Source organism: Seriola aureovittata, chromosome 12 (genome assembly GCF_021018895.1).
Source record: "Seriola aureovittata isolate HTS-2021-v1 ecotype China chromosome 12, ASM2101889v1, whole genome shotgun sequence".
NCBI lineage: Eukaryota > Metazoa > Chordata > Actinopteri > Carangiformes > Carangidae > Seriola > Seriola aureovittata.
Genome location: NC_079375.1, coordinates 11,279,947 through 11,412,198, shown reverse-complemented (window position 1 = coordinate 11,412,198; position 132,252 = coordinate 11,279,947). Strand labels below are relative to the sequence as shown.

The 132,252-nt window shown below is 37.4% G+C and overlaps 3 protein-coding genes across 4 annotated transcripts; 1 reads left to right on the top strand and 2 right to left on the bottom strand.

Annotated features, from left to right (window-relative positions):
- Nucleotides 1–32,142: 32,142 nt before the first annotated feature.
- npc1 (Niemann-Pick disease, type C1) lies at nucleotides 32,143–46,684 on the bottom strand. The gene is made up of 25 exons (XM_056391749.1): nucleotides 46,540–46,684; nucleotides 44,260–44,388; nucleotides 44,007–44,113; nucleotides 43,501–43,646; nucleotides 43,119–43,286; nucleotides 42,736–42,985; nucleotides 42,532–42,614; nucleotides 42,000–42,370; nucleotides 41,578–41,804; nucleotides 41,168–41,268; nucleotides 40,460–40,562; nucleotides 40,164–40,353; nucleotides 39,743–39,925; nucleotides 39,338–39,452; nucleotides 39,004–39,131; nucleotides 38,513–38,647; nucleotides 38,230–38,319; nucleotides 37,798–37,988; nucleotides 37,506–37,621; nucleotides 36,960–37,089; nucleotides 36,593–36,778; nucleotides 35,772–36,003; nucleotides 34,824–34,937; nucleotides 34,371–34,533; nucleotides 32,143–34,264 (listed from the first exon to the last, which is right to left on the bottom strand). Exons 1-25 carry the CDS (start codon nucleotides 46,615–46,617, stop codon nucleotides 34,182–34,184), a joined length of 3,819 nt encoding a protein of 1,272 aa, XP_056247724.1. The 5' UTR covers nucleotides 46,618–46,684; the 3' UTR covers nucleotides 32,143–34,181.
- A 1,227-nt stretch (nucleotides 46,685–47,911) lies between these two features.
- egfra (epidermal growth factor receptor a (erythroblastic leukemia viral (v-erb-b) oncogene homolog, avian)) lies at nucleotides 47,912–90,435 on the bottom strand. The gene is made up of 28 exons (XM_056390882.1): nucleotides 90,165–90,435; nucleotides 69,672–69,823; nucleotides 68,485–68,671; nucleotides 68,220–68,351; nucleotides 68,022–68,090; nucleotides 67,646–67,764; nucleotides 67,121–67,262; nucleotides 66,469–66,585; nucleotides 65,822–65,948; nucleotides 65,626–65,699; nucleotides 65,450–65,537; nucleotides 65,116–65,315; nucleotides 64,812–64,944; nucleotides 64,294–64,384; nucleotides 63,590–63,747; nucleotides 61,398–61,436; nucleotides 61,097–61,241; nucleotides 60,764–60,886; nucleotides 59,501–59,599; nucleotides 58,049–58,234; nucleotides 57,277–57,432; nucleotides 56,049–56,124; nucleotides 55,083–55,229; nucleotides 54,537–54,634; nucleotides 54,250–54,417; nucleotides 51,902–51,949; nucleotides 51,677–51,770; nucleotides 47,912–50,464 (listed from the first exon to the last, which is right to left on the bottom strand). Exons 1-28 carry the CDS (start codon nucleotides 90,241–90,243, stop codon nucleotides 50,121–50,123), a joined length of 3,591 nt encoding a protein of 1,196 aa, XP_056246857.1. The 5' UTR covers nucleotides 90,244–90,435; the 3' UTR covers nucleotides 47,912–50,120.
- A 5,787-nt stretch (nucleotides 90,436–96,222) lies between these two features.
- On the top strand, nucleotides 96,223–112,079 carry mmp16b (matrix metallopeptidase 16b (membrane-inserted)). Of its 2 annotated transcripts, XM_056392232.1 has the most exons (11): nucleotides 96,228–96,716; nucleotides 98,693–98,841; nucleotides 99,093–99,107; nucleotides 99,423–99,539; nucleotides 100,657–100,961; nucleotides 103,843–104,004; nucleotides 104,380–104,597; nucleotides 104,714–104,852; nucleotides 106,012–106,162; nucleotides 107,676–107,791; nucleotides 108,256–112,079. In XM_056392232.1, exons 1-11 carry the CDS (start codon nucleotides 96,588–96,590, stop codon nucleotides 108,615–108,617), a joined length of 1,863 nt encoding a protein of 620 aa, XP_056248207.1. In that variant the 5' UTR covers nucleotides 96,228–96,587; the 3' UTR covers nucleotides 108,618–112,079. The 2 variants fall into 2 exon arrangements, with proteins under 2 accessions (XP_056248209.1, XP_056248207.1); XM_056392234.1 differs by lacking the exon at nucleotides 99,093–99,107 and having other exon boundaries at nucleotides 96,223–96,716.
- The last annotated feature ends 20,173 nt before the right edge of the window (nucleotides 112,080–132,252 follow it).

Here is a 132,252-nt window from a genome sequence, read left to right as displayed (position 1 = left end):
CCTCTGACTTGCAGATGCCTAACTCATGTTTTCAAACTGTCAGGCCTGATCATTTCAGTACATTGACTCAGGTGTAACTCTCCAGAAGCCCTGACTGGAAATGAATTGCACCTGTTGCTCTGATGCAATCTGAGAGGTCAGTTTCTCATCGAGTGGGAACTCTCCTGACACATATCCAACGTAAACAAGGCCTACAGTCACGCCAGTCTCGTGCTGCCATCAAAACAAACAGGCCAGGCCCGAGTGTGGACACACGGCATACGTGGCTTAGTCCCCTCCATTGACGGCTTAATTCCCCCCTCACCGCCTCATAAAGGGGTCTATTGACAGCCCTTCCTGAGCCCTGCTCACACATAAGTGACCCTCATTGTGAAAATATGTGTACCATCGTTTGGGGCAAGCAGCGGTCTATTGCCCTTCCCTTTAAAATAACAACATTTGGCTGAAACGGCATTTTACCCCTTTCCTGTCATGATACTGTGACTCAGGGCTTTTCCACCTTTTACAGTAGTTTGTAAACATGGAAGTGTAGACACTGAAGTTTGTGGTATAATAATGAAATAACTGTGTGGGAACCTATTTGATTTCCTTAATCTTGAGTTTTGTTCAGTAGCAGGATATTACAAGTTTGACTACATTTGCTCAGTTTTTGTTATTTACACCAAGTACAAACAGGTTTCTAATGTGAACAAGTGTGTCTGTCCAAATCCACCAGCTTCTTGTTTTTTCTTTTATCCAAAACTGGTCTGTGGTCAGGAGGGGAAAGCACTGTGGGTGGATCTGAAAATCTGATCCTCTCTTCGTGTTTGACAAGGCTACCTAATCCCTTTTGTTCCACCCAAGAGTCTATTTCAGAGACAACTGAACCCACTGTAACAAAAAACCAGTGACGCAAAGTGTGGCATTAAATGCTTCTTACACTTATTTATTGATGGATCTTTAAAAAAAAACACACACAGATCAACTTTTTTAAGTAGGTGTGGAGGAAGCCCCAATGTGAGTTCAAAGGACAACTGTGGGACGAAACACAGGGAAAGGGTAGAGGACAGAAGGATAGGACTAGGTCTTGACACAGGACACTTCATTATGGAGGTAGATTTGTTTCAATGTTACTTGTGTTAACAGATTGGCAATCTGTGTGTAAATGTGTAATCTGTAAATATAAAACACCTTCCATAAATACAGGAAATAAATTTGCAAATTCACAAAAATATCTTGCAAATATAAAACGGATCTGCCAATAAACAACCAAATTCTACAGATAAAAATATATCTGTGAATGCATTCAATTAATTTACAAATAAATGAAAAGCAATCGAAAAGCATTTGTGGATCTCAATTCTGCGCTTGTGATTTCTAATTGTCAATAGCTTTTCAATTTTCATTTTAATATGGTCACAGAACGCCCATGAGTATGTGAAAATGAAAATCCAAATTGGATTACTGCATTTTATTTATTTATTTTTTACTTTGCTGGGCTGGATAGTAGCACAAGGGCAGGTGTGCTTACTGGGCAGCTCACACAGGTGCATTGAGTGTCCTTTTTTATGTTGGGGCAGCAGCATGTCAGACATGAACACAAGGAGACTGGACAAGCTGATCAAAAAGGCTGGTTATGTGCTCTGGACTCACTACATTGCTTGTGGAGAGACACAAGCATAAATAAATAATAAATAAATTAATAAATAGATAAATTAATACTAATAATAATAATAATAATAATAATAATAATAATAATGACGGCGACAACAACGATAATATTAATAATAATAATAACAACAACAACAACAACAACAACAATAAGAAGAATATAAGAATATTTATAATTATTATTATCTTTGTATATAAAGGTGATAGTTGTACCCTGTAGGGTTAGATTTGGAATGTAGTAGTCTAATATGTCATAAAAACGACATAGTATAGTAATGCATAAGAATATCAAAAGACGTCATAGTATAGTAAAGTATAAAAATGTCATAGTCTAGTCAGGCATACATGGCATAAAAACATAATAGTATAGTAAGGCATAAAAACATCTAAAAACGTTATACTATAGTAAGGCATAAAATGTTATACAAATTTCATCATATAGTAAGGCATAAAAATGTCATAGTTTAGTAGGGTATCAAATGTCATAAGAATGTCATAGAATATTAAGGCATAAAATTGTCACAGTATAGTGAGGCATAAAATGTCATAAAAACGTCATGGTATAGTAAGGCATAAAAAGTCAAAGTATAATAAGGCATAAAATTTCATAAAGATGTCATTGTATAGCAAGGCATAAAGAGTCATAGTATAATAAGGCACAAAAACATCATAATATAGTAAGGCATAAAATGTCATAAAAATGTCATAGTACAGTAAGGCATAAAATGTCAAAAAAATGTAATAGTATAGTAAGGCATAAAAAGTTATAGTACAGTAAGGCATAAATATCATAAAAACGTCATATTATAGTGATGCATAAAATGTCATAAAAATGTCATAGTATAGTAAGGCATGAAAACATCATAGTACATAAAGGCATAAAATGTTATAAAAATGTTATAGTTTAGTAAGGTATCAAATGTCATTAGAATGTGATAGTATAGTCAGGCATAAAATTGTGATAGTATAGTAAAGATGTACATAAAGACGTCATAGTATAGTAAGGCATAAAAATGTCAAAGAAAATTCATATTATAACAAGGCATCAAATGTCTTAAAAATGTCATAGTATAGTAAGGCATAAAATGTCATAAAAACGTCATAGTATGGTAAGGCATAAAATTTCATAAAAACGTCATAGTATAGTGAGGCATAAAATGTCATAAAAAAGTTATAGTATAGTAAGGCATAAAATGTCATAAAAATGTCACAGTAGAGTGATGCATAAAAACGTCATAGTATAGTAAGGCATTAAATGTCAAAAAAATGTCATAGTATAGTGAGGCATAAAACGTCATAGTATAGTAAGGCATAAAATGTCATAAAAACGTCATAGTATAGTAAGGCATAAAATGTTTAAAAAAATGTCATATTATAGTGAGCCATAAAACGTCATAGTATAGTGAGGCATAAAATGTCATAAAAACGTCATAGTATAGTAAAGCATAAAATTTCATAAAGATGTCATAGTATAGTAAGGCACAAAAACTTCATAGTATAATAAGGCATAAAATGTCATAAAAACGTCATAGTATAGTAAGGCATAAAATGTCATAAAAACGTCATAGTATAGTAAGGCATAAAATGTCAAAAAATTGTCATAGTATAGTAAGGCATAAAATGTCATAAAAATGTCATAGTATAGTAAGGCATTAAATGTCAAAAAAATGTCATAGTATCGTGAGGCATAAGACGTCATAGTATAGTAAGGCATAAAATGTCATAAAAATGTCATAGTATAGTAAGGCATAAAATTTCATAAAGATGTCATAGTATAGTGAGGCACAAAAACTTCATAGTATAGTAAGGCATAAAATGTCATAAAAAAATTATAGTATGGTAAGGCATAAAATTTCATGAAGATGTCATAGTATAGTAAGGCACAAAAACTTTGTGGTATAGTAAGGTATAAAAATGTCATAAAAACATTATGATATAGTAATGCATAAAAATGTCAAAAAAATGTCATAGTATAGTGAGGCATAAAACATCATAGTATAGTAAGGCATAAAATGTCATAAAAACGTCATAGTATAGTAAGGCATAAAATGTCATAAAAACGTCATAGTATAGTAAGGCATAAAATTTCATAAAGATGTCATAGTATAGTAAGGCACAAAAACTTCATAGTATAGCAAGGCATAAGATCTAAAAAAAAATGTCATTGTATAGTGAGGCATAAAAACGTCATAGTATAGTAAGGCATAAAATGTCATAAAAACGTCATAGTATAGTAAGGCATAAAATGTCAAAAAATTGTCATAGTATAGTAAGGCATGAAATGTCATAAAAACATCATAGTATAGTAAGGCATAAAATATCGAAAAAATTTCATATTATACTGAGCCATAAAACATCATAGTATTGTAAGGCATAAAATGTCATAAAAACGTCATAGTATAGTAAGGCATAAAATGTCAAAAAAATGTCATGGTATAGTGAGACATAAAACGTCATAGTATAGTAAGGCATAAAAATGTCCTAAAAATGTCATAGTAAAGTAAGGCATAAAATGTCAAAAAAATTTCATAGTATAGTGAGGCATAAAACGTCATAGTATAGTAAGGCATAAAATGTCATAATAACGTCATAGTATAGTAGGGCATAAAATGTCAAAAAAATGTCATAGTATAGTGAGGCATAAAACGTCATAGTATAGTAAGGCATAAAAATGTCATGAAAATGTCATAGTATAGTGCCGCATAAAAAGTCATAATATAGTAAGGCATAATAACGTCATAGTATAATGAGGCATAAAAACATCATAGTATAGTAAGGCATAAAATCTCAAAAAAATTTCATAGTATAGTGAAGCATAAAACGTCATAGTATAGTAAGGCATAAAATGTCATAAAAACGTCACAGTATAGTAATGCATAAAAACGTCATAGTATAGTAAGGCATAAAATGTCATAAAAATGTCATAGTATAGTAAGGCATTAAATGTCAAAAAAATGTCATAGTATCGTGAGGCATAAGACGTCATAGTATAGTAAGGCATAAAATGTCATAAAAATGTCATAGTATAGTAAGGCATAAAATTTCATAAAGATGTCATAGTATAGTGAGGCACAAAAACTTCATAGTATAGTAAGGCATAAAATGTCATAAAAAAATTATAGTATGGTAAGGCATAAAATTTCATGAAGATGTCATAGTATAGTAAGGCACAAAAACTTTGTGGTATAGTAAGGTATAAAATGTCATAAAAACATTATGATATAGTAATGCATAAAATGTCAAAAAAATGTCATAGTATAGTGAGGCATAAAACATCATAGTATAGTAAGGCATAAAATGTCATAAAAACGTCATAGTATAGTAAGGCATAAAATGTCATAAAAACGTCATAGTATAGTAAGGCATAACATTTCATAAAGATGTCATAGTATAGTAAGGCACAAAAACTTCATAGTATAGCAAGGCATAAGATCTAAAAAAAAATGTCATTGTATAGTGAGGCATAAAAACGTCATAGTATAGTAAGGCATAAAATGTCATAAAAACGTCATAGTATAGTAAGGCATAAAATGTCAAAAAATTGTCATAGTATAGTAAGGCATGAAATGTCATAAAAACGTCATAGTATAGTAAGGCATAAAATATCGAAAAAATTTCATATTATACTGAGCCATAAAACATCATAGTATTGTAAGGCATAAAATGTCATAAAAACGTCATAGTATAGTAAGGCATAAAATGTCAAAAAAATGTCATGGTATAGTGAGACATAAAACGTCATAGTATAGTAAGGCATAAAAATGTCCTAAAAATGTCATAGTAAAGTAAGGCATAAAATGTCATAAAAATGTCAAAAAAATTTCATAGTATAGTGAGGCATAAAACGTCATAGTATAGTAAGGCATAAAATGTCATAATAACGTCATAGTATAGTAGGGCATAAAATGTCAAAAAAATGTCATAGTATAGTGAGGCATAAAACGTCATAGTATAGTAAGGCATAAAAATGTCATGAAAATGTCATAGTATAGTGCCGCATAAAAAGTCATAATATAGTAAGGCATAATAACGTCATAGTATAATGAGGCATAAAAACATCATAGTATAGTAAGGCATAAAATCTCAAAAAAATTTCATAGTATAGTGAAGCATAAAACGTCATAGTATAGTAAGGCATAAAATGTCATAAAAACGTCACAGTATAGTAATGCATAAAAACGTCATAGTATAGTAAGGCATAAAATGTCATAAAAACGTCATAGTATAGTAAGGCATAAAATGTCAAAAAATTGTCATAGTATAGTAAGGCATGAAATGTCATAAAAACGTCATAGTATAATAAGGCATAAAATGTAAAAAAAATTTCATATTATACTGAGCCATAAAACGTCATAGTATTGTAAGGGATAAAATGTCATGAAAATGTCATAGTATAATGAGGCATAAAATGTCATAAAAACGTCATTGTATAGTAAGGCATAAAATGTCATAAAAACGTCATAGTATAGTAAGGCATAAAATGTCAAAAAAATGTCATAGTATAGTGAGGCATAAACGTCATAGTATAGTAAGGCATAAAATTTCATAAAGATGTCATAGTATAGTAAGGCACAAAAACTTCATAGTATAGTAAGGCATAAAATCTAAAAAAGAGGTCATAGTATAGTAAGGCATAAAACGTCATAAAAACGTCATAGTATAGTAAGGCACAAAAACTTCATAGTATAGTAAGGCATAAAATCTAAAAAAAAGGTCATAGTATAGTGAGGCATAAAAACATCATAGTATAGTAAGGCATAAAATGTCAAAAAAATGTCATAGTACAGTAAGGCATAAAATGTTAAAAAAAATGTTCATATTATAGTGAGGCATAAGATATCATAGTATAGTAAGGCATAAAATGTCATAAAAACGTCATAGTATAGTAAGACATAACATTTCATAAAGATGTCATAGTATAGTAACGACAAAAATGTCATAGTAAAGTAAGGCATAAAATGTCATAAAAACGTCATAGTATAGTAAGGCATAAAATTTCATAAAGATGTCATAGTATAGTAAGGCACAAAAACTTCATAGTATAGTAAGGCATAAAATGTCAAAAAAATGTCATAGTATAGTGAGGCATAAAAACGTCATAGTATAGTAAGGCATAAAATGTCATAAAAACGTCATAGTATAGTAAGGCATAAAATGTCAAAAAAATGTCATAGTATAGTGAGGCATAAAAATGTCATAGTATAGTAAGGCATAAAATGTCAATAAAATGTTCATATTATAGTGAGGCATAAAATGTCAAAAAAATGTCATAGTATAGTGAGGCATAAAAACGTCATAGTATAGTAAGGCATAAAATGTCAATAAAATGTTCATATTATAGTGAGGCATAAAATGTCCTAAAAATGTCATAGTAAAGTAAGGCATAAAATGTCAAAAAAATTTCATAGTATAGTGAGGCATAAAACGTCATAGTATAGTAAGGCATAAAATGTCATAATAACGTCATAGTATAGTAGGGCATAAAATGTCAAAAAAATGTCATAGTATAGTGAGGCATAAAACGTCATAGTATAGTAAGGCATAAAAATGTCATGAAAATGTCATAGTATAGTGCCGCATAAAAAGTCATAATATAGTAAGGCATAATAACGTCATAGTATAATGAGGCATAAAAACATCATAGTATAGTAAGGCATAAAATCTCAAAAAAATTTCATAGTATAGTGAAGCATAAAACGTCATAGTATAGTAAGGCATAAAATGTCATAAAAACGTCACAGTATAGTAATGCATAAAAACGTCATAGTATAGTAAGGCATAAAATGTCATAAAAACGTCATAGTATAGTAAGGCATAAAATGTCAAAAAATTGTCATAGTATAGTAAGGCATGAAATGTCATAAAAACGTCATAGTATAATAAGGCATAAAATGTCAAAAAAATTTCATATTATACTGAGCCATAAAACGTCATAGTATTGTAAGGGATAAAATGTCATGAAAATGTCATAGTATAATGAGGCATAAAATGTCATAAAAACGTCATAGTATAGTAAGGCATAAAATGTCATAAAAACGTCATAGTATAGTAAGGCATAAAATGTCAAAAAAATGTCATAGTATAGTGAGGCATAAACGTCATAGTATAGTAAGGCATAAAATTTCATAAAGATGTCATAGTATAGTAAGGCACAAAAACTTCATAGTATAGTAAGGCATAAAATCTAAAAAAGAGGTCATAGTATAGTAAGGCATAAAACGTCATAAAAACGTCATAGTATAGTAAGGCACAAAAACTTCATAGTATAGTAAGGCATAAAATCTAAAAAAAAGGTCATAGTATAGTGAGGCATAAAAACATCATAGTATAGTAAGGCATAAAATGTCAAAAAAATGTCATAGTACAGTAAGGCATAAAATGTTAAAAAAAATGTTCATATTATAGTGAGGCATAAGATATCATAGTATAGTAAGGCATAAAATGTCATAAAAACGTCATAGTATAGTAAGACATAACATTTCATAAAGATGTCATAGTATAGTAACGACAAAAATGTCATAGTAAAGTAAGGCATAAAATGTCATAAAAACGTCATAGTATAGTAAGGCATAAAATTTCATAAAGATGTCATAGTATAGTAAGGCACAAAAACTTCATAGTATAGTAAGGCATAAAATGTCAAAAAAATGTCATAGTATAGTGAGGCATAAAACGTCATAGTATAGTAAGGCATAAAATGTCATAAAAACGTCATAGTATAGTAAGGCATAAAATGTCAAAAAAATGTCATAGTATAGTGAGGCATAAAAATGTCATAGTATAGTAAGGCATAAAATGTCAATAAAATGTTCATATTATAGTGAGGCATAAAATGTCAAAAAAATGTCATAGTATAGTGAGGCATAAAAACGTCATAGTATAGTAAGGCATAAAATGTCAATAAAATGTTCATATTATAGTGAGGCATAAAATGTCCTAAATATGTCATAGTATAGTAAGCATAAAAATGTCAATAAAATTTCATAGCATAGTGAGGCATAAAAACGTCATAGTATAGTAAGGCATAAAATGTCATAAAAATGTCAAAAAAATGTCATAGTATATTAGGGCATAAAATGTCAAAAAAATGTCATAGTATAGTGAGGCATAAAACGTCATAGTATAGTAAGGCATAAAAACGTCATAGTATAATGAGGCATAAAAACATCATAGTATAGTAAGGCATAAAATCTCAAAAAAATTTCATAGTATAGTGAAGCATAAAACGTCATAGTATAGTAAGGCATAAAATGTCATAAAAACGTCACAGTATAGTAATGCATAAAAACGTCATAGTATAGTAAGACATAACATTTCATAAAGATGTCATAGTATAGTAACGACAAAAATGTCATAGTATAGTAAGGCATAAAATGTCATAAAAATGTCATCTTATAGTAAGGCATAAAATGTAATAAAAACGTCATAGTATAGTAAGGCATAAAATTTCATAAAGATGTCATAGTATAGTAAGGCACAAAAACTTCATAGTATAGTAAGGCATAAAATGTCAAAAAAAAGGTCATAGTATAGTGAGGCATAAAAATGTCATAGTATAGTAAGGCATAAAATGTCAAAAAAATGTCACAGTATAGTAATGCATAAAAACGTCATAGTATAGTAAGACATAACATTTCATAAAGATGTCATAGTATAGTAACGACAAAAATGTCATAGTATAGTAAGGCATAAAATGTCATAAAAATGTCATAGTATAGTAAGGCATAAAATTTCATAAAGATGTCATAGTATAGTAAGGCACAAAAACTTCATAGTATAGTAAGGCATAAAATCTAAAAAAAAAGTTCATAGTATAGTGAGGCATAAAATGTCATAGTATAGTAAGGCATAAAATGTCATAAAAACGTCACAGTATAGTAATGCATAAAAACGTCATAGTATAGTAAGACATAACATTTCATAAAGATGTCATAGTATAGTAACGACAAAAATGTCATAGTATAGTAAGGCATAAAATGTCATAAAAATGTCATCTTATAGTAAGGCATAAAATGTAATAAAAACGTCATAGTATAGTAAGGCATAAAATTTCATAAAGATGTCATAGTATAGTAAGGCACAAAAACTTCATAGTATAGTAAGGCATAAAATGTCAAAAAAAAGGTCATAGTATAGTGAGGCATAAAAATGTCATAGTATAGTAAGGCATAAAATGTCAAAAAAATGTCACAGTATAGTAATGCATAAAAACGTCATAGTATAGTAAGACATAACATTTCATAAAGATGTCATAGTATAGTAACGACAAAAATGTCATAGTATAGTAAGGCATAAAATGTCATAAAAATGTCATAGTATAGTAAGGCATAAAATTTCATAAAGATGTCATAGTATAGTAAGGCACAAAAACTTCATAGTATAGTAAGGCATAAAATCTAAAAAAAAAGTTCATAGTATAGTGAGGCATAAAAATGTCATAGTATAGTAAGGCATAAAATGTCAAAAAAATGTCACAGTATAGTAATGCATAAAAACGTCATAGTATAGTAAGACATAAAATGTCATAAAAATGTCATAAAAACGTCATAGTATAATGAGGCATAAAATGTCATAGTATAGTAAGGCATAAAATGTCATAAAAATGTCATAGTATAGTAAGGCATAAAATTTCATAAAGATGTCATAGTATAGTAAGGCACAAAAATGTCATAGTATAGTAAGGCATAAAATGTCATAAAAAAGTCATAGTATAGTAAGGCATAAAATGTCAAAAAAAGGTCATAGTATAGTAAGGCATAAAATGTCATAAAAACGTCATAGTATAGTAAGGCATAAAATGTCAAAAAAATGTCATATTATAGTGAGGCATAAAAACGTCATAGTATATTAAGGCATAAAATGTCAAAAAAATGTCATAGTATAGTAAAGCATAAAATGTCATAAAAACGTCATAGAATAGTAAGGCATAAAATGTCATAGTATAGTAAGGCATAAAAACATCATAGTATAGTAAGGCATGAAATGTCATAAAAATGTCATAAAAACATCATAGTATAGTGAGGCATAAAAACGTCATAGTATGGTAAGGCATAAAATGTCAAAAAAAATGTCATACTATAGTGAGGCATAAAAACGTCATAGTATATTAAGGCATAAAATGTCAAAAAAATGTCATAGTATAGTAAAGCATAAAATGTCATAAAAACGTCATAGAATAGTAAGGCATAAAATGTCATAGTATAGTAAGGCATAAAATGTCATAAAAACGTCATATTATACTGAGCCATAAAACGTCATAGTATAGTAAGGCATAAAATGTCATAAAAACGTCATATTATACTGAGCCATAAAATGTCATAGTATAGTAAGGCATAAAATGTCATAAAAACGTCATATTATACTGAGCCATAAAATTTCAAAAAAAATGTCATAGTATAGTGAGGCATAAAAACGTCATAGTATATTAAGGCATAAAATGTCAAAAAAATGTCATAGTATAGTAAAGCATAAAATGTCATAAAAATGTCATAGAATAGTAAGGCATAAAATGTCATAGTAGAGTAAGGCATAAAATGTCATAAAAACGTCATATTATACTGAGCCATAAAACGTCATAGTATAGTAAGGCATAAAATGTCATAAAAACGTCATATTATACTGAGCCATAAAACGTCATAGTATAGTAAGGCATAAAATGTCATAAAAAAGTCATAGTATAGTAAGGCATAAAATGTCATAAAAATGTCATAGTATAGTGAGGCATAAAAACATCATAGTATAGTAAGGCATAAAATCTCAAAAAAATGTCATATTATAGTGAGGCATAAAACGTCATAGTATAGTAAGGCATAAAATGTCATAAAAAAGGCTTAGTATAGTAAGGCATAAAATTTCATAAAAAGTCATAGTATAGTGAGGCATAAAAACATCATAGTATAGTAAGGCATAAAATCTCAAAAAAAATGTCATAGTAGAGTGAGGCAAAAAAAGGTCATAGTATAGTAAGGCATAAAATGTCATAAAAACGTCGTAGTATAGTAAGCATAAAATGTCAAAAAAATGTCATAGTATAGTAAGGCATAAAATGTCATAAAAACGTCATAGTATAGTAAGGCATAAAATGTCAAAAAAATGTCATAGTATAGTGAGGCATAAAATGTCAAAAAAATGTCATAGTATAGTGAGGCATAAAAACCTCATAGTATAGTAAGGCATAAAATGTCAAAAAAAATGTTATAGTATAGTGAGGCATAAAAACGTCATAGTATAGTAAGGCATAAAATGTCATAAAAACGTCATAGTATAGTAAGGCATAAAATGTCAAAAAAATATCATAGTATAGTGAGGCATAAAAACGTCATAGTCACTGTATTTATTCCCGCTACCTCATCATTGTAATTTTGTACCCTACATATGCACATCTCCACTTTACTTATGCACACCCTCACTTTACATACCTGTACAGCACACACTTGCACTTTAACTGCTCTTTTGCACTTCTGGTTAGATACTAACTGCATTTCGTTGTCTTAGTACGTGTACTCTGTGCAATGACAATAAAGTTGAATCTAATCTAATCTAATCTAATCTAATATTAAGGCATAAAATGTCAAAAAAATGTCATAGTATAGTAAGGCATAAAATGTCATAAAAACGTCATAGTATAGTAAGGCATAAAATGTAAAAAAAAATGTCATATTATACTGGGCCATAAAACGTCATAGTATAGTAAGGCATAAAATGTCATAAAAACGTCATAGTATAGTAAGGCATAAAATGTCAAAAAAATGTCATAAAAACATCATAGTATAGTGAGGCATAAAAACGTCATAGTATAGTAAGGCATAAAATGTCATAAAAACGTCATAGTATAGTAATGCATAAAATGTCAAAAAAATGTCATAGTATAGTGAGGCATAAAACGTCATCGTATTGTAAGGCATAAAATGTCATAAAAACATCATGGTATAGTAAGGCATAAAATGTCATGAAAATGTCCTAGTATAGTAAGGCATATAAATGTCATAAAAATGTCATAGTATAGTAAGGCATAAAATGTCAAAAAAATTTTCATATTATAGTGAGGCATAAGATATCATAGTATAGTAAGGCATAAAATGTCATAAAAACGTCATAGTATAGTAAGACATAACATTTCATAAAGATGTCATAGTATAGTAAGGCACAAAAACTTCATAGTATAGTAAGGCATAAAATGTCAAAAAAATGTCATAGTATAGTGAGGCATAAAACGTCATAGTATAGTAAGGCATAAAATGTCAAAAAAATGTTCATATTATAGTGAGGCATAAAATGTCATAGTATAGTAAGGCATAAAATGTCATAAAAACGTCATAATATAGTAAGGCATAAAATTTCATAAAGATGTCATAGTATAGTGAGGCATAAAAATGTCATAGTATAGTAAGGCATAAAATCTCAAAAAAATTTCATAGTATAGTGAAGCATAAAACGTCATAGTATAGTAAGGCATAAAATGTCATAAAAACGTCACAGTACAGTAATGCATAAAAACGTCATAGTATAGTAAGACATAACATTTCATAAAGATGTCATAGTATAGTAAGACATAACATTTCATAAAGATGTCATAGTATAGTAACGACAAAAATGTCATAGTATAGTAAGGCATAAAATGTCATAAAAATGTCAAAAAAATGTCATAGTATAGTAAGGCATAAAATGTCATAAAAATGTCATAAAAAGTCATAGTATAGTAAGGCACAAAAACTTCATAGTATAGTAAGGCATAAAATCTAAAAAAAAAGGTCATAGTATAGTGAGGCATAAAATGTCATAGTATAGTAAGGCATAAAATGTCATAAAAAAGTCATAGTATAGTAAGGCATAAAATGTCAAAAAAATGTCATAGTATAGTGAGGCATAAAAAAGTCATAGTATATTAAGGCATAAAATGTCAAAAGAATGTCATAGTATAGTAAGGCATAAAATGTCATAAAAACGTCATATTATACTGAGCCATAAAACGTCATAGTATAGTAAGGCATAAAATGTCATAAAAAAGGCTTAGTATAGTAAGGCATAAAATTTCATAAAAAAGTCATATTATAGTGAGGCATAAAAACATCATAGTATAGTAAGGCATAAAATCTCAAAAAAATGTCATAGTATAGTGAGGCATAAAACGTCATAGTATAGTAAGGCATAAAATGTCATAAAAACGTCGTAGTATAGTAAGGCATAAAATGTCAAAAAAAGGTCATAGTATAGTAAGGCATAAAATGTCAAAAAAATGTCATAAAAACGTCATAGTATAGTAAGGCATAAAATCTAAAAAAAAAGGTCATAGTATAGTGAGGCATAAAATGTCATAGTATAGTAAGGCATAAAATGTCATAAAAAAGTCATAGTATAGTAAGGCATAAAATGTCAAAAAAATGTCATAGTATAGTGAGGCATAAAAAAGTCATAGTATATTAAGGCATAAAATGTCAAAAAAATTTCATAGTATAGTAAGGCATAAAATGTCATAAAAATGTCATAAAAATGTCATATTATACTGAGCCATAAAACGTCATAGTATAGTAAGGCATAAAATGTCATAAAAAAGGCTTAGTATAGTAAGGCATAAAATGTCATAAAAATGTCATAAAAATGTCATATTATAGTGAGGCATAAAAACATAAAAAACGTCATATTATAGTAAGGCATAAAATGTAAAAAAAAATGTCATAAAAATGTCATAGTAAAGTAAGGCATAAAAACGTCATAGAATAGTAAGGCATAAAATGTCAAAAAAATGTCATAAAAATGTCATAGTAAAGTAAGGCATAAAAACATCATAGTATAGAAAGGCATAAAATGTCAAAAAAATTTTATAGTATAGTGAGGCATAATAACGTCATAGTATAGTAAGGCATAAAATGTCAAAAAAATGTCATAGTAGAGTGAGGCAAAAAAAGGTCATAGTATAGTAAGGCATAAAATGTCATAAAAACGTCATAGTATATTAAGGCATAAAATGTCAAAAAAATGTCATAGTATAGTGAGGCATAAAAACTTCATAGTATAGAAAGGCATAAAATGTCAAAAAAATTTTATAGTATAGTGAGGCATAAAAACGTCATAGTATAGTAAGGCATAAAATGTCATAAAAACGTCATAGTATAGTAAGGCATAAAATGTCAAAAAAATGTCATAGTATAGTGAGGCATAAAAACGTCATAGTATAGTAATGCATAAAATGTCAAAAAAATGTCATAGTATAGTGAGGCATAAAACGTCATAGTATTGTAAGGCATAAAATGTAAATAAAAACATCCTGGTATAGTAAGGCATAAAATGTCATGAAAATGTCCTAGTATAGTAAGGCATATAAATGTCATAAAAATGTCATAGTATAGTAAGGCATAAAATGTAAAAAAAAATGTCATATTATACTGAGCCATAAAACGTCATAGTATAGTAAGGCATAAAATGTCAAAAAAATGTCATAGTATAGTGAGGCATAAAAACGTCATAGTATAGTAATGCATAAAATGTCAAAAAAATGTCATAGTATAGTGAGGCATAAAAACTTCATAGTATAGAAAGGCATAAAATGTCAAAAAAATTTTATAGTATAGTGAGGCATAAAAACGTCATAGTATAGTAAGGCATAAAATGTCATAAAAACGTCATAGTATAGTAAGGCATAAAATGTCAAAAAAATGTCATATTATAGTAAGGCATAAAATGTCAAAAAAATGTCATAGTAGAGTGAGGCAAAAAAAGGTCATAGTATAGTAAGGCATAAAATGTCATAAAAACGTCACAGTATAGTGAGGTAAAAATGTCAAAAAAATGTCATAGTATAGTGAGGCATAAAAACATCATAGTATAGTAAGGCATAAAATGTCAAAAAAAAATTTATAGTATAGTGAGGCATAAAAACGTCATAGTATAGTAAGGCATAAAATGTCATAAAAACGTCATAGTATAGTAAGGCATAAAATGTCAAAAAAATGTCATAGTATAGTGAGGCATAAAAACGTCATAGTATAGTAATGCATAAAATGTCAAAAAAATGTCATAGTATAGTGAGGCATAAAACGTCATAGTATTGTAAGGCATAAAATGTAAATAAAAACATCCTGGTATAGTAAGGCATAAAATGTCATGAAAATGTCCTAGTATAGTAAGGCATATAAATGTCATAAAAATGTCATAGTATAGTAAGGCATAAAATGTAAAAAAAAATGTCATATTATACTGAGCCATAAAACGTCATAGTATAGTAAGGCATAAAATGTCAAAAAAATGTCATAGTATAGTGAGGCATAAAAACGTCATAGTATAGTAATGCATAAAATGTCAAAAAAATGTCATAGTATAGTGAGGCATAAAACGTCATAGTATTGTAAGTCATAAAATGTCATAAAAACATCATGGTATAGTAAGGCATAAAATGTCATGAAAATGTCCTAGTATAGTAAGGCATATAAATGTCATAAAAATGTCATAGTATAGTAAGGCATAAAATGTCAAAAAAATTTTCATATTATAGTGAGGCATAAGATATCATAGTATAGTAAGGCATAAAATGTCATAAAAACATCATAGTATAGTAAGACATAACATTTCATAAAGATGTCATAGTATAGTAACGACAAAAATGTCATAGTAAAGTAAGGCATAAAATGTCATAAAAACGTCATAGTATAGTAAGGCATAAAATTTCATAAAGATGTCATAGGCACAAAAACTTCATAGTTTAGTAACGCATAAAATGTCAAAAAAATATCATAGTATAGTGAGGCATAAAAATGTCATAGTATAGTAAGGCGTAAAATGTCTTAAAAAAGTCATAGTATAGTGAGGCATAAAACGTCATAGTATAGTAAGGCATAAAATGTCATAAAAACGTCATAGTATAGTAAGGCATAAAATGTCAAAAAAATGTCATAGTATAGTAAGGCATAAAATGTCAAAAAAATTTCATAGTAGAGTGAGGCAAAAAAAGGTCATAGTATAGTAAGGCATAAAATGTCATAAAAACGTCACAGTATAGTGAGGTAAAAATGTCAAAAAAATGTCATAGTAGAGTGAGGCAAAAAAAGGTCATAGTATAGTAAGGCATAAAATGTCATAAAAATGTCACAGTATAGTGAGGTAAAAATGTCAAAAAAATGTCATAGTATAGTGAGGCATAAAAACCTCATAGTATGGTAAGGCATAAAATGTCAAAAAAAATGTCATAGTATAGTGAGGCATAAAAACATCATAGTATAGTAAGGCATAAAATGTCAAAAAAAAATTTATAGTATAGTGAGGCATAAAAACGTCATAGTATAGTAAGGCATAAAATGTCATAAAAACGTCATAGTATAGTAAGGCATAAAATGTCAAAAAAATGTCATAGTATAGTGAGGCATAAAAACGTCATAGTATAGTAATGCATAAAATGTCAAAAAAATGTCATAGTATAGTGAGGCATAAAACGTCATAGTATTGTAAGGCATAAAATGTAAATAAAAACATCCTGGTATAGTAAGGCATAAAATGTCATGAAAATGTCCTAGTATAGTAAGGCATATAAATGTCATAAAAATGTCATAGTATAGTAAGGCATAAAATGTAAAAAAAAATGTCATATTATACTGAGCCATAAAACGTCATAGTATAGTAAGGCATAAAATGTCAAAAAAATGTCATAGTATAATGAGGCATAAAAACGTCATAGTATAGTAATGCATAAAATGTCAAAAAAATGTCATAGTATAGTGAGGCATAAAACGTCATAGTATTGTAAGTCATAAAATGTCATAAAAACATCATGGTATAGTAAGGCATAAAATGTCATGAAAATGTCCTAGTATAGTAAGGCATATAAATGTCATAAAAATGTCATAGTATAGTAAGGCATAAAATGTCAAAAAAATTTTCATATTATAGTGAGGCATAAGATATCATAGTATAGTAAGGCATAAAATGTCATAAAAACATCATAGTATAGTAAGACATAACATTTCATAAAGATGTCATAGTATAGTAACGACAAAAATGTCATAGTAAAGTAAGGCATAAAATGTCATAAAAACGTCATAGTATAGTAAGGCATAAAATTTCATAAAGATGTCATAGGCACAAAAACTTCATAGTTTAGTAACGCATAAAATGTCAAAAAAATATCATAGTATAGTGAGGCATAAAAATGTCATAGTATAGTAAGGCGTAAAATGTCTTAAAAAAGTCATAGTATAGTGAGGCATAAAACGTCATAGTATAGTAAGGCATAAAATGTCATAAAAACGTCATAGTATAGTAAGGCATAAAATGTCAAAAAAATGTCATAGTATAGTAAGGCATAAAATGTCAAAAAAATGTCATAGTAGAGTGAGGCAAAAAAAGGTCATAGTATAGTAAGGCATAAAATGTCATAAAAACGTCACAGTATAGTGAGGTAAAAATGTCAAAAAAATGTCATAGTAGAGTGAGGCAAAAAAAGGTCATAGTATAGTAAGGCATAAAATGTCATAAAAATGTCACAGTATAGTGAGGTAAAAATGTCAAAAAAATGTCATAGTATAGTGAGGCATAAAAACCTCATAGTATGGTAAGGCATAAAATGTCAAAAAAAATGTCATAGTATAGTGAGGCATAAAAACATCATAGTATAGTAAGGCATAAAATGTCAAAAAAAAATTATAGTATAGTGAGGCATAAAAACGTCATAGTATAGTAAGGCATAAAATGTCATAAAAACGTCATAGTATAGTAAGGCATAAAATGTCAAAAAAATGTCATAGTATAGTGAGGCATAAAAACGTCATAGTATAGTAATGCATAAAATGTCAAAAAAATGTCATAGTATAGTGAGGCATAAAACGTCATAGTATTGTAAGGCATAAAATGTAAATAAAAACATCCTGGTATAGTAAGGCATAAAATGTCATGAAAATGTCCTAGTATAGTAAGGCATATAAATGTCATAAAAATGTCATAGTATAGTAAGGCATAAAATGTAAAAAAAAATGTCATATTATACTGAGCCATAAAACGTCATAGTATAGTAAGGCATAAAATGTCAAAAAAATGTCATAGTATAGTGAGGCATAAAAACGTCATAGTATAGTAATGCATAAAATGTCAAAAAAATGTCATAGTATAGTGAGGCATAAAACGTCATAGTATTGTAAGTCATAAAATGTCATAAAAACATCATGGTATAGTAAGGCATAAAATGTCATGAAAATGTCCTAGTATAGTAAGGCATATAAATGTCATAAAAATGTCATAGTATAGTAAGCATAAAAATGTCAAAAAAATTTCATATTATAGTGAGGCATAAGATATCATAGTATAGTAAGGCATAAAATGTCATAAAAACATCATAGTATAGTAAGACATAACATTTCATAAAGATGTCATAGTATAGTAACGACAAAAATGTCATAGTAAAGTAAGGCATAAAATGTCATAAAAACGTCATAGTATAGTAAGGCATAAAATTTCATAAAGATGTCATAGTATAGTAAGGCACAAAAACTTCATAGTATAGTAACGCATAAAATGTCAAAAAAATGTCATAGTATAGTGAGGCATAAAAATGTCATAGTATAGTAAGGCGTAAAATGTCTTAAAAAAGTCATAGTATAGTGAGGCATAAAACGTCATAGTATAGTAAGGCATAAAATGTCATAAAAACGTCATAGTATAGTAAGGCATAAAATGTCAAAAAAATGTCATAGTATAGTGAGGCAAAAAAAGGTCATAGTATAGTAAGGCATAAAATGTCAAAAAAATGTTCATATTATAGTGAGGCATAAAATGTCATAGTATAGTAAGGCATAAAATGTCATAAAAACGTCATAGTATAGTAAGACATAACATTTCATAAAGATGTCATAGTATAGTAACGACAAAAATGTCATAGTATAGTAAGGCATAAAATGTCATAAAAAAGGCTTCGTATAGTAAGGCATAAAATTTCATAGTATAGTAAGGCATAAAATGTCAATAAAATTTCATAAAAAGTCATAGTATAGTGAGGCATAATAACGTCATAGTATAGTAAGGCATAAAATCTCAAAAAAATGTCATAGTATAGTGAGGCATAAAACGTCATAGTATAGTAAGGCATAAAATGTCATAAAAATGTCATAGTGTAGTAAGGCATTAAATGTCAAAAAAATGTCATAGTATCGTGAGGCATAAAACGTCATAGTATAGTAAGGCATAAAATGTCATAAAAATGTCATAGTATAGTAAGGCATAAAATTTCATAAAGATGTCATAGTATAGTGAGGCACAAAAACTTCATAGTATAGTAAGGCATAAAATGTCATAAAAAAATTATAGTATGGTAAGGCATAAAATTTCATAAAGATGTCATAGTATAGTAAGGCACAAAAACTTTGTGGTATAGTAAGGTATAAAATGTCATAAAAACATTATGATATAGTAATGCATAAAATGTCAAAAAAATGTCATAGTATAGTGAGGCATAAAACATCATAGTATAGTAAGGCATAAAATGTCATAAAAACGTCATAGTATAGTAAGGCATAAAATGTCATAAAAACGTCATAGTATAGTAAGGCATAAAATTTCATAAAGATGTCATAGTATAGTAAGGCACAAAAACTTCATAGTATAGCAAGGCATAAGATCTAAAAAAAAATGTCATTGTATAGTGAGGCATAAAAACGTCATAGTATAGTAAGGCATAAAATGTCATAAAAACGTCATAGTATAGTAAGGCATAAAATGTCAAAAAATTGTCATAGTATAGTAAGGCATGAAAATGTCATAAAAACGTCATAGTATAGTAAGGCATAAAATGTCAAAAAAATTTCATATTATACTGAGCCATAAAACGTCATAGTATTGTAAGGCATAAAATGTCATAAAAACGTCATAGTATAGTAAGGCATAAAATGTCAAAAAAATGTCATTGTATAGTGAGGCATAAAAACGTCATAGTATAGTAAGGCATAAAATGTCCTAAAAATGTCATAGTAAAGTAAGGCATAAAATGTCAAAAAAATTTCATAGTATAGTGAGGCATAAAAACGTCATAGTATAGTAAGGCATAAAATGTCATAATAACGTCATAGTATAGTAGGGCATAAAATGTCAAAAAAATGTCATAGTATAGTGAGGCATAAAACGTCATAGTATAGTAAGGCATAAAATGTCATGAAAATGTCATAGTATAGTGCCGCATAAAAAAGTCATAATATAGTAAGGCATAATAACGTCATAGTATAATGAGGCATAAAAACATCATAGTATAGTAAGGCATAAAATCTCAAAAAAATTTCATAGTATAGTGAAGCATAAAACGTCATAGTATAGTAAGGCATAAAATGTCATAAAAACGTCACAGTATAGTAATGCATAAAAACGTCATAGTATAGTAAGGCATAAAATGTCATAAAAACGTCATAGTATAGTAAGGCATAAAATGTCAAAAAATTGTCATAGTATAGTAAGGCATGAAAATGTCATAAAAACGTCATAGTATAATAAGGCATAAAATGTAAAAAAAATTTCATATTATACTGAGCCATAAAACGTCATAGTATTGTAAGGCATAAAATGTCATGAAAATGTCATAGTATAATGAGGCATAAAATGTCATAAAAACGTCATTGTATAGTAAGGCATAAAATGTCATAAAAACGTCATAGTATAGTAAGGCACAAAAACTTCATAGTATAGTAAGGCATAAAATCTAAAAAAGAGGTCATAGTATAGTAAGGCATAAAACGTCATAAAAACGTCATAGTATAGTAAGGCACAAAAACTTCATAGTATAGTAAGGCATAAAACGTCATAAAAACGTCATAGTATAGTAAGGCACAAAAACTTCATAGTATAGTAAGGCATAAAATCTAAAAAAAAATTTATAGTATAGTGAGGCATAAAAACGTCATAGTATAGTAAGGCATAAAATGTCATAAAAACGTCACAGTATAGTGAGGTAAAAATGTCAAAAAAATGTCATAGTAGAGTGAGGCAAAAAAAGGTCATAGTATAGTAAGGCATAAAATGTCAATAAAATGTTCATATTATAGTGAGGCATAAAATGTCAAAAAAATGTCATAGTATAGTGAGGCATAAAAACGTCATAGTATAGTAAGGCATAAAATGTCAATAAAATGTTCATATTATAGTGAGGCATAAAATGTCCTAAAAATGTCATAGTATAGTAAGGCATAAAATGTCAATAAAATTTCATAGTATAGTGAGGCATAAAACGTCATAGTATAGTAAGGCATAAAATGTCATAATAACGTCATAGTATATTAGGGCATAAAATGTCAAAAAAATGTCATAGTATAGTGAGGCATAAAACGTCATAGTATAGTAAGGCATAAAAACGTCATAGTATAATGAGGCATAAAAACATCATAGTATAGTAAGGCATAAAATCTCAAAAAAATTTCATAGTATAGTGAAGCATAAAACGTCATAGTATAGTAAGGCATAAAATGTCATAAAAACGTCACAGTATAGTAATGCATAAAAACGTCATAGTATAGTAAGACATAACATTTCATAAAGATGTCATAGTATAGTAACGACAAAAATGTCATAGTATAGTAAGGCATAAAATGTCATAAAAATTTCATCTTATAGTAAGGCATAAAATGTCATAAAAACGTCATAGTATAGTAAGGCATAAAATTTCATAAAGATGTCATAGTATAGTAAGGCACAAAAACTTCATAGTATAGTAAGGCATAAAATGTCAAAAAAAAGGTCATAGTATAGTGAGGCATAAAAATGTCATAGTATAGTAAGGCATAAAATGTAAAAAAAATGTCACAGTATAGTAATGCATAAAAACGTCATAGTATAGTAAGACATAACATTTCATAAAGATGTCATAGTATAGTAACGACAAAAATGTCATAGTATAGTAAGGCATAAAATGTCATAAAAATGTCATAGTATAGTAAGGCATAAAATTTCATAAAGATGTCATAGTATAGTAAGGCACAAAAACTTCATAGTATAGTAAGGCATAAAATCTAAAAAAAAAGGTCATAGTATAGTGAGGCATAAAAATGTCATAGTATAGTAAGGCATAAAATGTCAAAAAAATGTCACAGTATAGTAATGCATAAAAACGTCATAGTATAGTAAGACATAACATTTCATAAAGATGTCATAGTATAGTAACGACAAAAATGTCATAGTATAGTAAGGCATAAAATGTCATAAAAATGTCATAGTATAGTAAGGCATAAAATTTCATAAAGATGTCATAGTATAGTAAGGCACAAAAACTTCATAGTATAGTAAGGCATAAAATCTAAAAAAAAAGGTCATAGTATAGTGAGGCATAAAAATGTCATAGTATAGTAAGGCATAAAATGTCATAAAAAAGTCATAGTATAGTAAGGCATAAAATGTCAAAAAAAGGTCATAGTATAGTAAGGCATAAAATGTCATAAAAACGTCATAGTATAGTAAGGCATAAAATGTCAAAAAAATGTCATATTATAGTGAGGCATAAAAACGTCATAGTATATTAAGGCATAAAATGTCAAAAAAATGTCATAGTATAGTAAAGCATAAAATGTCATAAAAACGTCATAGAATAGTAAGGCATAAAATGTCATAGTATAGTAAGGCATAAAAACATCATAGTATAGTAAGGCATGAAATGTCATAAAAATGTCATAGTATAGTGAGGCATAAAAACGTCATAGTATGGTAAGGCATAAAATGTCAAAAAAATGTCATAGTATAGTAAAGCATAAAATGTCATAAAAACGTCATAGAATAGTAAGGCATAAAATGTCATAGTATAGTAAGGCATAAAATGTCATAAAAACGTCATATTATACTGAGCCATAAAACGTCATAGTATAGTAAGGCATAAAATGTCATAAAAACGTCATATTATACTGAGCCATAAAACGTCATAGTATAGTAAGGCATAAAATGTCATAAAAAAGGCTTAGTATAGTAAGGCATAAAATTTCAAAAAAAATGTCATAGTATAGTGAGGCATAAAAACGTCATAGTATATTAAGGCATAAAATGTCAAAAAAATGTCATAGTATAGTAAAGCATAAAATGTCATAAAAACGTCATAGAATAGTAAGGCATAAAATGTCATAGTAGAGTAAGGCATAAAATGTCATAAAAACGTCATATTATACTGAGCCATAAAACGTCATAGTATAGTAAGGCATAAAATGTCATAAAAACGTCATATTATACTGAGCCATAAAACGTCATAGTATAGTAAGGCATAAAATGTCATAAAAAAGGCTTAGTATAGTAAGGCATAAAATTTCATAAAAAGTCATAGTATAGTGAGGCATAAAAACATCATAGTATAGTAAGGCATAAAATCTCAAAAAAATGTCATAGTATAGTGAGGCATAAAAGGTCATAGTATAGTAAGGCATAAAATGTCATAAAAACATCGTAGTATAGTAAGCATAAAATGTCAAAAAAATGTCATAGTATAGTAAGGCATAAAATGTCATAAAAACGTCATAGTATAGTAAGGCATAAAATGTCAAAAAAATGTCATAGTATAGTAAGGCATAAAATGTCAAAAAAATGTCATAGTATAGTGAGGCATAAAATGTCAAAAAAATGTCATAGTATAGTGAGGCATAAAAACCTCATAGTATAGTAAGGCATAAAATGTCAAAAAAATTTTATAGTATAGTGAGGCATAAAAACGTCATAGTATAGTAAGGCATAAAATGTCATAAAAACGTCATAGTATAGTAAGGCATAAAATGTCAAAAAAATATCATAGTATAGTGAGGCATAAAAACGTCATAGTATATTAAGGCATAAAATGTTAAAAAAATGTCATAGTATAGTAAGGCATAAAATGTCATAAAAACGTCATAGTATAGTAAGGCATAAAATGTAAAAAAAAATGTCATATTATACTGAGCCATAAAACGTCATAGTATAGTAAGGCATAAAATGTCATAAAAACGTCATAGTATAGTAAGGCATAAAATGTCAAAAAAATGTCATAGTATAGTGAGGCATAAAAACGTCATAGTATAGTAAGGCATAAAATGTCAAAAAAATTTTCATATTATAGTGAGGCATAAGATATCATAGTATAGTAAGGCATAAAATGTCATAAAAACGTCATAGTATAGTAAGACATAACATTTCATAAAGATGTCATAGTATAGTAAGGCACAAAAACTTCATAGTATAGTAAAGCATAAAATGTCAAAAAAATGTCATAGTATAGTGAGGCATAAAACGTCATAGTATAGTAAGGCATAAAATGTCATAAAAACGTAATAGTATAGTAAGGCATAAAATGTCATAAAAACGTCATAGTATAGTAAGGCATAAAATGTCAAAAAAATGTCATAGTATACTGAGGCAAAAAAAGGTCATAGTATAGTAAGGCATAAAATGTCAAAAAAATGTTCATATTATAGTGAGGCATAAAATGTCATAGTATAGTAAGGCATAAAATGTCATAAAAACGTCATAGTATAGTAAGGCATAAAATTTCATAAAGATGTCATAGTATAGTGAGGCATAAAAATGTCATAGTATAGTAAGGCATAAAATCTCAAAAAAATTTCATAGTATAGTGAAGCATAAAACGTCATAGTATAGTAAGGCATAAAATGTCATAAAAACGTCACAGTACAGTAATGCATAAAAACGTCATAGTATAGTAAGACATAACATTTCATAAAGATGTCATAGTATAGTAACGACAAAAATGTCATAGTATAGTAAGGCATAAAATGTCATAAAAATGTCATAGTATAGTAAGGCATAAAATTTCATAAAGATGTCATAGTATAGTAAGGCACAAAAACTTCATAGTATAGTAAGGCATAAAATCTAAAAAAAAAGGTCATAGTATAGTGAGGCATAAAAATGTCATAGTATAGTAAGGCATAAAATGTCATAAAAAAGTCATAGTATAGTAAGGCATAAAATGTCAAAAAAATGTCATAGTATAGTGAGGCATAAAAAAGTCATAGTATATTAAGGCATAAAATGTCAAAAGAATGTCATAGTATAGTAAGGCATAAAATGTCATAAAAACGTCATATTATACTGAGCCATAAAACGTCATAGTATAGTAAGGCATAAAATGTCATAAAAAAGGCTTAGTATAGTAAGGCATAAAATTTCATAAAAAGTCATAGTATAGTGAGGCATAAAAACATCATAGTATAGTAAGGCATAAAATCTCAAAAAAATGTCATAGTATAGTGAGGCATAAAACGTCATAGTATAGTAAGGCATAAAATGTCATAAAAACGTCGTAGTATAGTAAGGCATAAAATGTCAAAAAAAGGTCATAGTATAGTAAGGCATAAAATGTCATAAAAACGTCATAGTATAGTAAGGCATAAAATCTAAAAAAAAAGATCATAGTATAGTGAGGCATAAAAATGTCATAGTATAGTAAGGCATAAAATGTCATAAAAAAGTCATAGTATAGTAAGGCATAAAATGTCAAAAAAATGTCATAGTATAGTGAGGCATAAAAAAGTCATAGTATATTAAGGCATAAAATGTCTAAAGAATGTCATAGTATAGTAAGGCATAAAATGTCATAAAAACGTCATATTATACTGAGCCATAAAACGTCATAGTATAGTAAGGCATAAATGTCATAAAAAAGGCTTAGTATAGTAAGGCATAAAATTTCATAAAAAGTCATAGTATAGTGAGGCATAAAAACATCATAGTATAGTAAGGCATAAAATCTCAAAAAAATGTCATAGTATAGTGAGGCATAAAACGTCATAGTATAGTAAGGCATAAAATGTCAAAAAAATGTCACAGTATAGGGAGGCATAAAAACATCATAGTATAGAAAGGCATAAAATGTCAAAAAAATTTTATAGTATAGTGAGGCATAAAAACGTCATAGTATAGTAAGGCATAAAATGTCAAAAAAATGTCATAGTAGAGTGAGGCAAAAAAAGGTCATAGTATAGTAAGGCATAAAATGTCATAAAAACGTCATAGTATAGCAAGGCATAAAATGTCAAAAAAATGTCATAGTATAGTGAGGCATAAAATGTCAAAAAAATGTCATAGTAGAGTGAGGCAAAAAAAGGTCATAGTATAGTAAGGCATAAAATGTCATAAAAACGTCACAGTATAGTGAGGTAAAAATGTCAAAAAAATGTCATAGTATAGTGAGGCATAAAAACCTCATAGTATGGTAAGGCATAAAATGTCAAAAAAAATGTCATAGTATAGTGAGGCATAAAAACATCATAGTATAGTAAGGCATAAAATGTAAAAAAAAATTTTATAGTATAGTGAGGCATAAAAACGTCATAGTATAGTAAGGCATAAAATGTCATAAAAACGTCATAGTATAGTAAGGCATAAAATGTCAAAAAAATGTCATAGTATAGTGAGGCATAAAAACGTCATAGTATAGTAATGCATAAAATGTCGAAAAAATGTCATAGTATAGTGAGGCATAAAACGTCATAGTATTGTAAGGCATAAAATGTAAATAAAAACATCCTTGTATAGTAAGGCATAAAATGTCATGAAAATGTCCTAGTATAGTAAGGCATATAAATGTCATAAAAACATCATGGTATAGTAAGGCATAAAATGTCATGAAAATGTCCTAGTATAGTAAGGCATATAAATGTCATAAAAATGTCATAGTATAGTAAGGCATAAAATGTCAAAAAAAATTTCATATTATAGTGAGGCATAAGATATCATAGTATAGTAAGGCATAAAATGTCATAAAAACGTCATAGTATAGTAAGACATAACATTTCATAAAGATGTCATAGTATAGTAACGACAAAAATGTCATAGTAAAGTAAGGCATAAAATGTCATAAAAACGTCATAGTATAGTAAGGCATAAAATTTCATAAAGATGTCATAGTATAGTAAAGCACAAAAACTTCATAGTATAGTAACGCATAAAATGTCAAAAAAATGTCATAGTATAGTGAGGCATAAAACGTCATAGTATAGTAAGGCATAAAATGTCATAAAAACGTCATAGTATAGTAAGACATAACATTTCATAAAGATGTCATAGTATAGTAACGACAAAAATGTCATAAAAACGTCATAGTATAGTAAGACATAACATTTCATAAAGATGTCATAGTATAGTAACGACAAAAATGTCATAGTATAGTAAGGCATAAAATTTCATAAAGATGTCATAGTATAGTGAGGCATAAAAATGTCATAGTATAGTAAGGCGTAAAATGTCTTAAAAAAGTCATAGTATAGTAAGGCATAAAATGTCAAAAAAATGTCATAGTATAGTGAGGCATAAAAAAGTCATAGTATATTAAGGCATAAAATGTCAAAAGAATGTCATAGTATAGTAAGGCATAAAATGTCATAAAAACGTCATATTATACTGAGCCATAAAACGTCATAGTATAGTAAGGCATAAAATGTCATAAAAAAGGCTTAGTATAGTAAGGCATAAAATTTCATAAAAAGTCATAGTATAGTGAGGCATAAAAACATCATAGTATAGTAAGGCATAAAATCTCAAAAAAATGTCATAGTATAGTGAGGCATAAAACGTCATAGTATAGTAAGGCATAAAATGTCATAAAAACGTCATAGTATAGTAAGGCATAAAATGTCAAAAAAATGTCATAGTATAGTGAGGCACAAAAACATCATAGTATAGTAAGGCATAAAATGTCAAAAAAATTTTATAGTATAGTGAGGCATAAAAACGTCATAGTATAGTAAGGCATAGAATGTCATAAAAACGTCATAGTATAGTAAGGCATTAAATGTAAAAAAAATGTCATAGTATAGTAAGGCATAAAATGTCAAAAAAATGTCATAGTAGAGTGAGGCAAAAAAAAGGTCATAGTATAGTAAGGCATAAAATGTCAAAAAAATGTCATAGTATAGTGAGGCATAAAAACATCATAGTATAGTAAGGCATAAAATGTCAAAAAAAATGTTATAGTATAGTGAGGCATAAAAACGTCATAGTATAGTAAGGCATAAAATGTCATAAAAACGTCATAGTATATTAAGGCATAAAATGTCAAAAAATGTCATAGTATAGTAAGGCATAAAATGTCATAAAAACGTCATAGTATAGTAAGGCATAAAATGTAAAAAAAAATGTCATATTATACTGAGCCATAAAACGTCATAGTATAGTAAGGCATAAAATGTCATAAAAACGTCATAGTATAGTAAGGCATAAAATGTCAAAAAAATGTCATAGTATAGTGAGGCATAAAAACATCATAGTATAGTAAGGCATGAAATGTCATAAAAACGTCATAGTATAGTAAGGCATAAAATGTCATAAAAACGTCTTAGTATATTAAGGCATAAAAAAAACATAGTATATTAATGTATAAGAATGTCAAAATTACATTGTATGATAAGGCAAAAAAATGTCACAAAAACCTCATAGTATAGTAACGTATGAAAATGTCAAAAACGTCACTGTATAATAAGGCATAAAAATGTCATAGTGTAGTAAGGCATAAAAGTCATAAAAGGCATTAAAAACGCCATAGTATAGTAAAGCATAAAAACATCACAGTATTGTAAGACATCAAAAGTCATAGTATAGTAAGGCATAAAAAAGGCAAAGTATATGTAATCAGAAATCAAATCAAATTTATTTAGAATTCACATTTAAATACAGCAAACAGCTCACCAAAGTGCTGTACAACATCAGTAAAACACAAATAACCCAGAGAACCCAGATCTGATGGATATGGACAGTGTATTCCACTGTCTGGTAAGGTACAAAAACGTTACAATATAACAAGGCATAAAATGTCATTAAAATGTCATAATACAGCAAGGCATAAAAACATCATAATATAGTAAAGAATAAAAAAGTCACAGTGTAATAAGGCTAGAAGAAAGTCATAGTATAGTAAGGTATAAAAATGGCATAGTATAGTTAGGCTTAAAAAGTCAGGGTATAGTAAGTCATAAAGTCATAGTATAGTAAGGCAGAAAAAGTCATAGTATAGTTAGGCAGAAAAAGTCATAAAAGGCAAAAAATATAGTATAATAAGTTATTAAAAAAGTCAGAGTATAGTAAGGTACAAAAACGTTTTAATATAATAAGGCATAAAATGTCATGAAAATGTCATAATACAGCAAATCATAAAAACATCATAATATAGTAAATAATAAAAAAGTCATATAATAAGGCTAAAAAAATAGAATAGTAGAATAGAAATGGCATAGTATAATAGTAGCATGAAAATGGCATAGTATAGTAAGGCTTAAAAAGTCACAGTATAGTAAGTCATAAAGTCATAGTATAGTACAGCATAAAAAGTCATAGTACAGTAAGGCATGAAAAGTCATAGTATAGTAAGGCATAAAAAAGTCATAGTATAGTATGTCAAAGTCATAGTATAGTAACGGATAAAAAGTCATATTATAGTAAGGCAAAAAAGTCATAATGTAGTAAGGCATACAAATCATTGTATATTAATCCATACAAAATCATAATATAATTAGGCATAAAAAAATCTTAGTACAGTAAGGCATAAAACGTCTTAGTATAGTAAGGCATAAAATAGTCATAGTATAGTATGTCATAAAGTCGTAGTATAGCACGGCAAAAAAAGTCATAGTATAGTTGTGCACAAAAACGTCATAGTATGGTAAGGCTTAAAATGTCATAGTATAGTAAGGCAAAAAAAAAGTCATGGTATTGTATAAATTTGTTTGTGTATTGGCAAATCTGTTTTTGCATTTGCATTTATTTTTTGTACTTGTGGAACATGTTTTATATTTACAGACTACACATTTATGCATGGATTGTCAAGCTGTTCACACAAATAATATTGAAACAAATCTATCTGCATATTTAGAAAATTCGTTTTAGAACCAGATGTGACGCACACAACATTTGTTAATAGACTGGTAATACCAGTTTCTTTTATTAATAAATATAATGTAATAAACACAATTTGAGCCTTTTCCTCATATTTTGGGCTAAAATGTGCTTTCACTAGACACAGTCACAGTTTTTATATGTCCCCTTGATCCTTGTATCTATATTAAACAGATAGTAATAGTTGTGCACATACACTTTTTATCCCACACATAACCATAAAATGACTGAAAAAAAAAACATGACTGTTGTAATTGGGGCTCCTGAGCTGTACTAGTTAACAGATTATTGAGAGATTATTTTCTAGATTAGTCCTGTTATCTAAGAAAAAAAAAAATAAATAAGATTCCAGGGATTGATAATCCAGGCAGGGTCACCATCGTTCAAACAGCAGACATTCAGTGGGCGGGAGATTCACTCAGTGCATCAGAACAAATTATACAAAAAAAATTCTTTCATAATAAAATCGTCCTGAGTGACTTTGTCTGCAGGAGATTACGCAATGTACTGTAACTTTTTTACATAAATGAAATCTACTTTGAGTGCATACGCTGTTAAGAGAGCCAACAGTCACATGATGAAAGCATCTGAGGCTAAACTGTTTTTTTGTATGCTCATATATAATTTTATATTCATGGAATTACTGCCAAGCAAAATTTAAAGTAGCATAAAAAGGCATTTTAATCCTCACAAATAGGCAGAACCATTCATCTCTCTGTTCTACTCTAATTGATTTTTAGCCAAAAATGTAGGATTCATTTTATTCCATTTATATTTGTCAGCAAATACTGCAACTTCAATTTAGTTTCTTTTTCTGCTTTTGTTTTCCTAAAATGTTTTCTCACACCCTATGAAATGACAACACCCTTTCTGTACAGTATGTGCCTGTCATAATAAAAGATGGGGGCAGGTCAGAGTCTAGCGAGAGGCGAGCCTTGCACATCTTACATAATAGTGCTCTCTCTCTCTCTCTCTCTCTCACAACCTGTATATTCTGCCCTGCAGACTGTGCAGCAGACCTGCAGAGGAAATTAATATTTTAATCTCTCAGCCAGATTCAAAGAACAGTCCCCGCTCTCACAGGGCAGCGGATAAATAAGTCATGAGCTAGAGGTTTGTGTGACAACAGGGCTGGACAGACAGTCACAACAACACACGCTGGGAGGAAGTGCACAGCTCTGGGTTTGGCAGCGACTTTCAAATGGGATGTGAGTGACTGATGGTCTCTAAAGTTTCAGAATAAATATCCCAAAGCTGCCGATTTAGATGCTGAGCAACCAGCTTCATTATGCTGTTGACTCTGCATTTGAGATAGTGGCACCCTGCACATATTTAATTTACTGACAAGGTAAAAGCATTGCAAGGCTGCTTCTCCTCAAGACATAAAAATTAGGTCACTCCCACTACTTTACTGAGAGCATGATGCAGTCAGAGCTTCATGAATGGATGACGCCACACTGTGGTCAGTCTGAACAATCTCAACAAACGTGTGTGTGGTTTGTGCTAACTGTAGCAGACACTGCAGTTGTATTCAGGAACTAAATTACTTCTCCAAAAAGTCTTCTTCAGGCAGGAGTTGAAAAGCAAGATGTGACTTAGAGGAAATGTGGCTTCTTATGTTTAACTTATACCTTATTCTAACCAACACAACAAAACATTACAGGACATACGTTTGGGGACAATAAATAAAATTCATAGATGTGAATATATTGTAAAATTGTTAAAAACTAAAAACCAGTGCTTGGTTTAATCTTCAATGTCACAGATTATTTGTCCACGTCAATCCACAGCACTGTTTCAGCACAATTCTTCCCTATTCATGTTACAACTTTTTCATTTGGTTTCTCATAAACATTTTTCACATACAGGTTCTTTTAATCAACAAAGTTCTTTCGTACATTCCAAAAAACATTACTGCATCATGGTGGGGGGAAAAAAACATAGCGCCAGAAAACTACGAACAAGGAATGGTACTGTCCCTTTAAGTTCCCAAGCAGATGTTGACATCCTCGTCCTCTTCCAGTAATGTCTCAACCCTGTTCAAATTTAATTAGTGAGAGCACACCATCCTCATTAAGGCGCAATGAATGATCAACTCCACTAGTCAATATCTCAGACATGTTGAGGGGCAGGACGCAGAAGTTTTTTTTTTTTTTCTTTTTAATTGGCCACACAAAGTTGTTCTTTCCTTGAAAACCAAGGAATTTATGAGGAATTTACTTAAAAGGACAGCAATGCAAAAGGTAACATAATGTTAATGGTTAACAAACTAAAATAACTTAAAATGTGTAGGAATGATAAACTGAAGACTGTACCATTATCCAGTCATTCTACAGATTTCTGTACATCACACTCTAAATGACTTAAGAATAAATCTGAATAAGTCATGTTTACGTTATTTACAGTTAAATGTAAAGCTTTGTCTCTTAGCGCAACAAAATGTTTTGTTCAGTAACTGCAAAGTGTCTCATTTACACTTCAATTTAAAAACATATTAGCTTTATAGGACCCATTATATCTGGCATTAACATGTATCTTGACTGATGTCACACTCACTGCTGTGGTCATCTGTGTTGCACCCAACATGAAGTCACAATCTAGTCTTGCAAACACCTCAAAAGGACACTTGAGATACATTAACAAACTCTAAAATTAAATGTGGCGCAAGATAACCTCCATAGATACCAATGTGGCAATAAAAGACATGGCAGGCAGCTGTGTTTTGGCTCTGTATTCCAGTAAACTGAATCTGAAATGAAACAATGTGACGGATCAGCATTGAGGGTGTTTATAGCCACATCCATGTGGAAATTGTAGTATTTTTTTTTTTTACTTATGCCTCTCTTGGCAAAAAGGGCTCCAAACTCTGCTCTGCACTCCCAACACAAATGTGAGCAAAGAAAGTAAAAGCGAAAGACACTGTTTCATTTCAAATCCAATGTGCTGTAGTCAAAACATGACTGTCCGTACTATTACATAATAAGAAAAATTCCAGTTTCTTTATGTGCACAGGAAGTAATAACACATAACACATATTATTGCTAGGTGAAAATGCTACAACCAGCTGGCCTGTGTTATTATACAGTATGTATATAAATACAATTCATGTTAACGCCAGGTATTATGAGGGCATATGATATCACTATTGTTATCTGTTAGCTCCAGTGTGGGCCGTGTTCCGGCCATTACATGGTTCATAATATCAAAATGTTCTACAAATGTCCCACATAAGTAAATGTTTGCAAAAAAATTGTCAGCTCTATTTCACATAGTTTTTTCTGGTATATATTTAAAAATCATGAAAAAAAACTGAGCAGTTTTACCCTTTTGAATTTTCCCAAATCAAAATAGATCATAGCATATGGATCTGACTGAGGATTTGTCTGTTAACTGATGTTGGGGGTGGTGTCTCTCCTACTTCCACACTGTCAAAGTGTTGTTTTCTGTTCCATATGTTGCTCATGCTTCAAATATTGAATTCATGTTTGTCCTGTAGTGTGAAGAAGAATGGTGGGGGTCCAAAGTCTTCTTCAGAAATCAGTATGTATGCAGCTGAGTGAAGGCCTCTGGCACTCTGATCCCAAGTTACTCCTGAGTTAAATCCATGCATAGTAGTGGCAACGACAATGAGTGTGTCAGTAATCACAGAAACTGCTTGCGCTCATACCCACACAGTCCATCCCAGACAAACAGTTAGTTCATTGTTCATTGTCTCAAACAGCCTGCTAGTAGTTGAGGAGGCGCTCCCTTTCTGTACCAGCGTAGCGCTGATTAGCAGCAAACACCTTTGCTTTGTTGACTGAAGGACCTGTGAAAGGAGTTACAACACATTAAATTTCATTTTAAATCAGAATTAAATCTGCGTTCAAATTGTATGCTTTATGATTTTCACTTTAACGTGTGACATTACTGACCTATATAGCTGAGCAGTACAGGGAGAAAGATGAGGCCGTGTGTGGCCCCCAGAAGCACGATGGCCAAGTACATCCTAAAGTAGAAGACCTGGAAGATTTGTGACTTGGAAAGCGCCAGGATTACGATACCTCCAAACTTTGTTAATGTGATCCCGCTGAATACCTGCAAAAAGGGAAACGTGTCATTAAATGTCATGTCACTGTGATCATGATAAAAACCAAAATTATTTTACACCTAACTTTTTCAGCTAAAGGAGATATGCAATTACATTTTCCTCAAAACGAAAACTTTGACTTATGCTGCTGTACACGCTTGTATACACTGAGATGCACATAATCGCTATGCAAACATTTTCAATCCAAATATTTACTTATCATTTACTAACCTAATCATTTACTCATATTGATAAAGCTTCCTCTCATCAGTGTGCTAAGAGGTAAAGCCAGACTTACAGAACTGCCCATGTGAGCCAGAGCCTCTTCAGCCCGCTCCGCTCTGTTCTTCTTCACACTGATGGAAAACGCTCTCACAATGTGACTGCAGAACTCCACCGAGATACCACAACTCTGCAACGGAGGAAAGGAAACTACTCAGCACCATAAACATGGAAATTATGGAATGAAAGCCAACCAACCTAAGTTTGCTGTCTTGAAGTGAATATGTATGTGTGAGATTGAAGAAAAATCAGGTATTGGTTCAAGTTTTTTTTTCTGGCTATAACAACATTTTATTTGCCGACATAATTGCTGACATTTGTAGACTTGGTGACATTGCTAGAACAAAGTCCCTTAGGGTACGCAAGGCGAGGGGTCAGACAGCCAGACAAAGTGTAAACACATCCTCATTTCAAAGCCACAATCTATGACTCAAAAGACCAAATAGTCACAGAGTTGCAGAGAATTTATATTAGGGAAATAGTAAAACAGACTTGCAATTCATATTTTTCCATTTACAAGTCAAACTGCTAAAACAGTTTGCATAATGTCTGACAGTAAGTTCAACTCAAGGCCCACTTTTTCACATCTTTCCTCAGAATGTTGAGGGGTGAATAATTTGTTTTACCAAAACATGCTAAAACATTATTTACAATGTGTCTGACTGTTTGCTAGCTTGTGTTGGTGCTATAATGAACTTTTCTATTGATGCTGCCATGTTCCCAGATTGGAGCAATTAAAATGATGAGTCAAATGTAATCATATCTGACAGGAACTATTGCTATAACTATAAAAACATGAATGAATGTTGTAAAAAGACGTGATTTTCCTTTAACTTCAAAGACAATCCTTTCTTTCTGCTGACCTGGTCTTGTTTAATTCAAAAGATGTTTTATAAAGTTTTTATTGCTTTGCTTAAAGTGCTGTGTAAGATAAATGTGAAGCGTTTTTCATGTTGCCTCTCACCATGACCAAGTTCACTAAGGAAACTGCATTGAGGCTGATACCCCACAGCCACATGACGCCGAACATGTTGACCAGGATCATGGCGATGGTAAGGCTGACAAGAACAGCTGACCACAGCTCGAAGCCCAACAACACCGTCGACACCACAAATATGGATGCAAGTGACACGCTTAAGTTCAGAGCTGTGTCATACGCAATGGTGAGGTACTGCTCGTAAAACACATAGAAGACGCTGTAAAAGGAAGGAAAATATGTATTAGTGAACAGCCACTGAGAAAATTGCCAACATTGTCCAGTTGCTTAAAATCAGCATATCAGGGCGTGGCTTCTAAAATGATCTATTTTGTTTTAGTAATAGTAATATTTGTAATCAGAGGCAAATTTATGTCTGGTGTAGTGATGTATTTAAGTAAATGAGTGACTAATGAGTCAGCTTATTCCATCATTGTATAAACGCAGTAAATCTAATTTTGTATCTGCAAATCACTTATTCGTGGAACACTGGGTTCAACCTCAGCAGTGGTGGTGTGACTTTTCTGTGATATTTCGGGATACACTGGATAGGAAGGATAATTCAGTACTTCAATCAAACATCAACTCCATTGCCATTTATAATGTTTTCTTTCCTTTGTGCTTATCTATGACCTACTCCTCCCCTCTGATTCCCTTGAACCTTGTGTTCAAAACAAGCAGAATTTCAGATACCAGTATTTCACCTTAAAACACATACACAGAAAAACCCTCAAGTAGTGGATGGAACTAAAAACACCTGATAAATGATTTAATTTATGCAGCGTATTAAGCAGAGCAACAGGACTTACCTGTAGGGAAAAACTTTATGGTCCATGGACTGACTGATATTGTCAGCCAGATTTCGGGCCATTTTTAGAGCATCTATGAAGTCTGGGGATTCCTTCAGGATGGTGTGGTAAGTCATAAAGTAAGTGGCTCCCACCCCTGTGTTGTTCGGATACAGGTCAACTGCTGTGGCGTAGGCTGCATGGCCGCTGTAGGAGCATTAACCCATTGTGAGTGACAGTAAAGCAGGGGCAATTTACAAACCACAACAAAACTGGTCAACTGTAAAAGGGGTCCTTTTTAAACACATGGGAAAGGGAAATTAAAGTGAAAATATTCAATGATATGTCATGTGTTTTCAATAAGATTTTGATAGAGCTATAAAATTACCCTTTTCCACACTTGATGTTGGGATTGTCCGACAGGAACATGGGGAGAAACCGCATGAAGTCTTGTCCTTCAGGTCTCTGCTTTCCAGTAGGAGTCATGGGCCGACAGTGCACACAAGATGGGTTTACCACTGGAAAACAACATCAGGAGTAAATTCATCCATTTAACCAAAAGGTATTGGAGAAATATGCAAAATAACTCTGAGACAAAGCCATGAATTGAAAACAAATGAATTAACAAATCTGAAACAAGGTTGCACTAATTATAAATATATTAGAAAGTCTTCATTACATGAAGCATACAACCGCTATATCTGAATTTCAGTTCTGAAAAATGTAACACACGTCACCTGAATTATGATAACATTAAATTCTGTTTTGTGTTTCCTTATTTCTCCTGTTCGTTCAGCTAAAATTTGCCCTAAAATGCCATTTGTTTCACTGCATTTTGTGTATGACTGTATGAATTGACAAAAAATGTTGAACTTGTGACACCAGGCTCGTGAGACAAGGGTTCAAAGTATGTTGACATTAGATTAAAATTTACCCGAGGCATTGCAGAAGGCCCCGGTGGTGTTGTAGTATCGACAGCAGGTAGACTGAGGCTTCACCCAGTCAAAGTAGTCATCCAGCCAGGAGGACGGTGTGAAGGCAATGGTTGTGCTGAAAAGTGAAAATTGAAGAGATTATAGAATCATAGGTTAGATTACAAAAACTCTCCTTAAAGTTTCAAACAGGTTCCCAGACTCTTCCTGTAGCAAATTTTTTATATTCAGTATGGATTTTGTCCTGTGCATTGAAACCACACATGAGCTAATTCGTTTATAGCTCAGACTTACTAGTCGCTGATGAGTGAGGCTGCGTAGACCTGCTGAACCAGGGAGTTGTTGTTGCAGCCCACTCCTCCACATACAACATTCTGGCCCTCTGGGCTACTGTAGTTGAGACCGTCCTCTACCACAAAGTACACTGGAGCTCCAGTGTGGAGATATTCGCTCAAGTTCTTAAAGTAGTCAAGCACGTATGAGTCCTGGATGGAGAGACAAACCGTCATATTATACATAAGAAGACTGTTCTAAAAATGTAATCGATTAATCTTCCTGTATGACTTACAGGAGCAGTAAAGTACGCCGCAAAATAAACTACATCACAGATGAAGTATTACTACAAAGATTCAAATATAACCATTCTACATTTTTTTAATAAGCTTCAAGTGGTGTCCACTAAAAATCCATGAACACACAGGTGTGATATAAATTGCAAAGACTTACATCTGGCATGGATAATTTCTGGTCCAGTCCAATCTCTACTTTGTTCACTACAGCAATACTGAAGGAGAGAACTCCAACAAACACAGCCACCTGAAGAAGGAAAGAATAAAACCTCTTTATAATGAACAACATGATCACTGACCAAAAACAATATTTTACCCATTGGAAGATATGACTGCAACTCAATACATCAATACTTTATCAGAATAATACATGACAGGAGGAGTCTCTCTAAAAATAATGTAGCTGTGGATGACTGGCAAAGTGTGACCGAGGTACTTACTATGATTGGTCGCACCCACTCTTTGAGGATGAATGGGGCATAGACTTTCTTGAAAAAACGGAAGAGGATGCCATCTGTCTTGCTTTCCTGACCTTCTGGCAGCTTCACACAGCAGATGATGTCGAGTCGATTCCCCTTTTAAAAACAGGACAACACATCATTCGATAAGTGTAATTTAGTCTGTAACTAATTTGAAGATTGAATCATTAAGAACAACCATGTGCCACTGAGGACAAAGAGCAGGTTTTAACTGCAAACACTCACTTCACTGACAATGCTCTGCAAACAATCAACCAGTAAATAGATAATCAGTTAAATTAGCTACTGTAATGATTAGCAAGATGAAAACTCTGTCACATATCTGAGTGCGACATTAAATCGGGGCTGTTAAATCTGTAGGAAAGCAGTTTCACATAAATCTAACAGCTCCTGACAATCTATAACCCCCGCATTCATCATGAATGTCACCACAGTCTCCCCTCAGACCTCACCTCCTGTCTTCTGGCATCTAAGCCAAGCAAGCTGACAAAGCAACTGATCTGCAACAGGAAATCAATAAAGACAGCCAAGCCGGCAAACAGAGAGAAAGTCCTCACTGCAGGCATATTGGAAAGGGCCCCTGTGGACGGAGAAAGTCAACAATTTTAACAGTTTGTGACTAACCAGAAGACTTTAGCCCTTTTTGAGTGCAACTACATCAGTCCTATCCACAAAAACATTCTTAATTTAAGTTGAACCATAATCATGAACCATACACATTTTAAAGTTTCAGTTACATTGTCTGTGTATATAAATGGAAAGCATTTAATAGATGACCCATTTTACCTAGGAAGAAGGCCACTGTCTCAGAGAATGAGGAGAGGAACATGCTGGGGGCAACGTCTCCAAGAATACGCCCAATCTGCTGGTGAAGTTCCTCATTTGGCATCCGCTCATCCCTCTGTTCAAAAATGCAAATGGAAATCACTTTTGGCCGATTTGACAAATTACTGGCAGCGTACCAAAACACTAATCTTGTTGAAATTAATATCTGTTTTTTCTTTTTTTTTTTTTTAAGAGATGCTGACAGCTAGCAAAACTAGGAAAAGCAACAGAAGTGTCACGGTTCAACTGAATAAATCATAAAAACTGATAATGACAATGTACATAAGCATTAAACCATTAAACCCAATGACCAATAAATGGATGATCATATGAAATTTTTTTATACATTGGGAGAATGGAGGCTACCTGGTATGTCTGCACTATAATAAAGATGTTGTCCACTCCAACAGCCAGCACCAGGAAGGGAATGACCTCAATTACAATGAGCGTGAGAGGGATACCAGCATAACTGAAGATCCCCAGTGAGGCGGCCACAGAGCTGAGCACAATCAGGATGCCCGCTATACCCAGAGAAATCTTAGAGTCCACCTGTGCGGGGCAAAAGATAGAGGGTGAGTCATGTTCTTCCCTGAGCTGCTCCCTTTCACACTTGAGCACAGGAAGTTGTCAAGCGAGATGTACTCGTTTTGTTGGACTAAAGCTCTTATGTCACAGGCAGGAAAGACAGGTGACACTGCATGAGTGAAACTTTCCCAAGGATGGATTATGGTAACCAACACATTGAATGAAAATGATAACGACATTGAATTGGGGCTTTGTCTCTTACCATCACCCTCCGGAAGCTGTAGATGTGACCAAGGGCCAGGGAGATGTAGATGAACATAATGGCATAGCTGATTACTATGGTCCTGATGTCACCGTCGCTTTCTCTGTCAATTTCATCTTCGACACTCCTCTCTGCACTGAACGCTATGGTCAGGTTGGGGTTTTTGAAGTTCTTCATGAATTGGATGAATCTGAAATGCACACAAAGAAAACACAGTAAGTACAAACACAAAGAAAACACAGTGACTTTTACTGAAGCTGTGTAAAAGTAATTTTAGAAACGCATTGGTGTCTCACTCTTTCTCCCATGCAAGAGCTTTTCCCAGCCGGACTGAGTCGTTCAGGTAGTTGTTGAGTGGAAAGGTGATCACTAGAGCGGTGGCATTGTTGTAGTTAGTGCCTGTAGTGTGGGGAGGGGGGGGGGGGGGGGGGGGGGGGTGAGGTGAGGCCATCACTTATACAATCCTCGGTTATCAAGCATATTGATAAAGATGATTAAACTAGAAGTTACAGCTGAGCACTCGCTTTGGCAGAGAGACAATAACAGCCAGATAATAAATTAATAACATCCTGGAAAAACATGGCTATCTCTCAGACAGCTGGTTGTGATTGTTATTGGTTATTATTGGTTATTGCTATCAGCTCCCGTGATAATCAGAGGATTATTTCTTTATTCATATTATCATCTTAAACAGCACAGTTGTAATCTGACTGCTGCACACACCATGTAGGCTAATTAATAAGTTCACTGCTACCTGCATCAACACTGCACAATTAGCAAAGAGCACAATGTCAGGTGTTACTGATACACCTTTAGATTAAGACTGCGACATATAGCAGGTTAATGTACAAGAAGTTCAGTGACTAGAAGACCATAATTTTTTTTTTCTTAATGCAATAAAATAATCCACAGAGAGGCTCTAAACAGATGTAAATGCTGTAAAGGAAGAACTACCACTATTTTCTGTATCTCTATCTTCATCAACAAGTGTTACTCCAGCTCACCATCGTAACCCCCAAGGGCCAGCCACGGGAAGACGGGCCCCCCAAACGTGCCCAAACAAGGGTCATGGAGGAGAGTGGTGTCGTTAAGGGATGCTGGTGCACTGCAGGAGAAAAGGCGAGCAGAGTTAAGTCAGTATCAGAAAAAACAAACAACCACCACATGAGGACCAATGAGGAAGTATTACTGTGCTATTTTAAGACATCCAACACAAAAATGGAGAAAATAGATTCTTGTGAGCTGCAGGTGTTGAATTTGATATGGATGTGTTTTCTAGAGATTTTAAGCGTTTTACTATAGCCCAACAGGAAAAGGAAAGGCTTGATTTAAAACCATGAGTGCCAGTTGGTAAGTTGTTGGTAAGTATTTGAAAAAGGAAAAGAAACTGGCAGAAAAAGAAAAAAAAAATCACCTGACACAGTAGAGGAAGTGGCTGTGATAGTCAGCATAGACAAAGAAGTCATCTCCTATACTGTGGTCCAACACAGCATGGCTGTTCTGGAAGTAGTTGAGGACACTCAAGATGGTACAGTTGTTGTTGTATGGGGCCAGCGGAGCCAAGCAGAGGTCTTTCAGGGTGACGGTTTGGCCCTCGTATGTGGCCACGAGGGCTTCGATGTCAAGCTGCAAGTCCAGCACCTGGTTGTTTATAGTTACAAAAAAAATGAAAAAGAGAGGAGAACCAATAAACCGTGGTTTAAGAAATGAAACTGCTCTTTACATGCATCTAATCTGGTTAACAGAAGCAATACTTCTTTATACATAAACACCCAGTTGCTCTAATGACAGCAAACTAACCAAAATTGCTAAAACAGACCTCTCCCACTGACCCACCTGGTGCAGGATGTCTTTATCCAGTATGGCTCCGAATGGGACATCTGACCCTCCCAAGTATGGGGAGTAGATGAAAGTGTCATTGAGTGGAGTGGTTATAATGAGCTGTACAGTTCTAAAGAAGGGTCCAAAGTGACTGTCAAAATAGTCCTTCTCTTGACGGGCCTGGCTTGTGGGAGACGACCACAGCTCAACAGGGTCAGTGGTGATGCGCATATAGACCAGTCCCCCAGAGGAGGCTACCACAAGTATCAGGCTGCCCAGTATGACCAGAGAGGGATGCCGCACACAGAAGGAACCCCAGGAGCTGAAGACGGATCGCAGTGCATTCTCGAAGCGCTCGCCAAGAGTTTCACAGCATGACGCATTTACTAAGAAGAGAAACAGACTGGGAGTTAGTTTTGATTGTGCAGCAAGGACAGAACAATATAATTACTTGTATTACACCTAAAAAGCAAGTTAATTATTTGTAAGGCAAACAGATTTCAGAAAGAAGAAAAATAATTGGACCTTTAATCATGTATTATTATACCTTGGTCAGGATTATCACTGTTGAGAGACAGTGGGTTATTACTGTCCAGTATAGGGCCATACTCAGACATGATTATCCTTTTCCTGTAAACATAAATAACCACACCAACCAATTAGATATTAAGTTCAAATGCCAGCAACAGAACCAAAATACTATTGTCATGTTGAGTGAGTGGCTGCAGATACACTGCAAAAAGTCCTTCACCTGTAACACCACGCTCCCAGCACAACTCCAGAGAAGATAAGCAGGAAGGCTGTGTAAGAGATCCACATGATGAAAGCCATGGCATCGACACCAAAGATCGTCCAGGGTGGAGGGAGAGGGGGAGGTACAGGTTTGGGCCCACAGGCATTTGTGCAATCCTGACAGGAGCAAGGACCCGAGCCATCCGCTAAGCCCTCTGTGCACGCATACGTCTTGTTGTTCATGGGAGTATAATCAGATACCGGGACATCTAGAGTAAAGAAACAGCATAACACAGCAGAATGGATTAACCATCAACAGTCAAAATGCTAAAAAAAAAAAAACAACTATTTTCTGCAGCAGGCTCATGACCAAATAAGAAAAATTACTACAAAAAGATTTACCTGAGAATATCGGGATGATAGGGAAGGGAGTCTGTCCATTGTTAATATCGAACATGTACTGGATCCAGTTAGTAGCATTGCAGTCCTTTGCATCCTTGCCACACAGCAGTGATAAGGCCTTTACATTGCTAGATGGTGCCTGGACGTCCTTACAGGCATTGTACATGGCTGAAAAAGTCCAATTTAATTATTTTAGGAGAAAACTCAAAGATTGTCACTGAGTTAAATTGACTTTGTGTTTAAGATTTAATCAGCAGATTTCACATGTAAGCCAAATGTGGCCATTTTTACTTTCACTTTTCTCTAGATTTAACCAGGAAGCCATGAATATGAAGGTAGAGCTGTTTATTGTGTCTTAATCCACATCTGATTGTGAACTCACCATTAGCAAACGTTTGTCCAATATAGTACTGCACTTCCACTACATTGGTCTCATTGAACTTGGTGGCATTCATGAACTGACTCTGGTGGGGGCTGCATGTCAGCTCACAGAAGAGGTTCATCAGATTGAAGAAACAGGCGGGACACCTGCACACAGATGTAGCGAGTGTCAGAAGCATTGCATAACTTTCAAATAATAAAAAAAAGTTTATAAGTGTAAAACAGCTGTAAACAAGGTAGTTATAAATGTGGTGAAATAAAAATATAAAATCTATAAAGATAAGACATTTTGTCAACCTCTGCAAAACATTGCAATTTAGCCTCCAACCCATAATTTGGATCATGCATAGCCAGGGTTTGCATGTTACAACAACAAAATGTGAGCAGCACATGTACTGACAGTTTTAAAGGGGTATATATTTTTTGTGTTCAGAAGGGAGATAATAATGATACCCTTCAAAGCATGTCATGTGCTTCATTAGGTAATGTCATAACTGCAGTGCATACCTAGACAGGAACTGAAGGGGAAGCTGGAGACTCCCTTTGAGAGTGTGCAACTGGTCAACATTACAGCAGAGGCTTCGGTTTCCATAGTCATATCCAGGACAAAGTTCCTGCATGTAAACACAAACGGAATGACATCACTTTAATACACTTTTATAATATTTTTTTACCACTGGAAAGCAGAAGTATGTTGCAGAACACTGGTTTGAACATCAAATGTCAGCAAATAACAAGTCAAAAGCATTAAGAAATATACCGTGAGAAGCTCTTGACCCTCAGCAGGTAGCGAGATGGGGGGACCAGTGTAGTTGCAATTGTACTTTTTTCCGGGCACCTTTTCGGACTCCCCACACTCGCCATACCACACACAGTGCTCGGCCTCAACCTGATAGTAAGACAAGAAAAACACAATGATCATTTGTGCAGTGTGTTCACAGAGGAAATTTGTTTGGCATCATGCTGGTCTGCATACAGTATATTTATTTTTTCTGTAGAATCCAGTGGAACTTGAGTGGCTTTTCATTTATACTTGTTTTCATTAGTGAGGACGAGGACAAGGTCTTAAGCCCAAACACACTAAATTCCTCTAAAGGCAACAGTGGACCACATGACTTAGTTCTGGCTGCTCAAAAGGACTTAACCAATCTGATCTGAGGTTAGAGCTTTATCTTGAGGTTTTTTGCTTGCCAGGTTGAACCTCTCGTCATGTTTATTTCCTGTGTTTCTAGAATCTCGTGCTTTGTATGTCTGAAAATAAAATTTCACTTCTGCAAAAGTATTTCCTTTCAACCCAGCATTTGAAAAATAAACCATTGAAAAGCAGATGGAGAAGCAGTTTAGTCATATCATTCAATGTTATCTTGAATACACACACATTCAGATTCAAAAAGAAGGCAAGAAAAAGCAGAACTGGTGGTCAAATTTATATGGTAACATAACAACGCTTCTGCAAATGTTATTATGAATAAACCATGTTCAATTTGAACAAACATATTTTAAACTTGATACTTTCCATAAAATGCAATAACAAACTATTACAATTGTTTAAAAATGTTTAAAAGATTTAAATACTATTTATAGTTCCTCAATTAAAGTTTTCTACAATCTGTCTATTCAGCATTAGAGCCCTCACATGTTCATTGTTGGGAGGGATGACTTAGGGAAGTTAATTCACTTACTCTACAAACTGTTTTATGAGCACGTCCAGCGTCACACTCTGCCCTACTCGTGTCTTGTGGGACTGAGTTAAAGGACAGCATTCAAATGTCATTATTTCCTCAGTTGGAGTCCTACGCAGCTGCAAACTAGGCCAGTACTCTAAATGTACCAACTATTTGTCCAGACTTGCAAGACTGAGATCCAGGGGTACAAGACTCACTTATCTAGGGTAAGAACTAGAACCCTACAAGGTTTGTTTTAAGTAGATATAGTATAATACGTTTTCTGTAAAATCCTTTCTGCTTATCCACTGCAGTCTCCAAATGATCAATATTTTTACTCATCCCACATACTTGTTGTTTTAACAAGGAAGCTGATATCTTATCTTGAAACAGTAATGATTAATCAGATCCAGATGTAATGGTTTTAGCATAGTTTAGTAGTTTCATGCATTGCAGGGGACTGACCCAATTACCTTACGAATATGGGTGCAAATGCAGTGAAACGAGTTTAGAGGCCACTGATGAAATGTACATCTGATTAAATCAAATAAATACATCACACCTTTATGTTCATTATTTCTTTTATGTGGTTATCAATATCATGAAAGGTACATCTCAATGATTTTGTCGTCTTTTCCCTTGTAATGTACTATTCAAGCACTTGTTCTTATCATTTAATACAGTAGTTTCAAAAACAGTTAAGCAGTCAAGCCTCCTACGTTTTGTCACAGTGAATACATTGTGTCTGCACCCGCTTATTCCAAATGAAAAGACATTACAGCGTCAAAAAGTGATAAACAGATTAATTTAGCTAGCCATCTCCAAACCACCATATGTGATCTAGATAAATAACTTGCTAATGTTGCAGATTTAGTGGTCTTCATCACAGTTTTGTGAGCCAGTTAAACTGGGTCAAAAGTTATGGCTTGGGATAATGAAAAGATTACCCGGAACACATTTAGCTAAGCATTATTTTTAAAAAACCTCGTAGAAATATTGTTGTGTTTTCGTTTTGTCATGACATGTTCGGCACCGGCTTTAAGTCCAAGACAGAGCCTGCGCCAGCCCTGTCTGTGAAATGCCAAAGCTAACGTTTGTGTTGTCCCTTTTCGGTGCTCGGTTTACGAGGCTGGTCCAGTTTTCAAATAGCACTACTGTTTCCTGTTATGTCTCGGCCACTATTAAGCAGTCACTATTAAGCCAATTACTGACTAACGCCGTCTTTACCCGGGTTACATAGAGCGAGAGCCCTAAATAGCTAAACTAACCTGGACCTTAGTTTCGCTAGCCGCCTCAGATAAACACCATAATAGCAACTGCAGACCGAGCTGAGTCACGTTTAAGTCACGAGAACACGGACGTTAAGTTACACTTACCCATCGAAAATATCCCTCTGACAGGACTATAATAAAGAAAAGTGTGCATAAAATGCTTCTGCTAGGTAAGAGTTCCATCCCTCTTACTGAAAAGACCGAATCGGAGTGACAGCGAAGGTAAAGTTTCGCATATCTTGTTGATGGTTTCTTCTTCCTCGGACTATTCGTTTGTGGCGCAAACAAACTGTTGCCTCAGTGCTGCCACCAAGTGTCGCCGACGATACACTACACTTACACTGAAACTACATTAGTCTACTGCAAATCACTTTAAATCACAGTCCCCCAAAAATATGATGTATGATATATTTCTGTATTTGCATTTTGTCTGTGCTCTGATTGGTCTAAAGTGAATAGGGCTGTGCTAGGAAGGGTGATTATATGAATTTCAGTGAAATAGTGTTTAAAAATATCAGAACATTATTAAACTTGATCTCCCATTGCAAGACTTATAGGTAATATAGTCTGTGATTTTAAGAAAATGTACTGTTTAGTTTAAAAAATTCCTCAGTTTATATTAATATGTAATAATAACATTGGTAAAGAAAAAAAAAAACCAACAGCCACATACGCTTTTTATTATTCAATGCATTATATTCATCACAATGAAATGAAGCAGCACATTGACACAATTTTCTCTTCAAACAAGAAGGCTATTAATGATCGATGTGTGCTCTTCCTTTTGATGTTTTCACGTGAAGACACCCTTCTGGTCTGTGTTATTAGTAATGATTTTTTGTTTCTCTAAATAAAGTTTGAGGAAACTATCAATCACAGCTGATCAAAGTGCATCCAAAATGTCCTGATGAAGCAGATTAGCTGAGTGATTGAGTGTCAACTCTTTGTTTTAAAACTTTAATGAATAATAATTAGATTTGTTTTGTTTTATTTAGTTGCAAATATTTATGATATAGAGAAAAAAAAAAGATTTAAGTTTTCACATCTAAACTCAAAAGTATTAATGTTATAACCTTTCAACCTACAGCCAGACTAGAACATATATGTAAGTATGTATGTGTATATATATATATATATAATATATATATATATATATATATGTGTATATATATATATATATATATATTATATATATATTTGTTACTTAAACGTAAACATAACTCCAATCTCTACCAGTTAGGCCTCAAAAGCCTGACCCTAACAACAACAACCCATTTTTTAAAGTCATACCTAATTTAAATTATCTAAAGTTTGAAATCGGTAATTCTGTGTGTTTTCGGTTCATTATAATTGGAGTGTTTAATATATTTCTTCCCCTCAAGTCAACATCACCACATCACATTTGATTTGGAGTCAAACAGTATAATCAACAATCTAAGGGCAGATTTAGGGGCATAGACAACATATGAGACTCAACTGATTTTGATAAAATGTCATCGTTTTATTCTGTGTACATTACATATAATGTATACAATGAGAGGAATTCTTCCTGTAATGCTCAATCAAGCACCTTTTGTTTGCTCGTCATTGGCAGTTTCAAGTCATGTCACGGTGGTCAAATTCAGGTGCTCACACTACCACACTGTGAAACACTAAAGCATCAGAGAGGATGCACCACCCATTCAGCCCACTATCTGCTTATTCATCAAATTGTTCCTTGAAGTGCTAAAGGCGTCAAGATAAAAAAAGACTGAGTGACTGAGTTAATCCTTGGGATTGTTTTCCTTCTTCCTGTATCTCGCCCTTCATTTGTTAAAGCTGTGGGAAAAAAACAAACAGAATGTATTTCCATAGAAAAAAAAAAGATTTATTCATGTTCACTTTTGAATGAAATAAATCACAATTCAGGAATAACTATATCCAAGTATGATGTGACAAAATTTTGTACTGATATTATAGTATAAATTATATGTGACTGTTTTGGGGTATATTACAACATAATCATGGTTTTCTGTACATGTACCTGTGTAAAATCTGCAAAAGTAGGCTTACAGGTTGCTACAATAGAATATTCCTTTAAAACTAGGAATAATATTTGCAAAGTTAATGCTCTTGCAAGACTACAAGACTTTAAAGCTAGGAGCAGATTCATAGATATGGTGTCAACACCGCGTGTGGAACAACAGTCTACACTTTTGAAAAAAACAAAAAAAGAAGACAAGGCAAAGTCTCCTGGTAATAATATAGACACACTAGACCACAAACATCAGAAACATTGTAAGTATCTGACGGGACCCAGAGCCATTCAAATAGTCTCTAAAATACATAATGTTTATAAGGAAATACTTATTTTATTTAAAAATTCAAACAAGTTACTCACATGACCTAAGACAGTTAAGTCAGCATTTCAAACAAGTGAAAACACACAAAAAAAAACTCTATGGGAATACGACTGGAGCTGCTGTTTTTCTTATAGCTTTTTGTGCTGTTTGCAGTAAAACCTTGATAAGCTCTTAGTGCAGTCAAGAATGTTAAAAATATATTATTGTTGGGAAGTAATCAGTAACAGAGCCAGAAAAGAGCTTCCTGTGTAAGCAGACTAATATGCCATACTGATACAAAGTACAGAGTTTAGCTTACTTTGTGGGTTCACACAAATATGTTTCATTCAGGAGTGCTGCAGGTTTTCAGCTATAAAAAGCAGACCACAATCATATGTGCCATGTTTACCATCACATTCTCCACATAGTTGGTGTGGTATCACACATCAGGGAGCTCAATCGAGAAGAGAGATAACACACACAGAACTGTCTTAGAGCATAAAGGTAACATATTTAAATGATACAATTCACCAGTATTCCCCTTTAAACTGACTATACATTCTATACATTGCAACATCTTGTTTCCTCATTGACTCCTTCTTCAGGAAGAGTGTCGTCAGGCCTCTGAGAACCCCAACAGTCAAGGCCAGCATGTTACTCCATTTAATCATCTTCTTGACTTCATCAGAGATAAAGGTTCTATGGCGTCACATCAGCATCAGGTCAGTACACCACTGTGTGATGTCAACCCTTTCCATTCAAACTTATCAATACTTTTTGCTAAACGTGTCTCTTAGCTTGTGATTCTACAACACATGTACCTTAAGTCGTGTTTCGGGTTGAGCAGCCAGTTTCTGTTTTCTTTGCAAGAGCTTCTGCCTCCCAAAAAATGGAGGTGCTTACATCCTTTGAATAGCATTCCTCAACTGACACATCTGGATCATATGTAGCATTTAGTGCAGAGCATTTAGAGAGATTTTCACTTCTGGGATTTCCAGAAGAGATTTTCACTTTCTCACAGGGGTTACAACATTAGGACGCCACAGGTCTTGTCTAGAAACTCTCAGGTCAACTGAGTCGTGTATGAATCAGCTTTCGTCCTGCTGTCATCAAGAAAAAGTCACTTGTTGTTTGGTTGTAAGATAAAAACTCTTTGGAATGAGACAGGTTTTATATGACAAGTATGACAGCATGCAAACAACACCGAAAGCTGCACAAAGTGTCACCTGACCTCATAAGATAGGATATAACATATATGATAATTGATGGTACCACTTAGGTATGCTTTTCCAGCCCAGACATCAATGCTCTTTCTTAATGGAACAGGAAATTGTCTCTTATTTCTTGTCTGTATCCATTAAGTCCTCAATCTGGGCCCAAGTACTCTGCGTTCTCCGCTGCCGGAATGTGTCCGTTGGCATGGGTCTTGAAGGTGGGAGTGAAATCCTGTTGGTAATCGGGGTTGTCTATGCTGTTCTGAGGCTGGTATTTCTGAATGCTGTGGACCGTGCCGTTGGAGGTGAGCGGGAGGATGGCGGGGGATGGGACATCGTTGAGGTACTCGGGCCCGTCGGTCCCGTTCTTAAAGCAGTTCAGGTACTCTGACTCTGTGTTGTCTGAGGAGATGGTGGGGAGGAGGGTGCGAGGTGGACCGGGGTGCTGGTAGACGGGATTCATCACATCTGAGACTCCGTTCTGGTTCATGTAGTCTGTAAGAAAGCCAATTACGTTAGTAACTAGACACTAGACAGGTTCCCATTAAAAGAATATGGGGTTATATGTAAAATTGAATTTTTAATGGCCCATAATGGTAGTTTTGGTTTTTAATTACTTTTTTTGTATTTCATTAGATAACTGATAGTAGAGTGATGACAGGATATGATTGAAGAGAGATGGGGAACAACATGCGATAGAGGTCCTTGGTCAGATGCAGCTTGGACGAGTTGTGGTTCATGGTTCGTGCCTTTAACTCTTTATTTGCTTTATTTTCTTCAAAGTTACATCCATGATAAGATAAGAGTTGTCTGATTGAAAACATTGAATTTTTTTGCTATGTTCTTTAAAAAATATCAACCTCAAACAAAAGTGATCTATAAGTCTCCCAGTGTAAATGTTCTGTAATACAGTATCACTACAGGGTAACACTGAGGCTTGTCAATGACCCCAGTAAACTAATCACCGAGCCAAAGTGAAGCTCTTTGGGAACAGAGGGTCTGTCGAACAAACCTTCACATACACCGTTGCCCAGATTTGAGGCGAAACTCTATAGGATGACTTTGGCAACAGAGATCATATATAATAAGTAATTCATCCACATGTAACACATTGTTTCTTTCCTTAGGGTATTTTGTTAAATTTGCGTGTTGCACTTTATAACTTGGATTGTTTATGCTGTCAGATTGTCATTATGTATATGACCATTTTCCACTCTGACTGACAATAAAGTTGTGAATAATAAAAGGGGCAATGTGAATTTAGTAGTTTCTTACAATACAACGCTTTCTACTCAGGAGCTGACTCTTAAATCGGGGATACTAGAATTTTTATGAAGACAGGCAAACAACTCCTTAAATGTCTAATAAAAGTGGTTAGCAATAATACATATTTGATGTTCTTATGGTCATGGGAACAGCCACAATCCTGCATGTATTCATTTTAAATTCCCCACTAGAGCCACCGAGCCTAAAGATTTATGTACTAGTGGTATTGTGAAAGCAGTGAAAGACAAACTGCACCAAAAGTTTGGCAGCACATGTTCTTCAGTTGGGGCAATAAGGACAGGAGTATGCCTGATGTCCACTAGATGTCCCCCTTCCTAACCGAATCAAATAGAGGGACCAGGGGAGAGTGCCACTGAAATTTACTTGAATAACATCAAAAAGAAGAGCCACTGGGGGCTTTTGAAGTCGGAGGATACTTGCCTGGAGCTGGCTGGAAAGCATTGTCTAAAAGTTTGTCTGTGGGGTCAGGAATGTACCGGAGAACCAAGCTTCCGTCTCTGCTCGGGAACCCATTCTGTAACAAAGGACAGATGTTTTTAGGGCTGTGGCACTCTGAGAATTTTTTTTTTTTTTTTTTTTACAAATAATTCAAAACAAAGATGAAAGTAATTTTCTGTAAGTGCAATTTAAAGGCTGTTCACTCACCAGTAAGCCATTTCTACTGTGGCATGTTCCAATGCTGCTGTTGAGGCTCTGCAAAATAGATCATTTAAACTTGAGTTAATGTCTCATGATGACACTACAGCAAATGCAGAGGCGGAAACAGTGTTTTATAGAGTCATAACACATTTGAATATGCCACTATCATCCATAAAAGAGACATTAAGTGAAGAAACAGGCATTTCCAGAGCAGTGCATAAACACAAAGTTGGTCTGCTGCGCTCATTTTCTGATTTAGGCGCAACCTTTAATTTTGTCATCTTTCACTTCGAGTGTCTTTGATTCCAACGTACTTCTTTTATTTATAGTTTGATGCGAGTGTAATTCTCTCAGTCATTGCAATTTATTTTAAAGCCTCTCTGGGGACAATAAGTTTGTTTTTAATAGTGATAGTAATGTTTTTTCATGGTACCCGAGGAACCATGGCTGTCATCCCAATACAAGCTGATGAGGATCGAAATAAACGTCCAGCGAGCAGATTCATATTCATTCAGGCAAACTGACGAGCTTTGTTGTGTCTGTCAGACTCTCCAGTCAAAGGACCGAGAGCGCCGTTATACCAGTGAAACCGAGCGAATAAAGAGTGACAGCTGTGGCAATGCAATTACTTTCAACAAGAAAAGGAAATTAAACACGCTGAAGGAGCAACCATCTGTAAAAAAAAAAAAAAAAAAAAAAAAAATTCACGACCCCGAGTGGCCCATGCCTCAACTGTGATATGACAAAAGCAGGCGTATGCTGAGCTTTTATTGGACAAAGATTTGAAACAGTTCGCCTGGTTGCCTGCAAAGGCAATCAAACCTGAAAGCTCAGTATGGGCTAACCAGGCTGTGAGTGGCCGGCAACTATCCCAGGTAGAAGAGCCAGACCTATGCATGGCCTTCACCGAACCCGAGGTAGAAGAGTTCTCTTTGTTCCTCTCTCATCAATCAAAGGGCACCTGGGAGGAAACGTGGGAGAGGGGACGATGATGAGGACCAGTGGGCAGGGGTCAGGAAGAGGAGAAATAGTCCCAGTGGTGAAAGTTAAACAGTATGAGGGCAACCGGGGTCGGAAGGGTTCAGGCCAGGTACGACTGGTCACTCAGGTTCAAGTGAGGAAAATGAGTTCAACTCTCCTCTCTGTATGATCACCCAGATTCAGTTAAACAGCCAGTGTTCTGCTTCTGCTGATTGAAGCGAAAGCTAATTGCTTTCAACAAGCTAAAAAAAAAAAAAAAAAAAAAAAACTTCCTCTGCCTTTATTTCCATTCTGACTCACAGGGTAATGATTTATGCAGAAATCCCAATTTCCCAAAACACAGTTAAAATAGCACAATTAAATTTCAAACAGTTGACTGCATGTCAGTGAAATGTGCACTAACTGCTGAAGCCTGTGCTACAATTTCTTAAATCAATGAATGCTGCTTTTTTTTTCTGGGAAATTTTACTCCAGAGCAGCTGGTATTCCTCTTTCAATGTTTGGATAGAGAAGGTTAGTGTGACTGAATCTGGCGTGTGTGTCTGCAGTTAAAGTTATCTGTGCCTCATTACATGTGCCGATTCACTTTTTTTTTTTTCTTTCAGTTAGCTCCACACTGGTGGATAGTTCACAGTATAAAATACTGTGACAATATTCTGGCTCAGGATCTCAGATTTCTGTTTTTTTATGATTAGAAGTACATGTGATGAGCCAGGCCCACAGCTGCTATACTTCAACAACATAACTAGCTGTATCCTAGTATTTTCTTATCTAGTGGGCCTTTTGCTGACATGAAAGTACTGTCACATACTGTATATACTGTATAGTGTATACAGTATGTGACATCTTGCACTTTTTCTTAATACTTTTTTAGTTTTTAAAATGAACTTGGTTGATCTTGCAGCATCCAGAACAGTAGTTTCTTAGAGAGCACCTCTAATTTGAATCTTCTGACTACTACCTGCAGCGCACTGTCAGGCCAATTTGTATTTGTACAATTAGTAACACTTTAGGAGGATGATCATACAAAATATCTTGTTTTGTTCATTGCACACTAGGATGCATTTTCAGTAACACTACGCCACCTTGTGGAAGTTGCACACACACAGGCAGTAGTCTTTTTCTGTTTTAAATGCTTGACCACAAAGCAGAAATGAGTCACCCCTCCCTGTTATTCTGAAATATCAGCCGTGGTATTGGAGAAACATTTTAGTTTTTTAGTTTTTCATTTTTAGTCTTTTTGTGCAAGGATGCCTCATTTTTCTCAGCTCAGTCCTGCTACCACAAATGTCACCTGACACAGAGAGGCAGAGGGGACAGACACACCCGATCCCAAACTTGTGAGTCTGTCTTTCTTTCATGACGTAGCTTACCATGGAGTGGAGCAGTGGCGTGTGGGAGGTGCTTGGACTGCTGAAGAAGCCGTGCTGTGGCACCAGGTACTCGTCTGCATCCACAGCATCCTCCATGTCCTCCCCGCTGATCAGGCTGCGGTAGAATTTAGTGTCCGTAGGACTCGGCAGGTGCATGCAGTCATCGCCCTGGCGCAGAAAAAGAATTGACCTCTTACCTCTGCTTTTTTGTTTATCATAAGTTATAGCCATTCATCAAATAAACTGCAGATTTAAGGAGGTTAACCAAACTCGGGGTAAAATTTTACCTGAATGACAAGATAACGGGAAGGATCCCGTGCCATCTTTGTAAACTCAGCTATAAGTTCCCGGAAACGAGGTCGGCTATCTGCATCAATCATCCAACCTGTACAGACACATCAGCAGATATTATCAACATAAGTTGACTTAGTAAGATAAAACTTTTACCACTCTCTGTGAGGACTCTGGTAGAAATTAACTGCAACACAACTGCTTGCTTCTCACAAGAAACATATAAAGTCGGATGAATGACTTATTATAGTCGTTATAAATGAATCTGCTGAATGTCTCGATTAACTGATTTGGTCTATAAAACGTGTGAAGCACTTGGGGCTTTGTATGAAAGTGCTATATAAATAAAGTTGTATTGAGTTGAAATGTACAAAAAGGATTAAAAAAAAAATGCATTTCATCAAATACTTTACAAACTGCGTTACTGATACCAATAGCATACAGTATGTACACAATGTTCCATCATGTTCTTGTTCCGGTAGGGAAAAACAGAAACAGAGATTATATTATGGAGGTTTCAGACAGCCTCCCACTGATCTTACATTTCACCATGATCATGTAGACATCTATGGTACAGATTGGAGGCTGAGGCAGTCGCTCCCCTTTCTCCAGGACCCCAGCTATTTCACTGGCAGGAATCCCATCGTACGGTTTGGTCCCAAATGTCATCAGCTCCCAAACCGTTACACCTACAGAGAGAAGGGACAGTTGGTATGCGTCAGTCTGATGAGCTGTCATTCACTTTGTTTTTCTTCCAATAACAAGGAAGAAAATGAGAGTGACAGAATGCAAGCTTCTCAAATATCACATGGTATCAAAATAGCTATGTTGACAAATTGGCTGTGCCTGCAGAAGTGGGAGTGAGCAGGATGCATCTCTGTGCTGGCGGAACTGAAGAAAGGAAAAGGAGGAAAGGAAGCCTGTCACTTCTGCCAGGGTCTGTTGATGCTTTTGCCATATTGAGCGGAAGGCATGATCAAACCCTCGGGAACAGACGAGTTGGAAGCTGGCCCATTCAAGAAAGCTGTGCTGTGTTTGGCTTCCGTGTGTGTCCGTGTAGGCATCTGTGCATGTGTGTGCTCCTGGGCTGGAGGAACTGTCTATGTGGGTTGAGGAAACAATCTCGTCTGACGTGATATTGTCCATCTGAGACTGCTGGTGTGTAGGTGTGTGCTACCTGTGTCCTAAAAATCACAGATGCTAGCAAGATATTCTTTCTTTTTTCAAAAATGTTGACAAGTCTCATTACATCCAAAAACAACATCCTCTCTGAAGCCTCAGAACGACCGTCCTCTCTCCGCCTCACTCGCTGTTAAAACACTTTATTTAGCAATGAATAAATATTTCTCCTGTGAGACTGTCACCAATACTCAGGAGTACAGAGGCCCAGCTGTTTTACATATCTGATGTTACACGAGGACTCGAGCGCAATCTGGGACACCGCAAGCAGGGGTTCACGCTGGGTTAGAGGTAGATCATGTATTCACAACGTAAAGAGAAAGACTTACCATAACTCCACACGTCACTCTGATGTGTGTACGTTCTGTTCAGGATAGATTCAAGAGCCATCCACTTTATCGGTACCTGTGAAATTAAAGTTTAATGAGTCAAATAGTTCCGCAAATGCAACATACGTTTTTATTTAATTAGTCAAATTAGTATTGCAGCTCTTCCTTAGATTGAAATCTGTTCATGTCTACAATGTAACCGTACTGTCACCTAGTGGTGCAGAATCACAACAGACACACATATACAAAAATCCACCTTTTATTATTCATTGTTACTGAAAACTTTGACATTTAACACTGATTTCTATTTTTCAAAATGTCAACAAGGTTCTTTGTAGCAGAGTTTGCACTTTACAGGAGATGAGAAGCGGTGTGCTGTCATCACACAAAGTGCGTCACACAAAGCTTAAAAAATGATTTCTGGAATGGTTTCCTGCACAAGGATTAAGTCCAGCCCCACACTGAAGATGTTTTTTAATGGATGTCTCTACTCAATTTTGTGTTAGTATAAGACAAGGCTTAATCCCTGTCTGGGAAACTGTCCTGTAGTCGTTAATTAACACTATTTTTCAGAGTAGCGATGCATTTAACTAGAATAAATGAAGGAAATATCAGCAGCTGCAGAGTCCAGCTTTGTCCAGATGGATTCTGAAGAACTAAACTTCTTTACATCTGCTCTTCTGGTGTGGACAGGCAATAAAATGCCTGGACTGAAACTGAATATTGTATCACATTAAATTATTATATCATCACTTCTGAGAACATATTGAGGTAATAACATCAGGCAGAACCATCAGTAAATATGTTATCACCAGGACATTTTGCCATATTACTGGATTTTTGGGATTAAGTTTTTAAAAAATGGTGTTACTAATAATGGTGAGGATAATTTGGTTCTACACAGTTTTCTGTGAGAAAATTGTGCACAAAAGAACCTTGATAAGAGAAGGAACTTATCTGATCTGTCATTTCTTAGAACATAGTCAACTGACCAAACTATTTATATACCACATCACTTACATAAGATAAAATCTAGAGCAAACCTACAAATGCAAAAAATACCATCTTTCATTCAACTACAGGAAAACATCTGTCCCTCCAGCACCCAATCTGTAACAGGCTATAAATACACAAATAAAGTCTTAGGGACTGTTTGCGACTGTGTGCAACAACAAAATGAAAATTCTGGTGAGAGGCACAACCTTTGTCTTAGTGTATTTGCACTAACCTTTCCGCCATCAGCGTGGTACTCTTTCTCATCTGCATTGAGGAGCTTGGCCAGACCAAAGTCAGTGATCTTGACATGTTGCGGAGTCTTCACCAGAACGTTTCTGGCTGCCAAGTCACGGTGTACCAAGTGGCGCTCCTCCAGGTAGCTCATACCCTTTTGTCAAACAAACGATGAAGTGCAGGTTATTACGTAAGTGCAGTGCTTTTTGCATGAGCTGTCCGATATGTCATAACACGGGAGCTTTGCTTGATCTGAATATGTAAAGGTGCTGAAATCTGTCATGACAGGCTTGTCACCATCACCTCATGTCGTTCAACAATGTATGAAACAGTTAAAGGCTGTGTGCACTGTAGCGACTGTAAAAAAAAAAAAAAAAAAAAACAGCGTAACTTGCATTGTAGGAATGCACAGTTATAAAAAATAATAAACTTTATTCGTACAGCACCTTTCATACAAGAAAAGCAGCTCAAAGTGCTTTACGACAAAGAAAAGACTCGCACCAAGTGCTCCGCGTGAAAAAGACAATAAATGAACATAAGAAAATGTGAAAGACATTAACGCAAAATACGGTTGTTTTTATCTTGCGCTCTGTATTACTCTAAAACCTACAAAGACATGGTATAATCAGTTTTGTTATTGAAAGTAAACAGCGTTGAAAAGTTCAACTAAACTATACTAAACACAACCCGAGTAGGACACAGGTAGCAAATATTGAACAGACCCTTCCACGTAACTTGAGATGCCTGTACAATGTTTCTTCTTTTCTTACCTTGGCTATCTGAACACACCAGTTGAGCAGGTGCTGGGAACCTATATTGTCCTTGTTCTCTTTGACATAGTCCAGCAGGCAGCCGTAGGGCATCAGCTGGGTGACGAGCTGCACCGTGGAGGTCAGGCAGATGCCGAGCAGACGACACACATGGGGGTGTTCAACACTGGCCATCACATAAGCCTCCTGTAGTGTGAATGTAGACATACAAATGAATTGAGCCTCTTTTTTTTTTTTTTGGCAGTGCATATATATCTTTTTTTTGAGGTGGCAATCAGGTGACACAACCAACAAAACAACTCCCTTCTCTAGTGAATGGTTTAAAGAATGCCTGTATTTAAATCATTCACTGAATCAATATTGATGGAATTATACACATTTATCCCGGAAACTGATAGCCTGAGAAACATAACATTTTTGGTTTCTTTTGGAAAAGGCATATCAGTCATATTTTATGTGGCTAGCTGAGAGTGGAAACTCTCATCCATCATATCAGAAAAATGACTTAGAGAAGAAACCATGGGGATAATCCACACTGGCCACCAACAAAAGGCTTCCCACAAGGAGACCTTTGCAAACAGCACTTCAAACCTAGCTTTATTTGGTAGGTTTCCTGCCATGAGTGAATTAATTGTATCCCAAATATTTTCCATATTTCTGTAATAGACATGGAAAATATTTGAGATACAATTAATGCACTCATGGCAAGAAACCTACTAAATAAATCAGCATTATTCATTAAATAACCACTTCATTGCAAGGAGCTCTGTAATTCTGACAGTCTGAGGAAGAGACATCAAAGCAGTTTTAAAAAAAAAAAAAAAAATCTTTCTCCTTTAAAAAGCAAGACTCAGCGGTCATGAGGACGTGCGTATCCAGCACAACATCCGGATGTGCAGTGACTGAGCAAAGCAACCACAAAATCACAGGATCTGAGATGCACATTCAGCCGTTTGTAAAACGCATTTCAAGCAGGCTGACTTCTCAGCGTGGCTCCAGGACTGCATTCCTTTCCAGAACACCTCAGCCTTGGATTACACACCAACACCCACACACAGCCTTCCAATGAATAAATCCCATTCCCATCAGCCTATAAGAGGGTCACAGTGTAGAAACATGACACATTCTGCTGCTACAGGTGCTACAAATGACAGGATACATTAGTGAAATCAACATCTGGCAAGGAATAATTGTCACTTACTCTTCTCTGCCTTTTTAATCAAATCACAATATTGTGATAATTACTAAAAAAAAAAAAAAAGAAAAGAAAGAAAAGAAAAGGTGTTTAGAGTTTCTAACTTTCATATTTCCACTGCCATTTCCCATAAGCAGCACACCCTTCACTGGAGTGGTTTGGGAAATAACATTTTAAATGAATCGCTGCTTTAGTTCTGACTCAGTATTACTGTAAGCTCAGTCCAAAAAAAATACCACATAAATCAGTGAACCTACGTCCAAGATCTCTTTGTTTGCTTTTGGTGATGTGGCCTCTCTCAAAACCTTTATGGCCACTGGGATCTTCACGTCCTCTCCCTCCGGAACCCACAGGCCCTGTATGGACATAAGTGTGTTATTTCACAGGCTTTAATCACACCTGAATCATCAAGGGAACACAAGTGCATACATACAAATGTTAGTATATACAATATAATTGCAAAGGTTGATGTTCATACAGTGCAGCCAAGCACTTTGTATTCTATATTTGTGAGGACCCTAAATCCAGCGGGTGGAAAATAACAGAGTACATTTACTTAGGTTCTGTTTTGAGATACTTTTACTTTCAATTTATGCTACTTTCATACTCCTCTGCTACATTTCAGAGGGTAATGTTGTATCTTTTAGGTATCTGACCACTCTGTTTTACTTACAAAACATATGACGAGTTAAAATTTTACATTGTCTTAGAATAAAATACCCGACAGTAAATAAACTAGTTAAATTTAGCTCCACCTAAATGAGCTAAAATGCTGCTTACACCTAGATAATATAATATAACACTCTGACAGTGTCCAATCTGTCACCTAATGCTATGTCACTACTTCTTTCACCACTGAATAAACCTAGCCTTAACCGTCACAACTAAATACCAAACCCCAACCCGAACTCAAACCTAATTCCAACCCTATAACCAAGTCTTAACCCTCAAATAGCCCTTTGGAAAAAATGCTCCTTACTTTCCAAAATTGTCCTCACCCTCAAGGTCTAAAACTGCAGTTGGTCCTCTCAGAGACAGAAATCCAAGAGCACAGACACACACACAGATTTGTTTTTGTACTGTAAGTAAGAACATTGTGTTGACCTACATCCTCTCTCTGTGGAGATTTATCCCAACCTTAATCTTAAACTGACCCTAAAATAAACTTTTAACCTCGTGGAGATTTGTCTGCATATATCCCCACAACGACACTGTGTGAACACGTATTGTATGTGATTGTGAAATTGTGATTAATGAATGAATTAAATATACACACAGAGCAGGAGAGAGCTCTAAAAGAGAGAGTGAAGTCACTCGTGCGTGATCTGGCAAGTCAAAAATGTGTCTTTTAATTGAAAAATTGACGACAGATGTAGATGTGCGAGAACACTGACGGGTGTTGGTCATGTAGACTTGGCTCATGCACTATTCCTGATCTCCAGCTTGTGGAAAACTCAGCACTGCAGTGCAATTTGGAAAACAAGGTGTTTTTTACACACAACCCTGAGGCGTGTTGTTACCTTATAAACTGTACCAAAAGCCCCTGATCCCAGCACTTTGATTTTCTTAAACTCGGGCTCTTTCAGGATCCGCAGCAGAGCCTGGTTCGGTGCCTCTCCACTTGGAGTCAGAGGTTCGACCAACTGGAAAAAAAAAAAAAAAAAAGGACTGAATGTCTTACATACTGTCTCAAAAACAGCACCAGTGATTGGTTAACAATGCACTCTAGCGAGTCAATACTCAATACAAAATATCATAACAATCTAATACTGAAGAAGACCGTAAAATATTAAAAACTGTAATATCTGCATACTGCACTCTACAAGCATGGTATCTCACTTCCCTCATCTTACCTCTCTCTCTTGGAGCAGTCTGCGCATTGTCCTCTTCCTCTTAATGTGGCGTCGGCGTAGCAACACGAAGACAGACAGGCCTGCAATAAGAACAGCCAGCAGCCCACCAACTACACCAGCTGCAATCATGGAAAGACCAGAAGAGCTGAAAGACAGGTGGGAGTAGATTTCAGACCGCAGATAGAAACCAGAGCACATTTGTGAATTGAATCAACAAGGAGAGATGAGATTAGAGTGTCGAACTTAGGCAAAGCCAGTGTATCCTTTAGCACTGATGAACACTGTTACTGCATTTACTCACCTTTTAATCTGGCAGCCTTCAAGACCAGGACCAATGCACCTGTAAAGAAATCAATGCAAAGAATCTGATGTAACTATAATGTTACTGTGCCTTCACACTACAAATTCCCCAAACCATCATAAGTCTATTGATCTCCTACAAAGCTAAACACATTTAGGGAAATGCTTTGCAATCGGTGTCCACCAATCACTGTTGCCACACCTATTTGATTTCACGAAAAACTGCTCTGCTGATTACAGCCAATAAAAGCATCCAAGCTCTCTGGAATATATTATGAGTCTATAAGACTAAATGTATAAATCACAAGTTTGTGAATACCACATTAATTGGGGGGGGGGGGGGGGTTTATTGAATTATTTTATTGATTCATGTGATCAATCTCATATCAGAAGCCGTGACTTCTTGATTTAATGGATCTCCAGTCTCTACTTCAAAAGAACACAAGAGGACAATGACCAGTTGATACATTTCTTTATTTGCACTCAGACTACTGAATACAGAGTAAATGCAATGTCTGATAACCATCAAGATGAAAGTAATAAGTAGCAGTAGTAGAAATAAGTAAAATGAACTATGTGATGAGTTGGCAATCTGTTAGAGAATATGTTACGGCTTATTACACTACGGCTATACGACTTCTTTATGACATGTTGCGTGTTATATTATGTTGTCTTGTGTCAAGGATGCGTTTTGCAGGAGGCTCTGCATAGAAGCGCTCTTTCTACTTTACTACCTGATAAATCCTCCACAGTGTTCCCCATTCATCCCCTAAATCTGTCAACCACAGTTTCATAACGAGCCGAAGATTTAGTCACACTTCCCATCGTGTAACGTAAGATTTTTCTAACATTGTGATTTGTGCCGTTACATCACCAGCGTGTTGATTCGCTCAGCCCTTCTTTGTCCCTCAGGACACACAGAGCTGCTGCCTGTGTCAGGCCTGGGCTCACTGGTCAGTCACAATATATAATCAACTGACAGAATCTAACTCTGTGTACAACACTGCGCCATTATAATAGCAATACGCCAAGGTGCAAGTGCGCCTGGCTTTTAAAGGGAATGTGAGATGGCACTATGATTGGTTTATTGGATGTTACACCAAAAACACTCCCATGAATAATTAGGAGATTAAGTGCAACCCATTTGAATCATGCGCCTGACGCTGCGTTTTTTTCACTGTTAAAATAGCAAAAGTGACACGGACACGCCCTAAATGCACGTACGCCATGAGCTTCAGACCATGCGCTTTGGATCGTTAAAATAGAGCCCAATAAGTCCTTTTGATGTTACTTTTCTTATATAAGAAACGGTCACATACCAATACAGAGGCAGTCATAATGTTACAAAATGGAGATTTAAATTGTTTTCTCCAGTTTGCCCGGTTGTCCATGCGTTGATCCTCCGGAGCTGACCCTTTGTTGTGCATCTCTCTGACATGCTAAAAAGCCCGTCTGTTTATGAGAGAAGGGTCCTTTGTCTCCGTTTCCAATCAATTTGATAGTTTGATGATGGGAAGAGTAAGAAAATGTCAATTCGGGGTCCATAACTCTGCATGTCCTTACTGTGAACTTCTTTAATGGCTTGTGACTGAAGCCAGACCAGGTATGTCCACTACACCAGTGATGTAGCTATGAAACACAAAACTAGTAAAAGAAAATCAGGACTTGTTGAAAGTTGCACTGGACAGTTGCAGAGATCTATTGCACACATGGTGTCCCCGAACCACTTCCTTCCACAACCATCAACGATCACCATGTTTGACTGTTGATAGTCCACCACTCTGAACACATTAGGTCTGATTTCATTCCTGTTAAAGTTATTATTGCTCTGCTATATAATGCAGATGTCTATCCATTCAAAACTGAAATGAATGGACATTAATGGGAGCCTAGAGAGTGCAAAAAAAATAAAACATTGAGGAAACTACAAAGCCATGGTATGCTTTGGAGAAATAATTGGATTTGTTTACAAGAAAATGCTGTGGTGCTTTAATCTTAGTCCATAACAAATCTCCTAAATTGTTCAATTTCTATATTTGCCTCATGTTTAAAATTCACTTCTCTCCAACCCGTGAACCACAGCCGACCCTACTGGCTTACACAAAGTTACTGCATCAAAATTACCACAGACAAATGTTTGCAACACAGGGACGTGTGGTGCCAGTTCTCAGGTCGAAGGAGCATTGCTTTTACCCTTGAGTGCAGTTCTTGTGGCATAGCTGGCACACTTTCATCTCATCTGCGTATTTCCACACTAGCGCGTCGTTCTCTCCTGGCACACCTTGGGGACAGCGAGACACACAGAACAGTCCATCCTGGAAGCTGGCACACTTAGTACAGTTTCCAGAACCCTGAAAGTAAAAAAAGAAAAAGAAAAAAGAATCATGTTTACAACCCTCTTGAGAGGAGTAGTAAATATTATGTAAGCTGCACTGCCTTTTAGTAGTAATTTCTCAAAGAAAGTTGCATCTCTCTTCCTCATAAAGATGCCAGTGTTAAGGCAATGAAAACCACACCATCATGTTATTGGCTTCAGTTTAGGCCAGTACAACTCCTCCAGTCCTCTGCTAAACCTATTGCAATCAAATGCTGTAATTTGATACTTTCACTAAAACTCCCTCATTATCAACATGTCTTCTTCTACATTTGGCTGCATTGCATTATGGTCTATCAAGGCTGCTGCTGATGGAGAAATCTGTAGCGCCAACTCTTCTGGAATGGATTTCATGCTGCGTAATTGTTAATCTGCTGTGCTCTTTGATTCTGAGTGACTGACACAAAAACATGACATTTATTGTTGACATTCAAAGCTGTTTCACAAGACTTCTGGGGGTTTTGTTTTTTTGTTTTTTTATGGATGTTTGCAATGACAGTTTAGTTGTCGGTGAGACACATACAGGTGCACTGCAGGTTGCAGTCCCATTCATGCGCTGACACTCGGGGTGACACTCCATGCAGGTTTTATTCACAACTGCCTCCCGCGGCTCTCTGCAAAAACCAATAACAAAGCACCTCATTTCAAACAGTTACATGTGAACTGAAATTCTTGATCCCTTCTTTGAGGGCAGAAGTTAAATTGTAAGCATGTTGAGATTCAATGTTTGACAGAGACCTTGACAGAGATCTGCAAAGATAAACACATGCCATTTCAGCTGCACTGTTTGTCTTATATCTACTGGAGGTTTAACTTCAAAATACCTTGGATCAGATTTGGTCTTAGCGTTGCTTTCAATAACAAATCCCCAAACTCGTCCAATGTCACAGTCTGGAAATGCTCATGGTATGAAAATAGACTTTGGTGGAGTTAACAGCAGAGAACACAGATCTGATGTTCAGGCTGTTTGTTTGTCTAAAATAAGGATCACTGCATTTCAGAGCTTAAAAAAAGGGAGTAAAACCCAGATTCCTCCCTTACCCCTCAAGGATGTTGCAGGAGTCAACACAGCTCCCATCACGGCTGTAGTCACGGCAGGCGAAACACATGTCTGGGCCAGGACCCCAGCAGCCGCCTATGGTACACTTCCTGTCACACGTGTTGTTACTCAGAGCTGAAAACAAACATATAATCTGAAGAGAAGATCTTTCCCACATAATTATCCAATTCTGAAATTAGACTCGGTTAATTAAATCCAGCTCGTGCATTGAATAATCACATGTTACACAACAAAACAACAAAATGACCTGACTGATTTAGGTGTGGGAAATGATATTCAGTTTACCACATGTGGCAGCATTAGCATTTTCCTCCACAGTGGCACTTTGGGTTTCCGATTTGAACAGCCCCTCCCAGTGGCTTTTATTGGTGTAGCACAGGTTGCGGTTCTTCACGATGACCACGTCGCCATCACTGATTTCTTTGAGGGAGCGAAGGCCCAGGTAGCTGATATCGAGCTGAGTCATAACCACACTGCGGCTTCCACTACCAAAGGGAAAAAGGTCGAGCAGGAAGAGAAGAAAAAAGGAAAGATTTAATAAGAACAGTTGTTGTTGACCTGCTGTTCCTTGTGATCCAGCGGTCGTGAATCCTCAGGGGGTCTTTACAAAGGGACATACCGTTTAATTCGTCCTCGAATGATCTCCAGATTCTCAAAAGGACTGAGTGAGTTCATGCTCGTTGGCCATGTTTGAATCCACAAGTACCCTGAAGCAACAAATGGTTTGTTAATTGTGAAACTCCTTAGTGTGCCATTTAGTGCGTCATGCATTACTCAGCTCTTACGCAGGCTTACCAGTAATTTCTTTAACTGTCTTAAACACATCAAGCTGGGCAGGATCCATCTTTGGTGTTTTGGTATATGTATCCCTACAAAATTACAAAAAAAAAAAAATACTTGTTTGTTTTTATTGGTAAAGCTGCCCAGTGATCTATTGCAGTTGATACAGGTGATATAGGCGGGCATGGAGTCCGCAAGTGCTGTTCCTTACCCATGAATTGAGGTGTGGATGATAGCAATGTTCCCATTGATTTTGGTGCAGTTTTTAAAGGAGTCAATGTTGGTTGCATTGATAGACAGGGTGTGAGTCAGGTCTCCCGTTCCAAGACCATTACACACTGCAAACCATGAAGAAAACAAGATTTTTGTTTTACAAGAACAGAAACTATTTCAAAGCTCTTGAGATTATTCTGATCGTGGGAATAATCTAAACCAAAGTGAGCAGGGCTTTTAAGAGGAGGCAAACTGTGTCTAAAGTAGTTTTCAGACCCTTTACTGAAGTAAAAGAGGCAATTCCACAATTCAAAATTAAATGAATAAAATGTACTTGAAGTACTCATTATGCCTGCGGTATGTTCCCCTTGGATTATTATTAGTGATACATTAACATGAAAGTAGCATTAGCATGTTGCTGCTGGGCAATGTGGAGCTAATTCTAACAATTTCGCATTCTATTCGATAGTTTATCTATATGAATGTGTCATATTTAATGACATGTGTCTTGCAGCTGCCTTTGAATTGTAATAAACCACAGGACTCAAATAAATGTGTTTAGTTACATTTTACCACTGTAAACTGTGTTATGCATGAGTCAGGAAGAGTCCCCAGGTTGAACAGGGAGACAACTCAACTCCCTACCTTTTGGACACAGTCCATCACACTTTGCGCACTTCCTGATTCCTCCCTCGTCCACCTCATATGTGTTACCACTGCACGTCCGCACACAGGCTCCATGATCAGTCACAACATAGTTATCTGGAATCATTGCAAAACACAAGAAATCAAATCACACCTAAATGTACTTTTCAGCCATAATAACTTGCATGAGTTATACCACCAGTATCACTACAGGCACATAATAACACTGCAGGCTATACAGTTCAGTATTGACTGAGTAATACTGGGACAGACCTGTGGAAGTTAAACTGAGAGAGAACAGTTCTTGCATTAACACGCCCTGAAACTCAATCATTTTCTTTCCTTGTTTATACAGTTTATAATTAAACTGCAACTGTGCACTGTAACTACTGAATGTCTAACAACCCTGAAGGACGACCGGGGCACTTGTTCAGCATACCACAATGTGAAAAAGCCCGTAATCATGCATGATAAGTTTCACATTGGCCAGTGAGGCCGACTAGTTTTATTTTATTTATCTTGACTGTCAAGGCAAAAGCTACTGCGCACTAATAAATATATCAGTGTCTAAGATTACTGAAACTTCAGGAACAATTTTGCCTAAAAAATACCAAAGAACTGAGAATAAGTTTGTCTGTTTAGTCAGTCTTACGTGGGCAGCTCTTGACACAGGTGGCCCCGAAGTTGTACTTTCCATGTGGGTTAGGTACCAGCTGGTGCAGGTTGGGGTCGTAACGCATGAGGCCCGGGCAGGAGTCCTTACACACCCCGTCATCCTGGAAGTCCCGACAGGCCTGCAGCACAAATAACAGTCATCCAGTACACAGGGACCAAGTCACACTAATGATAACACAGCATTCCTCTATCACAGGCTTGGCTTAATCCTCAGAGCTGCACAGAGAAGAGGGAGAGCAGACGCTGATACTCCAGGCACTGCCAAATGAAAGATTTAATCAGCAGTTATGTGTCTCATTGGTACTGAAACCAATAATAACACTTCTGATCATAAAAACAGATGCTGCTGAGTGAGGGCTTTGTTTTGTTGGAGGCTTCTCATCCAAATTTAAAGCAGAAGTATGAAACATTCAGTTTATTCTGTTGTTCATGCCGCTCTGTTCCCCAGCTCCTTGATCATATCATTAGTCGTGTCCCGCACATGAAGGCGTCTTTCTCTCACCAGACAGTCGGTGGGCCGCGGTCCTGTGCAGCCCGCAGCACAGTGCTCGTTACAACAGTCGCTTGGTGACGGTCCTTTGCATCTCTTCGAGCACTGCTGTGCACAGTTCAGCTTTGTTACTTGAGAAAAGAACAAGAAAAAGTCAGTGGAGTGACCAGTACCGGCAAGTTGTTTTTCATTTTTCATTTTCAGGCCTTATTAAAGCTGTGGAGAATATTTCCTGACAAGTTTTTTTTCGTGTTTCACCACACCATATACAGGATACTGTGAACTAACAACGATAAATCAACTTAAACACGTTCCAGATTTCAGCTTTAATACAGCGTATGTACTTGAGTTCTTTAATGGTAAAATGAAAACACAGATCAGAGCTTACAAGTCTGGCAATTTTCAGGCCCAGGAGCCCAGCATGAACCATTGAAGCAGCTTGAGTCACATGTTTTACCTGTATAAAAAAACAAAAAAGACCACAATAAACAGTCAAATGTTTACTTCACACCCTGCAAATTCTTTATTAATGCACAATGAATGACTTTTGCAGCCTTCGTCTTTTGCTGTAAAATGTGTTACTTACAAAGTGGATTTTTGCTAGCCACCGGGAGCTCCATGCTGGGATGGTTGTCAGCATTGACAATGTCATACCACTGTATTGTATCCACGTTGCACAGCTGGTTGGTCTGAAACTTGACACCTCCTTTAAGAATTTCTGCAAAATAATGTGAATTGAATAAAATGACACAGTTAATTTTACAAGAGGCCAAGATTGAAATATTTAGATTTTTATTATAACACAAAGTTTCTGTAGAAAAAATTCTGCCATAGAAAACTTGAAAATGCACCTGTCAGGCTGGTCAGAAGAAGCTCTTGGGTGCCCTGACCTGCAGGTTTGTCATAATTGGCAAGAACAGAAAGGGCAAAGGCTCCCTCATAGAGGGAATGACCTCGAATGATGCGCAGGTTCTCCAGAGGAATCCTGGGAGCTGTGTTGAGGGCGATCAGGACGTAGCCGCCCACTTCTTCAATTGACTGTGGAAGGAAAAAAAAAGAGAATAAAGAAGCTGTTTGTTGTGGACTCAGGTATAAATGTGCAATGCTGTTGAGCTGAAAACACACATTTATTATTAAAGGATAAATATTTGGTTTGAGAACCGGGTAGGCAATGAAGTTAGAAAGCAACGGATGAAATGAAATAAAAATAAAAACTGAATTTATGTGAAGGTTATTTCCTGCATATCTGTATAAACCTTAGGACACTATATGGGTGAAACTGGTAATCCCTAACAATTGTCATGTAAATGTAATGACACATTGTCACTTTTAAATCACAACACAGATTAAAGGAAGTTGTTTTTTGTTTTTTCAGCCCTGACTGTACTAGTCATCCTCCACATGGCCCCATCCAGCTCCACCACTCTGAGGGTTAGGGCAGTAATGTGTGTAGAGAGGTGAAAGTCAGGGCCAAAAAACAGCTATTATGACAGCTGAGCAGGTAGAATAAAAAAAAAAAGAAAACAGTGGAGAGGGAACAAAAATAGGATTTCTAAAAATAAGAGGGACACATCTGCCCCCACCATCCCCAGTGGAATCTCCATCCTTGAAACTCCTGCATGATATCTGCTGACTGCATGTTATTTCTGTTTGTGTGTGTGTATGTGTGTGTGTGTGTGTGAGTGTGTGTGTGTGCAAGCACGCATGTGAGTGAGTGTGTGTGGTCTCTCGTAACATCTGCCCAGTGTTCACTACCTTGTCGTTGCAGCTGGAGTTCAAGCAAAGCTCCAAACCAGAGGGTTAGAAACGCACTGAATCATCTGCCACTACGGACTCACTCACTCTCCGTGGATTTTAATTATCTGAACCGGAGCGATAAGAGCAGTGAGGAGCCTGCGAAGATCCAAGACACAGATTGTCTGGGGAAACAGGCTTCAGACCACCAAAGAGAAAACTAAAGAAAATGAGATAATAGGAACCTTTCCCAGTCTGTGCTGTGCATGTCTAACCTCCACCGTTAACAGAGTGCAGTCTTTACCCTGAGGAAGGACAGGTCACGGTGTTCGTCCATGTAAGTGACTTCCAGGTTCTCCAGGACCACAGTGCAGTTGCTGTAGGTCTTCACCATGTTCAGGTAGTGGTCTTCTTTGGACCCCAGAAGGTTTAAGCGGTTGGTGATTCCTTGGCATACTGCAGGGAAAGACAAAAAAAATCTGTCAAACATGTCTGAATGTTATTTGAAACACATGATTCTCACTGTGTGTAAATCATCTGGAAATAAATGCAGTGTCACAAAACCAGTTATCCAAAGCCCCATGGTGCTATCACTCAGAAACATCCACTGCTTATGTAACATATTGGCTTAATTTATGACTTTCTTTGTGTGTGTGTGTGTGTATGTGTGCGTGTGTGTGTGCGCGAGTGTCTCTGTTTGTAAATGCGGTCCGAGCAGTCATAACTTGGCCAGCTTTCATGTGAAAATAAGTGATCTGGGTAGCATCTACAATAGGAATCGAATCTCAGTGACAAAGCGAGTTCTGGCTCATGTGTCAAAGCGAGCTGGCTGTATTTATACTGGCAAAGGCCGCAGTCTTTCCACTGCTATGCAGGCTTGTTAAAACAACCACTGCAACCAGCATCTCCGAGGCTGTGTCATTTTGGAGAAAAGATTTGGTGTGTCACAGATTCCATGAGATTTGCGAGTCTGTTTCTTAGGTGGGGGTAAGGGATCTGTAGATCTCTAAATCTCATAATTTATAACGGTCTCAATAAGTAGTTGAAGCGTATCTGATTTTAAGGGCAACATGACTAATAACAATTTAGGGTTTGGATCAAATGCTGATCCACGCGCTTTTGGTTCCAGTAACAACAAAGGCAGCGAGAGATTCACAGGACTACAATCGTGGGCTGATAGTGACCTATTTGGCATTATATAACAAGATGTTTGGATAAGGAAGGCGGTATTACTGATAAGTCCTGCGGATAGTAAAGGCTCTTTCTTAATGAATGCAGTCTTTAGAGCAAGTATGCGCGTCAAGTCGTCTTCCTGTGTTCAGTCGTCCCAAGCTGGTCAGACAGGTTCTGACTGGCGCTGAGGAGAGAGTCAGCTGAGTTCAACACCGTGAACACCCCTCCAACGCACACACAGCCATACATACGCACACATTAACACTGTGCACACACACATAATGAGCATATAACTGATTTCTCTCCTTTGAGTCTTAATTAATGGGTTGACTTGAGCAACAGGTTGAGAGAAAAACAAAAGAATCATCCTCCTGTGTATTTCAGCAGAAATTATGGTTCTGGTGTAATGTCTCCCGGGTCACATTCCACAACGTGTCTGTTCTTGACTGCAAGGAAAGGCCAAAACACGCGCTCCAAATTCTGAGACACACCTCGCGACACCACATTGTACATAACACAGTTCATTTAACTAGAAACTGAAGGGGGGGAGGAAAAAAAAAAGGAATGATATCATCTTTGAGCTCAGTCAAACTAGTATCAAAAGCCAATTTTTTTTTTTGTTTTTTTTGTACTTTTCCTCTTCCACTGTGCGTTTCTCACTCAGGTTATTGTGCCGTGTGTTCACACAAAGCGACAGAGAGCGGCACCGAATCACTGAGAATTAGGCACAAACAGCTGTCTCCCACCCTCCCTCTTCTTCCTCCTCATTAGCTTGTCCCTGAGGGATCTCCCTGATATGAACCCTGTGGTCCAGCAGCCTAACGCCCAGGCAACAGAGGCAGGCCAGCGAAAGCAAGCTGACCGTTTTAATTAGAGGAGCCATGCGATATGTAATTAGCCCCTTAATTATTACTCAGACTGAGAAACCAAACTGTAATAAACAAAAAGGTTGTCATGACTGTGCAGCTGTGAATATTAATCAATCTGATTTGGACATCCCCAATGGCAGTTTGCTAACAGGGATGCTAAATCATGGGTAAATGGTTTGGCTGTTGTGCCACGTACATACAGTACATCTACGCATACAGTACATACAGGCTGTTTCCTGCCTGTTCTGTTAATATTTATGATGACCAGTAAAGGCTACAGGTGAGTAAAGTTTCAACAAACTTCCTCTAACTGAAGTTCATACTTGTGTGGCGCACAAGGAAGAAAAAAAAAAAAAAAAAAAAGAATTGATTGCTCAAGCAAGCAGCAGCAGTGTTGTCATGGTAAACATTCTCCTTGCCCAGTTGTTGATTTCATGACTCTAGTGCAGGTGGTAAATGACCTGATATGCTACCACCATAAACTGACTTCCTCATTAGGCTGCAGCACATGAGAAAGAAACAAGGTCAGGCTGTATCAACATAGAAGTTATGGCTGAAAGACATCGTAATTCTATCTAGACTTTCAATTTCTTCAAGACAACACAGCCTTCCACAGATGAAAATGACTCCCATATATTTGAGTTCGACGTGTCATAAAAAAGGTTGCACAACTGGCAAACCACCTTTCCGCCAGCAGAGACAGACAACTGCAAGTGAGCAAAAGAACACACAGATCGGAAATTACCGGCAGCCCTCATGTTTTTTCCATGTTTTTTCCATGCCACCTGATTCAAATTTGACTCATCAAACATTAAAATAAAAACCCCAGTTTACGGTCTGCTTTAATGCAAGGGTGGGGCCTGCAGAGACGTAACTGATACTGTGACAAAGACTAATTACAGATTGCTTCACTTCCTCCAGCTGTATTGTCGTCACAGAATGTCCAGAGGAGAGCTCTAGGAGCAAGGAGTGGCAGGTCTGCAATACTATTATCACTGTGTCAGTGCTGTGTGCATGTGCATGTGTGTGCATGTGTGTGTGTGGGCTGTGCATGAGTATGCAACGCTTGAGTTGTATAAAACATTCCCTGGATTGCGCTGCGCTGATCAGCACCAAGTCAGAGCTAGACAAAAGACTTGATAAACCCGGTCTTTAGTCATCTAAGCTTGTTGCTATGTGCGGTCGCATATCGCTCTTTTGATGTTTACTTGGGGACTAGTGTTGGAAGTCAAGGGTGTGTGGGTAGATATTTGTTTCTTGAGGCTATGGGATCTGTGCTACTACAGAAAAAAAAACTGTCTAAGCTTATTATGTGAGATAATTAGCTCATTATTCAGGTCCAATAAAGTGTTTGCCGACACAGAGAATGAGATGCACTTCTCTTCGACTTTCGAAGACGTACCACTCTCATGTGGAGAGCTCACATGCTACCGTTACAGAGACGTAGAAGCAGAACCTGTGATTCGCTCCGACATGGAAAGGTTACGCATATCTTACCTGTTCAGTTCAGTTTCTTTAAAATAAAATGTCTCTCAAAAATGTGAAATTAAAAGCTACTTCCAAAAGTAGCACATATGAAGGGCTGCTGCATTAGATTGCGATGCCAGGTGTTTGCTTTAGTAAGTCCATCTCCGTTATGATGTGAGCGGTTTTGGCGCAGAACTGTAAATTGGAAACTTTTTCTTTGAACTTTGGAGCTGAAAAACTTATTTGACAGAGAAAAGTGGAGTGAAACCAGGGTATAAAACCAAAGTCACAGCAGACAAAACTTACAGTAAACACGTGAGACATATTAACTAAACATGGTAAGATCAGATGTACAATGTTACCAAAAGTACTAAAACCAACCAAAGCAAAAAAGGGTCAAAGTCTGCCATAAATTCACATTTTGAGGTCTCATTTACATATTTGGATGAAACTTTGTATTTTTCTTGCCATGAGAGGAAACAGTAAATGTCCACATATGCAAACCAAACTTTCCCGGGACATTGCAATAGCTTCTCAAACCCATTTAATGGTTTCCTTTGGCACACTGAGCCATCTACTATACGTTTAAATGATCGTGCTTTATACCTTTCTACAGAGAACAGAAATGGCCCTGCCGCGTTCGCTTCCTCTCATTCACTACCTGCAATTCAATTACGCTGTGTCCAGAGTCTGATGATTGCATTATCTGAAAACTTATACATAATTAAAGGGAAGTAACAACGCTAACTGACATGACTTGTTTATTTCTCTCTCCAAGTCAACAGCATTACGGCAAAGTCTCTTATGTAACTCAATCTGCAGTGTTCCTCTGCTGATAACAAATCGATGCCAAGATTAATTCCCTTATTTAGAGGTAAATTATGGTTAACCTCCTCATATGTCTGTGCAGACAGTAAGAAGATGAAAAACACACCATCAGCTTTTATAGCCATACAGTTTAGAGTAGGGGGCTCCTTGGAGTTGCACATACTCAGATTTCCAGATTTCGGGGAGGCATAAATCTCCAAAAGTTCACTATCAGTGAAAAAAAAAAAGAAGAAGCCACTTCCTTGATTCTTTCTGTGCAATCAGCTCATACTTCCTACTCTTATATTTTCTGACTGGCTGAGATTCAGGAGGAGATCAGGGATTGAATGTCATATAAAGACCAAACTAGCAGCACAAGTAGATATATGTGCATTCTGTGGCGGTGTACTATATTCATATAAACATACTTTGTTGTTCCTGATATCCTGCTCTCTTCCTTTGCGTGGGAGATGCATCAATCCCTTAGAGAAAACATCTTGGGGCCTCAGAAAAGAAAAAAGGGGCCAGAGGATACCCCCCCCCCCACTTTCCCTCCCTATCCCCAGTGAATGCAACAACACAAACCCCTCTGACATCTCAGGAAGTTGATCTTTGCACAGGGTCAGTTTCATACGGCTACCCCGTGACGCTGAACCAGATGGTAGCTGATTGTCGTCTCCAGGGGAAGAGGACGAGGGGATGATCTAAATCCAGCTTAATGTGCTATTGGAGAAAGAGAAGTGATGGAAAGGAAGTGAGAGGACAGAAGAAAAAAAAAAAAGAAAACGAGGAGAAATAAGTGGTTTGTGGTTTAACTAACCAAGGTGGTGGACGTAGCGGCAGGCCGCGGGGTCAAACTGTGGAGAGGGGGTGCAAAGCTTCACACTTGATGTATGAACATGGCTGACCTTTCCCTGGAGGCTATAACAAAGGGGACAAACCTTGAAGCATCCAGCTGTAGAACACGAGCAAATGAAGCGTCCCACTGAATACGTCACGTGTCCTCTGAGCAGCTCGAAGCTGCCTCGAGTTTGAGCGCAGTCAGTGAAGTTTAGTCTGTTAAAAGCTCAGCAAAGTGACCAAATAAAGACCAAAAAGGCTCCTGTTTACTCTCCGCTCCTGAAGAGTGCTCTCCACCAGTCAGTGAGACACTCCAGATACCTGTGGCTGGGCCCATCATAATGTTTACTCTCCACCTCAGTGTGAGGAAACCGTGGATTTAGGTTCTGTACAAACACAGGAATACAGTATGTATACTCTCACTCCTGCATACTGTGATCAGCATTTCTAAGACCTTAAGGCATATGAATTAGTTCACAACAATGCCACGTCTAGGAACCAGAACCAGTTTAGACTTTTAGAGCAATTTCATTCTTGAATTATTGGATTCAAATTTCAACGAAATTACAAAAAAAAAAAAAAAATTTAACTTCATTTGCTTCCAAGAGTATCTCACCATTTTGATAGTTTTGGTTTTATTTGCCCAAGTTTTGAGATATTTGCCAAACTTTCTCTTTGTTGTCACCACAATACAATTACAGGGGACAGATTTGTTATTTTTTTTATGTTTATTGTAATAAAAAAAAAAAAGATATTAAAATAAAATCAACAGAAACATCTTTAACTGGAAACATGGCCTCTCTTACTCTGGATGATTCACAGAACTCTCTGTCAACACTTTTCATGGGAACTGGTTCTTCGGTAAAAAGCACTTCCAATAAAAACTGTTCACATTGTAGTCTGTAGATTATCTAAAGTACTGGATATTGTTTCAGGAAAAAAAAAAAAAAAAAAGAAGTTGCTGGTAAAGTAATGTATCACCCCAACTCTGAAGTTCCCCTTCCCAGCAAAGAAGTTGTGACAAACCCACTGTAAGCTATACCTGCCCAGTATCAAATAATATAGACAGAAAAAGTTTGCAGACAGCTGGTGAACATGATGAAGCATTTAGCTGTTATGGAATCAGATACTTCCTTCGGGAGATAAAAGGACACCAAAACAGATCTTAAAAGAGTCTGGATATTGCCAGGTCGCCTGAAACACGATGTCAAATAAATACTATTGTTGTTCCGTGTCAGCTGCATGTGTAAACAGGCAACTGAATATAAGGTGATAATACGCACCTGTACAACTGCTGATTCATGCAATTATCCAATCAGCCAATCAAACTTTTGTTTTTTGTTTTTTTTTCAATTTGACAGTGGCATGATTGCTGGCATCAGACAGGCTGCTTTGAGTATTTCTGAAACTGCTGATCTCCTGGGATTTTCATGCATAATAGTCTCTACTTTACTCTAGATCTTTACAAATCTGTAGAAATGATGTGATGCAATCACTTCAACATGGACCAGAATGTCTAAGGAAAGTTTCCAACATCTTGTGGCATCGATGCCACAAGGAACTGAGCCCGTTTTGAGAATAAAAGGAGGCTCTACCCAGTATATATCGTCCTTATATCAGCATATTGGCATCGATTGGCATATGTTAATGTTGCGTTTACAGTTAACTGCACTGATTTCAGGCGGCCATTCCATTCACATTCACTGTATAGGCTTGGAGACCGAAACTAATAAAAACCAAAACTATTTTCATGGCTACCACAAGAGATAAGTGAGAAAATATGTTTGTTTGTTTTTTTGGTAAATTCAAGAACCAACTCTTTAATTTAGAAAACTATTCATTCATTACATAGTTAGTGGCTCACAAGAGGATTTGTTTTTTTTTTTGTTTTTATTGCATTCATTCTGGTTATTGTTTAAGCTACTGCTGTGAATAATCAACATACTGAACATTTATCTCAATAGTCGATGTATTCATTAGCCAATAGTGATATCAGTGACAGAGGAGATACATAAACCATAAATGATAGAAGATGCATTGAAAAAGGCATAAATTACCAGGCCCCAAGTTGATTTATTGGAGTTAGTTAAACACAGCTGCACTCCTATTACTCTCCAGCTGTGACCAACATATGAGGGGCCCAACATGATGGCCCAAATAATCAAGCAATACACATCATTAGTCAGACAATTTTCCCACACGGCCTGTTGGAAAGTCCATTAGTGCTCTCTGTAGGGGCACCAAACAATCCCACTCCTGTTACCCAAAACTCACACAACCTCCGTTAGAACAGGCCCCATTTAAATGCCAATAATGCACCCACCATTCTCCTGAAATGTTCCAACATTCAACCCACTTCCTCTTTGACGTCCAGGCATTCTCCCTATTGAAGCCCATTCTAGCCAAGACAACCCCCACCCCACCACCACCTCTTTTTTTTTTTCTTCTTCTTTCTCCTTCCCTGTTAAAACTATACTCCTCTTCAATCCCACAGGAAGCCCAAAAGGAAGACGGGAGAGGGAGTGGGCGGCGAGCACACTGCTGCTAACTCACTTCTCTATACCCCCCCCCCCCCCCACCCCTTCTCCACCAACCGCCACTGAGCTGTGCCTGGACAAGAAGAGCAGAGGAAGGGAGGCAAAGGCAAAGAAGGAGAGAGAAAGAAAAACAACAACCACAAGCGAAGAAACCCACACATTTCACACATCATTCCAACAGGAGAGAGCAGCTGTGATTCGGGAATCCCCTGTTGGTTTAAGCATTCCCAGCGTAGAGCAGCAGGCCCAGGTTGGAGCACATCAACAGAGAGGACAGATAACTCTCACTCACTGGACTCCTCACTTCATCTAAACAAAGGAGATAGACGCTCTTTGAGGCAGCCTTCCTGCTTAAGGGTTTCTTATTTTTAGCCCGATTGCTGACGGGCTCGTTTCTGTGTAGGTCTGACCACGGCTTTCACAGTGTTGCCTGCCAGCAACTCAGTTACCGCCTTAGTCATGTCTCTAGCAACTCTTCCCCACTGGAAGTCTTCAGAGAGAGATCCCATAAAAGGAATATTCCACCAAAGCCCCGGGGTCTGCGTTAGTAAGCTTTACTCTGTTGCTCAGCCCTTACTCACCATTTCAACCTCTGCTTTACACATCAGCAGGCACTTAAATCCACTGATGAGTAGTTTCTTCCTCATCCACACTAGCAAAGGGCAAAAGTCAGGGACAAACGGAGCCCGGGGAATTCGTTTGTACAGCCGAGGAGCTCTCATAATTTTCAACACTGTGAAAGGGTATTTTGTTACGTGTTTGCGTTGTACTCACCAAAAGCATGACCGATTTAATTAGCACAGAAAAGCTCAGAAAAATTTAGCTATGTCTTCCTGATGACACATCAAACTGAAATGCCTGAAATGCAACAGGGGTGCCACTGCCAAGTACTTGGGGCCCCGGAGTGCTTGGTTATAATCTTCAGAGTATTTTCAGAACAATTCAGTCTCCACCGTAGTAGTGTGAACAGCAAGGACTGACAGAAAGTGGTGCTAGTTTTTCATCAAACACCTCTCCCACAAGCCCACGGCTCATATTTCATCCATTGTTAACGTGCGGGGCGTTATCCTGTTCCTGACAAGAAAAGCACATCACATATGGTTAACAAAGCTCCACAACAATGCGTTAGCTTGTTTTAGATGATTATGACTGAGCAGGGTGGTTGTTTCAAGGCCGCCCCCTCACTACAGAGACACAGAGGGGCTTTTGAACAACCTAAGGTCTGGCTGTTTTGCGTCAGCCATCAAAGGCATTAGACTTGGCAGGCTAGACCCTTTCCTTGCTATCAGCTACACTGTTGAACACGAGGACCCTGGCTCAGAATCACTGTGCATGAAACGTGCACGATGGACTACTACGATGACTACTCTAGAGAGTGGACAATCAGCGTACAGGCAAAACCTCGCCAAAACAGAGAGGGAAATAGGGAAAATAGAGCAAAATCAGCTTTCTTCTTCTTATAACTCTGTGACATCTATAAAGCAATAATTGCCTTTCATTACATTACATGATCACAATGAACTTACTGGATCACTAGGTCCATTTTGTAGCTTTTGTGGAGCTTTCAATCACATCACACTATCTTCCTCTTTTTGTGGCGACATTGTTTTGTCATTTACTTTTTTCCAAAGTCAAGAATAAACAGTTAAACGGGATCTGGGCAACCAGGCTAACTCCTCTGCGTGATATGATTGAAAGCTCCAGAACAGCTACTAAATGGACCTTGTAGTGAGATTATTTTGTCAAATACTATTTTCAATTTTAGTTTTAACTTTTTAAGCCAGCATTGACAAGAGGTCCCCAAAGTGCCCGGAAAAAAAAGACATTGAACATTTCCAACTGGGAAAATCTTTCATGGAAGATGGTGTGATATGATCAAAAGCTCCAGAACTCCCCCCTAAATGGACACTGTGGTGAGATTGTTTTACCCATTACAAACATGCTCAGCAGATGTAATGATGTTTCCAGCTCCGAATCCTGGATCTCATTTCAGAGGTTTTTCAATCGACCAAGAGGTGCCAAGGATTTATAACTGAGGGAAAATCTTGGACAGTTTGGACAGAGGCAGAAGACATCAGAGCATAAATAGTATCCAAAATGCGGATTTACCAAGCCAGAATAACAATAAGAAGAAAAGGAAAAGGCTGTTTCCGCTGCCAGTCTAACATGCATATTTCAAATACCTCCAGCTTGACTGATTAAAGAAAACGAATTCAGTGGGTTGTTTATGTGTCCTTTGACCTCAGAGGTTTGGTTGGTTTGGCTTTGAGTGTTTTTAATCTTATACTGTATGTGCCTGATTATTGCAATAATACTCAGATAAAAACCAAACAAGTGGATTCATATTAAAAATTCTCAGACTGCCTCCTAATCAGCTCAGGAAGAGGTTGTTGATTTAGTGGATATACTGCAGGTCCTGAGGCCTAATCCTTACTGACTGGCACCAGTCCAACTATGCACTCCAGGGTATTTCTACCAGGCAAACCATTCTAGCCACATAGCTATGAAGCTGAAGTGGTTTGTTATGAAAATGAAAGGAGAGAGGAGAAGATATTGATCACTTATCAGTGATGCTTTAAGTGTCATGGGGCTGTAATATGATGCAAAGCATGGGAATATACTTAAAATATATGGATTTCATTAATGCTTGTGGGAAATCTTGCATTAAGAGGGTCAGTTCCACCTTTTTAATGGAAGGAAACATTTCAAGTGAAGCAAGCAGAATTCCTTTTTTTTTTTCTTTTTTACAGGCCTCTGGCTTCAATTATGAAAACATGTGGTAATGAAGATGCTACGCTCAAAGTCCCACCAGGAAATTAATTCTGAGCTCAACGAAGCATTAGTGTTGTTGAAACTTACTAGGCAATTAGAAAAGGTAGTACACAAGGGGTGTTATGTTTAGTGGATGTTATGTTTTAGTGCTCCGGGAGTTAAACAAATCACAGATCATCTCTGTAGCCGAGCCTTGCCACCACTACCACATTATGAACAATGCTGTCAACTCGTCTATAAATGGCCTGGGTGAAATACGTTTTACAACGCTCATGAATCCCTGAGAGGTGATGCTGGCTTGTAAAATGCTGGAACCGTGGCAGAAGAAGGGGCTGACATCTTTCTTTTCCTTCTCTAACACCCCCACCCCCCCACCCCCACCCAAACTTAGTACACTGCCAGCAGCCTTAACATCATTGTTGTTGTAATTCAGACAGAGATATGCCTATATTTTAACGGTTAATGAAGAAACAGACCTATCGGCATGTGCAAAACTACCTGATTAAACATTTATGAACCATGATTTAGCCTCACTGGCGGAATATTTCCAGACTGAAATAGCTCAACTACTAAAGGATGGATTGCAACACAATTCACTAGAGATATGCATGGTGTCCAGTGGATTATTCTAATGAATTAGGTGATCCCCTAACATTTCGTCTACCGCCACCAGCTGGCAAAAGGTTTATACATTAAAATTTGGTTCATACAGATATTCAAGGTTCCAGAGGGTGAATTGTTATGACTTTGGCGATTGACCTACTTTTCCTCTAGCCCCATCGTGAGGTTGACAATTGTGGTTTTGAGTGAAATGTCTCCAGGATCATTGAATAGACTGCCGTAAGATTTGGTAGAACCATTCATGTCACTCTGAATATGAAATGTAATAACTTTGTGGTTCCTTTAACATTTCATCTGATGCCAAAAAGAATGACACTTCCCATCAGCCTCACCTGTACTTTGTGTTTGGAGCTAATCAGCAAATGCTTAGCTACTGAGATGATGAATACAGTAAACATTATACCTGCTAAACATCGCCAACGTTAGCATTGCCATTTAAACTCTATATAAGCATGTTGACAATAGCATTCAGCTTAAAGCACAGTGGTGCCTGAGTACAGACTCACGGAGCTGCTAGTGTGGCTGTCAACTCCTGTCTTGTCTTGTCTTGTCTTATCGCTATTTCAAGGCATAAGCTTTTTTTCTCTACTCATATTTGTATGTAGGATTAGTTGTCCTGATTCCATATCAAGCTCAAGGTCAACTAAATGGATTCTGTTACCCTCACAGTCTTCATAACCTCGAGCCAACAGGGATGCATTTCTCCTCACTTTTGACACAGGGCTATAAAGTCATGTCTACATGGCAAGTTAAGGTCAAGGAAGACAGATAAGCCTGTGTCAAAGAAGACAACAAAGTCCCAAATAAAGAACCTTTTGTCCAAAGACTTATGGGCTTCTGTGGGGAAGGAGACATTCATTCAGGTTTTGTCTACACATGAACCACAGGGGTTGGATGTGAATGCATTTGTCTCATGCACTTTTTCTCTGTATATATTCCTCAGTCGTGTCTGTTCTCCCATTATCATATTTGGAACCCCACAACCCACCCATGCATATAGGCTAATTTTCAGCCTTTTTTAACATTTTCTGTCGGGAAGCCCATGGAAGCCGACCATAATAGGCACTACTGTACGTTGAGCATTCAAGCTTTGCACTCTGCAACTTGTCAATACCAGGCCGATTCAAAGATGTGACAGGGGGTCTAGACTCGAATAAACCTGGAGGCAATACAGGTATCAGTTAACAAGTGATTCTGCATGTCTGCATATGTTTGCTTGTGAGAAACTTTGCTCTCTTAAAGCAAGTTCCTATTTTATTTTACTCTTAGTGCTGACATCCAAGTGCCGTTGAATGCAAGATAAAAGCCTACAAAGCACTGGATGTGTGTTTCTTCTCCTTGCAGGGGACACAGTAAATGGCAGAGTTTATGAAGACCAAATGAGATAAAGCCCCTTCTGTTTCTATTTGACTAGTTATTACTCGCCACTACTACCTTTTCAATAAATACTGGAAAGTTATATACGGTCTTGACTGACACTCCACCACGCCCTTGCAATGAAGCATGTAATGCCTTAATAACATTGGCAAAGAAAACACTTTTTCACCGGTAGCCGAGCGATGAAAACTATCAGACAAGCCTGATCAGGTTCCCCTTGAAAGACATAAATAATTATGTATTCTATAAGTAGATATAGTTGTTTGATGTTAACATATTCCCCCACACCCTAAGTGATGTAGTCAGCTGCAGTAAATTCAAGTCGAGTGAAGCTGAACAATTTCACGTCAGTGACCCTTACATGTTCTCCACTGTTTACAGATGTGAGCGTGGAAAAAGTTAAACCTTTAGACCAATAGAGTGGAGCCAATACAAACCAATGGAAAATAGCCTAATGCTTCAGGTTAAAGCTGTTAAAGAGCTCCGACATCCTTTTAATCAGGATGTGAGGCAGGAAGACCCCCCCCCCCCCTCCTTACACTGCAAAGGGGATTACAAATTAAACATCCTGCATCTCCATCTCTATCGCCTTTGACAAATGCAGGAACTCATTTACAAAAATTGGATAAATTAACCATCATGCACCACAAAGTTCAAACCACTAACAGTGACTCACAGCTTAAAATGCACCATTTAGTTTACTAGGCCAATGGACCACACAGGAAGACGCTAAATGTATTAGGGAAGCAAGCTTCAGAGATCAGCCGCCACCCTTCAACTGATGCTTTCTTCAGAAATATTCGGAGATGGAGATTTGCTGGCGAAGCTATTGTTCTCCTCCCTGTAGGGGATTCCTCTTTTGGGCGAGTACTGTTTGAAGCATTGCTCCTCAGAATGACCTGGAGGTCATTAGAGAAGATGCCACACCTACAGGAGGGTGCTAAAGTGAGATGCTTAAGTGAAGCAACAGCAACTAGAAGAAACAGCTTGAGGCCTCTTTGATGAACGATTTAGCGAGGGCACGAGGTCTCAAAGATCTCACTCCATCCTTCTGATGTTTGTTTGTGTATCCTTGACTTTCCTGTTTTTCTCCCCTGCTTTGATTTCCTTTGATCCGTGCACCACCCCGTCCAAGTCGCTGACATCTTTTACATTTGATATGTGACACGAAGATCCATACAGCTCCGAGCTGAATACAAATAAACCAACTATTTGCTGCTAAATAAAAAGAGGGCCTCAGACAGTCTAGTCACTGGCCCTCTGAACTCAACTGAGCTGAGTTGCAAATTTCTCTTCAGCAGGGTTTGCAGCGCTTTAGAGCCATGGTTTTCATTCAAGCTGAAAGCCTCCGGGATGGAAACATGTTCAGTGCCCACTTTCCATCTTTACCTTCACAACTGGAGCTAACTTACTGTTTCAGCCTGTTCCAGCCTGACAAGACACATTCAAAAGCTGCTTTGTCAAACATATGAAAAATATGAAACTACAGAAAATTAACTGGTAAGAAGTTTTTCACTTTCTGCAACTGGCATAAAAGTAAAGGGAGTGTACAATACACTGTCAAATGTATCCCACCCAATGAAAAGAGGAAATTATTTTCTTTCTTTTAACCCATAAATTGAGCTAAAACCATTTTGACATTATTTTCCTCAGGTTATCTGTCCAGTGTGAACTAGTCTTCAAGGAACTAGACATGGGCATAGATGTAGACACAAGTACATACAGATCAGAAAACAGAAACCCCCACAGAAAATGTGGGGCTGCACCAATGTGCTTCTTTGAAGATGCTTAGTATACTATACTCAGTATCTTTCTTTCACATCAACAGATGCCAATGATAAATGTGTTTTTGCTCTAATCTTGATATGAGCGCACATGCCAGAAGAGATTTATAGAAGATAAACACACCAACTGTATCTTAGTACAAGAGTTAATTAGGGCTTCAACTAACAGTTTTTTTTTCAACTATCAATTAATCTGCAGATTGTTGTCTTTATTTTGGTCGATCAATAAAATATCAGAAAAACACGGAAAATTCAAATAGTTTGTCAGACCGAAACCCAGTTACTGAATTTCCTGATGCAGATCATTACAACTGAGAAGCTGGAGATAGGGAGGGTTGTGAATTAAAAAAGGAAAAGACTTGAAAGATGACAACCTGCTTTTAAAAAAATGAAGATTAATTGGTTATTAAAATAGTCTCAGATTAATTTTCTGTCGATTGACTAATGGAAAAATTGAGTAGTTCTCTCTGAAGCTGTGTGTCATTTATACAAAAATGTATGTTGGTTTTATTCTGTTGACAATTTGAGAGCTATATTAAGAGGCGCTAGTAAACACTCCTAATGATCTGTCAATATATTCTGCATCCCTAACAAAGTGAGAGATGATAAGGTCTGTGTTTTTCCCACAAAGCCAGGCTAAAACTTTGCCCCAAAGGCAAAAGAAGAAAATCAGATAAAATTATGACAGCAACACCCCCTCAAGTAAGATCGGCTTGAAGAGATAGACATACTTAGCCAGGCGCAATTACACAAATGGAGCTGTGGCCTCTTTCCCCTTTTAACACGACACTGCACCTGATGAGATGGGAAGATATCAGACGGCCTTTTTTCCAACTTGAATTCCTGGGTCTCTTTCCACTGGAGACTCCATGCACAGCCAGTGGATCATGGAAAGGCCATAAATGCAGCGGATGACTTTGTCACCATGTGCAAACAAAGGACGCCAATCAGTTCAATGAGTAACCACATTCACTCACTTATTCCATGCTGTGTTCTCAGTGGATGTATACAAACTACAGAATGAAAGTGAGGAGCTGCAGTATCAACACTGCAAGCACATGGTTACTTTGAATGGGAGGCCAAACTTTTAATAATTTCATGTCAGTCATGCAGCTGGCAGAATTTCTTAACGTATATACAGTAGCAGTACGTTAGTATATTAACACACAATAGATTTACTGTGTTCAGACTGTTCAAAGTGAGAAGAAGAAGAACAACAACAAAAGCTGCTTCACTTCTGTGTTCCCTCTCGATGACACACGTGTATCCGCGGGTGCGTCTGCTGCACGCCACAGAGCTCGGCCACTCCACAGAAGTATCAGTGCAGCCAGATAACCTGCTCTCTACAGAGGCACTATTGTCCCCGAGTGAAACTGAAATCCTGCACCTCGCCAGCAGCTCTCTAAAATCTCTACCGTTCAGACACGGCGCAGTTTATCAAAGCTGGGAAGGGAGGGTGGCGAGAAATTATCCTCCAACTCCCACGGTCTAAACCAAAGAAGCCGTATTTCCAACAATGGCTGCAGCAGATGGAAGTCTGGGAAGGTCGTCAGAGGACCAGTAAGACTCAGCAGAGGCAGCGGCAGTAGTAACACCAGGGCCACTCCGAACCCTAAAACGCAGACTAGAGATTCTAGGATTTCACAGGATCATAACCTATATTTCACTACCGACATCAATCTAATCCCAGAGAGTGGGCTTTAATGAAAAGAAAAGGCATGGTTTTCTGAAAGCGATGGGGGAAAAAAACAGATGACTGATGAGGGAATCTGGCTTGTTAGAATCCAACACAACGCAGAGGGAAAAGCACTTACTCAGAAAGCTGAAATGCACTGCAGGAGTAAAGTTTTTGTCATGATTCAGCTCAACTTTTGCAGGTGTGCAAGCACATTTAAATGATGGAGCCGGACTTCACGTGTATATATACTGTATATATACTATCTTCCAATCTCATTCTGCTGAGAACTTGAATAACCCATTAACTCTGAAAAAGCATATTGATATAAGCGGGTTATCTTGTGCCCAAAGTGATCTGGGGAGCCTCGCATTAGGGATTAAGGATTTAGCCGTCGACATGCCCCTGAGATTAGTTTGATCTTTCACAGGTTAACTCACAGCCCAGTTAAAGAGGCTCTCAGGCAGGTTCACGTCATATCTGAACTCTGGGTTTGGGCATTCTACAACTAAAGGTAGAAGAGATGAGAAAATATTTCAGCATACAATCAAAGATTTTTTATCATCACCTGCCTCTACAGTATACAACTCTAGTCACAAAACAGAAGGAGACCAATTGATTCTGAGGCCATTTAGCATTTCATCTGGGAAATAAATCACCACAGTTATTACTTGTGGTTGGCTGCTGGGTGAAGCTGTGGGCATTATTTACAACCTCTCTGCAGATGATGACAGTTAATAAACTGAGCGTGGCAGCAGATGGGACAAAGAGCTTTTCTATTATTCAGCAGGTCCTGTCTGAATCCTACAGAAGCCATCACACCTTGCCAGGCTGTCTATGAGCAGAGCAACTGACAGGGGGGCTGCTATCACCGCTGGATTTGTTATCAGAACTCAAATTCATTTCTTCCCCATGACAGGATTGCAGCTAAATATGGGCTGATTGATCGGGCAAAATGACCACCTGGTTGTTTATTTCCCAAATATGATTATCATTTCTTAACATTTTTAGGATCAGGACTAACTGATGTGTTTAGCAGATGCAACACTATAAAAAGCAGGACAGAGGTGCAAATGTTACACTGAACTCTGATACTGTTGCATCACGGATAGACTTCCACTTTTTTGTAACCTGTAACCCTGTGATGTTGCCTGGACAACGATCTAATGCCAACCTCAATTTGACATAGAACAAGCCGACTGACGAGAGCTGAGGTTGATATTTTGTTGGTTTTAAGTTGTGTTGGTAAGTAACCCAAATCCAACAGCTTCCAAATGTTTCATGCCAACACCATCTTCACATATAAAATACCGACATACTGGTTGTGAGTAAAACGCCTGCTAAATGTCACAGAGACAATTAGCCAATGGTGGGTTTTTTGAGGTTGATCCAATTTTCATTTCCAACCAGAAACATCTGTCCAACGTTAAGAGTCGCTACAGTTGTTAGAGTCTGACGTCTTTCTTAAGTTACACTGATGTCTGGTGCATGCTGGGATGCTCCTTTGGTCTTGGAAGCAAGGCTTTATTATCCCTGTAGGTTTTAAGCTTGTTAGCATGCTAGTCCTTACACTTTTGTTCTTGTGTTTTTGGTTTTTGAAAGGCAAAAAAAAAAAGAAAAAAAAAAAGAGTGCCTTGTTTTTGATTGGACAATGACTCTGTAGGAGAGGGGTTAATCAAACTGTCAATTGAAAATGATGAATTTCTGTGTGTGTTAATGTCAGTACATATTTCACTCCATCGATGCTTTTGTAACTGTCTCTGTGATAAAGTGAGCAACACTGTTAATGTGACCATGAGGCGTTCTCTCTCTCTTCAGCTCATTGATCCATGAATGGTGAAAGTGTCTGTTCCTTTGGGACAAATGCTTAGTAATATGGACCAAAGCTTTATTTTCCATCCAGGTCCTGCATCAATTTCAACTTTTTCTCAACTTGAAAATCTTTTGCCCACTTCCAAGTGTAAACAGCTGACCAGATGTTCTCACTAGCCTCCTAGCAACACAAACAGTTTCAGGTCAAACAGAGTTTACTAAATTAGATTGAACAGTCAGCCTGACAACCATGTATCTCCCCGTTTGGTGATTTTAAAATAAGTCGAAGGATTACATGCTCCTTTGTGGGCTGAGAAAATTATCCGTCTTCTTAAGGCTCATAAAACCCTTAGAAACCCCTTTGGATTAGCTCAGAAATGCATTGCCACTAAGCTTATAGGACAAGCTTGTATTTATTCTTGTTTTGACATTTTGTTCAAGTTTTTCAAGTTTCCTTGTTGTTTTTAAACACTAAGAAATTAAATATAACTTATTCATACATCTATATTTAGGTGGCCAGACAACTGACAATACATAGGCACCAATAGTCAGCATCTGTAATCTTTAATCATCCTGCCAGGCAGGGAAAGAACACCTCTGATTTTCAAAATAAAAGTGATGTAATGTCTATTTGGGCAATATTTTCTAAATCCAGTCTCAATAGGCATACAATTATTGTTGTGATTTTACAGATAAGGATCCAAATCCCACTTAGACATGAGCAGTCCACCACTAACAACAACATCCAACAAATGTGTTCAGACCCCTTTCAGACAATCATACAGTTTTTCTGTCATCAAACCGATACTCAAAAAAAACAAAACTAATTATTTTGAGTAGTCGATGTGTACTTATTAAGGATTAAACTATACTGGGTTTCATTTCGAGTTAATGGATAAACCTACTGTAAACTGGATCGAACAACTCAAAGAACACATTGCAGCACCCTCCAGTAACTCATTCTTTAATCAATAACAAAAATGAATCCATGTGTTAATTGTTTTTATGGAGATATAAAACAACCCACATCTCCCTGCAATTGTTATATGTTTTTTTCTAGTTTGGAGATTTGATGCCAAAGGAGCATAACTGGGATTTGACATCTTGTTCAAATCAAGTTTTTACTGTTAATGGACACTGTGTGCTAAACTGTGCTAGGAAAACCTGGTGTGCCACAAAGTAACATCTGTCCCAGCCCCTGGCCAAAAACATAAACAAAAACCAACAACAACAACAACAACAACTACAACTGTCAGACCATATGTTGGGGCTCACATTTCCCTGGAAACAGAAACTGGATCAGTCGCAAAAAATGAACTGTAATTAAACCAAATTGTACTGCATACTATAACTATCATTACAGCTGCTCATTTCTAATCTTCTCTGGTCTTAATAAAAATTCCCGAATCCTTATTTACTGTGGGAGACTTGCTGCTGCGTGAAATGTGTGCTTGTCTAGTTTGTTTAGAAGCCCAGAAATATTTAGGGACTCTGTCTTTTTGGCTCACAAACACTTTTGATTTGTTATGGTTCTGTGAAAAGCTGCACTGGTTGTTACTTGTTGGAGCAGACGGGAAAGATGCAACTTGCACGTGCGCTGCTGGCAACAAACACACTGTGCTTATCTGCTTTTAAGGAGGAACAACAGTACAACGAGTGCAGACAATGATGATTCATTAGAATAGGAAGTTAAAAGTCATTAGGGGGTAAAGTGATACCCCTGGTCACTTTCTCTCTTGACATCTGGCCTTTATGAAGTCTGAGTCACTCAAAAATACATGTGGATCTACTTTTAATATTTTCAAGCTTTTACTCTTACACAATTTCACCACTGTGATACAGGATCTTTTCCTGGGCTTATTTTTCGGTCATATCCATGTTAAATATCGATATGGCCTACACAGGCGTCCATATAAAGAGCCTGACATTTCAGCTATTAAAATAAAATAAAATAAAAAAGACATCATTTGTGAACAATGGAAAAACAGCATTGCAGTGAGAGTCAAAACACTACCCTGTCATTAAAAACTAAAAAGTTGTTTGACCTTAACATCAAGGCCAAAAGAAAAAGATTCCAGAAACTTGCTGTTCCTGCTGCTTTCATACTTGCACCAGTCCACACCACACTTTCCAGACTCTCTGCTTTTTGTCATTTGTGCGAGTCTAATGAAGTGACTGTCCTCACATTTTGATCTAATTTCCTCTGAGGACCAGATGAAAGAACTGAACAACACGCACCAGCCTCCTCATGATGTGCAAAGATGCTCAAACACACATATAAAACACATGTGAACAGCTGAGTGGGCTACAGAGGCAAAGGCAAAATCTCAGATGAGGAAATGTGGCAATGTCAGTGACTGGTGGAAGGTTTCTGAGTGTGAGGAGGAAAACTTACAAAATGCTTAAAAATGTACTTTTAGTGTATTTCAAGGTGACAGCATGCCCCAGTTTTAATTCTATTTTTGCCTACAAACAGATCACACACTGCACAGAGCACTGGAGACAGGAATGCTGACACTATGTTCACAGAAAGATGTAAAATACTACATCAAGGGACAAGAAAATAAAGTACAACATTAAATTGCACAATTCACATCCCCTCCTCTCATCATCGTCATCACCATCTTCTTCTTCAATGTGGCGCAAATGTGCGTAACTGAGTCAACTACTTTCCGCACGGGATGTGTCAGAGATGCGTATTTGCGCAGTTTCCCAATTGGTTAATCAACTTTTCCGCAAACGTACTACATTATTATTTACAGTTAAGTGTTACGGACTGACAGTGAGGGCTAAACTTTACTGGAGCCTCTCTCTCTCTCCCTCTCCCTCTCTCTCTGTCTATGTGTAGCCTTAAACCAGGAGGTCACAGGCTGAAACAGCGAGACTGTGAGAAACTTTTCTCCCACGCTGGATCAAGTTTCTCTGTGGTTTGGTTTTAGTGAGCGAGCCTGATATTTCTTTTTCTGCGAGATGTGTGTAAAACGCTGGACCAGCAAAGAGCAAAAGCGAGAGCCTTCTCACCATTACAGCCCCGCGACATGTTGTAATAGCGCCCTGACATACCTTTCCTTTCCGCCAGCACGCAGGAGCCCAGGCAGAGCAGAGAGGTGAGAATGATCCACTTCAGAAAACGGGTTGCCATCGTGGTTTTGAAGCTCCTGGTGAGAAGGTGTCATTCCATGCCAACAACCACGCGATATTCCGCTTCAGGAAAACTTCTAAAGTCTTCAGGTTTTTGTTTTTTTGTCGTTCACTATAAGACTTTTTCCTCGTCTGGGAAAGTCAAACTTTGACTGCTCCTCCTCCTCGCAGATATCTCCAGCAGTCCGAGCTCAGGCAGAGGACAAACTACTGGCTGCTGTGACGTCAGTAGGAGGGAGGATAGATGCGCCTCTCAAAGCGCTCAGGTAGAAGAGGAGTGGATGAGATTTGGGGGGGGGGGCTGCTGTCATATTGTACTATTTTCCGGAAACGGTCTGCTGTCCATCCAAAAAATAGAGGTTTAGCTCTTCGGTTAGCTGCAATCCCCAAACCAGTTGCTCTCATATTTGCAAAAAACAATGTTTTTGGGTTTTTTTTTTTGCAGAAGGAATGAATTTGTGCAACTTAGATATAGTAAATTGGCTAAAGAAAAACCTCCAGAGAAGTGGTAGTTTTAAAGATTCATATTTTTGAGTAGGCTGGATATGCTGGATTCTTGAGGCTGGTGTTTGAGAGTTTGAAAAATCAGATAACAATGTGATGATTTCTTTCTTTCTTCTTTCTTTCTTTCTTTCTTTCTTTCTTTCTTTCATGAACACATAAATAAATGTACAGGCCAGGGCGTGTTTTCAGATCTATCTTGTGGACCAGCTATGCTTGGAGTCCCTATTTCTTAATGGGCTGAAACATAATATAGTATATTTGGTATTTTGCTCTGCAATTTCTTATCACTCATCAGCCGATATCTGTACCAACATCTGCAAAAATCCACTGTCAGCTGATACATCAAACTAAATAATATGACTGTGAAAACTTTTTCAGTAGTAGAGAGTTGGATAAAATGTGTTTAACTGATTTCCCTTCACTTTTTGCCTTTAATGCTTTGCAGTAACAGAGTGGCATTCTTAAACTACCATTACATACCACACAAACCACCAGCAAATTAGGCTTTTAATATAAGCACATGTTCAACTGAAGACATTAATAATGGCCCCGTTCTATTAAGGTGTCATTCAGGTAAGTGATTGTGGACAATACCAGAACCCTGGAACTGGCACATCTAAAAAGAAAATTTACATTTACAAGTGTCCCAGAGCTATTTTAGGTTGGGTTTTAACACCTACATATAGAAAAAAGAGAAAAGGATGATGATGGCTCACCCAAGATGTCAAACCTAACTTCTAGATGTGTCCTTGAGTTTGGACCAAAAAAACCAAACAAGGCCAACAGTGACATCTGACCTCCAAAAATCACACTTTCACCCTTGTTGATGTGCGTGTATGAAAGACAGTCCTAGTATCAGTGTCATATAGGGGTTGAATGGACAAAAATGTCTAGACCGTTGACTGATTGTCTGTCTGATCGGAGCGGAATCTAATTGGATGTCAGGCTGCTTAAATGTGTTTGTTGTTGTACACAGATCAGACTCTATGGGGACAGGAGTGATAGAAATCATTTTTCACGCTGGTGTTTATTTCATTACTGCAGCTTAATGGCTCAGCAAATCGTCTTTGGTTGTATTGTTGGAGGAGGACGTTATTGTGTTGGGTGAAATTATGACCATTCTCCTCGAGGAGGAATTACCTAATGTGAGGCTAACGTTTCACATGAGACAGCACACTAAGCTATTTCCAGTGTGCTGTGGATGTGATGCTACTGTCAGTTTGACTTTTCTAGGTATTGTCATTGGGAAACAAAAAAAAAAAAAAACTTCCATGGCCTTTGTCAATTCAGTAAGTCAGGGAGAAAATGTTAACTGAGAGAGCTCCATTAAGTATGAAAGTTATTCCCTTCACGAGGTTACACACTTTAATTGGTCCAATTCTCATGAAAAGAATAAAGAGAGGTCAAATATTGCAGTTTTACTTTCAGTGGAAATCAAATTTCAGCTTCACTCCAGGGTCATATATTTGAATTTCACTCAGGGTTTGGTTTTAAACATTTTGAAACCAAAGTTCATCACATACTGAACCACAATGGAGGCTTATTAAATGGAGGGAAAAAATAGAAAGAAAACACTTTGGCCTTTCAGCAGCGACTGATTTCTACACCACTGGCCAATGTCTCAATTATGAAATGTCCAACATTAAAAAAAAAAAAGAAAAAGTTGTTTCAGTGTTTCATATCACTGTCCGTTGCTGTCCTGAGACTCTGTGCTTTTGGCACAAGTCTACTCAGACCACAGCTGTCTGCCAGCCAAGCACAAACACTAAACAAACACAGAATAATGGCCACACAACTGGGGATTCAAAAGAGAGAGTACAAAAAAAAAAAAAAAGAAAGAAACCGAGAGTGGGAAGGAGAAAGTGTGTGAGAGAGCGAGACAAGCGATGACTGCTACTGACTGGCAAAGTAAATACATGTACCTCCTTGGAATATTGTCACATTCTCTATCTCTTATCAAGCACTGATTATTTAAAATAAAAAAAAAAAAGAATTTGGCATTTTGCCTTTGTTGGACACCAGAGAGTCGATAGAGAGAGGGAGAGAGAGAGACAGGGTTTACTATGTGCGATAAAGGTCCTTCAGTTGGAAATCAAACCATAGACGTTGTGGTTATGTGATGTGCGCCCACCAGACGCCCTTAAGCTCTGGTATTCTGAACCTGATTTGCAGTGTGCATCCCTAAATCCAACATATACATATCTGAGACGTACACTTTCTTTCAAGTACAGTAAAAGCCACTATAAGACATGTAATATAAGACGCAACCTCTAAGAATATTTTTATTAACTAATGTTTACACAAGGAGTCTTATTAGGTGGTTCAGTGAGGCGGAAAGGTTATGTGACCATGCTGTGATGGGAGACGAGCTGTTGAAGGTCTGAAGTCTGATCTGCATGACAGGGCCCAGATGGACCAGCAACACCAGAGAGTACCCCCCCCCACACACACACACACACACACACACACACACCCCACACCCCATCCCCCTCCCCCAGCCTCCCAGAAATCTACATCATACAGTATAATTCTCCTCAATGATAATAAGCAGAAATACTGAACAAAACCAAATCAAAACATGATGGCGTGTGGCTGGCGAGAAAGATGAGTTATATACAAAGACAGTTCCAAGATTGATGTATAAAATGTACGAGATTGCCTCTTCAGTTTTGGATTACTGAGAGCTTCCTGTGAATCTTTGCACTATTTTAGGCACTCATCATGGCTGCTGTATTGCTGACATATGAGATAAGACTTGGATTAGATGTGACTGAATCCATAAAAGCTTTAATAATAGCCTTCTAAATTCTGTTTTCAGCAGTATGGTTGAAAAGCCTTAGGCATTCAGAACAAACTGTCAGGTACCAATTAATTAGGTTTAATTAGAGAAGCCAGTGAGATTACCTTGTATCTCACCATCTGCCCCCCTGAAGGAAATTTTCCTTAAGCCGAACTGAAATAGTGAGGGCAAATATTTGAATGTAGGAATGGATTGTTGTTTTGTAACCGTGAGCACACACACATGCAATCACACACAATTTGTTTTCTCTACGTATGAAGAGCAATAAAGCGTGTGCATGTGTCTCATTGCTGTGTTTTACCGTTTCCTGATGAGGCCCCTGGTCCTTGGCTTCGAGCCGTGTTCACTTGCCAGAGCATGTGGTCTCCATGGCAGCCCAATGGGTTACACAGTAAACACCTCAAAGTCAATGAATGAACCTGTTTTAATCCAATAGGAATCCCTTTCTCAACTTCACAACCAGTCACATCCTGTTTCAGAACATGGAACACCTTGTCCGCAGTCATGAGTAATGTGAATAATTGTGTGATGTCTCTGTGTGTTCAGGTTTCAAAGGTAAGGTTTAATGTGTGTGGCATGCCATGCGTATAATAATAACAATATTAAAGTTTATTTATACAGCACTTATCAAAGTCAGTGAGGTCTTTATGAAAGCCAAACATGAAATAATAAAGAATAATGAACTGAACAGTAAAAAATTCAAATCAAATAGCAAAAAGCCAAATAGGGAAAAAGAACTGTACAGTATACTCATACACACATACTGTACAGATGCACTAATGTTAAGTTAAAAATGCCTCAAAATGTAAATATAATCAAAGTGGGTTTCAGAAGTGATTTAAAATCCGATTTTGCATCAGCAGGTCATTCCAGATTTAAGTAAAAATATAAAAGGATCACCATAAGTGAAAGTATAATGGTCCAGTTCAATGTATTCTAATTATTGATGCAATAATGTATACATCACTTTGATGTTGCTGCTTCAGCTATTTTTTTCTCTTTATACTGATGGGTGGCTTCTGCATTTCCCCCCAGGGATCAATAATATCTTAACTTATCTTAGACTATGATAATACAACATAATTTATTTAATAAAAAGTAAGTAAAATGTACAATGCTATTATTTGAGTTGTAGTGGAGTACATATAGTAGTACAGTAGCAGTAAACCAAAAGTGAAATACGAGGAGACTACTTCATAGTTGCACTTACAGTACTTGAGTAAAGTAAAGTAAAAGCAACCTACTTGGACATTTAGTAAAATTGTGTATTAAGACTCAGACAACGTTGGACTTTTCGGTTTGATCTTGTTAAACTGATGTTTCTACTCACTGATGCGGTCACTTCGGTTCATGGGGCTTTGATTGCCAGTGTGCACTGAAGTGGTTTTGTGCTGGCTGTGGTACAGTCAGGCTCTGAAGGTCTGCATTCCCAAAGCTGGTGCCATGGTTCTCTTCCTGTAAAAGGAGGGAGGGGGGCAAGGCTCATTCAAATCATTGATGAGAAAGTGCGTCTAACTGCATGAGTCATACACAATCTGAATAAAGAGGATCAAAAGACTGACCGTTGGACAAACTGCTTTCAGCAGAGCACATTCTGCACTGGATTGTGGTCACCAATGAGAATGAAAAAAAAATGCAAAGCCGCTAATGTGTCAGCTTGGCAGATGATATCCGTTTCAAATCTCTGTTGTACAAGTGATTGATAGAATGAGATCATGGATGCAATCAGCTAAAATGTAGATTTCTCTGCAGGTAAGGATATATGTCAGACTCAGAGACAGGAGCCAAAGCTCCTAGAAGAGACCACAGGTCGGACATGGGACACACTGGGAGGCTTGAACCTTACCTAGACCACCACTTGTCCTTAATGCCTCCTCACCACTAACAGATAAATGATTAGATCATGGAAGGATGGATGAATAATATTCCTTTGTTACTTATCAGTCATATGTTATCATTTGCTGGTATAGGCCTATAACACGAATCAATCTCAGATTAATTTCTCGGCTCATTTGTTTGTATGATGTTCATGTTCATGTTTCAGAGTGTCTCCTATGTCCTTAGAGGTTTTTGTAAGCAAATAGCTGGCGGGCCACTTTCCTCAATGAAACACCGCCATCTCGTGGCTTGTTCGCTCGAGGCAGGTTGTTGTGGACCATATCTGGGCTATAAAGAGCTGCAGGCGCTATAAATGTCTTGGGGAGATGTAAGGTCGTGTGTTCTGTCTGCAGACCACAGATCGGGGGTAAATTGTGGGACAAATATTTTAAGATAAGTGAGAATAATGAGGTTAATGCTCTGCTTATGCCCTGGTGTCCTGATTGTTAGTATAACCCTGCAGGCTGATGATGATGATGATTGGATGATTGATTAATTTATCAATTATTGGCAATATCCAGGGTGTTTTTTTATTTTTTTATTACAGGGCTATTACCCAGTTTTGTCAGAAAACATAGCAACCATTTGGCTTAGCCTTATCAAAGCATCAGCGGAGGAATGTAGGCTACACCAGTCTAATCTGGATCTAGGCCTTTGTTTACTATAATGAATTTAAGTTGAAATGATCTGCACATGTTGCACAAATTGCACAGAGCAGTGGCCTGCACAGTGTAAGAGCCAAAGGCACAGGCAGTTCTGAAGAATGATATTTCATCTCTCATGCACTCTGTAGGGCAGCTCTCAGGATGCTGCCAAGCAGCGCTGCGCTGTGTGAGAAATCAAAGCGCAGGCGTCGAGTCGGGAGGGAGCCTATCTTGCGCAGATTGGGTACTGTACATGGCCATTGATGCTGCTGGATAGATGTAGCCCCTGATGTAAATAAGAATGGCGAGGGCAGCGGGTCTAACATGCCGCGTTATCTCTGCTTGACATCGGAACATTTTATGCCACCGTCGGGATTTTTTTTTTTATAAAACGCGGGGTCCTTTTCTCGTTTTCATCTGAATCTGCCTTGACAGCTCGCCTGATGGTTTTCATTTGACACAAGAGCCAAAGCAGACGGGCGGCTTCTTCTAATAAACACTCGGGAAAAACAGGTCATTATGACCTTAGTATCCTCCAGTAAAAGAAAACCATCGGATTGCTTTTACGCGGCAGCTTTCTGCTTGCATTTTTTGCTTTGGATTTCGTGTGCCGTGTCCGGAGAGGAGGATCATCAGTTCAGCGTAGAGGTAAGATAAATGGCCTTCCCTCCCTGGTTATCATAAATGACCGTGCTATCTCCTCCACATCATCTGCCTCCGCGTGAAAAACATATATATTGACTCTCCCCCCCACGCTATCCGTGGATACAATTACCATCACGCATAACATAGAGACATTGTAAGCCTATCAGGACAGCTCACGTACTGAACAGCGAAAATATAGCACATTCCTCATTTGTGGGGTTCAATGAAACAGAAGGATGCTCATTTGAGGTTGTTACACTGCGGTGCATGAGCCGAGCTGATCCAGCCCACTGATCCTAAATGTGCAACCCAGATATGATTGCATACATAGAGTGGTCTATTTTAACAGAGATGCCCTACAGCATTAGGTTGTCATATAGTTTTGTGACAGGCCAACATAAAGTCAGACATGCTTTTGGCAGCATCATAGTGTTGGAGGAGATTAAACATTTGCAGACACAAGTTGCATAATAGGATTTGCTTTTTTTGTACCTTATTAATTGATGTCATTTCCATCCTCACCACAGGCTCCCCTCCCACCAGTCTGAAGAAATTAAATGCTGAGGCTTTCAGTCACACATACACATCATTATTCAATTTTATGGCTCACTGAAATCTGCCTGATATCTCTCTGAGATGTGCGCCGTTGAACAAACACAACACACACACAGGAAACACACCCACAGGAGAGAGGGGAAAAAGGGGATAAACAAGGCGTTTAGCTCAGCAGAAAGAGGGATGGAGGCAGAAGAGAGAGGGGGGGGTGGTGGTGGTGGACAGATTAGCTAGCTGGAGCATTTCTCATCGGCTGTGTAGTGATGGGGAGGCAGCTGGTTGTGGCGTGTGGACAGCTGTGGATAGCGTGGGCACCTCGTGGCCCCTCAGCATCAGGATTTGAGTCTGGCAATGACCCCTGGATGATGCTCTGTCTCACCTCTCTCCTCAGTACCAAGCGGCACTCTGGCTTTGTAGGGCAAGAGGAGGCAGGGCCACAGTCCTGCACATCTACACTGGCCGGCAGCTGCAAAACACAAACTATGACTAAGGTCACAAGAAGGGATTCAAATGCAAGTCAAATTTAAACCCAAACCAACTGCCGGATAGACAGTTTAAGCAAATAATATACTGTTTACATGCAGATTCTGCTGAGTATCTCATTGAAGCTTCTAAACATGTCACCCACACTGTGATGTTAAGTGTAAATACAACGACAGCAGCTCAGTCTCAGTTCTTGCAATAATGAAAAAAAATGATTGTAGCCATTGTTAGTCATCTCACAGCCTCTTGTGAGATGCAAAATGAATGATGCGCAGCCATATTCCTATTGATTTTTATTCTAGGCTTGGCACTGGACACGAGGTTAAAGAAGTTGGTTTGTGGCTGGGATCTCGCCAGTTACCCTATACCCAGTTTTTTTTCTCAGCAAATTTGATTGGTTGGAAAAGGGTAAGGTAACTAAACAAACAGTACTTTGTCCTCAGCTCTGGTTGTGGTGCCCTTGAGCAAGGTACCCCATGGTGGAGGAATATCTATGGTCTCTGTTTGTACTAGCAAACCGCCCAGCATGTGAATACAGCTCTTAAAAAAAAGAGAATCTGTAATGGTTTTTAAGGAGATTCAAGTTCATATCTGCAGCTAATAACAACTCATGTAGAGAACAGACTCTTTCTTTTATTCACTTTTGCTGTATGGCACACAATGTTCAGTTGATACGTGTTCATTATAGTAGATGATTAATTTATTTATTATTTGAACAAACTTGGGTCATCATGGTTGTTTTGGTGGATTAATCCAAATGTGTAAAGTCCTTGGGTGTTATTTCAACACAGGACCTTTATCACTTGTCATCTCCCAATCCATCTTTATATTGTTCCTCCCTGTTTCTCTTGACTTTGAGTTTACTAATGAAGGCAAAGAATCAAGTCTTAAAATAGCCACAATATGAAGCCCCGAATCTTTTCCCTTCTTCCCCCTCATAGGGATGGCTACAGAGGTATGGCTACCTTCCTCGCACAGAACCGGGAATGTCTGTCCTGCGCTCGGCACAAACCATGCACTCAGCCATCGCTGCCATGCAGCGCGTCTACGGTCTCAATGTCACAGGGACACTGGATGAGAAAACCAAGGAGTGAGTATATACACACGTGCGAATGTGCGAGCTGAGGTGCACATGCATTTCCACTAGGCTGCTGATGTTACATTAATGCAAATGCTCCACTCATTCATTTAAAATGCAGGAGGAATGGCTATCAATATTTCAATGATTTAGTGAAGAACAGAGACAAAGATGTTTATTTCACTCCCCACCACCTCGCCTGAAACAACCTCAGGTGAAGGTTTTAACCCTTTTCCTTCTTCTCATTTTGCATGATGATGCAGTGATATCACGCTGAGGTGAGAATTCATGTTTCGCCTATGTATTGTGTGTGTGTGTGTGTGTGTGTGTGTGTGTTTGTACTTGTGATAATCTGATGTGGTATGAATGGGAAAAAGTAGTTAGTAGTTTGGAGTAGTGTAGTAGTGTTTTTGCACAACACTCTCTTATCCTGCTGATGTGATGGTGTGGCACCCGACAGGAAGAGACCTACTGAATATCCTTCACTGCTTTATGTTGTCTTGTGATGGTGTTTGCCTCTCAACTTTTCTCACTTTTCTCACTCTTGTCTTCCTCTCTTCTCTTCTCCTCTTTTCTCTTCTCTTCTCTTCAAGTTGGATGCAAAAGCCTCGCTGTGGCGTTCCGGACAAATTTAAAAGTGCTTCGAGGTCACGGACGCGGAGATACGCGCTGACAGGACAGAAGTGGCAGCGTACACACATCACCTACAGGTGAGAGACAGTGGAGGCAGTTGTCATAGCGACTATTGAGTTCAGCAGCGCTTATTGTAGGGTTCAGATATGCGAGTGTTAATTTTCTCAGCTCTCCTCTGTCTCTCCTGTCCTCCTGGGATCACATGCTCTGTGTTGTCATAGAGACTGCACAAGTACGTCACATATGTGGGAGCACACACACACACAAATATAGTTACAATCACACATCCAGAAACACATAGATTAACACATAAATTTGCCCATGTGTGCTGTGAGTATGTTTATTTTCCAGTGTATAAATAGCTCACTGGCAAAATGAAAAATGGGATCAGGCTGTTTTTCTTTTAACCCTCGTCAATTTATTTTCCCCTTTTCATAAAACAAAACAAACAATTTCAGCTGAGTAGCATGAAAATTGAAGGCTTTCCTCTCCCTCGTATGAAATTGTTTGAAAATCCTGAGAGTAAATTGTCCGTAATCTCAGCAGAAATATTCAAACTCTCATCTTATCTCGCCTGATTAAGCTCCGGCTTTTAATAGGTTCTGAGGAGAACCGATAAACGGGTCTCTGGCACAACTGCAAATTGACAGGTTACAGCAGTAATAGACGATAACACTGTCAATTTATTCAAATCCTTCCTTCCTCCCCGAATTTGAATTGACGAGCCACCTCTCCTAATGGAATGTCAATCAGTGCTGAGCCAGTGCTGCTGCTGACTGCACTTTATTCATGAAAATGAGTGGAGAGGAAGGGAGAAGATTTCCCATTCCTCTCTGCCTGCCAGCGACTGATAACGACTGCTGTGTTAAAAGTTCAGTGAAAGCTGCCAGGCTTGAAATAGTTGTGTCAAGTGAAACTTTTTGTGTGTGTGTGTGTGTGTGTGTGTGTGTGTGTGTGTGTGTGTGTGTGTCACCTCATTTTGAAAAGTAAAAAAAAAAGTTCACTTGAAATTAATGGGATAACAAAGCGCAGGGTTGATGCAGTATGTGGTCTATTTCCTTTTGTCCTGAATGTTTTGTCTTTTACTGTTCCAAACAGTATGTAAACTACAACTTGCACGGCATTTTCTTAGCCTGATAGCCTCCATCTATCAGCGACCCGTTCAGTTGGTTTTCTTGTTTTTTCTTCCTACAGCATAAAAAATGTCACGCCAAAGGTGGGCGCCCGGGAAACTCATGATGCCATCCGGCGGGCGTTTGACGTGTGGCAGGGTGTGACTCCCTTACGCTTTGAGGCCGTTCCATACAGTGCCCTGGAGACTGGCAGGCGTGACGTTGACATCACCATCATCTTCGCTTCGGGTTTTCATGGTGACAGCTCACCCTTCGACGGGGAGGGGGGATTCCTCGCCCACGCCTATTTCCCTGGTCCAGGCATAGGAGGGGATACACACTTTGACTCAGATGAGCCCTGGACCCTGGGGAACCCCAACCATGATGGTAAGTGGATGTGAAAAAATGAGTGTAAACCCTCAATCGGGAGAGAGAGAGAGAGAGAAAATGGTGGTAGTAAGAACAGGTGACAAGGAGACACCAATAAAGAAGTGAGTAAAGCAGAAGTAAGGAAAGGCTACAGCGAGGGAAGAGCAAAGGAAACTATTAAAGGAAGAGATTAAGATTAGGAAAAAGAAAACAAAGAGGAGAATGAATGGTTGTTGGGTGCTGACTGTTGACAGTGAGGTAAAAAAGTAAAGGGTGTGGAAGAAATGAAGAATGCAGAGAGAGACAAAAAAGACCCAATCATCAAGAAAGAAAGATAAGGACTGATAGAAAGCAAATAATGGAAAAACAGATGGCCAGGCAGCAGGGCAATAGGACAGAGATGGTATCACGGGGCAGGGTATGAAGGATGCTTAACCAAAAACAAAAAATGCAGAGATGTCTTTGATGGCTGTGCTCTGTAAAGACGCATCACCCCATCTGTCAGGATTTTGATGTGTTTTTTTTTTTTCTGCATAATAAGCTCTTCAGATGACAGGATAGAAAGCCCTGCTATTTTAAGACATTGGTTGCTGGCACATGATTATGGCTATTCTGTTTTTAGTGAAATTGATGTAGCTCACTGGTATGCCTCAAAACAGGTCTACATAAAAGTATCAGATAAACATCCATACCGTTACTTTAACAAAATTCAAAGACAATGTCATGTCATGTGTATGGACAGGTTAAATTAGGTCAGGTTACTATTATCACATTACATTACATTATGTTACGTTACATCACGTTATGTTACGTTAGACAGTAGACAAGACAAAGTCAGGTAACTTATGTAATATCATGTTAAGTGAGGATATTATATTATGGGTTATCATCATATTGCTTTATGTCATGTTTTGTTGTGCGATGTTAAGTTTTATCGTGTTGTGTCAGATTATGTGTTATGTTATCATTGGTGTCACGTTAAGTAAAGTTAGGTTATTATGGATTATGTTGTATTATTTTTGTTATGTCATGATTTTATGTGTTGTGTCTTGACATGTCATATTGTATTATGCAATTTTACTATGGATATATATAAACTATGTTAGGGTATATTAGTATTATTAGTTAATTTATGTTATTATGGGTCATATTATGTTAATTGTGTAACGCTTTGTGTTATGTTATTTTGGGTGTATTACATGGAGTTACGTCATATATGGCTGTTATATTTCTTGCAGCTCAGAGGGGAACGTAATTTGTAGCCATGCCTCCAAACACTCTTTACTTTACTGCATTACTGTACCTACCTATATATATTTAGTATATATTCAATATATGTACCGATGTGCCATATGTTTACATTCTGCCCATGCGAGGAGAGGATGGTTACAACTCACATTGTGTTTGTTCTGGGAAACTGCTTGCCACCCATCAGCTCCCTTCCCTGTCCCTCTTTTGTTCTCATACTTCCAATGGCAATTGTCTCAGACTCCCAAGTCAAATTCATGTTCAGTCTTGCACAGTGTCCCATGGTTATCCATGTGGAGTGCTGAGGCTCATTCTGGAAAGCTCCTGTCTCAGCTTGTGTGTCTGGAAAGCTGTGCAATCTTTAATGGGCTCTCACAGTGGTGTAATTGTAAATGTTGCATGTTGACATGTGCGCTAATGGTAGCTCCGGCCTGTCTCGTGGGAGTCCTTATGGGATAGTATTGGTTAGGTGGAGGAGGCTGGTTGTGTGAGATAAATGGGGGAGGGGAAGGTGTAACCTTTTTGCTGCTGGCTGAGGGTCAGTGGTTGTTCTGTGCAGCACTGCTGGCAGGAGTGGATATCATGTTTTAAAGGGCAACAATCTCCTGGGGACAGCTTCAGTCAGAAGCTGTACATAAACGGTGTACTTCTTTCTAAATCTGGTTGACACTAAGAGCTGAGTGCTGACCATAGACACTGACCGTGACTTTTTTCTTTTTTCATTTGTGTGTGTGTGTGTATTCGCATGTGATTCATATGAGACACCCAATGTTTGCTTGTAATAGGACGACATTTGTACGTGTTCAGTATGTATGTGTTCATATGAACGTGTTTGTATTTTCACTGTTCTCTGGTGCCCTGGGCAGCAACGTGAGTGTGTGTCCCTCTGCTCGCTGTGAGCTGTGGCTCACATGTGGCTTATCTTCTCTTATAAAGCAAAAGAGAGAAAGTGCTCATGCTTGGCAGTTTACCTTCAGTAATCCTTACTTGCACTACTTTGCACCACGTTAGCTCAATGGAGGTTAACTCTGGATCATAGGGATGGAAGTAATGATTATTTTCATTGTTGATTAATCAACCGGTTATTTGTCGATCATGTTTAATGGTTTGTCTATAATAAAATTACATCAGTTCCTAAATCTGACATCAAGTTCCTGTAGCACAAAATACCATGTCGAACCAACAGCCTAAAACATGACATGTAACAGATAAAAGAAGCAAATTGTCACATGTAACACCCTGGAACAAGCAAATGTTTGGCAATTTATGCTTAAATGGTTAACAGATTATCAAAATTGTTGTTGCTTTATCTTCTGCTGATTGACTAATCAAGTAATCACTAAAGACCTGGGAGAAGATTGATTTTAGTGTTTTATCTTCACACCTCTTGCATCAATTCCTGCAACACCTTTTAGCCATGAGCTAAAGTGTTTAGCACACGAGAAATATGTGGAAAGAAAACAGTAATTTACAGACTAGGATATACAGTAGAGATGCCCTGTAATTGTATAAATGTGTAATTTTCATATGAATTTCAATGTTTTCAATGTGTGCTTGTTCATTTTTCTCCACCTCCTGTATCTACTGTGTATGTCATAAATGTGGCGTTGTGTTTGCATTCTCATTGCACTTGTCCTCTTCCTCTCTCCAGGTAACGACCTGTTCTTGGTTGCGGTTCACGAGCTGGGCCATGCCCTCGGTCTGGAGCACTCTAACGACCCCACTGCTATCATGGCTCCTTTCTACCAGTACATGGACACAGAGAACTTCAAACTACCTCACGATGACCTACAGGGCATCCAGAAAATCTATGGTAACCGTCTCACACACCATTCGTTCTCTTTAGTCAGTGGAAGTTGGACAAAATAACTTTTTTTCTGTAGCTCCAGTAGTTAGAAAGTAGTTAAAAAAAAGCACTTTAGAGCAATGATGCATGTGTATATTGCCCCAACACTTTCTCACAATTACAAATGCTGCGGCATCAGTCATATTGGCTGAATGTAACAAGCATTTGTCAGATGTAAAATAGGCCAGCCAATTTTCATTTTCAAAACAACATGAGTCTGCGAACAGTGCTCCGAAGAGGCCAAATCATTTGTGGTAAAAATTAAAAGTACATTGGTCAAAACACTGTAAAGAGGAACAGTATGGAAGGAGGATGAAATATTGTATGTTGCTTCCTTTTTAGGTCCACCAGACAGAGCGCCGCAGCCTACCAGGCCCCCACCCACGGTCCCTCCGCCTCGCTTCCACCCTCCCTCAGACCCCCGCAAGCATGACCGCCACGCCAGACCCCACCGCCCTCCACAGGGGGCCAAGCCCTCCAACCCCAACGCCAAACCCAGCATCTGTGATGGAGGCTTCAACACCTTGGCCATCCTCCGCCAAGAGCTTTTTGTGTTCAAGGTAGAATAGATCATCAGCTTGAGTAAACATCGCTGCAGGTTATAAAGTGGTTTGGGATGATGATGATGATGATGATGATGAAGATGATGATGATTCTCCTTTATCTGTTTCAACAGGACCAGTGGTTCTGGAGGGTACGGGATAACTCAGTAGTCCCTGGCTACCCAATGCAGATCAACTACTTCTGGAAAGGCTTGCCGCCCAAAATTGATGCCGTCTATGAAAATAGTGAAGGGAAATTTGTCTTTTTCAAAGGTAATAAAAAGCATTTTTGGATCTCAATGTATTCTTATTTACTAAAAGTATCCTGTGGATTTTGTAACCACTCATAGCCTTATGAAGCGAGAGCACACAGGTGACATGACGGGCATTTCTGCCAAAACAAAAAAAATTATATAACAAACGCAAAATTTTTTATCCGATTTTTTTTTTCCCAGTGTAAATTTACAAACATAAAATCAATTAATAAAAGTATTTTTCTTATCAAAACAAAATATACACAAATTAATCTTTAACCCTTTACCATCAGTGATAAATGAGTAGCATAAGTGGCGAGTATTTTCCCACTGAATCACAACAATGTAATAACTGACAAATGACAAAAAAAAAGAGAGTAACCTTTTACTGTTTACCACCACAAGTACATGTGAAAGTGTGAGCTCTTTAAACTCACAGTAATATTTTGTTCATTCATTAGAAATGATTTGTTTTGCATACTGCCATCACAAGTACGCATTTATAGTTGTAGACTGGATGAGTGACTGTGAGGTTGTTTTGCGTTCTGTACGATAACAGAACGGGTGCTCGTCCGGTACAGACAACTGTCCATGAGGCAGATTAACATGACATCTGTCACCCAGTGGGATCAGAGTGCCTCATGCTTTATTTATTCTCACATGGGGACTTAACTGTGTGTGTGTGTGTGTGTGTTTGTGTGTACAAGTGTGTGTGTGTGTGTGTGTGTGTGTGTATGTGTGTGTATGTGTGTGTGAGTGCCTAGCTACTTACTCCAAGCACACCACCACAGCAGCTCCCCTCACTCTGCCTCAGGCACTTATGATCAAACTGAATTAAATGCAACAATAGCTTCAATAAAACTCAAAACAACAAGTCTCGGTGGAGTTGCCTTCAGAGCATCATCTTGCTGTTTATTGTATTATAGATAACACAGCATAGATTTTCTGCTGTGAAGGTATTTTAAAAATGAGGTGATACATCTGACCTTTGAAATCACATGCATAGAAATAAATAAACTCACAGGCAGGAAAAAAAAAAGAAAAAAAAAGCCACACAGAAGGCTTGAATGAGCTGAGAGCCAGCAGTGTTTTGTCTTGCGCAATTTTTGAGGTCATCTTTATGATAATGTCTTTGTCCCAGAGCCCTGACTGTCCCTAACTGTGAGTGTGTATTTTAGGAAACCGTTTCTGGGTCTTCAAGGACACGACTCTCCAGCCTTCGTACCCTCAGGACATCTCGCTGTTCGGGAGCGGCATGCCCACTCAGAGTATCGAGACAGCTGTGTGGTGGGAGGATGTCGCCAAAACCTACTTCTTCAAAGGAGACAGGTCTGTGTGGAACGATTATTAGTGCTGTTATGAAGTCAAGCAATCGGGCAGAACAGCAAATCTCTCGGAGCAAAAACAAGTACTATGAGGACCACTGATGGCTGAAATTCTCTATTAAAGTCGATTGAATATGTGTTACCAAATGGCATATACAATCATTACATCTTTTCATTTGCCTTTATAAGTATATTACAGTATGTTGAGGAGAGGATCCTACAGACAAAAAGAAAAAAAGTATTTTTAAGTGTCCTCAGCTCTGTTCCTCTCTGCTGATGCGATGTTTGTCTATGTTTGGAACATTTAATGATTTTTGGGACTGTTACCCATGAGATGTTAAGTAATTTCGCAGGTGTGTGGATCAGTGCATCTTTAATTTTGGCATAAATAATTGAATAATTTGCCATCCTTGAAGCTCTGCAAGCTGTCACATGTTGCTTTGAGACAACTGATTTTCTCTTTAACAGCTGACAATGCGTCTCATTGGCATCCTATTCGTTATGGACCATTTGTAGTCGTATCTTACTTCAGAGTTTAAGTCCTTTTCTGTCAAGTATTTATATAGATTTCTGCAAATGTAGTTACCTGCAGGTAAAAGTGACTTGAAACCAGAAAGTCTTTCCAAAACAACCAAATCAGAGAGTCTGCTGTTTATCTATGTGCGTTGCAAGTATGCCAGTGTGACTCACATGTTTGTTCAGCTGTCATGATAAATCATATCCTAAGAGGTCAGGGGACCCTGTGGTGAAAGCTGACAAAATGCTTGATACTGTCATCCCTCGACCTGCTGCTGCATATCGTGACAAACAGGACGTTCTGTCCATCGTCTCAAAACATTTTTCTCTTTCTTTCTCTCTGTAACAGGCTGGTGTTTTTTCTAATTTAAAAAAAAAAAAAAAAAAAGACATTGTATAGCAAGATTTATGTGTGTGTGCACCAGTGTGTGAAAAGCAGATCAATCACAGAAACCTCTGAGACGAATGTGCGTGGTAGATAAACACAGTATGGATGATTGATTGACCGATGTCTCTGGTCATGTGAATTAAGTCAGTTGTTGATCATTTAATGGTCAGATAGAGATTGAAGACTGTTGTCTTAATTCTGGCCACGATTTACAAACAAAAGACGAGCGTCATGACCACAGTCAGGTCCAGTGCCATTTGAAGTTTTGGCTCCTATAATATCAAGCTATACAGCTTTGATATTGTTCTTTCCCTGCTGTATTACAGAGCATAGTAGACTTCTAAAGAAGTGTAAAATGAACAAAATAGTCCTTATGCAGTTTAGTACGAACCAATCTGCAGAATTTCTTTGTGTGTTATTGCTGTTTAAAAGCATGAGTAGTTATCCCCAAATATCACCACATTATCTCCACTGGGTATTGGGCAACAACATATTATATAGGTCACAATCGCTCAGCCTTAGTATTACGCCCTGATCAATGATTTAAAAAACAACTTATCAACAGTAAACCTCTGTATTGACTACTTTGTTTTCTCTGTCTGTCCTGTTGTAGATACTGGAGGTACAATGAGGATATGAGGACCATGGACCCGGGTTATCCCAAACCCATCACCATCTGGAAAGGCATCCCTGACTCTCCACAGGGGGCTTTTGTGGACAAAGCCAACGGTATGCCCACTTTACTGACTTTAAAACTAGTTAGTGAGATTTTGAGATAAATACCATCACATTACCATTGTTTTTAATAAAGTAGTGATACCAGGCAATTAGCAAGAAATCAATATTCTATAAAGCTCTTTGCCAAATAGTCATATTTTTCTGAGGATGTTGTCGGTCATGTGTCACTATTGTTTGTTAAGTCCTGAATGTAACACAACAGTTAAGTAGGAAAATTGGAAGTTGACGGAACATTTACAATGACTTAAATTTTCCAGTTTCATTTAATGATTTTCCAGAGCAATTGTTTAAACCAGTGTAACATCTTTGTTCATACTGGTTAGTAGGGGTCAGAGCATCTGCACATGACTGCTACTACCGCTGTACCAGAAAGTGTTGCAAGCAAAAAAGGAATAATCGCTGCCTTTGTTTGTAAATGTATGATTAAATATATGTCCAATAATCCCTCTGTCCAGGCTTTACCTACTTTTACAAGGGAAAGGAGTATTGGAAGTTCAACAACCAGCTTCTTCGTGTGGAGCCTGGCTACCCAAGGTCCATCCTGAGGGACTTCATGGGTTGTGATGGCCTCCCTGCAGACCCCGACTGGGACTGGAGCCCCCCGGTGGCAGAGGAGCGCCACTACGACAACGGTGACGTGGACGTTGTCATCAAACTGGACAGCGCGGGTGGCACGGAGAAAGCAGTGGCCATCGCTATCCCCTGTGTCTTGGCGCTGTGCATGATGGTCCTCCTCTACACTGTTTTCCAGTTCAGGAGGAAGAGCACGCAGCGCCACATACTGTACTGCAAGCGCTCCATGCAGGAGTGGGTCTGAGGGATTGTATAGAGAGGGATGTGAAGCTCTGATAAAGGTCTAGTTAGTGCTTGAGGCCCTAAGTACAGTAATTGGAAGCACTGTAAAGGGTACAGTACATAAGGATTGCCATGTTGGCAGATTTTAAAACTGCTTGAACTCACAACGTGCAAGCTGCAAAGAAGCCGAACTCAACTGAAGACAGTGAGGGAGCCACATCTCCTATGTCCAGCTAATATGTATGTATCTGCTTTGACTTTTTTCTGTAACTTGGAATGAACTCAATTAAGTGAGACAGAGTTAAGCTTCTGTAAGTGGGACCTTTGTCTATCCTCGTCTCTGCACGTCGCTTAAAAAGCCCCTAGCACTAACTTCAGTGGACAAATTAGATATAGGCTTCTACTTTACTTTCATTTCTTAATTAAATCGCCCTGAGCTGTGCTTTCTTTTTTTTCGTTTTTTTTTTGTATTTAGGGTCCCTGTAAAAGATTATTCATTGCGTGGAGGACTGATACACAAACCAAATATGACCTTTTCTTCCAAAGAGGATTACTGCTCGATGTTGTTTTTGATGGGATATTTTTCCTTCACAGATCGAACATTGTGGCATCACACTCAGATTTTCTTTTGCCATTTCTATTCATATCCACCAGTCTGCTCTGTAATCTGTGGGGATAGGAAGCAGCCGTTAGTAAGAGCTAGGAACTCAAGACTGTTGTGGCGGTCCATCTCCAAAACAGGGGCCAAAAACCTCTCTGCAATATTTATGAGACTGCCTTAATCACGGATTGCTTAAACTTCCTTTTCTTTCTCTCTCTGTCTCTCTGGTAGATGGGTATGAATACAGACAGTGTATGAAGGCATTGATTAGTGCCCATAATGCAACTTCAAAGCCAGTAGTTAAGGACAGTTTGATCCACAGAGGGTCCATCGCTCTTGAAAATGTGCTAAGCCGTGCTAAATACCTGATGGCAAGTAGGCTATCAGCTTTCATTTACTGCCTCACCGGAGGGTATGAGAGAGACAGCGAAGGTTAGTTGTGCGTGTGTGTGCGGTGAAGGGAGAATAATTACCCACACTCTATGTGTACTGTACTGTAGTGTCAGTTATTGAACAGTTAACATCCTGCTTCCTTTATTTTCCTGCCAACTTTGAAAACTAACACTCCAAACAAATGTCAGTCCATAGATTTTAAACAGCTTTACTAATCCACTTTGGTTTTTTTTCAACTTTTTGTACAAGGTTTGTAAGTTCACGTAATATTTCACATAGCACAGAACGGAGAGAAGGAGGGGAGAAAAGAGAAAGGAGGGAAAAAAACCCACATGTATCCATTTTTAAAATGAGACACACATTTCATAATAAAAGAAAATCATCTCTACATATCTAGATAACAGCAGCCGGTGCTCTTGCTCAGTTGCTCCATCTTTCCACCAAGTTGTTGCAAGTAGTTTTCGAGGAAATGCAAAGAAAAACTATTGTTGTGAAAAAAAAAAAAGAAGAAGAAATCATTTCTATACAATAAGGGGAATTAATCAGCACGAATAAAGAAACTGCATTCTGGTTGTCAGAAAAGTAGTTGAACTGGTTTTGCTGGTGTTCAATAAAGGAACCAGGTCGTTTTATGCACTGTAATTGTAATTAACCGCCATACTAAAAACTACACTTATGTTACATTAATAAATTACTAATAAATGTTTATGGAACTACTCTAACATTGCTGGTATTTACAGGCATATCGGAAATCCAAAACCAGCAAAATGAAGTCTGATGACAAATATTTCACATATATATCATGGTCTATGATGTTACATATATATATAACATCATACATACAGCATATGTGTTTTAAGACACTTTAATCAGGTGAGTATGAAACACAAAAAGATGAAGATCTGATGTGAGATGGAGCTGAACTGAGCAGAGGCTTTTTCTCTCCCCCACGTATTGTATTATAAATGCAATGCACAGCCTGGATCCTAACGAAATATATTGTCTCGCAGTTGCCTTTGGTCGCCTGCCATACATGTAACAATGTGGTTGTGTGGTGCAGCATTTCTCAGAGTTTGCCAGATGACCTGTCTGTGAGCACTCATAACGCAACATGTTTTATATTTGTGCTCACTGTTTTTGTTACTCTTTTACTTGAAATGGTCATCAACATCAACCGTGCGAGGATGTCTGACGTAATCTTCCCTTGATATCGAGGCAAAGGCGTTTTATAACATATCAGAGAAGGAATATGAGATTTTAAAATATACTTTATCATAAAAAGGATACATGGATTGTACCAGGATTGTTGGGTTGAACTGTGATTAGATGTTGTTTTCTCTCATCGTCATTTGTTAGGTGTAAAAACCTAAAAAGTAAATAAGGGCAATGCATGCCATTGTTAAACTTAAGATGTCATTTTGGACACTATTGTACTATTCAGTCTGTCCCTTTATGGTTAAATAAAGTGACTGATCAGCATTGCAGGTTTCTGCTTGGATGCATCGACAGATCCGAACCTGTCGTCTTTCAAAAACCATGTGAAATTTCTCGCTTCCAGTCTGTTCACCTTGTTTCGATCTTCGAGCGATTGTCAAAATGAGGAAGAAAAATTGACATCGACATGTTTTAAAGAAAGGAACATCTTTGCTTTCCTAAAGCAGTGCATATCAGTTCATGTTGATCCACGACCACTGTTAACGTAAGGCGGAAACAAAAACCTTTGGCTCAGTGTTGTGTGTGATGTCTTCTCAGTTTGTGTGTTTGTGGTGAGGCTCTGATGGCTCCAGCGAGTGTGAATTAAAGACGGCCAGTGAGGCGAGTCGGTACTGTATTTATTGCCGTATTTATTCCTCTGTGCTCAGCACTTCAAATCTTGCATTGCATTGTACTGAGGGCAAGAATCTGTCAATAAAGTGGGTTTGAAATGCAATGATTTTTTTTTTTCTCTCACTGCTACCTAGTAATCCTCCTTCTGTTACTGCCTCAACAGCAAACAATTCATCTGGTTTGAATGTTTTTCCATCACAGAGGTAAATCACAAACTTTAAGAGGTGACACATTTACATGGGTCTTTTTGGTTGGACTTGAAATATCTGGTATTTTAGATGTGTCTCAAAGCTCTGACCTCTCCCTGTTTATCTCCACACTCTTAGGGGCTTTTTTTGGTGTTTGCCTTGATACATGCTGCTAAGCATTAGGGCTAATTTGGAGTGTCATTAAAGGAAGTAGATGGGGCTGATTAGGCAGCAGTCAATACACCAGAGAGGCAAGAGTGCGGAAGAACGAGGAGCATTTTGCAATCACTGCAGTCAAGATCTTATACACAGATACATGCAGCATATACTCCAAGGCATAGTGTATGAGAAGTAAACATAATATGTACATAAACACAGAGTGTATACTGTGTGCTTGGGAGAATTTTGTTTTTAATCGTCCGTTTCATGGATAAAGAAAATACTGTGTGTTGTAAATAAAACAAGTGCATATTGAGTGTCTCGTATCATGTTCTCACACACAAACACTGGTGAAAAGTTTTATAGTTCATCAACCAAACACGGTGACAGCCTGAAGATGCATGAAGACAAGTATGATTAGATGCAACATTAAAGGACAATTTAAACCTGGGTTAATTATTGTGCAAGATATTTTTCAAGAAGAATAAAATGATACGAAGAAAGACACATTTCCACGAGCAGTGGCACAATGATCAAGAAACACAAACAATAAAGTGCAATATTTTTTGTAGGCCTTCATTTTAGAGAGAGAGGAAACATTGTGTGTTTATATGGTGAGGAAACTAGAGATAAATCCCTGATAATGAGACCCACACAATGGACAACTCTAAATGCTCTCTGTAGCCATCCGCCTGGGTCAATCCACATCCTGTTTGAGTAACAAGAGACACAAAAGTGCACAAAAAAGGGAGTAGGAACACAACACAACCTGAGTCGGTCACTCAGTCATCCAGAAGTGATAAGTCAAAGGCAACAGCAGAACTGATGAAGCCTTGATTCAGCAGTTCTGAACCCATAACACAGTTTCTGCAGATTATTATTTTTGATTGATTTCTGAAAACACATGCCGTAAGTAAAGTGGAAATATATAAACAGCGTAATTACTTATTAGCGGAGTTAATCTTTAGTAGGCTACTAATAGTTTACTTTTACAGTATGTACCGTCACATAGATGTAGATGTAGGTACTGAGGAACAAGAAGTTATGGAATAAGGGGGTAACACTTTGGGATCGTACAAAGAATTTATACTGTAGTTTTTTAACTACTACTATTAATGTCTGACCTGCTGAGCGATGATCTGGACGTTTGGGAGGAACTCCCAAGAGAGAATGTATAACGTAGTTATTATTTAACTACTGGGTACCTATTCTATTAAATGATGGCTTCTGCATCACTCTATAAATATGTTGTGATTTTATTTCAAAATGACCTTAATACTAAAAATTAGGCTACAACTACATTGTTCCAAAGTAAATGCACAAATGTACCCTGTAGTTACTTCAAGCACCCCAAAGTTATAAAGGAACAAAAGTAACTGTGTATTGCCATGGATATGAGGACTGACGACCAAGAGAGGTGCAAGTGAATACCTACAGATCATATCAACAAGGAGAATTGGACCATAATGTCTGTGTCATTAAATACAATATTTGAAATAATGTTTCTTTTTTTAGATAATAAAGAAATGCAGCATGCAATTCCGACACAGGCCTTTTCCACCTCGTCTTAGGATGCCACCTAAAATGAGCACTGCCTCCTCTACAATCTAATGGACGGTATGAGATTTGTTTTGCTTACATATTTACAGCAGTGTTTCAAATATAAATAAAATAACCTGCAAAAACTGTCTTATGCGTCCAGAACTACTAAGTCAAGGCTTCATATAAAAGTCTTCTTCGGTCCTCCTGTCACCCTTGAATTAGCACTTCTGGATATACTATGACCTGATGAAGGAGTGACAGACTCCCTTTGTGCACTTTTGTATCTCTTGTTACTGAAACAGGAAGTGGACTGAGCCATGCAGATGGCTACACCGAGGATTTATCTCTAGTTTCCTCACTATACAAACACACAATGTTTCCCCTCTTTCTAAAATCAAGGCCTACAAAAATTATTGAACTTTATTGTTTGTGCTTCTGGATTATTGTGCCACTGCTCTCGGAAATGCTTCTCCTTAACTAAATAGTATGTTATCCATTATTCTTTGCTCTGTCCAGTTCACACACAGAAATAAAAAATATCTTGCACAGTAAATAATCCAAGTTTCCTGAATAAATTGTCCTTTTATGTTGCATCTAAACTTACTTGTCAACACAATTCCCCCCAGCACACAGTATACACTCTGTGTTTAGGTACATATTATGTTTACTTCTCATACACTATGCCTTGGAGTGCATGCTTCATGTATCTGTGTATAAGATCTCGACTGCAGTGATTGCAAAATGCTCCTCATTCTTCCGTACCCTTGCATCTCTGGTGTCGAATGCTGCCTAAACAGCCCCATCTACTTCCTTTAATGGCACTCCAAATTAGCCCTAATGCTTAGCAGTATGACATGCAAAAACATGTCAACCAAGTCAGCCCAACAATATCCACGAAGGACCAGTCGTCACACTAACTTTAATGTGTTGGACCAGATGACTGTTATGGCCTAGATCATCAGATATATCTTATAAATACATTTGTTCTGATGTTGTTTTCCATGCTTTATGTGTGTGTGTTTGTCTGTCATGTAAGCAGAAAAGTCTGTATTGGTCACAGTGAACATGCTGTGCATGAAATCAGTTTTTTCTGCATTTAAAAAAAATTGTCAACTCATGGTCATTCACAAGTCAGTTGACTAATTATTCCTTTGTTGAGTTGGATGTGTGGACTGGTGAGCATTACAAAGAAGAGGGTTGAATTCTTACAAGGGTGTAGGTTCATGCCACTTTTAAAAGATAGATAAGGATAACGAACAATTACCTTTGGTGTTAAGCCAGGTGAAATCTGCCAACCTTTTCAGATAGTTTTCTCCCTCTTCTTTTTTTTTTCGTTATTCAGGTTAAATGTCCCGTATTTAGAGTCCTGCATTTAGATCTTTGCTCATCTTCTCTCTAACCTGTTCTCCTGAATCTCTCATGGTGCCATTCTCTAATACTGGTGAACTTAGTTAGCTTAATTATAAAAGACAGCACATTTATGAATTTTTTTTCCTTTTTTACAAGACACACACACAAAAATGAAAAATAAACAAATATGATGGAGCAGAACAAAATAAAACAAATTGCATGCTCACAGAAACAATGCACATATGCATGTATGCATTGTAATCGCATACACTGTGGTTAATCCACAGATCGAAATAGGCCGAGTCCGTAAGATTAACATTCTGATTAACAGCTGATGGGTTGTGGGTGGATCAAATAATAGGCTGCATAGAGTAGGAAGAAAATATTAATTACATTGTCTAAAATGTGAACATAGTTTAAGCTTAATTTTTCATCAGACACGAATGATCTAGCTGTGTCCCAATTCAGAGGCTGAACCCTTCGGAGGCTGCATTTGAAAACCAATTGCCTCACAGCAGCTTCCTCCAGAAGATGCGGCCCCTGGCTTCTGTGTTTGAACTGCTAACCCACACATCACTACAGTCCGTACAACGACTGAAATATCCAAAAGTGGACTGAGGATCAGAAACATGGAGCCAAGACCAAGTGAGGACGAGGAATGCCCAAGACGAAGGCCAGAAAACTGAAATCCTGGCGGATCAAAGCACAAAGCAATACAATACAGTACATTGCAATACTGTCTAATATGAGACGCAATGATGTCAGATGTTGACAGTGGTCCCAAAACAGTTTTCAACAATGTTCTCAGTTTTGCATACAGACATTATGCACACCAGCCATATACTTGGTTTTGACCTAAACTTGTTTAAAGTAAGGAAGGGAATCTGATTTTCACTCTCTCAAGATAAGACTTTTTGCTATGACCACACCGAACATGAGGGCTTGTTGTAATGCAGGGGAAAGACTTAGAGCATAGCTGGAGCAAGCCAATATCAGAGAAACTGTTAGGGATTAGCTGTTTGCTGTATATGTCGCTGTACAAATGAAAAATGTCATCCAGAAACTCTTGAGCTTCCCATCACTTGACTTAAACTTATCACAGGTAGCAGAGACAGAAGGAAAAATTCCATTTGTTATAGTCAAAAAGTGCAGCCGATGGATGAATTTAAGCCAAAAAAGTTGAAGTCAAGCATTTATACAGCATGCTTTGATCCCAACTAACCCTTTCCCTGAAAACTACTAAGATTATAGATCCAATAATAATGTCAGAAGACTGGAAGGTTCAAAATAAACTCCTTAAAAACTCTTGAGTCTGGGTCTGACTGAGGCTCAAACATGTGGCTGAGTCTCTCAGATGTTTCCTCAGCTAACTATCTTGATACGCTCTGCTGTTTCACCTGTTAACATAGTGCAAGCAGCGGTGGTAGGATAAGCCCAAAGCCTGATTTTTCAATGAGGAAGTAAGTGCAAATGTGCATCGAGCCCCAGTTTTCCTTTTTTGTCATTTTTTATGCAGGAAAACAAAATTTTAATCATAGCAGAGTATTCTTATATAGTTTAAAATGTGTATGGAGAGGAACTTCCATCCCTAGGTATAATAAAAGACAAAACATTTGACCTCTAAAAATGTCACGTGTGTCACATTGTACTATCATATTTTATAACATTTGGTCATTCCCAGTAATTACAACAATCAGCACAAGACCACCAAGTCAGACAATCACCAAAATATCCCACAAGTCATAACCTTAACCAAATCAATTTCAAGCATCATTACTGACCCTCATGACAAGCCTCATATATTATATAAATGGGCTTGTAAGGGAATCAGCAACCAGCACACTCTCAACAGTAACACTGCACTATAGGAGAAGGAAACCTGCTTCACTGTGACCATGAGGACTCTGCTGCTGGCCTCTGCTCTTTTTGCAGGACTGATTGGCTCTTTAGCTGCTGCCCCTTTCCCTGTTCCTGTTCCTTACCATGCCTTCTGCAGAACACTGTGGTGAGTTGCGATTGCTGATCTGGTTTAAGAGTCTGTTATTTTGTGTATCAATAGAAGATGTTTTGTTTCACATATAAAGCTTGAATGTGTCCAAACTGTGTTACTTCTCTTCTCTTCTAGGCTCTTTGCAAGACCTTGCACTGAACTCAGCACCACAATGCTGCAACAGATTCAATCATTAAACCCACTGCTTGGCTGTGATGAATGTCAGTATATGGTAAGAGCTACTCATTGTTCAAGTAAAAGGTGTTTTAGATGGGTCAAATTCCAATAAAGGATAACAAATAACCAATAACAAAAAAATTCACACAAAAAAATGATTTACCAATGTCTAAAGTCAATGTAAAAAATCATATATGTAGTGTAACGATGAGTTGTTTTCTCTTCTAGCTTGTGTCAGCCACCCCTCGAGCTATCAAAGCCAACCACACTTCCCTTGATGGCCTTCAGGCTGAGAGCATAACCTTCACCTTCAGTCCCACTGTACTGACCGGTGGCTGCCGTGTGTCTGTAAGTATCAATGAAATTTTTAACTGACTTCTGTTAATCAAGGACAAAAAAAATTGAAGTAGTTACCTGACACACTGGCAAAATATGGATTAATAGAATAGTGACTATAGCTTTAAATACATATTTATTAAAAATTCAGAATTATTACTGAGCTGTAAATGTGTTGGAGACCATCTAGTCATTCTTAACAGTGCATAAATTATAGTATACTTTAGTCGTCTATTTATTTTTCTATTTACTTTCTTACTTAACAGGCACAGTCTACTTCTCTTGGATTTTAAATGTATTGGATTGTAAAAGTGTTGGAAACCATTAAGACATTGGTACCACTGCATAAATTATCAGTATAAATTGGTGCTTTCTTACTCACCAGGCACAGTCCACTTCTCTTGGATTCACCAGCCTTCTTGATGATGGCCTCAATTACTGCAACCTCTACAACCTCCTGTCAGGTGGGTCGACAAGACCAGATTGTGTCATCTTTTACATACGAAACTATTTCAAATAATCAAATTGCTCACATTATTTGTTGCAGTGTTCCTGCTTTGTTTGCTCGAATGATCAATTTCTAATTCTAAAATTTTAATTCTAATCTCCATGTTTTATTCCTAGTGAGTGGACTCAACAGATCACCAGGCTTCATGGAGATGACCAATGAATGGGCTTGCCTGGGCTATGGACTCGCCACCTGTAAAGCCTAACAAGAGTCAATGTTGAGATGACTTGACCATGATTATTTTGGTACATTTGATTTAAAAGAAAAGTTCTTGTCCCTTAGACCTGGCTGTTTCTGTTAGTTTAGTGTGATAGAGAGAAATATCAATAAAAAAGTTGCAATTCTATTATGCTCTCTATGTGTATGTGTGCTTTTTCATCCTGCAACTGAGCATGAAAAGGGAACCATCCCATGCTTTCATTTCACATAACTTCCTCCTCTTCTTTACCAAATTTCCAAAGCTGGATAGGAATATTGATGTTTGTTACATGTTAACAGATCTGGAAAATATAGTATTTAGAATTTATTTATAAAGGAGTAAACTCTTCTCAATCCATGAAGAAACACTTAATCCTTCTCTTGATCTGAAAAAAATCAACATATTGAGATACATGGTTTTGTTCAAACAGCGATTATATGCCCAAACATGGTGTTTGTTATGAAGAGCCCATGATGAGCACAGGGTTCAGATCAGAGAGGTCTGTTTCTCCCTGTCAAACCACCCCTGGATTCTCTGTCATTGCCCTTATGAGCACTGAAGTCCCCGGGTATAACTTCTGGCACCCTCTCCAGCACCCTACCTCAAGACTACATATTGCCCTAGCCTCTACATGACACTCAAAGGAAATGTCAACCAAAACAGCCAAATAATATCCAGAGCTTTAAGCATCTTATGGTGTATCTCATCCACCTCTGGTAGTGAAAACCTAGCTCCTGTTACCATAAACTGTATATAAAGATGGACGTAGCCCCACTGACATCATCCATAGATCTCAGAAGAGAAGTTTTGAAGCTCAGAGTGGGTTGCTGTGCTGTCACCATCTTGGCAGTGTCTGACTCTGCTTGCTTGCTCCGGTCACCAACCTCACCGTCACCAGCGCTCGCTCTCTCTCGCGCCACCACTCACACCTTACCAACAGAGCTATAAATGTAATGTAAGTAGTAGTTTAATTTAGTAAAGTAAGGTGAGTCTTACAATTCCTTATGACAATTAAATATTTTCCACCATGCCAGTAATCCAGTTAATCTGAACCTAACGTTGATACACAGCTCCTTATGGAAAACAGTGATTACAGCCTAAATTATCACCATTCTAAGTAACTACAGACCAAACTCATATTTTCACTGCATGTAAATCATACACCATTGAATATAGAAACCACTCAATGAAACAGATTGAGAAATATAAATGTTATGGAGCTTTTTATCCAGAAAAACTGCAGGTCCTCCGTTTACCTGCGCTTGTTTACAGTCTTGCTCTGAACAATATGGCGGCGACGTTGAAATACAATCCAGTGGCCAATAAGGTGTCTAGGTGTATATGGCTATGTGTATGAAGGTTTAATAAGTGTGGAGAAGATACACCCCCGTTAGCACAGCTGGAAATCTAGAAGTCTCCCTTGATGGCTAACCGAAGGCTAATTCATTTGCTGGCTAATTGGCTAGTCCATCAGTTAAGCTAACAAGCCAGGTGAGTGCAGACACTGATACCTGCTAATTAGTGCTAACTTATAAACAAAATAATGCCAGAATGTCACTCCCCTCAATACACAGGAGCACAGACCTCCTCACGTTCTGTCAATTAACTGCACAACAAGCAATATTATTTGTCCGATATATGCATGAAAAAGCAAAAGCCACCAACACGAAACAAACACAAATACGGCTCAGTGACCCGAATGAGCTATGTTGACACATAGCAGACACTGAGCAGCTAGACAACTGTGACAGCACCCACCTGTCACTTAAAGCAGCCATGCCCTCAATTATGTGTAACTAAAAACCTTAATAAAACTCAAACTGGTGAGTTGTATAAAAATTCACCACCGCAGTTTTCATGAAGGGGGAAATTAACTATAGACGCCAAAACTGTTTTTTGTACCAGGCTATAAACATGTTTATTTCTGTTGTAAAGTTGGAATTTTAACATGGGAGTCTCTAGGGATTGACTCGCTTTTGAAGCCCGCCTCAAGTGGTCATTTGAGGAACTGCAGTTTTTTGCACATCTGTGTTGGCTTCATTTTTCAGCCCGGTAGGTTGCCACTTGAATGTAACTGGCATCAGAGTTTAGTGTTAATGCATCTGTTTGAAGAGCCAGTCGTCTTTTTAACTTAAATGTGCTCATTCAGTGCTCATGTGGACTAGTGAGAAAGATTAAAGAGAAGAGGGCCAAACATTTATTGAAGGGTTGGTTCACCCAACTTTTTTGGGGGGGGCTTTTGTGCCTTTATTGGACAGGATAGTAGAGAGAGACAGGAAATGGGGAGGCAGAGAGAGGGGGAATGACATGCAGCAAAGGGCATCCAATGCGGGACTCGAACTGGGGCCAACTGCAGCGAGGACTGTAGCCTCTACACATGGGGCGCCTGCTTAGACCACTACGCCACACGACGCCCCCACCCAACTTTAAAAAGATAAATAAATATAACAAACACTTACCTATAGTACTATCAAGCCAAGTAGACACTGTGGTTAAATCTGCCAAGCTTTTATATATAGTTTTCTCTATATATATTTTAATTTTGTAATTAGGGTCAGCTGTCCCTTAATTAATCAGAGAAGTTTGCTCCACCTATCTCCAACCTGTTCTGAAACCCTGATGGTAAACTGAGTTTTTGTTTGCTGTGTCTCATTATGCTAACATATTCTGTAACTATTTAGTCACTCCCAGATACAGGAATATCAACAAAAGAACCAAATTATAGTTGTGGTGAATGTCTACCCATTTTAAAATGGGAATCCTTTCAAAGTATAGTAAGAACAATCAGCATGAGACCACCAAGTCAGACAATCACCACAAGACTCACAAGTCATAACCTTAACCAAATCAATTTCAAGCGTCATTACTGACCCTCATGACAAGCCTGATATTTTATATAAATGGGATTGTAGGGAATCAACAACCAGCACACTCTCAACAGTAATACTGCACTATAGGAGAAGGAAACCCACTTCACTGTGACCATGAGGACTCTGCTGCTGGCCTCTGCTCTTTTTGCAGGACTGATTGGCTCTTTAGCTGCAGTCCCTGTCCCACCTGGTCCTGCTCCTTACAGTGCCTTCTGCAGAACAGTATGGTATGCTTGATTTTCATTTTGTGCCTCTGTATTTGAATTTGAGTTCAAAAGAGTTTTTTATTGTCAGGAAAGCTAATTATTGTCTCAACTAAAAGCTTGAAATTGTTAATATTTAATAGTTCAGTGTGTCCTAACTGTGTTACTTCGCTTTTCCTCTAGGCTCTTTGCAAAACCTTGTACTGAAGTCAGCACCACAATAGTGCAGCAGATTCAAGAGTTCAGCCCTCTGATTGGCTGTGACGAATGTCAGTATATGGTAAGAATCACTCATTGAACTCCAATAAATGATAACCGTTTAAAAAAATCCACAAAACATTATTTACTAATCTCTAACATTAATGTCAAAAGACATATGTAGTGTAACAATATGTTGTTTTCTCTTCTAGCTTGTGTCAGCCACCCCTCTATCCATCAAAGCCAACCACACGACTATTGAAGGCCTTCAGGCTGAAAACATAACCCTGTCTCTCAGTAACACCAAAACAACTGGTGGCTGCCGTGTGGCTGTAAGTATCGATTACACTCAATTTTTAACTGACTTCTATTAATCAAGGAAAAAAATGGAAATAGGTACCTGACACACTGGCAGGATATAGGTTAATAAAATGATAGCTATAGCTTTAAAGACATACTTATTAACTTCATATATTTTGATTGATTTTTATTTTGTTTTAAGTACAGCAAAGAGGACCTAAACTGGTGAATGCTTGCTCATGATCTAGCTGATCAGAATTATCACTTATTTACAAATGTATTGGAAATTATTAAGTCATTCATAACAGTGCATAAATCATACAGTAGTACAGTGTATGAGTTTATTGAATTTCCTACTCACCAGGCACAGTCCACTTCTCTTGGATTCACCAGCCTTCTTGATGGTGGCCTCAATTACTGCAACCTCTACAACCTCCTGTCAGGTGGGTCAACAAGACCAGATTGTGTCATTTTTTACATACAAAACTATTTTAAATAATCACATTGCTCACATTATTTGTTGCAGTGTTTCTTCTTTGTTTACTTAAATGATACAATTCAGTGCAATCCCTGTTTATATATAGACAAAGGAATATGAGAAATGAATGTGGAATGACCTAATTTCCATCCATGTTTTGATTTTAGCGAGTGGACTCAGCTCAGCACCAGGCTTCATGGAGATAACCAGTGAATGGGCTTGCCTGGGCTATGGACTCTCCACCTGCAAAGCCTAACAAGCTTCAATGCTGAAATTCATTAACCAAAAAAGGCATGATTTTGGTAGGCTTCATTTAAAACCCTAGTTTTTTCCTTAGTCCTGGCTGTGTCTGGTAGTTGTTATGGTAATATGTAACTGTAGACTAAGACATGCTGCATATATCACTGCCTATAGATTAAGCGAAATAACAATAAAGAATTGCAATTGTATTATGATCTCTGTGTGTTTGTATGTGTGCTCTTTCATCCTGCATCCGAACATAGAAAGGGAGCCATCCCTTGAAGAAGAATCTAGTTTTAGATAACTTATAACTTATTTTTCCCATGCTTTCACTTCCCGTAACTTCTTCCTCCTCTTTGCCAAATTTCCAAATAGCATATATATGTTATAGTAATGTAATGTTGGAGGTCAAAATATGAATAAACAGCTTTTTCCTGCGTTAATGGTGGCAAAAAATTACTGTTACACAGTGTAAAAATCAACATCATTAGATACTTGGTTTCTTTGGAAAGCAACGCTATGCAGTCCATGATGAGCACAGGGTTCAGGTCAGACAGGCTGCTCCTTCCCATCACCCCCTAGCATAAGCATGGAATCCCCTTGCAGCACCCTCAAACACTCAAAGAAGTCCAGATACTCTGAACTGCCGTTTGGTACACAAGCACAAACAGCTGTCAGAGACTGCCTTCCTGTGTGATGTAATTGCATAGAGGTGATGATGTGGTTATCTGGAGAACACTCCAGCACACATCTGTGAAGAGTGTCAGTCATCCAGGTCATGGTTATCCAAGAAAAATTTGATTTGATGGCAACTGGACTGGGTTGTAGATACTTGAATATGTTTCATCTCTAATCCAAGAGGCTTCTTGAGTTCTGACTGAAGGAGTGTTTCCCACCAATGGTGCTAGGATGGTAGCTATGTGTTTGGCAGTGTTATAGGGTTGATGCTGCTGAGGGGGGCTCCTTCTTTGTGAATCTTGGGCTGGCTTCTCCAGGATACAGGCAATGATATTGTCCATTGTCAATGGTTTTCATCCTTCTTGAGCTTCTGTAAACTTTCAATTGGCTTCTTATATCCACTATGATATGTGTTGGTATTTGGCTGGGCTGGGCCAGGTCCCATGGTCTCGCTAACAGATGCTCAGTATGGATCTATCACATACAACATACATTTTATTTATTTATCTATTCTTCACCATAAAATCCATTCCATGCTATAATTATCAGTTTAATTATCTATAGTTATCAGTTTGTTGTCAATGACAACTTTCTTTCTCTCAACAACGTCCAGATCAATGACCTCCAAAAAAATGATGATTTCAAAATTAATTACGTTGTGTTATTTAAACGTACATACAGTAAAATGCCCACCTTTTTATGTAACATAATAAAATAAAATATTAAATTTAACAAGTACATTTCTTGTTCAGATTTTTCTTAATGGTAAATATTTACTTTTCATAGACTTTCTTTTATACTCTGTTAAATTCACAAAGATAATCAAAAAAGTATGACTAGTAGTTCTTCAAAAGAAGAGATTGCTTAGAACCAGAATTAATTAATGAAATAAATAAATAAATAAAGTGGTAAAATTCCGTTCAATATAATAGTAGAGTAATAGTCACCCCCCAGGGCCACTCCTTTTCAAGCTCACAGTGACCATATAAATTACAAATTGGGTGTGTGAAATCACTTCATTGTTCACTGACATGGTAAAGAGCCTGATGGTCATTCACAAAACAGGTGACTATTGCGTACTGTGCTGAGTTACATATGTGGATCTGTGAAATCAGAGACTCTGGAAGCCACATCTGAGAGAGATCAGTGTTTATCCATTTAATCATTTCCCAACAAATGATTGGTGGAACAAAAAAAGGTATAGAAAATATGTTTTGATGTAATTTTGATTAACTGAGGATTTAACTTAAAGAATTTTAAAATTGGATTTTAAAAGACAGCACTGACTTCTAGATAGATAGATAGATACTTTATTTATCCCATAGAGGAAATTCATATGTTCATTAGCTCATTGTTGATAATGATAATAATAATAATAATAATAATAATAATAATAATAACAACAACAGTTAATCATAAATAAACAATAATATTTAGATTAGTGAACATCCTTTGACTGAGTTGTTGTATAGCCTGATGGCAGTGGGAATAAAGGATCTCCTGGACCTCTTTGTTCTGCAGCGCAGTTAGATGAGATGTTTGCTGCAGCTGTAGCTGCTTCTCTGTCCTGCCAGAATGTTGTGGAGAGGATGGTTGGTATTGTCCAAGATGGCCTCCATCTTACATTGCATGCGTCTCTCCACAACAGTTCTGAGAGAGTCCAAACTCCTGCCAAGCACAGACACAGCCTTTTTTACCTGCTTGTCCAGTCTCCTTGTGTTCATGTCGGACATGCTGCTGCCCCAGCAGACTGCAGCATAAAAAAGTATACTGGCCAACACTGACTGATAAAACGTGCAGCATTTCACTGCAGACGTCAAAGGACCTGAGCCTCTAATCATTCTCGTTCCATCGATATTACTTACAAAAGAAACCTTCAATTAGTACATTAAAACTCCACAGTAACAAAAATTAGATGTCATCAAAGACTGGATATGCATCCCTTGGGAACAAAAATAAAAGTGTACACTAGAAGTGGTTTGTGTTTTTACCTTAAAATTTTACTTTTAAATGAGAAGTATGTGTTAGCTTGAGCTGTCATGGTGTAGTCTTTAAAGGTGGGGGTCAAACTATACATTGGAGGACGGGCCGTGACTTACTGACCTGAATGATTGACCTCTAACCATGTAATGGTTTCCACAAGACCACCAAATCCTACGTTTTGTCAAGTTGGCCTCAAGAATCATTACTGGCCCTCATGACAAGCCTGTTATTTTGTATAAATTGACCTGCAAGAGAGACACTCAGCCAAACACCAGCCCACTCTCACCAGTGACACTGCACTACAGGAGGAAGCAACCTGCTTGACATCACCATGAGGACTCTGCTGCTGGCCTCTGCTCTCTTTGCAGGACTATTTGGCTCTTTAGCTGCTGCCCCTTTCCCTGTTCCTGGTCCTTACCATGCCTTCTGCAGAACACTGTGGTGAGTTACGATTGCTGATCTGGATTCAGAGTCTGTCATTTTGTGTATCAATAGAGGATGTTTTGTTTCACATTTAAAGCTTGAATGTGTCCAAACTATGTTACTTCTCTTCTATTCTAGGCTCTTTGCAAGACCTTGTACTGAACTCAGCACCACAATGCTGCAACAGATTCAATCATTAAACCCACTGATTGGCTGTGACGAATGTCAGTATATGGTAAGAACCACCCATTGTTCATGTAAATGGTGTTTTAGATGGGTCAAATTCCAATAAAGGATAACAAATAACCAATAACAAAAAAATTCACACAAAAAAATGATTTACCAATGTCTAAAGTCAATGTAAAAAATCATATATGTAGTGTAACGATGAGTTGTTTTCTCTTCTAGCTTGTGTCAGCCACGCCTCGAGCTATCAAAGCCAACCACACTTCCCTTGATGGCCTTCAGGCTGAAAATATAACCTTCACCTTCGGTCCCACCGTACTGACCGGTGGCTGCCGTGTGTCTGTAAGTATTAATGAAACTTTTAATTGACTTCTGTTAATAAAGGACAAAATTAGAAATAGTTACTAGTTACCTGACACACTGGCAAGATATGGGTTAATAGAATAGTGACTATAGCTTTAAATACATATTTATTAAAAATTCTGAATTATTTCTGAGCTGTAAACGTGTTGGAAACCATTAAGTCATTTGTACCACTGCATAAATTATCAGTATAAATTGGTGCTTTCTTACTCACCAGGCACAGTCCACTTCTCTTGGATTCACCAGCCTTCTTGATGATGGCCTCAATTACTGCAACCTCTACAACCTCCTGTCAGGTGGGTCGACAAGACCAGATTGTGTCATCTTTTACATACGAAACTATTTCAAATAATCACATTGCTCACATTATTTGTTGCAGTGTTCCTGCTTCGTTTGCTCGAATGATCAATATCTAATTCTAAAATCTAAACTCTAATCTCCATGTTTTATTCCTAGTGAGTGGACTCAACAGATCACCAGGCTTCATGGAGATGACCAATGAATGGGCTTGCCTGGGCTATGGACTCGCCACCTGTAAAGCCTAACAAGAATCATTGTTGAGATGACTTGACCATGATTATTTTGGTACATTTGATTTAAAAGAAAAGTTCTTGTCCCTTAGACCTGGCTGTTTCTGTTAGTTTAGTGTGATAGAGAGAAATATCAATAAAAAAAGTTGCAATTCTATTATGCTCTCTATGTGTATGTGTGCTTTTTCATCCTGCAACTGAGCATGAAAAGGGAACCATCCCATGCTTTCATTTTACATAACTTCCTCCTCTTCTTTATCAACTTTCCAAAGCTGGATAGGAATATTGATGTTTGTTACATGTTAACAGATATGGAAAATATAGTATTTAGAATTTATCTTAAGCAGTAAACCCTTCTCAATCCATGAAGAAACACTTAATCCTTCTCTTGATCTGAAAAAAATCAACATATTGAGATACATGGTTTTGTTCAAACAGCGATTATATGCCCAAACATGATGTTTGTTATGAAAAGCCCATGATGAGCACAGGGTTCAGATCAGAGAGGTCTGTTTCTCCCAGTCAAACCACCCCTGGATTCTCTGTCATTGCCCTTATGAGCACTGAAGTCCCCGGGTATAACTTCTGGCACCCTCTCCAGCACCCTACCTCAAGACTACATATTGCCCTAGCCTCTACATGACATTCAAAGGAAATATCAACCAAAACAGCCAAATAATATCCAGAGCTTTAAGCATCTTATGGTGTATCTCATCCACCTCTGGTAGTGAAAACCTAGCTCCTGTTACCATAAACTGTATATAAAGATGGACGTAGCCCCACTGACATCATCCATAGATCTCAGAAGAGAAGTTTTGAAGCTCAGAGTGGGTTGCTGTGCTGTCACCATCTTGGCAGTGTCTGACTCTGCTTGTATATGCCCATAGACATATATACATAGACGCTGTATTTGTCGCTTCAGCCCATTGCTGTAATATGTCAACGTTGTTGCCATATTGGTCCGAGAAAGACTGCCCTGCAAACAAACAGGAATAAACGGAGGAGCTGCTGTTTTTCTGGGTAAACAACTTTATTATGTTAATATTCCTTACCCGATTTCAATGAGTCATTTTTATATTCAAGGGTTTATGATCTACGTGCAGTAAAAATAAAAGTTTGGTCCCTTGTTAATTAGAATCATGATAGTTTAGGCTGTAATCACTGCTTTCCATAAGGAGCTGCGTATCAACATTAGGTTTACATTAAGTGAATAAGGCAACGTGGTGGAAAATAATCACCATGAGGACTCTTATGCTCCTTAACTGCTGTCCCTGTTCCTCCCACTCCAGCTCCTTACCATGCCTTCTGCAAAACACTGGTGAGTTACAATTGCTGATCTGGATTCAGAGTCTGTCATTTTGTGTATCAATAGAAGATGTTTTGTTTCCCATTTAAAGCTTGAATGTGTCCAAACTGTGTTACTTCTCTTCTAGGCTCTTCGCAAGACCTTGTACTGAAATCAGCACCACAATGCTGCAACAGATTCAATCATTAAGCCCACTCCAGCCCCTTACCATGACTTCTGCAGAACATTATGGTACGCTTGTTTTTCATTTTGTGTCTCTGTATTTGAATTCATTAGAGGTCAGGAATACTATCTATTGTCTCAAATAAAAGACACTGTTAATATATTTTCATGTTTAAAGATTGAATGTGTTCAAACTGTGTTAAACTCTCTTCTAGGCTAGGGTCTTTGCAACACCTTGTGCTGAAGTCAGCACCAAGATAGTCCAACAGATTCAAGCATTCAGCCCTCTGATTGGTTGTGACGAATGTCAGACAATAGACAATAAATCGCTTTTGCTTCTTGCTTGTGTCAGCCACCCCTCTATTCGTCAAAGCCAACCACACAACCATTGAAGGCCTTCAGGCTGAGAGCTTAACCTTCAGTCCCATAATGACTGGTGGCTGCCATGTGACAGTAAGTATCAGATGCTTTTTTTTTTTTTTTTTTTTTTTTAAAACAATGGCTTACCTTAATCAAGTAGCAAAAGGAACATATTAACTGACATAGCAGTTGCTTTTATAAAATGTACAAATCACTGATAAGCTAATTTATGGTAAAAATTAAATATTCCCTTTAGTGGATTTGGCAACAAAGCAGTTTATCTTTTCACCTTCCTATCATCTCAAGGACAGTGTCACACCATCTAGGTCAATAACAATGTATCTAAATGGGTCACTAATATGTATTATTTTAATAACTGCAGGCATGATGTTTCCACTTCTTTTGTACTCCCAATGCCCAATATACATAGACATTATGACAAATTTTAATGGGCAACTGTGTCTGAGCCCCAGTGTGCCCTGGAGGCAACAATCTCACTATGTGTCTACTGGTTTGTGCAAATGTTGAAGGTTTGGGAAAATGCACCAATAAAGCACAATTTCAGCTGACAAGATGAGGGTAATAAGGTGGGTCCTGCTTTATTTCCCCAATCTGAAGACCATCTGAAACAGGGTCCCCGTTTCAAAAACTAATTTTGAGACTTTCAATCTTTCTGTTTTTCTGCTCATTGGTTGTCTATTCCTGAATTAATTTGTGTTTAATCAGTTAACAACATGGCAACCCTGGGGCCATAGAATTACACTTTGCACAAAGAGTGGGAGGAAGTGGGGATTAATGAAGGCCCAAAAGCTTGTTTTTGTCTGCAGGCCACCTAGCAGGTTAACACAGCTATGGATGAACTTCTGATGTAGCTTAAAGACTTATTTACTGATTTGCAAAACAGTCATAAATGCTTTGGAAACTACCAGTAAAGTCATTAGAAGCACCTCGGTATAATTTAGCATTTAGTAAGCCTAAATACTTAATGACTTGTTTATCTACCAGGCAGTCCACTTCTCTTGGATTCACCAGCCTTCTTGATGGTGGACTCAACTACTGCAACCTCTACAACCTGTCATCAGGTGAGTTCAGGCACCAGCATCTTTACTTTTTATATAAAAATGAATGATCTTTCCATGGTTACTGCTCCATGTACCATTACCCCCCCCAGTCCTGGCTGTCTGATCATTTTAATTCTAGAATGTGCTGTAGACCAATGGCTCTTGAGCAGCCCTGGGGATGCTGCATGGGGGGATGACAAGGGGGTAGAATGTTTAGCAGACCCTGATGTTCCATGGATATCAGTCACATGGAACAAACTGCTGAAAATGATGTGATGCTAGCAAGTAGATCTTTAACCCTAACTCACTCTTGACTAGTTCTATCAGTAGTTTCCTTGGTGTTAATGACTGATGAAGTTTGGAATACATTTGTTTAAAATTGAGAACCACTGCTGTAGACTAATACTTAGCAATACTGATTTTCGTTTTTTTAATAAACAAAAACAAAACAAAGTCCTCACAGTAAAAACACCAAATACTAAGGAGACTACAGACACTCTGCTGGCAGCTGACTGACATTTTCTTGAATCTTTGGGAGGCTTTTGTTTACTTTGGAAACATAGCAGATAAGGTTGTACGTAGCATTTGGGGGAAAAAAAAAAGTTTTGAAATAGAATTATCTTTGTCAGTATCGTTTTAGCTGGTCAGAAGGGGGGAGGAAAAAAGTAAAATGCTCTAATGACCTCATTCACTGCAGGTCTCAACATAAAGCCTGTGAAGATGGAGGAAACTTTTTTTATTTTTGTATTTGACAAACCAGGTTGTCTCAAATTTCAAGTAGCAAACAAATGTATGCAATCCATAAATATTTTATCCTATTGCTGTGCATCAGAACAACTTTAATGATCCCTGCAGGGAAAATAATTAACATTTTGGAAAAAAAAAAAAAAAAAAAAAAAACACGAGCAACAGCAACAGGCCGCAAACAGACGACGCAGGTGCACATCAAAGTCAGCATGTTGACTGCTCTGCAGCTGAGGATGCAGCAAGCAGAAGCTGCAGAGATAAAATTAAGGTAGTAAATAGAGCTGCCTTTTTTTAAGATCCCATGAAACAGACTGCTGGACTTTCTTGGAAAACCTAATGCCTCACCAGTCAGTGTAATTACAAAGTGAACCAGTATAGGGCTGCCTCTCTTTTCTACAGTTATTAGCACATTGGGTCACACTCAGGACCTGACTATGGGGCACACTGGTAGAACTGAGGCGAAAGTTGATAATCGCAGCCTCCCTCTTGGATTTAAGTGGTTGACCTTTGCTGCGTTTTATTCCCATGTGTCTATTCCTCATTCCCTGTGTGGCGCAGAGTGTAGGGTAAGAGAAAGAATGTAGTGAGAGGGGCCAACAATGCCACCTGGGGAATCACAACCCAGGAGATACCATTTCTAAACTCTAGCTGTTTGTTAAATGGACATTAGGACACAGGCTCGTTAACTGATAAAGGGAGAGACACGGTTTTGAATTTAACTAAATATTTTATTAGAACCAAACGACTAGCAGAGACTGAAGCTACTGAAGAGGAGAATTAAAAAAAAAAAAAAAAAAAAAAAAAAAACAAAAAAAAAAAAAAAACAAAAAAAAAAAAAACTATTTTATTCAATGCATAGATTTCTTTATGAAGAGTGGCATGGATCTTGAAGTTTACAGAAACTTTACCTAAGATTATCAATACTAAAATACCTAAAACCAGTCCAACATAAACTAAGCAAAATAGGGGGAAAAAAAAGTTAAAGTGAGCTGAGGCCACTGGTGGAGAAGCAGACTACTGAGGAGTGCCCAGGGGTGCTACAACTCACTTACCTCAGGTGCAGCACAGCAAACCTCACCGCAAACAGGGTCGGTGCATAAAAACCTCACCCGGGGTGCCTAGCCTCCCAACCTGGCAGCACTCAGCTACACTGCAAAAGGAAAGGTAAGACAAAAGCACTTAATCACAGGTACATAAGCAACCAGACAACTAAACAACCAAAGAATTAACAAATAACAAACAAGGAACTAAACAACCCACAAACAACCCAGTCGACTAAACAAATGAAACCAATAAAGCAAAATAAACGAGGCAAAACCACAGCAGGTGAACGGCCTCTGGTATGGGGCATGAATGGCCAACTATGGATGAACCAGTCTAGAAATGGATGAGGAGGTGCCGCTGCAGCCAATGATACCAGCCACAATTGACAGGAACCAGCAAGAGACTGAAAGAATCCAGCAGGTGCCCTTTATAACCTGGCTCTGATGAGGAGGTTGGCTGGGGGAGGAGTCATCCCAGGGCTGTGTTCACAGGCCCTACACTACCTGAAAGCGTTCACCACTACAATTGTCTAAAATTGTCAAAAATACTTATTAAAAGAAGCACTGATATCATTTCATGAGCCCTTTAAAGGTTCCATGATACCTGGACCGTTAGTGTAAACCAATATGCTATTAGTTATGGAATTTGTTTGGACTTGTTAGTTACACTTACAAGTGCAGAATGATGGCAGAAACACACATAATCCAGAGGAGCCACCAGTAACAGCCAATACTTCCCACACTCTGTTGCCTGTGGGCAGAACATTCGAGCTGTCAGTCCAAATGCAGATTACTGCTTGCTTCCACTGTTGTTGCTGTTTGTACGCACATGGGTACAGAGTGTTCAGGAATAGAATAATGAGGTGGAATTTACATTTATTTACAATAGATACATGACGCATATCAGATGTAACTGGTTACACACCAATTTTTCCCACTTCTTCCTGGTTACAGTTCAATTATTTGAGCTTTGCACACCACACTGCCTATCAGGGGATTTGCAACTTCTCATTCAAGACACTACACTTTCTGGGTTTTTCAGTGTTTGGGTGGTTTTGAGATACAGCAAGTTGACCATGAGAAGCACAATGGAGACGGCCAATGGCAAGAGACTCGACATATAGCTGCATTCATGGGATTTCAAACAGTTCAAAAGTCCTCCAAACAAAAGGCTTCAGCACAGGACTTGTAAGGTAAATAAGCGTCGACAATTGAATGGTCATACGCCAAACACCAGAAACAGACAAGCCACAGAT

Excerpts from the sequence above, each read along its gene's own strand:
- egfra (XM_056390882.1), bottom strand. The coding sequence starts at position 90,243 with ATGGCAACCCGTTTTCTGAAGTGGATCATTCTCACCTCTCTGCTCTGC. Across the intron at positions 65,700-65,821 it reads ATCCACACCTCAATTCATGG|GGATACATATACCAAAACAC; the intron begins GTAAGGAACAGC and ends GTAATTTTGTAG. Across the intron at positions 54,418-54,536 it reads CCCGTTATCTTGTCATTCAG|GGCGATGACTGCATGCACCT; the intron begins GTAAAATTTTAC and ends TTTCTGCGCCAG.
- npc1 (XM_056391749.1), bottom strand. The coding sequence starts at position 46,617 with ATGGAACTCTTACCTAGCAGAAGCATTTTATGCACACTTTTCTTTATT. Across the intron at positions 41,805-41,999 it reads ATAAAGACATCCTGCACCAG|GTGCTGGACTTGCAGCTTGA; the intron begins GTGGGTCAGTGG and ends ATAAACAACCAG. Across the intron at positions 34,534-34,823 it reads TGGCTCACATGGGCAGTTCT|GTATTCAGCGGGATCACATT; the intron begins GTAAGTCTGGCT and ends CCCTTTTTGCAG.
- mmp16b (XM_056392232.1), top strand. The coding sequence starts at position 96,588 with ATGACCTTAGTATCCTCCAGTAAAAGAAAACCATCGGATTGCTTTTAC. Across the intron at positions 104,005-104,379 it reads GGGCATCCAGAAAATCTATG|GTCCACCAGACAGAGCGCCG; the intron begins GTAACCGTCTCA and ends CTTCCTTTTTAG. Across the intron at positions 107,792-108,255 it reads TTTTGTGGACAAAGCCAACG|GCTTTACCTACTTTTACAAG; the intron begins GTATGCCCACTT and ends CCCTCTGTCCAG.